Raw genomic sequence first — 144179 nt, 5'->3', positions numbered from 1 at the left:
AGTGATATACTCCATGGAGGCTGCAAACCAGACCTTGTTGATAACGGCCTGAATGGAAGGGGCGGTAGGTTGTTTCCAGTTTGCCGCGATCAGCAATCTGGTGGAGTTAAGAACGTGGCCACATAGCTTGCTTTTAGGGTTTGAGGTCCCTGCAACTGGTCTGCAAAGTAGAGCCGACAAGGGATTTTTTGGGGTCGGGGAAACCAATATCTTTCCTAAAAGAGTAAAAATGTCATCACAGTAGGAGCTAATTTGGGGGCAGACCCACCATATGTGGATGAACGTACCCTGTGATCCACAGTTCCGCCAGCACTGACTAGAGCTAGACGGGAAAATACGGTGTATTACTGTGGGAACCATGAACCACCTTGAGTAGACCTTAAAGGCATTTTCCTTGAGATTCGAGATGATCTCTTATATTTCTGTTCCTTCTGAAAATGATCTTTGGTTGATTCAAGGAACCCTGTAGAATCTTATCAAAATTAAGGATTTCAAAATTTGTTAGTAATATCTTGTTAAAATTCTGAGGTTCTTTGGAAAACTTTGAAATGAATGCAAGGGTACTTGTGAGTTATCCGGGCTGCCGATTTTGTCCTTAAGTTTGGTTAACTTAAGGACACCCGACCGACGCGATGCCCACGATTTAGCTCCAAATCGGGGGCATCGCGTCGGTCGTGGCCGTTATAAGGGGCCGCGACGCAATGCCCCCGATTTCCCATAGACAGTAATGTTAAAAGACACGATATCGGGGGCATCGCGTCGGTCGTGGCCGTTATAAGGGGCCGCGACGCGATGCCCACGATTTCCCATAGACAGTAATGTTAAAAGACACGATGGACCCGATTTCCCATAGACAGTAATGTTAAAAGACGCGATGGACCCGATTTCCCATAGACAGCAATGTTAAAATAAAATTACAATGTGAAATTGGGCAATATGTTTTTAAAAAAAATGTTTCATGGCCCCCCCACCACCGTTAACGCCACCCCGCTATTGACGCCAACCCGAAGCGTGGCGAGCGCAGCGAGCCCGCGAGGGGCGGCGGTACGCGTCCTCCGACCTTTTCATGCCCTACTATCCACTAGGGCGTGGAGTGAGAATAGAATAGTGTGGCGAGCGCAGCGAGCCACCGAGCCCGAAGCGTGGCGAGCGCAGCGAGCCCCGCGAGGGGACGCGGACACCTGTGAAGCCCGCAAGGGCACGCGGATACCTGTGAAGGTGTCCGCGCCCGCTCGCCACGCTTCGGGCTCGGTGGCTCGCTGCGCTCGCCACACTATTCTATTCTCACTCCACGCCCTAGTGGATAGTAGGGCATGAAAAGGTCGGAGGACGCGTATCGCCGCCGCTCGCCACGCTTCGGGTTGGCGTCAATAGCGGGGTGGCGTTAACGGTGGTGGGGGGCCATGAAACATTTTTTTTAAAAACATATTGGCCAATTTCACATTGTAATTTTATTTTAACATTGCTGTCTATGGGAAATCGGGTCCATCGCGTCTTTTAACATTACTGTCTATGGGAAATCGTGTCGGAAATCGGGTCCATCGTGTCTTTTAACATTACTGTCTATGGGAAATCGTGGGCATCGCGTCGCGGCTCCTTATAACGGCCACGACCGACGCGATGCCCACGATTTCGGGCGCGATGAAAAAATCGGCAGCCCGGATAACTCACAAGTACCAATGCAAGTCATTCATAATTATTTTTAGGAATTTCTGTAGACCGATTTTTTGGTCCCAATAAACTTTTTCTCTCAACATTCACCACTTGATCAAAGGCTTCAGTTAATAGCTTATCAGGGTAGCCTCTTCTCTTAAAGTGACCCAACATTTTTTTTGATTGGGATTGAAAGTCACTGTCCATCGTGCAGTTTCGATGGAGTCTTAGTAGTTGTTTTTTTGGTATATTGCGGATCCAAGGTTTATGTTGTCCGCTATCAAAATGAAGATAATTGTTAGTGCCGACTGGCTTCATATAATTCGCAGAAATTAAGAAGCCATTTTGGATTGAAAACGCAATATCCAGGAAATTCATGTGAGACTAAACGTGTGAGTGAAAGTGAGATTAAAAGTGTTGGAATTAAGAAATTTAACAAAACTTGTTTCCTAGCACGACGCCACCGATTATAATTGTAAGGCGTCCAAATCGCATGCGATGCGACCGACCAGATTTTTACATTGGAACCAATGTAAAATGGTCCCTGAGACTCGATTTTACATTGGATCCAATGTTGAATGGCCCCCAGACCCCATTTTTAATTGTATACCCACCCTAATGGTTAATTATATGTCAAATGCCCCCATTGTTAACGCCACCCCACGATGAACACCAACTCGAAGCGTGGCGAGCGCAGCGAGAGGACGCGCATTACTTCACAGGTATTACGCGGCCGCTCGCCACGCTTCGGGCTCGGTGGCTCGTTGCGCTCGCCACACTATTTCAAATCAACTCCACCGACGTGGATAGTGGGGGTATGGAGCGCTTGCCTAGCTTCGGGTTAGCGTTCATCGTGGGGTGGCGTTAACAATGGGGGGGGCATTTGATATCCAAATTACCCATCAGAGTGGGTATACAATGAAAAATTGGGTATGGGGGGCCATTTAACATTGGTTCCTATGTAAAATCGGGTCCATCGCATTGGTCGCATCGCATGCCATTATAATGGCATACAATGGACCCGATTTTACATAGGAATTTCACATAAAATACAATGCATTCAATGTAAAATCGTGTCGGTCGCATCGCATGCCATTATAATAGCATGCGATGGATCCGATTTTACAAATGTCGGGAAATCTGTAAAAAAGCCCGAAATCGGGTCGGTCGGGTCCCATCGCATACCTTAACTTGAGGTATGCGCTGCCTCAGAGACACGGGCATGTTAACAGTTGCGCTGCCTCAGTGACACGGGTGTGCTTTCATATAGCCAGAAACAGAAAGCACGTCCCTGAACCAAGTCACTGGAAGCTTCTATAGGTGCCGTAAGCCGGCCCCAGCCCCGGCGCTAATCAAGAGACCAGCGGGGGACTGACTTTGTGGATCTTCCTCTACCTCAGCGCTGGCCCCAGCTCCAGCGCTGAACGTAATAACAGCAGGGCTGAATAAATTGTTAACTACCACCCAGCGCCAGCCTGAGTGACAGCAGCTCCCCCTCTCCCCCAGCGCTGACCTCAGCTCCGGATGCTCCAGTATTGACTGTGACACCAGCGGCCCAGCGACCAGCTCCCCCAGCGCTGCCTGCATCTCCAGCGGCTCCAGGAGACAACAGCGGCTCCCCCTCTCCCCTGGCGCTGGCCCCAGCTCCAGTGGCTCCAGGTGAGACCAGCGGGGAAGTGATTTATTGGCTGTCACTTGGCCCAGCCCAGGCTCCATTTCATCAGCAGGACTTTACAGCTCCCCCCACTCCTGATGCCAGATCTGAGGAACTGCAATCCTTCAGGTCAGTGCTGCAATCCCCCAACCCCCAGCACAGATCCCCTGTACCTAACCAGCCATCCCCCTTCCCTAGCCCAGTGCCCTCCTATCTAACCAGCCACACCATTCCCTAGCCCAGTGTCCTCCCCTATCTAAGCAGCCATTCCCCTTCCCTAGCCCAGTGTCCACACTATCAAATCAGCCATCCCCGTCCACAGCCCAGTGCCCGCCCTATCTAACCACCCCTTCCCTAGCTTAGTGCCCCCTACCTAACCAGCCATTCCCCTTCCCTAGCCCAGAGCCTGCCCTATCTAACCAGCCAACCCTATCTAACAAGCCATCCCCAGCCCAGTGCCCACTCTATCTATCTAGCCATCCATCGCTGTCCCCAGCCCCCACATCTATCCAACCATCCTTGTCCCAAGCCTAGTGCCCCCTATCTATCCAGCCATCACTGTCCCCAGCACAGTGGCCCCTATCTATCCACCCATTCCTGTTCCCAGCCCAGTGCCCACATATCTAACCAGCCATCCCCTATACCAGTGCCCCCCTATCTAACCAGCTATCCCTATCCCCAGCCCAGTACCACCCTATCTAATCAGCCATCCCCTAGCCCAGTGCCCTCCCTATCTAACCAGCCATCCCTGTCCCCAGCCCAGAGCCACCCATCTAAACATCCCTCACAAAAACTACAGCAGGGGTGGTAGAACAGTGGGCAGACCCCATGGCGGCTTGGTAGTGACAGCACCGACAGGGTCTGCAGGGAGCGCTGAGTCCATGTAGGAGCTGCTCTGCTGGTCTCTGCAGCTTATGTAGGCGGCAACTCTTGCACTTGCCTGTCAGTGCAGAAGTATTGTGGACCCAGGGCTCCCCATAGAGCTCGTCGGCGCTGGCTCCACCAAGCTAGTGCCTCACCAACCACTAACCTCACCGCAATTCACTGGCGCCGTGCTAGGAAACAAGTACCAAATCAAGTGCCAAATTTTGATTTAACGTGTATGGACTAAGCCCTGCCATGATATATTCTATTTTCCATGTCTATCTATAGCGAATTATTTAATTGAATTTAATTAATATAATAACGGTTTATGTTAACTTATTTTTATGTCTGGTATGTCAGCCACCAGACATTGTTTATATATACTTTTTGTACATACGCTCTCTACAGACTGAGATGACTGACATCTACTTGTGGTGCATAGTGGGGTTACCCCCTGTGACATCATGAGTTTGCAGTTGTCGCTCCCCTCACTCCCTGCAGACTCGGAGTATGAATATATATAATTTTAATCACTGCTTTATCGTCTTTAATATACACCTCTTTTCTTAATGGTGTTACAATATTTATGAACACAATCTAATTATCAAAATGTTTAAAATTATTTAAATATACAAGATCATAAATAAATAAAAATATTCTTGTGATCATCTAACTTTTGGGCTGTATTTAACTGTTGGGCCATGTCTAATATCATTATACTCTGAGATACATCTATTGTATATGTTTCCATTCTAAATTAATTGTTTCATTTTGTATTATTTGTTTCATTCTCTCTCTCTTTGAATACAAACTGTGTAATATAATCCTCCTCTCGCTTTAAATGAACATATAATATACTTAATTGGGACTTATTGATTGCCAATTTTTGTCAAACGCTAATACTATTAAATTGTTTTTCTGTATCAACTGAAATTATATATATATTATATAATCTCTAATCATTATATAGCAAACACTCCATATTGAATTGGTTATATTTTTATTGTATGTATAAGCTTTGATTAAGATACTGGGCTCACCTTTTTAGCTGATTATGCAGTTGAATTAACTAATTGATTGATTGTTAGGAGCACTTCAGCCTTTAAATATCACCACCAAAGGAAGTCCTAATCCGTCTTGAAAAAGTTTCTGGTTACTATAGAAACGAAACACGTTGACACACGTCACTAAGTTCCGCTATACGTCTGCATTCTCCGTGGATCCAGCCTCTGCACCATCAGCTGTTCTGCCGCGTCTCCCGATACATGAGACACCGGAGCATGTCAGCAGCCCGCACTTCAACCCAGCGGTAACGGCGGTACTTGTGAGTTATCCGGGCTGCCGATTTTTTCATCGCGCCCGAAATCGTGGGCATCGCGTCGGTCGTGGCCGTTATAAGGGGCCGCGACGCGATGCCCACGATTTCCCATAGACAATAATGTTAAAAGACGCGATGGACCCGATTTCCCATAGACAGCAATGTTAAAATAAAATGACAATGTGAAATTGGCCAATATGGCCATTTCACATTGGATATGTTTTAAAAAAAAAGGTTTCATGGCCCCCCACCACCGTTAACGCCACCCCGCTTTTGACGCCAACCCGAAGCGTGGCGAGCGCAGCGAGCCCGCGAGGGGCGGAGGTACGCATCCTCCGACCTTTTCATACCCCTACTATCCACTAGGGCGTGGAGTGAGAATAGAATAGTGTGGCGAGCGCAGCGAGCCACCGAGCCCGAAGTGTGGCGAGCGCAGCGAGCCCCGCGAGGGGACGCGGACACCTGTGAAGGTATCCGCGTCCCCTCGCGGGGCTCGCTGCGCTCGCCACGCTTCGGGCCTCGGTGGCTCGCTGCGCTCGCCACACTATTCTATTCTCACTCCACGCCCTAGTGGATAGTAGGGGTATGAAAAGTTCGGAGGACGCGTACCGCCGCCCCTCGCGGGCTCGCTGCGCTCGCCACGCTTCGGGTTGGTCTCAATAGCGGGGTGGCGTTAACGGTGGTGGGGGGCCATGAAACCTTTTTTTTAAAAACATATCCAATGTGAAATGGCCATATTGGCTAATTTAACATTGTCATTTTATTTTAACATTGCTGTCTATGGGAAATCGGGTCCATCGCGTCTTTAAACATTACTGTCTATGGGAAATCGCGGGCATCGCGTCGCGGTCCCTTATAACGGCCACGACCGACGCGATGCCCCCGATTTGGGGCTAAATCGCGGGCATCGCGTCGGTCGGGTGTCCTTAAGTTAACTAAACTTAAGGACAAAATCGGCAGCCCGGATAACTCACAAGTACCGTAACGGCTAACCACTGGCCTGCCTTCACCCCTGCAGGCAATACCCACCTTGTGATACCTCTTCTATTCTGGTGGGTTGAGAAGCTCCCCGCTTCATTACAATTCTGCAGAGTCATCTAATCGCGACATTTATTGTTACACAGAGGGTAGAGCCGCCGATCCATCGGGCTCCCCGTCCTCCAACAGCCAACAACACTTGTTACGGAGGGTGAGCAAAACAAACTTTCATCAATCTATGCCATTGACTGCACCATTGCCTAACAGACTGCTTTATGCGTGTTCAGCTTACACGCTAATTGGCTTTGTGTATGCTACTGGCTTCTTTCATCCATTCGCAGCCATGCGGGGGGGGGGAGGGGGTGCGGCACTGCTGACAGGCGGCATCTGATGTACTCACAACGCTGAGAATTTCACAGCCTTGCGAGTCAATCAGAATAAGGTACATAGTGTAGTGATGTAGTGCGGAGTACAGGGAGTATATAGTGTAGTGATATTGTGCAGAGTACAGGGGTATATACGTAATGTGGTGCGGAGTATAGGGATATATAATATAGTGATGTAGTGTGGAGTATAGGGGTATATAGTGTAGTAATGTAGTGTAGAATATAGGGGTATATAGTGTAGTGATGTAGTGCAGAGTACAGGGGTATATAGTGTAGTGATGTAGTGAAGAGTACAGGGGTATATAGTGTAGTAATGTGGTGCGGAGTATAGGGGTATATAGTGTAGTGATAGTGTAGTGTAGAGTATAGGCGTATATAGGCCTTTATTCTGGTTCACTCACAAAGGCAAGCTCCTTCTCAAATGGACAAAAATGTATGCAGAGGACATAGGACCCTCGTTTCTGCACATTGGATCTGGCAGTACAGCCGCATGCACGCAAACATCGATTTAGTTATTCATAAATCGGGACCTGTCACGGCTCTCCCAGAAAAGGGATGGGGCTAAGGGTCAGTTGGGCGTGGCCTATCATCGCAGCCCTCTTTTTTTTTTTTTTTTCATTTTTGGGACCATGCCAGCATTCCCCTGGAAGCTGGGCAGCTCCTGGTTTGCTCTCTCCCTGTGGAGAGATGCAGTGCCATACAGAGTTGAGCAGCGCTAATCTCCGGCTCCCTACAACTGCCCCTCTCCCCACCAAGGGTACATTGCCACCAGTGGGAAAGACAGCAGCACAGTCTCCAAATAGCAGGACTGTTCCGCTGTAATAGGGACAGTTGGGAGGTATGCAGGGCATGCGCAAAAATACTGACTTCTAGGGAATGCATCACTCATTATTTTGTATACTGAGCTTTGGCACTACCAATTTTTTTCTATACATTACAACCTATCTATAAAGGTTTTAAGTTTTTAATCACTGTAGGAGATAATAATTTACAGATACAGGGCATCCTGGAACTTATTGAAATAAATACACATGCAAAACGGTTTGTTTGTTTGTTTGTTTGTTTATTTATTTATTACAATATTTATTTACTCAAAGCATGCAGACGTATGCAGACACTGCCGCCTACTTCTGTGACATCACAAGTCGGAGAGAATTTGGCTGGTCACACTGTGCGCACTTTCCGATGCGGGAGGGGGATAGAGCTACAGCTGCAGCATGACCGTCAATAACGAGGACTCCCCCCGTCCTCGTAAACGATGAAAGGGAGTGAGCATCATTAACAATATGGAGTAGACACACTAGGCAATAATGCTTGTGTGTATGGGGCTTTATACTTTCCCCATCACCTTCTCACTTTACTACCACCGCCTGCTTCAACCCTTTCCCCGTCACTTTGTCTCTTTTTTCTACTGCCACCACATGCTTTTTTCATACCATTCCGTCACCTCCTCTCTATGCCAGCACTGCCTGCTTTTTGCATTCCATTCCCTAACACTTCCTCTCCTCTCTCTGCTGCCACCACCTGCTTTCTGCATTCCATTCCCTAACGCTTCCTCTCCTCTCTCTGCTGACACCACCTGCTTTCTGCATTCTGTACCCTAACACTTCCTCTCCTCTCTCTGTTGCCGCCACCTGCTTTCTGCATCCCATTCCCTAACACTTCCTCTCCTCTCTGCTGCCACCTCCTGCTTTCTGCATTCCATTCCCTAAAACTTCCTCTCCTCTCTGCTGCTACCACCTGCTTTCTGCATCCCATTCCCTAACACTTCCTCTCCTCTCTCTGCTGCCACCTCCTGCTTTCTGCATTCCATTCCCTAACACTTCCTCTCCTCTCTCTGCTGCCACCACCTGCTTTTTGCATTCCATTCCCTAACACTTCCTCTCCTCTCTCTGCTGCCACCACCTGCTTTCTGCATTCCATTCCCTAACACTTCCTCTCCTCTCTCTGCTGCCACCACCTGCTTTCTGCATTCGGGACCCTAACACTTCCTCTCCTCTCTCTGCTGCTGCCACCACCACCTGTTTTCTGCATTCCATTCCCTAACACTTCCTCTTCTCTCTCTGCTGCCACCACCTGCTTTCTGCATTCCATTCCCTAACACTTCCTCTCCTCTCTCTGCTGCCACCACCTGCTTTCTGCATTCGGGACCCTAACACTTCCTCTCTTCTCTCTGCTGACACCACCTGCTTTCTGCATTCCATTCCCTAACACTTCCTCTCCTCTCTCTGCTGACACCACCTGTTTTCTGCATTCGGTACCCTAACACTTCCTCTCCTCTCTCTGATGCCACCACCTGCTTTCTGCATTCCATTCCCTAACACTTCCTCTCCTCTCTCTGCTGACACCACCTGTTTTCTGCATTCGGTACCCTAACACTTCCTCTCCTCTCTCTGCTACTGCCACCACCTGCTTTCTGCATTCCATTCCCTAACACTTCCTCTCCTCTCTCTGCTGCCACCACCTGCTTTCTGCATTCCATTCCCTAACACTTCCTCTCCTCTCTCTGCTGCCACCACCTGCTTTCTGCATTCGGGACCCTAACACTTCCTCTCTTCTCTCTGCTGACACCACCTGCTTTCTGCATTCCATTCCCTAACACTTCCTCTCCTCTCTCTGCTGACACCACCTGTTTTCTGCATTCGGTACCCTAACACTTCCTCTCCTCTCTCTGATGCCACCACCTGCTTTCTGCATTCCATTCCCTAACACTTCCTCTCCTCTCTCTGCTGACACCACCTGTTTTCTGCATTCGGTACCCTAACACTTCCTCTCCTCTCTCTGCTACTGCCACCACCTGCTTTCTGCATTCCATTCCCTAACACTTCCTCTCCTCTCTCTGCTTTCACCACCTGCTTTCTGCATTCCATTACCAGTCAGCTCCTCTCTCTGCTACCACCACCTGCCTTACGCATCCCAATACCAGTCAGTTCCTCTCTCTGCTACTACCACCTGCTTTCTGCGTCCCATTCACCTTCTCTCCTCTTTGCCGCTACTGCCTGCTTTCTGCATCCCATTCCCTGTCACGTACTGTATCCTCTTTCTGCCACCACCAACTGCTTTCTAAATCCTAATCCCTATCTCTTCCTCTAAACTTTCTGCTGCCGTCGCCTACTTTCTGCATCCAGTTTCCCATCACCTCCTCTCTCTGCCACCACTGCCCCTTTCTTGTAATGTTTTGTGCTAGTTTATTTTTTCATTATACAACATCACAAAAATATTAAACTGTACATAAAAAAAAAACCTGGCCTCCAACCGTCCCCTCCAGCCAGACCATCACACGCCTTTATTGTATTGTTGTATCATGAAAAAATAAATATTAAAATGTAAAAAAAAAAATCAGGCTTCCGCTGCCACTACTAGGCAGACCATCACATACCTTAAATTTAATAGGGTGAGAGATTCAGAAAGTGAGAGATTTGATAAGAAACCTCCAGTTTTTTTAAAGCGTCAATGATTTTCACTGCAAAATCAATCTGGTTTTGCAGTGTAAATGATTGCCGCTTTAAAAAACTTACCAAATCTCTCATTTTCTGAATCTCTCATCCTACAGTACTAAATTCCACCCCCAGATTCCAATCACTTCCCCTCTCTGCCATTACTGCCCCTTTCTATCCATTTTTGTGTTATTTTCCTTTTTCATAATTCAACATCACAAAATTATATTAAAAAAAAAACCTGGCCTCCAACAGTCCCCTCTAGCCAGACCATCACACTCCTTTATTGTGTTGTATCATGAAAAATAATCTGACACAAAAGACCTCCTGTCTCTGATGCCACCGCCTGCTTTCTGCATCCCTTTCACCATCCTCTCCTCTCCTTTCTATGCTTCCGCCTGTATTCTGCATCCTATTTCCAATCACCCCGTCTTTTTACTGTCACGGCCTGCTTCATCCCATTCTCTGTCACCTCCTCTCCTACTTTCTTCATCCCATTCCCGGTCCTCTCCTTTCTGCGCTGCCACCACCTGTATTCTTCATCCCATTCTCCTCTTCTCAATTATGGCACCACTGCCTACTTTCTGCATCCCATTCCCTGTCTCCTCCTCTCCTCTCTACCACCACTGCCTGCTTTCTGCATTCCGTTCTCTAACACTTGCTCTCCTCTCTCTGCTGCCACCACCTGCTTTCTGCATTCCATTCCCTAACACTTCCATTTCTCTCTCTGCTGACACCTCCTGCTTTTTGCTTTCCATTGCCCGTCACATTCTCTCCACTCTATACTGCTACTGCCTGGTTTCTGTGTCCCAGTTACTGTCACCTCCTCTTTCTGCTGCCACCACCTGCTTTCTACATCCCGTTATGAGTTACCTTCCTCTCTCTGCTACTACCACCTGCTTTTTGCATCCCATTCCTCTCCTCTATTCCACCACTGCCTGCTTTCTTCATTCCATTCCCTGTCCTCTCTCTGCTGCCACCAGCTGCTTTCTGCATCCCATTCCCTGTCACCAGTGGCGGATTCAGGGGGGGGGCACCCGGGCACGTGCCCCCCCTGTCATTCATTTTATAGCTGAGGACCAGGGCTTTCCAACGAGCCCAGCCCTGTGTCTCTAGCCCCCCGGGAACCAGAGATATCGCCTGGCAAAGCTGTAACGTTTTTTCCCCATAGGATTATATGGGACCCGTCAATTCCGACCCCCACCCGGTTCCGACGGCTACCAGTTCCCCCCCTAGCATTACAGAAGCTTGTGGTTGATTTCATTCAATTCCAAATCGCTGGGCCTTCAATATGATACCAGGCTGGTCCATATCGGTCAATCGGTTCTAGAGATATTACGTGTAAACTAATTTTTTTTATTTTTGAAATGTAATTTCATGGCTGTTCATGTTCTTTGAGGGCAGATTACTCTGGAACCAAATGATCCAGTTTCACTGGACCAAAATCATTCAAAGCCCACTCAAAAGTTCTTCAATATGATACTTGTCTCATGTAAATGGATCAGTTGGTTCCGAAGATATAGCCGGTTAAATAAGATAACTGGTTAAAGGGGGGAGGGGTGGTTTTCTCTCCCCCTCACACCAGAAAATGCAGGGACTAGGCTGGTGTAAAAGGGGCCAACCTGGGAATGCATTTTCTGGTGTGAAAGGGGTATTATTTCAAATAGCCGGGACCTGCAGTGCTCTGAATACAGCCAGGCTCTGCCACTGTCAGTGGCTATCACTTCTGCCTGGCGGCTGTCCCCCATTTTCCGCGAGCATGTATTCCCCTTGGCAATGAGCATGTAATCCCACATGGCAATGAGCATGGAACCTCTGGCAATGAGCATGGGACCCTTGGCAATGAGCATGTAGATAAGCAGCACTTATGTAGCATAATTTTTAATAGGCATTATGGTGTTTGACATAATACATAATGGACATAATGGCGTGTAACTTAACGTGTAATGGACATTATGGTGTAAATGTTTAATGCGCGCCTTTGGTGGACAATGTTCCTGTTTATGAAATGCATTGTGAATTTTGGCTTAATCTGTGTGGCATTATGTGAATTCTGGCTCAATCCGTGTGGCATTATGTGAATTTTGGCTAAATCCGTGTGGCATTATGTGAATTTTGTCACAATCCGTGTGGCATTATGTGAATTTTGGCTAAATCCGTGTGGCATTATGTGAATTTTGTCACAATCCGTGTGGCATTATGTGAATTTTGGCTCAATACGTGTGGCATTATGTGAATTTTGTCTCAATCCGTGTGGCATTATGTGAATTTTGGCTCAATCCGTGTGGCATTATGTGAATTTTGACACAATCCATATGGCATTATGTTTATTTTGGCTCAATCCATTTGGCATTATGTGAATTTTGGCTCAATCCGTGTGTTATTATGTAAATTTTGGCTCAATCCGTGTGGCATTATGTGAATTTTGACACAATCCATGTGGTACTATTTGAATTCTGGATCAATCCATGTGGCATTATGTGAATTTTGGCTCAATCCATGTGGCTTGATGTAAATTTTGACACAATCCATGTGGCATTATTTGAAATTTGGCTCAATCCGTGTGGCATTATGTGAATTTTGGCTCATTCCATTTGGCATCATGTGTAAGGGACAAGTATGATGGGGTCTAGAATTTTGTTGCATAATGTGTAGAAGTTGTATATGTGTTGTACACTACACTCAAGGACACGCCCCCTGTTGCATGGCCACACCCCATTTTCCGGAGCGCGCCTTCGGCGCGCGCACAACTACATCCTTCACTTTTGTCACCATGGTGGGCCTGCGTACTTTAAATGCCAGGGCCTATTTTTAATCCCATTCCCACCCTCTCTCTGCTGCTCTCTTAGCATGTACACTGGCACCACTAACACCGCCCCTCCCCCACCTAAACCCTCTTTTATCATGGTGCCCCCCCTGTCATTTTATCCTGGATCCGCCCCTGCCTGTCACCTATCCTCTTTCTGCCACCAATAACTACTTTCTTCATCCTATTCCCTATCTCTTTCACTACAATTTCTGCTGCTGCCACTTTCTACATCCAGTTTACCATCACCCCCTCTCTCTGCCACCTCTACCCCTTTTTTGCCATGTTTTGTGTTAGTTTATTTTTTCATAATACAACATCACAAAAATATTAAAATGTAAAAAAACCTGGCCTCCAACCGTCCCCCCTCTAGCCAGACCATCACACACCTTTATTGTGTTGTTGTATCATGAAAAAATATACTGACACAAAAATATTCGGGTGTGGTATAGGGGTCCGACAGTCAGGATCCCGACAGTCATCATCCCAACGTCGGGATACCGACTGGCCGGACCCAGACAGCATGGCGAGCGCAAGAAAGCCCCTTTGCGGGCACGGTGGCTCGCTTCGCGAGCCACCTATTCTATTCTCCCTCTATGGGGGTCGTGGGCCCCGGCTGTCTGTGTTTTGACAGTCGGGATACCGACGTCGGGTGAATGCCTGTCGGGATCCCAACTGTCGGGACCCCATCCGGCAATGAAATATTCGACCGCCTGTCTCTGCTGTCACCGCCTGCTTCATCCCTTTCCCCATCACCTCCTTTCTTCTCTCTGCTGCCACTGTCTGATCTCTACATCCCATTCTGTCATCTACTCTCCTCTCTTTACTACCACTGCCTGCTTCCTGCATCCCACTCCCCTTCACCTACTGTCTCTAATGCCACCATCTGTATTCTGTGTCCCATTTACCATCACCTTCTCTCTTTGCTGCCACTGCCTCATTCCTGCATCCCATTCCCCGTCACTTACTGTCTTTGCTGCCACCGCCTGCTTTTTCATCCCATTCCATCACCTCCTCTCCTCTCTGTACTTCCACTGCCTGCTTCCTGCATCCTATTCCACTTCACCCACTGTCTCTGCTGCCACCGTCTGTATTCTGTGTCCCATTCACCATCACCTCTACTCTTTGCTGCCACCACCTGCTTCCTGTGTCCCATTCCGTCACATCCTTTCTCTGCTGTCACCGCCTGCTTCCTGCATCCCATTTCATCTTATCTACTACAGATGGAGCGTGTCTCGCTCTTGCAGGGGATGGCGGAAGATTCGCCAGCCGCCATCCCCCGGGTCCCCGCCGCCTCGCCAAGGTTCGCCAGGGATCCCCGCCGCCTTGCCGCCCCCCCCAACCCTGTCCGTCTCCCTGAAGCGGAGACGGATAGGGTTCCCGTCCCCCGCGTATGGGAAACTGACACGTGCGTGCGTGTGAGACGCACGCGCGTCTCAGTCAGATGGGACGCCTCTCCGCCAGATTCTGGCGCTGGCGCAGCGCCAGCAAAAATGAGAGGCACTCCATCTGTATCTCTGCTGCCACGGCCTGCTTTATGCATCCTTTTCCCTATCTCTTTCTCTACGCTTTTTGCTACCGCCACCTACTTTCTTCATCCATTTTCCCATCACCACCTCTCTGCCACCACCTGCTTCTCTCTATCCATGTTTTTTTGTTAGTTTATTTTTTCATAATACATCACAAAGTATTAAAGTTTAAAAAAAAACCTGGCCTCCACCACCTGCTTCCTGCATCCCATTTCCCGTAACCTAATGTCTCTCCTGCCACTGGCTGCTTTCTTCATCGCATTCCGTCACCGTCTCTCGTCTCTCTACTGCCACCGCCTGCTTCCTGTGTCCCATTTCCCATCACCTGCTGTCTCTGCTGTCACTGCCTGCTTACTGCACCCTATTCACTATCTCTTCCTTTATGCTTTTTACTGCTACCGCCTACTATCTGCATCCAGTTTCCCATCACCTCCTCTCTCTGCCACCACTGCCCCTTTCTAGCCATGTTTTGTGTTTTTTATCATAATACAACATCACAAAAATATTAAAATGTAAAAAAAAAAAAAAATTTGGCCTCCAACCATCCCCTCTAGCCAGACCATCAAGCGCCTTTATTGTGGTGTTGTATCATGAAAAAATAAACTGACGCAAAAATATTAGACCTCCTGTCTTTGCTGCCACCTCCTGCTTCGTCCCTTTCCCCATCACCTCCTCTCTTCTCTCAACCTCCAACCCCTGCTTTCTTTATCCTGTTCCCCATCACCTCTCCTATAACAGGTAAACTAACACAGAAGTATTCAAATGTATGTTGATTTCTTGACTTGTATATTTGATTTTGTATATTTTCACTATAATTTCTTATAACTTATATGATTAAAAATATTGTTAAAATGTACATTTTAAATTTTTGTTGCCACTGCCTGCTTCATCTCTTTCCCTGTCACCTCCTCTCTTCTCTCTACTGCCACGCCTGCATATTTCATCCCATTCTGTCACGTCCTCTCCTCTATTTACTGCCACCGCCTGCTTCCTGCGTCCCAATTCCCATCCTCTCCTTTCTATGCTGCCACTGCCTATATTCTGTGTTTCATTCCCCGTCGCCTTTACTGCAACCGCCTGCTTTCTTCATCCCATTCCTCTCCTTTCTTTGCCACCACCACCTGCTTTCTGCCTCCTTCTGCATCCTATTCCCAAACTGCTCTTACCAGCGTCACCATCAAATAAAAAGGTCTTATACTACTTGACCTGTGTGTAGATGACACTCATTTAAATGCTGCTACTGCCTGTAGTCTGCGTACCATTCCCCTTCACCTAGTGTCTCTGCTGCCACCGCCTGCTTTCTTCATTCCATTCCATCACCTCCTCTCCTCTCTCTGCTGTCACTGCCTGCTTCCTGTGTCCCATTCCCTGTCACCTACTGTCTCTGCTGCCACCACCTGCTTTCTGCATCCTATTCCCTATGTCTTCCTCTATGCTTTCTGCTGCTGCCCCCTACTTTCTGCATCCAGTTTCCCATTACCTTCTCTCTCTGCCACCACTGCCCCTTTCTAGCCATGTTTTGTGTTTTTTTTTTTTCATAATACAACATCACAAAATTATTGAAATTAAGAAAAAGAAAACCTGGCCTCCATCCGTTTCCCCCTCTAGCCAGACCATCACACGCCTTTATTGTGTTGTTGTATCATGAAAACATAAACTGACACAAAAATATGAAACCTGCTGCCACCGCCTGCCTCATCCCTGTCCCCTATCTATTCATCCACTATTTATTTATCCACTCTCTATCTCACTATATATCTCACTCTACTATATCTTTTCACTTTGATTTCTTATAACTTAAATGCTTAAAAAAAATTAAAATGTAAATTTACATTTTTTTCTGCCACCGTCTGCTTCATCTCTTCCATCACCTCCTTTTCTCTCTACTGCCATGCCTGTATTTTTCATCCCATTCTGTCACCTCCTCTATTTACTGCCACCACCTGCTTCCTGCGTCTCATTCCCCATCCTTGCCTCTCCTTTCTGTGCTGCCACCGCCTATATTCTGTGTCTCATTCCCTGTCGCCTCCTCTCTTTTGCTGAAACGTCCTGCTTTCTTCATCCCATTCCTCTCCTTTCTTTGCCACCACCACCTGCTTTATGCCTCCTTCTGCATCCTATTCCCAAAATGCTCTTACCAGCGTCACCATCAAATACAAAGGTCTTATACTACTTAACCTGTGTGTAGCCTTTGCCACTGTAGATGACACTCATTCAAATGCTGCCACTGCCTGTAGTCTGTGTACCATTCCCCGTCACCTAGTGTCTCTGCTGCCACCATCTGCTTTCTTCAATCCATTCCATCACCTCCTCTCCTCTCTCTGCTGCCACTGCCTGCTTCCTCTGTCCCATTCCCTGGGCGGGATGTTGTAACATCCGCGCCCATTATCGCCGGACATCGCATTTTTAATAACGGCATATGCTATAACATATGCCGTTATTCATGCAAGGGACAGCTCTTGCGGTAAGAGCTGTCCCTTGCGATGCGGTGCCGGCGCTGGACTTCCGGGTCTGTGACCCGGGAGTCCATCTGCGCATGCGCAGACCCCGGCGCCGGCCGCAGGGCACGCTGGGAGGGATCCGTGACGGATCCCTCAAACAGCGCTGCGGTAAGAAGCCCATAGGCTTCTGCAGGGATTCGCCAGCTTTAGCTGGCGATTCCCTCCGCAGCGCTGACACTGCGGAGGCGCCATATAGCATATAGAAATGCGGTAGAAACCCCGAAAACGGGGTTTTTACCGCATTTCTGCTATATAGCATCCCGCCCCCTGTCACTTACTGTCTCTGGTGCCACCACCTGCTTTCTGCATCCTATTCCCTATGTCTTCCTCTATGCTTTCTGCTGCTGCCCCCTACTTTCTGCATCCAGTTTCCCATCACCTCCTCTCTCTGCCACCACTGCCCCTTTCTAGCCATGTTTTGTGTTGTTGTTTTTTTTCATAATACAATATCACAAAATTATTGAAATGAAGAAAAAAAAAGGTACTTATTTCCTAGCACGGCGCCCACGATTTTCTATCGTATGGCATCTTATGTATTGTATCGCAACGCATGCCATGTATCCGCATGCGATGAGATGCATGCGATGCAATTTTAAATTGTATAAGTATCCTAATGGGTGTTTTCAATGTTAAATGGCCCCCCGTATACGATTTTTAATTGTATAAGCACCCTAATGGGTGCTTACAATGTTAAATGCACCCCCACGCCACCCCCACTATGAACGCCAACCTGAAGCGCGGCGAGCGCAGCGAGCCCACGAGGGACGGTGGTACGCGTCCTCCGACTTTTTCTTACCCCCAGTATCCACGTCGGCGTGGAGATGAACTTATAAAGTGTGGCGAGCGCAGCGAGCCACCAAGCCAGAAGCGTGTGGACGTGTATTACTTTACATGTATTCCGCGTCCCCTCTCTGTGCTCGCCACGCTTCGGGCTTGGTGGCTCGCTGTGCTCGCCACACTATCTAAAATCAACTCCACGCCGACATGAATAGTGGGGGATGAAAAGGTCGGAGGACGGGTACCACCGCCCCTGCGCTCGCCACGCTTCGGGTTGGTGTTGATACTGGGGGTGGCATGGGGGGGCATTTAACATTGTAAGCACCCATTACGGTGCATATACAATAATAATCTTATTGGGGTGCCATTTAACATTGAAAACACCCATCAGGGTGCTTCTACGATTTAAAATCGTATGCCATCGCATTGTATGCCATTGTCTGCCGTATACAATGGTATACGATTTTAAATTGTATAACATCGGGTGAAATCGCGTCACATCGCATCGCATCCCATTGTAAGCCTTATGGTATACGATGCGATGGGCGCCGTGCTAGGAAACAAGTACCAAACAAAAACCTGGCCTCCATCCGTTCCCCCTCTAGCCAGACCATCACACGCCTTTATTGTGTTGTTGTATCATGAAAAAATAAACTGACACAAAAATATGAAACCTGCTTCATCCCTGTCCCCATCACCTCCACTCTTCTCTCTGCTGCCACGGCCTGCTTTCTACATCCCATTTAGTCACCTACTCTCCTCTTTACTGCCACTGCCTGCTTCCTGCGTCCCACTCCCCTTCACCTACTGTCTGCTGCCACCGCCTGCTTTCTTCATCCCATTCTGTAACCTCCTCTCTCTACTGCCACCACCTGTTTCCTACATCCTATTCCCCTTCACCTACTGTCTCTGCTGCCACCGTTTGTTTTCTGTGTCCCATTCACCGTCACCTCCACTCTTTGCTGCCACCATCTGCTTCCTGTGTCCCATCCCCTGCCACCTACTTTCTCTGCTGCCACCACCTGCTTTCTATCTATCTATCTACTCACTATCTATCTATTCATCCACTATCTATTTATCCACTCTATCTCACTATATATCTCACTCTAATATGCATGTCTTCACTATAATTTCTTAGAACTTATATGCTTTTTTTTGCTGCCACAGCCTGCTTCATTTCTTCCTTCCCCTCCTCCCGTCTCTCAACCTCCACCGCCTGCTTTCTTTATCTCATTCCCCTATCTATCTATTCATCCACTATCTATTTATTTACTCTAAATCTCACTATATATCTCACTCTACTATATCTTTTCACTATAATTTCTTATAATTAAAATGCTTACAATTTATTTTTGCTGCCACCGCCTGCTTCATCTCTTCTGTCATCTCCTCTCTTCTCTCAACCTCCACCACCAGCTTTCTTTATCGCATTCCTCTATCTATCTATTCATCCACTATCTATTTATTTATTCACTCTATATATCACTATATATCTCACACTACTATATCTTTTCACTATAATTTCTAATAATTTATATGCTTAAGAATTTTTTCAAATGTAAATTTAACATTTTTTTCTGCCACCGCCTGCTTCATCTCTTCCGTCACCTTCTCTCAACCTCCACCGCCTGCTTTCTTTATCGCATTCCCCTATCTATCTATTCATCCACTATCTATTTATTTATTCACTCTATATCTCACTATATATCTCACTCTACTATATCTTTTCACTATAATTTCTTATAATTTATATGCTTAAGATGTTTTTTGCTGCCACCGCCTGCTTCATCTCTTCCGTCACCTCCTCTCTTCTCTCAACCTCCACCGCCTGCTTTCTTTATCGCATTCCCTTATCTATCTATTCATCCACTATCTATTTATTTATTCACTTTATATCTCACTATATATCTCACTCTACTATATCTTTTCACTAAAATTTCTTATAATTTATATGCTTAACATTTTTTTCAAATGTAAATTTACATTTTTTTATACCACCGCCTGCTTCATCTCTTCCGTCACCTCCTCTCTTCTCTCAACCTCCACCGCCTGCTTTCTTTATCGCATTACCCTATCTATCTATTCATCCACTATCTATTTATTCACTCTATATCTCACTTTATATCTCACTCTACTATATCTTTTCACTATAATTTCTTATAATTTATATGCTTAACATTTTTTTCATATGTAAATTTAACATTTTTTCTGCCACCGCCTGCTTCATCTGTTCCGTCACCTCCTCTCTTCTCTCAACCTCCACCGCCTGCTTTTTTTATCGCATTCCCCTATCTATCTATTCATCCACTATCTATTTATTCACTTTATATCTCACTATATATCTCACTCTACTATATCTTTTCACTATAATTTCTTATAATTTATATGCTTAAAATGTTTTTTGCTGCCACCGCATTCTTCATCTCTTCCGTCACCTCCTCTCTTCTCTCAACCTCCACCACCTGCTTTCTTTATCGCATTCCCTTATCTGTCTATTCATCCACTATCGATTTATTTATTTACTCTATATCTCACTATATATCTCACTCTACTATATATTTTTACTATAATTTCTTATCATTTATATGCTTACAATTTATTTTTGCTGCCACCGCCTGCTTCATCTCTTCTGTCACCTCCTCTCTTCTCTCAACCTCCACCGCCAGCTTTCTTTATTGCATTCCTCTATCTATCTATTCATCCACTATCTATTTATTTATTCACTCTATATATCACTATATATCTCACACTACTATATCTTTTAACTATAATTTCTTATAATTTATATGCTTAAAAAATTTTTCAAATGTAAATTTAACATTTTTTTCTGCCAACGCCTGCTTCATCTCTTCCGTCACCTTCTCTCAACCTCCACCGCCTGCTTTCTTTATCGCATTCCCCTATCTATCTATTCATCCACTATCTATTTATTTATTCACTCTATATCGCACTATATATCTCACTCTACTATATCTTTTCACTATAATTTCTGATAATTGATATGCTTAAAATGTTTTTTTTGCTGCCACCGCCTGCTTCGTCTCTTCCGTCACCTCCTCTCTTCTCTCAACCTCCACCGCCTGCTTTCTTTATCGCATTCCATTATCTATCTATTCATCCACTATCTATTTATTTATTCACTCTATATCTCACTATATATCTCACTCTACTATATCTTTTCACTATAATTTCTTATAATTTATATGCTTAACATTTTTTTCAAATGTAAATTTAAATTTTTTTCTGCCACCGCCTGCTTAATTTCTTCCGTCACCTCCTCTCTTCTCTCAACCTCCACCGCCTGCTTTCTTTATCGCATTCCCCTATCTATCTATTCATCCACTATCTATTTATTCACTCTATATCTCACTATATATCTCACTCTACTATATCTTTTCACTATAATTTCTTATAATTTATATGCTTAAAATGTTTTTTGCTGCCACCGCCTTCTTCATCTCTTCCGTCACCTCCTCTCTTCTCTCAACCTCCACCGCCTGCTTTCTTTATCGCATTCCCCTATCTATCTATCTATTCATCCACTATCTGTTTATTTATTCACTCTATATCTCACTATATATCTCACTCTACTATATGTTTTCACTAAAATTTTTTTTTAACTTATATGCTTAAAAAAAATGTTTTGCTGCCACCGCCTGCTTCATCTCTTCTGTCACCTCCTCTCTTCTCTCAACCTCCACCGCCTGCTTTCTTTATCGCATTCCCTTATCTGTCTATTCATCCACTATCTATTTATTTATTTACTCTATATCTCACTATATATCTCACTCTACTATATCTTTTCACTATAATTTCTTATAATTTATATGCTTAAAATGATTTTTTTTGCTGCCACCGCCTGCTTCATCTCTTCTGTCACCTCCACTCTTCTCTCAACCTCCACCGCGTGCTTTCTTTATCGCATTCCCTTATCTATCTATTCATCCACTATCTATTTATTCACTCTATATCTCACTATATATCTCACTCTACTATATCTTTTCACTATAATTTCTTATAATTTATATGCTTAACATTTTTTTTAAATGTCAATTTAAAAAAATTTCTGCCACCGCCTGCTTCATCTCTTTCGTCACCTCCTCTCTTCTCTCAATCTCCACTGCCTGCTTTCTTTATTGCATTCCCCTATCTATCTATTCATCCACTATCTATTTATTCACTCTATATCACACTATATATCTCACTCTACTATATCTTTTCACTATAATTTCTTATAATTTATATGCTTAAAATGTTTTTTTTTGCGGCCACCGCCTGCTTCATCTCTTCTGTCACCTCCTCTCTTCTCTCAACCTCCACCGCCTGCTTTCTTTATCGCATTCCCCTATCTATCTATCTATCTATTCATCCACTATCTATTTATTTATTTATTCACTCTATATCTCACTATATATCTCACTCTACTATATGTTTTTACTATAATTTTTTATAACTTATATGCTTAACATTTTTTTCAAATGTAAATTTAAATTTTTTTGCTGCCACCGCCTGCTTCATCTCTTCTGTCACCTCCTCTCTTCTCTCAACCTCCACCGCCTGCTTTCTTTATCGCATTCCCTTATCTGTCTATCAATCCACTATCTATTTATTTATTCACTCTATATCTCACTATATATCTCACTCTACTATATGTTTTCACTATAATTTTTTATAACTTATATGATTAAAAAAATTTTTGCTGCCACCGCCTGCTTCATCTTTTCCGTCACCTCCTCTCTTCTCTCAACCTCCACCGCCTGCTTTCTTTATCGCATTCCCTTATCTATCAATTCATCCACTATCTATTTATTTATTCACTCTATATCTCACTATATATCTCACTCTAGTATATCTTTTCACTAAAATTTCTTATAATTTATATGCTTAACATTTTTTAAAAATGTAAATGTAACATTTTTTCTGCCACCGCCTGCTTCATCTCTTCCGTCACCTCCTCTCTTCTCTCAACCTCCACCGCCTGCTTTCTTTATCACATTCCCCTATCTATCTATTCATCCACTATTTATTCACTCTATATCGCACTATAAATCTCACTCTACTATATATTTTCACTATAATTTCTTATAATTTATATGCTTAAAATGTTTTTTTTTTCTGCCACCGCCTGCTTCATCTCTTCCGTCACCTCCTCTCTTCTCTCACCCTCCACCACCTGCTTTCTTTATCGCATTCCCCTATCTATCTATTCATCCACTATCTATTTATTTATTCACTCTAGATCTCACTATATATCTCACTCTACTATATCTTTTCACTATAATTTCTTATAACTTATATGCTTAAAAAATGTTTTTTGCTGCCACCGCCTGCTTCATCTCTTCCGTCACCTCCTCTCTTGTCTCAACCTCCACCGCCTGCTTTCTTTATCGCATTCCCTTATCTGTCTATTCATCCACTATTTATTCACTGTATATCTCACTCTACTAAATCTTTTCACTATAATTTCTTATAATTTATATGCTTAAAATTTTTTTCAAATCTAAATTTAAAGAAATTTCTGCCACCGCCTGCTTCATCTCTTCCGCCACCTCCTCTCTTCTCTCTACTGCCACCGCCTGCATTTTTTATCCCATTCTGTCACCTCCTCTCCTCTATTTACTGCCACCGCCTGCTTAATACATCTAATTTCCCATCTTCTCCTCTCCTTTCTATGCTGCCACAGCCTATATTCTGCGTCTCATTCCCTATCACCTCCTCTCTTTGCTGACACCGCCTGCTTTCTTCATCCCATTCCTCTCCTTTCTTTGCTGCCACCACCACCTTTCTGCCTCCTTCTGCATCCTAGTCCCAAACTGCTCTTACCAGCGTCATCACCAAATACAAAGGTCTCATACTACCTGACCGGTGTGTAGCCTTATCCACTGTAGATCACACTCCTTCAAATCTTACCTGTTGACATCCATCCTCTTACCTTCTGTATTTCAGCTGATGTTCTATATGATAACAAAAGTACATTGTACCTATTACAACATGTGCATTCTGGTCACATTTATAACAAGATACAAAATAGCATAATATATATCTTTGGTTCCACGATGAAATCTATAGACACTTGGATAAGTTACTAGCATATAACATTACGGGACTGCAGAGCATAAGCTGCTTTGTGACGCTTCTGTTTGCACTAATGCGCTCATCTGTAGAGTAAGCACCTGGACCTGCACATCAGGGGTTTCTATGGGGAGGGGCCACATCTTAATGGGAAATGGTGGATGGGACAGAGTGTTTGTAAGTAATTGTTGGCTGGCTGCATTTACAGGATATAATATGTAAATGAGACTGAAGGGGTACAGACTGAGTATATTTAGTTACAGAGAGGTTGCAGTGTCTGCCACCCCACCCCCTCCCTCGCACGCCGCGATCCCCGGTATGGCTGCGACTAGATATGCATAATAATCCGTCCGCAGCCGGGGAGAAATCACTCGATGGTCGGCAACCATCGAATGATTTCTCGAGCGCTCGTAGATCAGAGACACCTGTATGAAGGTACCATTGGAATGCCCAGCGTGTTAGTTGGGGTGGTGCTTACCCATTCACTAGGCAGCGAGTGTACACTGCCTAGAGATCAGGTCTGAATCAGGCCCAGGGTGATCATAATGAATAGCAGGTAGGAAATAAATATGTGGTACACAAAAGTGGCAAGTTGCTCAAATGAACTTATTGGTCCATTGCAAGTGCTTGCAAGGGAGGGGCTAGTTCAGGCAAGGGAGGAGCTAGTTCAGGCAACGGAGGGGCTAAACAAGGCAAGAGAATCACATAATTCCCCCACCCTACAGGATAGTAGTAATGCAGATAAATCCGTCTATTTCTCTTTCGCTCCATAGGGATATATGTACACTGAGTTCTCTGCATTACTACTATCATACATGTATTCCAATACACTGATTAATACTTTTGCTGTACATACCATCTATGTATATTACATGCCGCATAGATAATGTAGTGCTGGAATAAATTCACCAGCACATGTAGGCGCAGTTTCTAGTGAGATCACTGAGAGAATGACCTGAAATCTCCCCGGGTGTATGCCCCTTTAGTGTACAACTTTCCATTCTAAACATGTATTATTGGTTATTATAATACTGCTATACCCAGATCTAGCTCCCTTTTTCTTTCTTTATCATGCCCCCATTTAAAGTTGAAGTCTTCAATCAAACATGCTTAAAAATAATAAGAAAAATGAAGATATAATGTACTTACATGCAGAACCTGGCATGGTCGCATCCAGCAGTGCCTCTGCCTCACTAGATGAACTTAGACCAGGTGGATTTGGGAAGGTTCTCCAGCTGGAGGTAATTGACGAGAACCCCGTAAATTTTGCCTGCTCCGCCGCTGTAATTGGTGGGTAATTGGCCTCTTCTGCCTCCATTAGTTCTAGATGGTTATTACTGGAGGCAGAGGGTGGAAAGAATGCCTACAGAAATAAGAAGTAACGGTGTATATCAGTGATTATTACATCTACAATAGGACTGTGTAAGACAGACATAGGCATTTAGCAAACTTCTTTATGTAAAGGTTATTTATAGTAGTTTCCATTAAATGTAAAAAGGTGTCGCTCAGACCATGTATATATATAACCACAGCATTACAGTAGATGTGAGGTCGCTATGGTGCAATTACAGGTGTTCATCTACTCTGTGCTAGCAAGAGATATCTATATACTCTAGAAGTGCAGAGAGGAAAATGACATTCCAGAAGCTCACTATGGAAAGTGTAACCTGTGCTCTATAGTCCACTTTGTCTCCTTATTAGCTTATTATTAGGCGCTGGATTATCAATTATATTAGTAAAATGTCAGAAGATGTAACGGAGCTCACATCTGGGGCAATAAGAAAGTATTGGTAACATAGTAATTATGTCCTTTCTACTTGTGTGTCCCCTGCTAGAAAGAAAACTAAAAATGTGTCTTTGTCAGTGATCTTTATGTAACCCTGAGCACAAGAATAACTGTGTTAGGGAACTTTACACTGTTAAGGCCCCCATACGCTACGTGATTTGGGCCAGAGGATCCAGCAGATTGTCTTTGACATCTGATCGGATCCGATGCGCAGTCCCGTGCGCATCGGATTAGAGCTCGGACGGGCTGCACATAAAATACATCTTATGTGTAGCAGTCAGCAGGACATCCAGGGTGCGGTGAGCAGGGTGCGGCAGGTGGCATGGAGAATTGAAAAATCCTATTTAAAAGACTTGGTGGCCACTGTTTGGCTGAGAGATCTCTTTCAGCCAATCAGCAGCCACCTGGTCTTTTGAATAGTATTTTTCAATTCATACACCCCATGCCTGCAGCTCTCCGAGATTATATGTGATAAATCGCATGTAATTCATGTGTAAGAGGGTTAAGGTCAGGGTTAGTCTGCAGAAGAGGACAGTTAGGGTAAGGTACTAGGGGGCAGTTAGGATTAAGGTCAGGGTCAGGCTGCAGAAGGGGAGAGTTAGGCTTAGACACTGGGGTGGATAGTTAGGGTTAGGCATTAGGGGGAGGAGTAGGGCTAAAATGACTAAAACTTGACAATTTGTCAGTTAAATGTTTCACCCTGTCTATCCTAGACACTGTCTAATTAGTGACCCTGTCAGCCTATTGCATGCTGACATAATGGCTGTCTATATAGACAGAGCCGATCCCTTAATCCACACCCCATGTATGTGTTTGGCACTTATACATTATCTGCTGACCAGCAATGAGTAGCTCATGGAAGTTCTGTTTTATACTTACAGGGAAGTATGGGGGCTCCATCCCAAGGGATTCCATGGCGACCCAATCGATGTGCTGGAAGAAGGGGTGGTGGCGGATGTTGTCAGTAACTCCTGGTTCTTGGCCCAGATGGTTATTGACAAGCTGAAAAAGGTATTTGGATGTAATTATACAGCACAGTTGCTCAATACAATCATTGTACAAACATTTTTGCTGCCGGCACAGAATAATATAAAGGGATTTCTCCTTGGCCACAGTATGTTACTACTGACATTCTGGGGGAAATTTACTAATATGAATTCGTAAAAAATAGGTGTATTCGTAGGCAGAAATACACCTATTTTTTACACATTTGTATTTTCGGGATTTACTATCCCAAAAATACAGCAATTCGTATTCCTAAAGATGGGACATTCGTATTTGTATTTACAAATACGAATGGGTACACCATCGATAGGATATGAAAGGAATCACCATTCAAAAGAATGGTGGTTCCTGATTTACTAAGCAGACTTTTTGATAATACGGCTGCTAATTGGCGTGAAACAGCCACGAAAATACGGCAGGAAAATACACCTTGATTTCCCTGTCGTATTTGCTTTAAGCCTGCATGGATCAGTCAGATCCGTGCAGGCTTCAGTGTAAAAAAAATTGAAAAATAAATAAATATTTAAAAAAAAAACGGCATGGGGTCCCCCACAGCCGCAACCAGCACCAGGCTGACCGAGCCGGGCCGGTAATAAAAAATCAGGGAACCCGACAAATAGGGGTTCCCCGATTTTTTTATAACCAGCCCCAGGCTCCAGGTCCGGGGCTGGTTCCCAAAATACGGGGGACAAAATGACTAGGGGTCCTCCATATTTTAAGAACCAAACCCAGGCCAAACCCGCCAGCAGGGTAATGTCACAGCCGGGGGACACTTATTATATAAGGTCCCGCAGCCAAAACATCACCGTACTGACCAGTCAGCCTGGCCAGGGGCCCTGGGGGAGTGGGGACCCCCCAATAAAGGGGTCCCCCCCCCTCCAGGACTTACCTGACCAGGCTGAAGCCTGGTGCTGTCACCGGTGGCCCTGTGCAGTGGCCACCGGGCTGATTGAAGTGTAAAAAAATAGATGAAAAACTATTGTATACAACTGTGGAACTATGAGTCCCAGCAAGCCTCCACCGCAAGCTGGGACTTGGAGAACCACAAGTCCAAGCCTGCGGGGCATTAAAGGGCCCGCTGAGTCTTGTAGTTCCACAGTAGTAAAAATAGTACAATAAATACACACTGACACAATGAAAATAAAACTTTAATACATCCATTACACACATACTGATACTTACCTATCTTGAGCCCATAGGTAGCCCCCGGTCCTGGTGTCCTGTGTCATCCTCCATGTCCATGTCGGCATCCGTGTCGTCCTCCAGGTCCATGGCGGTGTCCGGGTCCGAAGTAATCCATGGTGGAGCTGAGGAAGGAAATCCTACTCACCTGGTCCTGTGGTGAAGATGTCTTCTCTTGATCCGCCGTAGTCCAGGTATTCTTCAAGCTGTCGGCGCTCCCCGCACTCTGTGCATCGGACTGAGAAGACACGCAGAGATATTTCATACTCTGCGCCTATTCTCAGAATGATTTCTATTTGCCGCATAGCGGCCAATTAGGAGCCGACTTTCTTGGCTCCAGAGTATGAAATATCTCTGCGTGTCTTCTCAGTCCGATGCAGAGAGTGTGGGGAGCGCCGGCAGCTTGAAGAATACCTGGACTATGGCAGATCAAGAGAAGACATCTTCACCACAGGACCAGGTGAGTAGGATTTCCTTCCACATCTCCACCATGGATTACTTCGGACCCGGACACCGCCATGGACCTGGAGGACGACACGGATGCCGACATGGACATGGAGGATGACACAGGACACCGGACACCAGGCCCGGGGGCTAACTACGGGTTCAAGATAGGTAAGTATCAGTAGGTGTGTAATGGATGTATTAAAGTTTTATTTTCATTGTGTCAGTGTGTATTTATTGTACTATTTTTATTACTGTGGAACTACAAGACCCAGCGGGCCCTTTAATGCCCCGCAAGCTGGGACTTGTGGTTCTCCAAGTCCCAGCTTGCAGGGGAGGCTTGCTGGGACTCATAGTTTCACAGTTTTAAACAATAGTTTTTCATCTAGTTTTTTACACTGAAATCAGCCCGGTGGCCACCGCACAGGGCCACCGGGGACAGCACCAGGCTTCTGCCTGGTCAGGTAAGTCCTGGAGGAGGGACCCCTTTATTGGGGGGGTCCCCACTCCCCCAGGGCCCCTGGCCAGGCTGACTGGTCAGTAGGGTGATGTTTTGGCCGCGGGACCTTATATAATAAGTGTCCCCCAGCTGTGAAATTACCCTGCTGGCGGGTTTGGCCTGGGGCTGGTTCTTAAAATATGGAGGACCCCTAGTAATTTTGTCCCCCGTATTTTGGGAACCAGCCCCGGACCTGGAGCCTGGGGCTGGATATAAAAAATCGGGGAACCCCTATTTGTCGGGTTCCCTGATTTTTTATTACCGGCCCCGGCTCCTTCAGCCTGGTGCTGGTTACGGCTGTGGGGGGGGGGACCCCACGCTGTTTTTTTATTTATTTATTCTATTTTTTTTACACCTTGCAGCCTGCACGGATCTAACTGATCCGTGCAGACTGCCTGAAGAATTCGTATTAGCGGCCGTATATATGGCCAGCTAATACGAATTAGTACGACATCGAAAGGTTACAAACCAGTCGTATATGACTGCTTTGTAAATTCCCCTTCGGAACACGACTTTGCATACGGCAGTCGTAGGAAAAATACTAATACGAATTTCTAGGGAATTCATATTAGTAAATTTCCCCCTCTATCTGGGATCTGTTGTGTGTCTCACATTACATTCCCCATTCCAAGAACATGTAACCATTCTGCCATTTCCTGTCATATGTGTCCTAAAGGTCCATACGCACTGGGCCAGGGGCGGATCCAGGATAAAATGACAGGGGGGGCACCATGATAAAAGAGGGTTTAGGTGGGGGAGGGGCGGTGTTAGTGGTGCCAGTGTACATGCTAAGAGAGCAGCAGAGAGAGGGTGGGAATGGGATTAAAAATAGGCCCTGGCATTTAAAGTACGCAGGCCCACCATGGTGACAAAAGTGAAGGATGTAGTTGTGCGCGCGCCGAAGGCGCGCTCCGGAAAATGGGGTGTGGCCACGCAACAGGGGGCGTGTCCTTGAGTGTAGTGTACAACACATATACAACTTCTACACATTATGCAACAAAATTCTAGACCCCATCATACTTGTCCCTTACACATGATGCCAAATGGAATGAGCCAAAATTCACATAATGCCACACGGATTGAGCCAAATTTCAAATAATGCCACATGGATTGTGTCAAAATTTACATCAAGCCACATGGATTGAGCCAAAATTCACATAATGCCACATGGATTGATCCAGAATTCAAATAGTACCACATGGATTGTGTCAAAATTCACATAATGCCACACGGATTGAGCCAAAATTTACATAATAACACACGGATTGAGCCAAAATTCACATAATGCCAAATGGATTGAGCCAAAATAAACATAATGCCATATGGATTGTGTCAAAATTCACATAATGCCACACGGATTGAGCCAAAATTCACATAATGCCACACGGATTGAGCCAAAATTCACATAATGCCACACGTATTGAGCCAAAATTCACATAATGCCACACGGATTGTGACAAAATTCACATAATGCCACACGGATTTAGCCAAAATTCACATAATGCCACACGGATTGTGACAAAATTCACATAATGCCACACGGATTTAGCCAAAATTCACATAATGCCACACGGATTGAGCCAGAATTCACATAATGCCACACAGATTAAGCCAAAATTCACAATGCATTTCATAAACAGGAACATTGTCCACCAAAGGCGCGCATTAAACATTTACACCATAATGTCCATTACACGTTAAGTTACACGCCATTATGTCCATTATGTATTATGTCAAACACCATAATGCCTATTAAAAATTATGCTACATAAGTGCTGCTTATCTACATGCTCATTGCCAAGGGTCCCATGCTCATTGCCAGAGGTTCCATGCTCATTGCCATGTGGGATTACATGCTCATTGCCAAGGGGAATACATGCTCGCGGAAAATGGGGGACAGCCGCCAGGCAGAAGTGATAGCCACTGACAGTGGCAGAGCCTGGCTGTATTCAGAGCACTGCAGGTCCCGGCTATTTGAAATAATACCCCTTTCACACCAGAAAATGCATTCCCAGGTTGGCCCCTTTTACACCAGCCTAGTCCCTGCATTTTCTGGTGTGAGGGGGAGAGAAAACCACCCCTCCCCCCTTTAACCAGTTATCTTATTTAACCGGCTATATCTTCGGAACCAACTGATCCATTTACATGAGACAAGTATCATATTGAAGAACTTTTGAGTGGGCTTTGAATGATTTTGGTCCAGTGAAACTGGATCATTTGGTTCCAGAGTAATCTGCCCTCAAAGAACATGAACAGCCATGAAATTACATTTCAAAAATAAAAAAAATTAGTTTACACGTAATATCTCTAGAACCGATTGACCGATATGGACCAGCCTGGTATCATATTGAAGGCCCAGCGATTTGGAATTGAATGAAATCAACCACAAGCTTCTGTAATGCTAGGGGGGGAACTGGTAGCCGTCGGAACCGGGTGGGGGTCGGAATTGACGGGTCCCATATAATCCTATGGGGAAAAAACGTTACAGCTTTGCCAGGCGATATCTCTGGTTCCCGGGGGGCTAGAGACACAGGGCTGGGCTCGTTGGAAAGCCCTGGTCCTCAGCTATAAAATGAATGACAGGGGGGGCACGTGCCCGGGTGCCCCCCCCCCCTGAATCCGCCACTGCACTGGGCTATTATGCCCAGTTGGTGTGCACAGTGATGATCGCTATCATCGCTGAGGGGGAAAGCCGCTCAGTGCATACACACTGGGCGGCTTTCCCCCTGCCCTGCGGGGGAGGGCGGCTTTGCATAGTGCAGAGCTATGCAAAGCCGTCCTCAAAGCCGCTCATCTGCTTGTAATAGCAGCAGATGAACGGCTTTCCTGGCGATGATGCGGGAGCATGCAGCAGCGCTCACCACTCATCGCCGGGCATACACACTGGGCGGCTTTGAACTGAAAGCCGCTCAAACCTGCTGTTTTGAGCGACTTTCAGCTTAAAGTTGCCCAGTGTCTATGGGCCTTAATACTGATGTGTCTGTGTAACAATGGCTGCTCAGGTCTTGCTTGGCAATTGTATATACATTTGTAAATAAGACTACATGCATTACTTACATACATCTTATAGATATACACAACATATAACATAGGCATGGGGCACTAAGTGGACTCGGCCAGAACTTTCTATACCTGTTATCATTAGAAATATATGTATTGGTGTTTGATAGAAACATATCTGTACATTGTTATATTGTCACTATACAACAGTCTAACGTTACTTATCTGATTATTGTCTGTCTAACAGGAATGACTGCAGAGAAACCAGAGGGATGATGCAGGTAAGGGGCAAACACACGGGCGATTTATGCCCTATTTCTATGCGATCTGTCTAGAACACTTAGAAATGAAGCTCAGATCGCTTCCTTTGTACATCCTATAGCTATGGTGGTTCGCAGCCCTGCACGTCACTATCGCCCACAAATATAGACAGTGCATGCACGTTCTATCCTGCTTACATCACCAGTCCGCATAGGCAAACACTGCTCAGCACAGATTGCTCAGCACATATAGCAGGTGGTTCCCATGTGTGCAGCGATGTGTGCTGAGCCACCTGTGCTTAAGCAGCACAGGACTCAAGTCGCCCCGTGTGCAACAGGGCTTTAGTTGAGTATGTACTCCATTGTGATGCTCTTTATATTTATTAATTCTATTTATAAAATTCAGAAAAAGTCACCTCTCAATAAAAAAACACCCATGTAGATCTTTTACTTATCTGCCAATAGTTATAGCATAGCTAACAGCTGCGTCAGCCGTCGCCAGAGAAAAGATTCAGCTATTTTCCATAAAGCCACAATCTTTATTCACTGCTGCATGATACGCGGCATAGCGGGGCATATGGTATGCGTACACTCCCGCTATGCATACACTTATATAGGAGCTGGCTGGTGCGGGCGCATGCACCCTGCTGCTTTATGGGAGCCTGCTGCGATGCGCTCACACTGCAATCCCACTACAGCAAGCTGCTATACGTAGCAAAGCTGTAGCAGGACACATCTGTAGTCAGTAATAGTGGCCGGCTGTCAGAGTGCAGAGTTTACTTGTAGCAGTAATTGGACAGTAGAGTAGATCACATACTCTGGTTTTCAATATAGATCAGAGGACTGAACAAATTGATCCTATAACACAGTGACTAATGGTTACTTACATCCAACTTCTTATAAAGTTATATACAACCAATGACATCATTTATATTAATCATTTATAAATGTAATATCATATTTACCATGTGAATGAGGTCCATGGCGGCAGATTCTGTTGCGCAGAATCTTGAGTGAGCAGCATGACCTCCGGTTATCATTTCGTTCAGGATGACTCCAAATGAGAACCAGTCTTCGCCAATCATGTACTCCTTGCCGAAATACAGCTACCAGAAGAGAGCAATTGGTTACCAACATTTTAGCAATCACTTTATTTATTTATTTTTAATTAACAAAATAGCGGTAAAGATAACCCCTACATGTTATAGTAACAGCAGCAATATTTTATATTGTTTATAAATAATAAGTACTTCGCTGTTTTTAGGTATATTGTGACCCGAGTTATTGCTCTTTCACTTGTATATGCTAGTTCACGTACTATATATTGTTTACAGCAGCTGTCCTGCCAACACACGGCAACAGTCTCACGCCATCTTCCCCTGGTAAGAGCCGTACCGGAAGTCGCATGTACCCATTCCCATGGAGGACACTACGGTGGAGGGTAGTCACTTAAGGTGATTTTGCTCAGTCCCATCAATGTCGATGCAATTTAGTCAGATTTTATGTAAATTGGGCACGTTTTGGCATGTTTTAGATCCGATTCCGATCTGATGGTTACCCTTTGAGCGCTTATTGTATGTAGACACTATTTCCATCTTTATCACTCTTGGGATTATTACTTTGTGCATGATATGTTTGCAGCACTTTGGGTTCAGCTGCGCACTTTGGTCTGATTTGTATTTTTCAATCATGATCATTCCGGTGTGCACCCAACATAAGAGTCGTATTGTTTACTGTTAATTCTGCACCAGACCCAGAAGTCCAATGCCAGAGCTGCATCGCAATTGAAAGCTCTTATGGAAAGAGCTGTCCTCTGCATTAATAATCGCATATGTTAGTGCATATGGGATTATTAATAATGTGTACCCGGGGAATGCTGGTGATGTGGTGGTGGGGGGGGGGATGTTAGTGCATATGGGATTATTAATAATGCGGTACCCAGGGAATGCTGGTGATGTGGTGGTGGGGGTCGGGATGTTAGTGCATCTTCCACATGGAGAGAAATTGCCAACACCTGGCAGAATCAGAATTACCCAGAAATGTGCAACGATGCATGTGCGTGCTACAGTGAATGCCCTTTTTACCCAACTTGGCTATATGCCGTCACATACGGGGTTGGAATCAGGCCCCATGTACATAGTTACATGAGGAAACAGTAGGAAACCCTTTGCATTTACCTCAGGAATAATGACACCACACCTTCTAGCACAGCCAGTAACACCCTCGTCTCTAGGCGTGATCTCAAGGGCCAGACCGAAGTCGGCGATCTTGAGATGTCCTGTTGGAGTCACCAAGATGTTCTCTGGTTTTAGGTCGCTGTGAAGAAAATAAAATCTTTGTTTTCATACAAACAGGAATTATTTGGTACATAGATTATATTGCATGTTACATGTATACATTCTAACTAATAGTAGTTTTATATGTTTGGGAGCAAGGACTAATGTAATCATATTTAGGTTAGTGTCCATGTGATTCCACCATGTCATGTACATCTGTATGTGTTCTGCAGACATCTAGGTTATTTAATAGTGGAACCTTCCTCAGCCCAATAACCCCTGTGATACTAATATGTGTGGTTACAGCATACTGTAAATAACTAGTGATATTGATGTCATAGGAAGCAGCAAATGGAGGCTGATGCTGGTCGTTCCCAGCTGGGGATGGGGAGCAGCTTATAAATGGGGTCAGTTTATTCTTATTTGTAACCAGAAAATAAATAATAACAATACACTGACACGTGGGCCAGGCAGCACATTGTGCTTATTGTGCTGTTATTCCCTGAGTGCAGCCGCTGCAATTTATCATTGGGGATTGTAAGCTTTTAGGGGTAATGGGCCTTATTCAGATCTGAGCTCATTACTAATTTGTTTGGAAAATGGGCAAAACCATGTGCACTGCAGGTGGAGCAGATGATACCTGTGCAGAGAGAGTTAAATTTGGGTGGGGTGTGCTGAAACTGAAATCTAAATTGCAGTGTAAAAATAAAGCCAGTATTTACCCTGCACAAAATAACTCACACAAATCTAACTCTCGATACATGTTACATTTGCCCCACCTGCAGTGCACATGGTTTTGCCCATTTTCCAAACAAATTTGTACTGAGCTCAGATCTGAATAAGGCCCAATGGGTGAGTTATTTACCTGTGTAGTGAGTGCCAGATACTGTACCTTTAGATTCATATAAATAGCAATTGGAGATGGAAGTAAAGGAACCATATTAGGTGAAGTTATCCAACCTGTGTCCATCCACCTCTTCCGCATATTATTTATTTTAGCTTTCCTTAATTTGTCACCTGTCACTCCTGCTCCTCTTACTTACACCTCTCATAACCTCCGTCCTCCTCTTTTTTATGTACCTCCCACTCCTTTCAACTCATTACCCTGCACCTCCCACACTCTCCCTCCACCTCCTTCCCCTCCACCTTCCACTTCTTTCTCCTCTGCACCTCCCACTCCCTCCCTCCACATGCTTCTCCTGCACCTCTCACTACCTACTTCCTCCTCCTTCCTCTGCACCTCCCCCTCCACTTCCTTCCCCTGCACTTCTTACTCCATCCTTCCACCTCCTTCCCCTGCATCTCTCACTCCCTCTTTCTTCCTCTACACCTCCCACTCCCTTCATCTACCTCCTTCCCCTGCACTTCTTACTCCATCCTTCCACCTCCTTCCTCTGCACCTCTCACTCCCTCTTTCCTCCTCTACACCTCCAACTCCCTTCCTCCACCTCCCTCCTCTGCACCTCTCACTCCCTCCCACCTCCTTCCCCTGCACTTCTCAGCACCTCCTTCCCCTGCACTTCTCACTCCCTACTCAATACTCTCCTCAGCCATAATTGACAATAAAAGCATAAAACAATTGTGCAGAGACAGCCTCTGTGGCTACTGAGAGCTGTAGATAACGATTATACATCACTATGTAAAGGAGGCCATGTAACATGTAAGTGGGAAATATGTGCTAATTGGTAACATGTATAGCGTGTAGGAAGCAGACATGATCAGCATATTACATTCTGCATTATACACTCCATAGTAATATTGCTTTATTATACTATTATCATACAGTAACTATATAATTACCCATGGACTATTCCCTTGGAATGGAGGAATTGAATCCCGCATACTATCTCTGCTGCATAGAACCTGTTGGATAGAAAACAGGTTAATGTTACATTGTAGGATGTATAAATAATGGGTGTGGTATAGGGGTCCGACAGTCGGGATCCCGACAGTCATTAGCCCGACATCGGAATCCCGACTGTCCGGACTCAGACAGCATGGTGAGCGCAACAGAGCCCCTTGCGGGCTCGCTGTGCTCGCCACGCTGGGGACACGGAGGTTCTCTACGCTTGCCACCTATTGTATTCTTCCTCTATGGGGGTTGTGGACCCCCCGAAGGGAGAATAGGCGGTGGCCGTCGGGCATATGAGGTTAATATGAGGATTCTGTTTTTGTGCATTGGTGCAATTCCTTCATATTGGGGGTTATTCTGGTTGATTCCCAAGGCTATGAATTCGCAGCCTTGCGAATCCATGTAACCCCACAGTTCGAATGGTGGTACGTCATCCCACCATTTGCAAGGGCGATTCGCTGGCAGGGACTGCGAATGGATGTTACACAGTAACATCCATTCGCTGCCTTGTGCGATCAGCCCATATAATTCCATGGTCAACGACAGCAGCTGTATAATCCTGCCACATCTGACATGTGTCATTTCCCAAACCACATACACAGCTGCCCCTTAGTACACGGCCACCTTCATGTTGCTGCACACAGTGATGACAGCAGCTGTATAATCCTGTCACATCTGACGTGTGTCATTTCCCACATACACAGCTGCCCCTTAGTACACGGCCACCTTCATGTTGCTGCACACAGTGATGACAGCAGCTGTATAATCCTGTCACATCTGACGTGTGTCATTTCCCAAACCACATACACAGCTGCCCCTTAGTAACGGCCACCTTCATGTTGCTGCACACAGTGATGACAGCAGCTGTATGATCCTGTCACATCTGACGTGTGTCATTTCCCAAACCACATACACAGCTGCCCCTTAGTACATGGCCACCTTCATGTTGCTGCACACAGTGATAACAGCATCTGTATAATCCTGTCACATCTGACGTGTGTCATTTCCCAAACCACATACACAGCTGCCCCTTAGTACACGTCCACCTTCATGTTGCTGCACATAGTGATGACAGCATCTGTATAATCCTGTCACATCTGACGTGTGTCATTTCCCAAACCACATACACAGCTGCCCCTTAGTACACGTCCACCTTCATGTTGCTGCACACAGTGATGACAGCAGCTGTATAATCCTGTCACATATGACATGTCATTTCCCAAACCACATCTCGCACCTCACACTAGCCCACCCACACCACCCATAAGCACCCCCACTTGCATACCTCTGCCACACACCATACTACAACACACACAACATCACCGCACCCGCTCCTCCACCACCACCCACAGCACCCCGCCATCCACTTGCGCAAACAGGACAACCGCCCATCATACACCGCCACTACGCCCACACCCCCCCCCCCTCCCCCATCAACGCTACACCGGCCTTTAACAAATCCACAACATGCCCAAACCCCTTCCCTAACCCACCCCAAAACCCCACAACCGCCCCTCCAACACTGGCGTCAACCACCCCCCACCCAACTACAACACTCTCACACCCGCACCTCACACAACCACACCACCCACATGCACCTCCAACTCCACCACTCTCAAAAAAAATACCCCTCCAACGACACCAAGCCCCCCCTTTCACCACACGCAGCACCCTTACATCCACCTGCCAAAACACTGCACCTGCCCTCTCCATTTCGCATTACCCCTGCAACCAGCCACACCAACACCACAGACGCCCATCGTCTGTAAGCCCTGTTCATACCAACAAAATAACATACTCCCTCTTCACAATCAAACGCCCTTTTCATCTTAAAAATGAAACCTCTAACTATAGTACCAATACAGGTCATCCTCTATATAATTCAATGCAGATTTTACACACTAAAGGCATTCACATGTTAAGTGGGCGGAGCCCCTTACAACGGTGTGAAGAGCGCCTGTAGGGCGAGATGAATCACCTAGTGCTTTTATATACTGTATTATCTATTGATACATCAGAACCCTTCTGACTGAATACAAAATGTATATGTATAATATATAATCTATCAGTAAGTCATCCCTCTAACAGCGGCTGTAACAACACATTACTCTATATCCTCACCTTGCACTGGAGATGTCCATGGGCCCATTCCTCATCAGGAGACTACGGAAGTCTCCGCCACTGGCATACTCCATCCCAAAGAACACGTGATTCTGTGTATGGTAGAAACAATAGTGTTATTATATACATGGCAGGACAGAGCTAGGGCGAGGGGAATGTCACCTTTGTCCGAAATAACTAAGTAAGGGGAAATTCTATACATTATTCATTCACTTCTCATCTTCTCATGGGAATATAATGGACAGTCATGGGGAGGGGATGGGACCAGGGGGGCGGTGCCTAGGTCAACAGTACATAAGTGGACAGTCATTAGGCTGACCACTATAGGTCAATAGTCAATAGGTCAACACATGAAATATGTCGACCTGCATTAGGTGGACATGATGAAAAGGTTGACACAAGCATTAGGTCGACATGTAAAAGATCAGAGTCAGTCACAGCCGTACCGTGCTCTGATGGGAGAAGTAGCCATGGATGAGGAATGGGCACCCAGATGCAAGGTCTAGCACTTTTCTTTCCATGAATGCATGTTCTACGCCGATCTCTAGGAGCCATCTCTTGCTCATGACCTTCACAGCCAACAACTGGCTGTGAGCTGAGTGTGAGGCCAGGAGAACCTAGAGGAAATATTACAGTGTTAACCTCATAACCACAGTGTCCTGGTGACGTCATCCCTTGTGGGTCCCTAACACTAAGCTGAAAGGCCCCATACACTAGTCCAATTTGGGCCAATTTCATCCAAATCTGATGGACATTGGCCTAAATTGGATGTGTATGACATGCCATTGGGTCCGGTGCGTGGTCCCCTATCATAATGGAGGCCAGACCTGCAGGTCTGACTCTGACCCCCTCACCACGGGGGGGGGGGGGGGGGGGGGTGTTGTTGCTTGCGATATATCACATGTGAAAGGATCATATGCAATGTATTGCTTGTGATGTTGCCGTCTAGGAAAATCCGGGGCAGCTCCGGGGGGGGGGGGGGGGGGTGGCCATACACTTCTGCGATACATCGCAATAGTGTATGGCCAGCTTTACATCTGGGGCACGGAATCCCCCCATACCGGTAAAGCCCAGCCACCACCGGGCACCACCCTAGAAATATGCTTTTGTGTTACTGTTAATAAGAAAAACTATGTGCTGAGTGATACATAAGTGATGGACATAAATTAATGCCCCAAGCAGCCAGGCCGTGCCCACTCTGGAGTATTATATAATACTTTTACTGCCATAGATTTTGCACCTTGCAGGTTGCGTTTCAGTGAAGCAGCATCTTCTACACAATGTAAAGATGTTTCACACGTATATAAGTGCCACATGTAATACAGGCAACATTCCCTGATGTTCTAGCTGATGCTGCACTGATAATGTAAGAAAAGGGGCCACTCTATAGCGGTAGGAGGTCACACATTACACAGTGCGTCTATCCTTCCATGCTTCTATCACCCCACATACTGTAACCTTATTACAGTGACTACTAGAAGAGGTCGCCCTACCCGAACCATCGGACACTGTAGTGTTATATTATAGCGGGGGAATGTTACACATCATGCAGTTATACTGTGTGCAATATCATTACATGGAATGGTGAATCACAACTGACATTGACTGATATTGCACTGCAGCCTTGTTCACCTCTAATAATATGGAGACATATAGTAATTCCCCTGTGACATTTGAAACCTCATTGCTTACCTTCCCAAAACCACCTTGGCCTAACTGATGGTGAAACGTCAGTCCCTGGATGGTACGAGAGACTGCATCTCTGAGGCAGGATGATGGAGCACTGCTGGTTTCTAATGGAGAGAGAAGCCAGAGGAGAACATTTAAACAGTGCCCATATATGATAGAACATGAATTAAGGTGACATTTATATTACCATGCCCCCCAACTTTGGCAGAGAAGGAAGAGGGATGCTTGTGTGTGCCCAAATTTCTGTGGGCGTGGCCTCATGCTCCATGGGTGTGACCTATGCTCATGGAACTGCTGCGAGGCACGCCCCATCTATGCAGCTCTGGGGGCATGTCCAGCACTTTGTGAGCTACTGGCCATGCTCCCAGCCCCTCTGTCTGCCTGAATAGATGCTGTGCACAGGCACACAGCATTTATTCCCCGCTGAGCAGCGGCAGGCAGGGGGAATTCCCTGTTGCCGCACCATCACCACTGCGGAATGCTGCCGGCCCTGGGTGGGATGGCAGACTATCACAAAAAACGGGATGGTTTAGCGAAAATCAGGACAGTTTGGAAGAATGTATTACAGCAGAAAACAGGGTAAAGTGACCAGAAAATCAGCCAAGTGACATAAAGATTTCCATTCAGTTATCCTACTGAGGAAAATGTTAGTCCAGTAGCATCAAGAGACTAAGCTATTTTGCTTAGAGATTTTCTTTTATGAAAACAGGACAGAGCGATGCACATTGTCATATGCACACGTGTTCAGCTCTGACGGGAGAAGTACATATCCAACTCCACCAACTGTATCTTGTCCCCATTGGGTAATGCTATCTTCAGATAGGGGGGCGTGTGCAACAAATAATTACTGGCTGATTAAGTTACATGGTCAGAGGAATTATTGTATGGTTGGATGGAGACCACATCTGGTGGACACTTCGTCCCTCCCTTATTGGTTGGGTATAGGAGACGGATGCCAGCAGCTGTTTATGCAATTGACCCATCATGCTTTTTATGTTTAATCTGAGGAAGGGGCTGGAGGGGAGGAGCTTATGTACCGCTCTCATTAAGTGCTGACTACCTTTATCTACACCTCTATCTGCTTCTCTCACAGAGGGCGGGATGTATTAAAATACATCGCCGCCCATCGCGGCCCCCCCGCCGCGATGCCGCCGCATATGTACTAACATATGCGGCTGGCATCGCGATGCGGTGACGGAGGCCCCCCGCGATACCTGGAATGTGGTGTGCGGGGGGTCTCCGTCACCTCTCTGCCCCCTTCTGCATCCCTCACGCCGGGGACAGCTATGCAAGCTGTCCCCGGCGCCTCTTCCTCCTCCCTGCAGCCGGAAGGACGTCCGGCTGCGTCACTAGGGGGAGGAAGGTGTTACCTTCTGGGTCCAGGAGGACCTGGACCAGGTAAGAGAGGGAGGGGGAGAGGGGGGTCGGCGGGTTTTTCGGCGGAGGCTTCGGGCGGCGAAAAGAAGCCCATAGGCTTCTATAGGGTATCGCCACCCAAAGGTGGCGATACCCTACACTGCGGTGACGGTGCGGTCGGGTAATAGTACATAGGAAAATGCGGTAAAACGGGGGTTTTACCGCATTTTCCCTTTAGTACATCTCGCCCAGACAGTGATCAGCGCTGGGCCTTACCCACTTACACTACCTATAATCAAGGCCGGAGCGCCCCAGGGGGGAGGGGCGCCCGGCGCTCACCCGCTCCATGGGGTGGAGGGTGCCCTGCTGCCGTGCTGCTCCGGGGGAGGGGGTGCCTGGCCGCCATGCTGCTCCCGGGGAGGGGTATGTGGAATGTGATGATGCCGCGTTCTGTCTGCCGTGCTGCCTGCGGGGGGTTGCCGTCCTGCTCGGGGGGGGGGTGGATGCCGTGCCGCACACTCACAAAGAAGCATCTTCATTCCGCCAGGCTTGAGATATGTGGGTGCGGCCGCTATCTATGAGTGGGCTCCAGGGGTGGCGGTGCGGCTCGCTCACCTGCTCCCAGGGGCTTTCCTCCTGCTCTCCTGGGTGTCGGCGGGACCTTTCCTGCTGCTGCTGCTCCTCCTGCAGCTCACTACCGCCCTCTAGTGCCCGGCGCCCTAGGCAAAAGCCTAAACCTGCCTAGTGGTGGCCCTGCCTATAATGACTATTATACAACTGCCACTAAAATTAAAATTAAACATGATTTACAGAAATCATTTATAAAACTGATGGGATAACTAGTCTGTTAAATCAATACAAACAAGCATAGGTCAAAAACAGCAGAAATACCTCCTTTACTGTCAGCAAGAAAAGCGCTGCTGCTGGCAGAGAGAGGGAGTCACACTGCAGGGGGGGCAGACTGCAGGAGGGAGTCATGCTGCGGCGGGGGGGGGGCAGACTGCAGGAGGAAGTCACGCTGCAAGGGGGAACAGACTGCAGGACAGAGTCACGCTGTGGCGGGGACACAAACTGTGGGATGGAGTTACGCTGCGGGGGGAGACAGACTGCAGGAGGAAGTCACAGGGGTGAGACTGGTGCATGGGGGAGTCACGCTGCGGGGTGGGAGACATACTGTGGGGGGAGTCACGCTGCAGGGGGGGACAGACTACAGGAGGGAGTCACGGGATGAGACCGGTGCATGGGGGAATCACGCTGCAAAAAGAAGGCTGTAAAGCTGAAACGCGTTGGTGACACACACAGGATTCGGAAGGAACATACCACCCACACCTGAGACGGAAGCAGAACCAAGCGCCGGGACAGGGTAAGTAGGAGGCTATGAGCGGGCAGTGAGGCAGGAGGGATCCCGGCAAAAGTAAGTGAGACGGCGCCTACGGCTACAAGGTCAGCCGTGATGCCGGTCCACTGAAACAAGTCCCTGCTTCAGCCGCAGAGGGCATCGGCAGAAGTATACAGTATCCCCCACATGTGTGCGACGCCGCAGCAACACGGCACCAAGCAGAAGTGACACCGGTCATCCTAAACTGTACCTACCGCACACTCCTCCGAAAACCTAGGAGTGACATCAGGCTGTTAAAGGGGTACCCGAAGAATCCACTAGCTTATCTGACAGCGGGACGCCGCACTCAGATAACCCTAAGAGACTATTATCCAAGTGCTCTCACCAGAGACTTATCAGACTGTTCCTAAAGTTTACGCAATCCTAGGGGGGAATCACCAACCTTTGATACGCACAGTTAGGACTGAGCATACAGACTATCCAACTTATGCTTATGACCAATTGACCCTTTTTGTGGCCAATTGTGTACATTTTAATTGAATCCTTGTTTGAAGTAAATTACAATTGCGAACATACTGAGTCTATTACCAATTTCTACTGTATACAGCCATATGCACCCATATATATGTATATTCACTGCATATTGATTAATAATTAAGACAGAGCGCGACACTAACCCACAAAAATGATATACGTTCAAAAAGATTGGATCCCAGTCAGATCCATAAGTGTTCGCAGCTAGTCATAACATCAATCTCAGTGCGCAGATACAACAAGAAATTCTCTACCACTGATAATCTGCCAAAGCAGGTGATCTCCAGTGCAGTGCCGGATTATTGTGGTATACCTGTACTGCTATATCTAAGCATTATTGTATTTAACAACAAGGTAGATATCACTGAATTAGATTTGGATACAAGTAACTGAGCATGTTGTACATAAATTCATAGAGATGTATTTTGTAATATAAGTAGTAGACACAGAGGCCTCAGCACCTAGCTCCTATACTACAGCTACCAAACTACGGGTTCGGATCATTTGGTCGAATGCATTATGGTAGAATGTCATTACATCGAATCCATTAGGTCGAATTGCTTAAAGGTCGACATGATTCTAGGTCGACATGGGAAAAGGTCGAAATGATTCTAGGTCGAAAGGTCATTAGTTCGACAGGTCATTAGGTCGACAAGGTCATTAGGTCGACATTGTCTAGGTCGACATTCACAAAGTCGACATGGGGTTTTTCACTGTTTTTTTACCTGAATGTCAACACAGTCGACATGGACACAGTTTAAAGTGCACTGCATCCCCTCGCATCGCTCGCTGCGCTCGCTATGCGTCGGGCACGGTGCCTCGCTACGCTCGGCACACTATTTTATTCTCCCACCACGCCCTAGTGGATGGTAGGGCATGAAATACCGCCTGTCGGCACATGTCAGCTCAAAAAACAGTGGAAAACCCCATGTCGACTTTGTGAATGTCGACCTAGACAATGTCGACCTAATGACCTTGTCGACCTAATGACCTGTCGAACTAATGACCTTTTGACCTAGAATCATTTCGACCTTTTCCCATGTCGACCTAATGGACAATTCGACCTAATGGATTCGATGTAATGACATTCTACCATAATGCATTCGACCAAATGACCGCATCCCCAAACTACATTCAGTGCCTGTATAACCACCGTGTGTGTGTATGTATCACTTACTTCTTCGGTCTGCATCTGCTTGTGGGTCTTCTCTCTTCTTTCTTACCGCGCTGGTCTCCGAGCAGGGTGATGTCCTCCTGCAGATCTTCTTTCTCCTTGTGGCCGCCTTCCTCCTCGTCGCCGTCCTTTTCTGCATGCCAAAACTCCACTTGGCCTTCCACCGCTTGGCCATGCTCCACCTGGTCATCCTCTGCATGGCCATGCTCCACATCGAAGTCTTCATTGCCGTCTTCTTCATCTTTTCTCTCTGCAAAGCTGTCCTCCTCCACGTAGCGATCTTGCCTGTAGCTCTCCTCCACATCTATAGCTACCAACTGTCATCTGGCTACCAACTGCCACTTGCAGCAGAGGGTGGAAAGTAAACAGCTTGGTTGCCATGACAACATTCAAAGCAGCAAGTGCTGTGCTGTGGCATTACCCAGTTATATCTGTGCACTACATACAAGTTGTATATGTTATATCAATTGGGGGGTATGTGTGATATTAGCATTGGATTTAATAGTGATTTCCTAAACTATGGTGGGGGGACATTTTTATAAGCAGACTGATTAGATTACAATTTATATATATTGAGGTACATATTTGGTTATGTTTGTCACTTCTATTAGAAAAAAATTTCTTAGAAACATTCATTTATATTAGGGATGTGCACCGGCCACGTTTTGGGTTTTGGGTTCTGAGTACTTTGAGGTTTTGGGTTCTAATGGGTTTTGGCAAAACACCTCCTAAGTGTTTTGTGTTTGGATTTTTTGGGTTTTGGGTTCTGATTTTTTGTTAAAAAAAGCATAAAAACTGCTAAAATCGCAGAATTTTGGTTTTTATTTTTTGCTCCTACGCTATATTAACCTCAATAACATTCATTTCCACTCATTTTCAGTCTATTCTGAACAGCTCACACCTTTTTTAGAGCAAAAGGTTGCACCGAGGTAGCTGGATAACTATGATAAGCCACACAAGTGTGCGGCACAAACACTAGACTGATATGGCACACTTAGCATCCCCTCTAGGCTGATACTGCACACCTAGCATCACCCCTGGACTGATATGGCACGCTTAGCATCACCCCTGGACTGATATGGCACAGGTAGCATCACCCCTGGACTGATATGGCACAGGTAGCATCACCCCTGGACTGATACGGCACATTTAGCATCACCCCTGGACTGATATGGCACACAGCATCCCCCCTAGTCTGATACTGCACACCTAGCATCACCCCTGGACTGATATGGCACGCTTAGCATCACCCCTGGACTAATACAGCACACTTGGCAGCACCCCATGAATTATACGGCAGACTTGGCTCACCCCAGGAATTATTTGGGAGACTTGGCTCGCCCCTGGACTGATATGGCACACTTAGCATCACCCCTGGACTGATACGGCACACTTGGCAGCACCCCATCAATTATACGGCAGACTTGCTTACCCCAGGAATTATACGGCACAGATGGTGGCACCCCTGACCTGATACAGCACACATAGAATTATACGGCACAGATGGCGGCACCCCTGGACTGATACGGCACACATGGCGGCAGGCATGGAATTATACGGCAGACAAATTCCTGCAGTAAAAATAAAAATTTGTATTCTTTTAATTATAAAAAAGAGCAGCACACCTTACTTAGCAACACCCCATGAATTATACAGCACTCTTGGCTTACCCCTGGACTACAGCGCATTTAACAGCCCTGGCAGTAAACAAAAACACCTTATTTTTATTTTCATTAAAAAAGGGCAGCTTCCCTGGTCTGATATGGGACACATGGGGCACCCCTGGAATTATACGGCACATATGCGGGCACCCCAGGACTGATACAGGACACATAGGGGCACCCATGGAATTATATGGCACACATGCCGGCACCCCTGGACTGATACAGGACACAAGGGAGCACCCATAGAATTATACGGCACACATGCGGGCACCCCTGGACTGATACAGCACACATGTGGGCACCCTTGGATGGATACAGTACATATGCGGGCACCCCTGGACTGATACAGCACACATGTGGGCACCCCTGGACAAATACAGCACACATGTGGGCACCCCTGGATGGATACAGTACACATGCGGGCACCCCTGGACTGATACAGCACAAATGTGGGCACCCCTGGACAAATACAGCACACATGTGGGCACCCCTGGATGGATACAGTACACATGCGGGCACCCCTGGACTTATACAGCACAAATGTGGGCACCCCTGGACAAATATAGTACACATGTGGGCACCCCTGGATGGATACAGTACAAATGTGGGCACCCTGAACTGATGCAGCACACATGCGGGCACCCCTGGACTGATACAGCACACATGTGGGCACCCTTGGATGGATACAGTACATATTCGGGCACCCCTGGACTGATACAGCACACATGTGGGCACCCCTGGACAAATACAGCACACATGTGGGCACCCCTGGATGGATACAGTACACATGCGGGCACCCCTGGACTGATACAGCACAAATGTGGGCACCCCTGGACAAATATAGTACACATGTGGGCACCCCTGGATGGATACAGTACAAATGTGGGCACCCTGAACTGATGCAGCACACATGCGGGCACCCCTGGACTGATACAGCACACATGTGGGCACCCTTGGATGGATACAGTACACATGCGGGCACCCCTGGACTTATACAGCACAAATGTGGGCACCCCTGGACAAATACAGCACACATGTGGGCACCCCTGGATGGATACAGTACAAATGTGGGCACCCTGGACTGATGCAGCACACATGCAGCCACCCTGGACTTATACTGGATGGATACAGTACACATGCGGGCACCCCTGGACTTATACAGCACAAATGTGGGCACCCCTGGACAAATATAGTACACATGTGGGCACCCCTGGATGGATACAGTACAAATGTGGGCACCCTGAACTGATGCAGCACACATGCGGGCACCCCTGGACTGATACAGCACACATGTGGGCACCCTTGGATGGATACAGTACATATGCGGGCACCCCTGGACTGATACAGCACACATGTGGGCACCCCTGGACAAATACAGCACACATGTGGGCACCCCTGGATGGATACAGTACACATGCGGGCACCCCTGGACTGATACAGCACAAATGTGGGCACCCCTGGACAAATACAGCACACATGTGGGCACCCCTGGATGGATACAGTACACATGCGGGCACCCCTGGACTTATACAGCACAAATGTGGGCACCCCTGGACAAATACAGCACACATGTGGGCACCCCTGGATGGATACAGTACAAATGTGGGCACCCTGAACTGATGCAGCACACATGCGGGCACCCTGGACTGATGCAGCATACATGCAGCCACCCTGGACTTATACTGTGCACTGGCAGCAGTCATTTAAAAATAATATAATGTAGCCCCCTCTTTAGCACTAGCAGCAGCCCCCCTATGCATAAATCATCCCCCCCCCCCCAACATTTCATCTCCCCAGCATGTTTCCCCAGCAGCTCAGCTCAGCAGACACCACGGACACATCCGTGCTGTCTGAAATCACCAGCCTGTTTGAAAATGGCGCAGACCGCCAGGAACTATATATCCCCAGGTCTCGCGAGAATCCGACAGCAGGAAGATGACGTCTGGCCTCGTTTTGAACTCAGAAAAATGGCGGCGACCATCGAACTCCCGGGATCCGGCCTCGGATCAGGTAAGTCCGTGGGGGTTTGGATCTCTAGGATCCGAACCCTCTCATCTCTAATTTATATTCCTATTTTATTTATGACCAGTTACTTCTATATGTAGCTCATTTTAGAGCAGTGATTCCCAACCTCAGCCCCCAGTCCCCCTATCAGCTTTCATATTCCAGGTTACCTGTGGATTTTTGAAATGTGACCGTTGCTGATACACAGAGCACCTGCTGGGTGACCTGGAATAGGTAGTAGCTTGTGGGCCAGATGCACTAAGCTTCAAAAGTAATAAAATGGAGAGTGATAAACAACCAACCAATCAGCCGTTGCCTGACATTTTTTGTCTGTGACATTGAATTTAGGAGCTGATTGACTGGCTGTTGCATCTGGCCCACAATCTACTATCTATCACATGCACACGCAGTGTATAATAATACCAAATAGTCACTAAAATGATACATACAGAACACACAGATGCACTGACAGCTGAGCACAGAAGCATCTAAAGCTGGGTACACACTAATAGATATATCTACAGACGGATTGGGCATTGTGTTCTCCATGCCCGCTACCTGATCCGTCGGGACTAACATCACAAATGGGCGGGGATTTACATGCGCGCACCCACTAAGCTGTCAATCACTGTGGCGCTCCTTGATATATCAAGCATCGGCTGTGGTGCATAATGATGCGATATATCTGTGAACGACGCAGTTCACAGAAATATATCGCTCGTACACATCAGCCAATGGTGCATCGATATATCAACCATTCAATAGTACTATAGGAGGCAAGTGCTGAGGCCTCTATTTCTACTACTACCATTTATAAATACATTTCCATGAATTTATGTACAACCCGCTCAGTTACTCGCACCATAGGGTCATTTAGTGCTATTGGCCTTGTTGGTAAATGTAATAATGCTTATAAATAGAAGTCATGGGCGTGTTGCACATGTGTGATGTATGTGCCTCTGAGCTGATGCAGCAGATCCTGTGTGTTCTCACATCGGGAATGCACCAACACTTACAGTACCCAAGTATGAGTGATGCAGAGGTGTATGTAGTATGCTCACAGGATGCTGTCACATAGGTACCGTACAGTGCGGGCGTGTGGGCAGGACAGGCGGCTATGCAGCACTCAGCTTTGTCTAGTTCCAGGTATATATCTTACAGCATGTGGTCATTAGGTCGACAGTCAAAAGGTCTACATGGTCATAAGGACAACACAAGCTGAAGGTCGACATGAAAAAGGTCGACCCTGAGTTTTTCATGATTTTTCTTTATGACTTGTTCATACTTTACCACACCAGTGGGCATAGAGGGAGGGTATAATCAGGGCCGGTTCTACCATTAGGCAGCTTTAGGCATCTGCATAGGGCGCCAGAATCTAGGGGGGCGCCAGCAAGTCTGCAAAGCAAAACCTCAAGGCTGTCTATGAGGATCCTTGTTGTACTTAATGCAGGTGGTTGCTGTGGAACTTCTAAGACCTCACCTCCATACTTTCCCTTGAGGCATACTTCCCTACTTTGCTGCCACCTCTTCCCTGCACTCTGCTGTGGGTGGCAAAGGGGAGAGTGCGGGGGGCTTCCAGGGAGAGCAGGGGACTTGCCCACGTTCCAGGGGGGCTGGGAGGACCACACAATTGTTTGGGAGCCTCCCTGCCATTCCAGAATGTTAGGCAGGTATGCCTTAAGGGATATTGGTGGCAGTATGGGGTGCACTAGGTTGAAGTTTTGCCTGGGGTGCTGAGAAGCCTTACACCGGCCCTGGGTATAATAGTGTAATTAGCGCAGCATGGCTCACACAAGGGGATGCGGTAGACTGATGCAGTGCCCATGTCGACCTATGTCAACATAGACACCAAAACAATGAAAACTGCCCATGGAAACGCCCATGGAACGCTGGGCGTTCCCATATGGTAATGGGGCAGCCCGGCGCTCCCCGCCCATCTCCGCCCACCCCCCCCCCTCCCTGCTTTCGGGTCGCAGGGTGCACGCACCATGCGCCTGCACATGCGCAGAAACACGCCTGCGCATGCGCAGACACACAACATCGGTACTGCGTGCGAATGCGCGCAGTACCAATGAAATCTGAATAAGGCCCCAGGTCTCTGCGGATTCCAATGGGTCTGGCCATCCGTGTGGAATCTACTGAAAATGTCCTTCCCAAAATGTCCGCTGCCTTTTAGAAGACAGATGCTATAGAGGTCCTACTGGACAGATGGATAGATGCTAGAGGTCCTACTGGGTAGCGTATATCGCTACCCGGAATTTATATATATATCCCCCCGGAAATGAGTATGATAACCCTAGCAATGGCGTGTAAACCCTGTTAACAAGCATTTAAATCCCATCAATGATCATAAAACCCTTTGCAATGATATTTTAGGTATATCAAATTATAATAAATGTATGGGGCGGGGGGCAGACATTTTTGAGGCGGGGGGGGGGGCGCAACATTTCTAGTTCCGCAACTGCATGACACACTTTATCCGTCGGAAAGTTTATAGGGGTTATGGAGGGTAAACGGAGTAGAGGAAAGCGGAGTTTTACGAGGAGGGATGGAAATCTTTGAAGAAAAGGTGAGGGATAAGTGCACATTTGAAGTTGGTGAGACTTGTCAGTAGTGGCCATAAGACATGTTCTGTTTTGCTGCCAGCAATGCTGATGAGCAGAAACCAAGGGCGAAATTTAATAGGGGTCGAATTTTACTCACCCAGGTCCTCTGGAGAACATCCCGACATCTTCTCCATCTTCGCCGTCTCCGCCGCCGGTACCCGATGGACTTTGAGAGGCGCAGAGATGTTTCATCTTCAGCGCCTCTCATCCGAATGATTCTATTGGCTGCCTAGCGGCCAATCAGGAGCCGACATTCTCGGCTCCTGATTGGCCGCTAGGCTGCGAATAGAATCATTTGGATGAGAGGCGCTGAAGATGAAACATCTCTGCACCTTTCACTCCAAGCGTGTAGCGGAGACGGAGAAGAAGAAGAAGATGGAGAATATGTTGGGATGTTTTCCAGAGGACCTGGATGAGTAGGATTTCCCTCCACAGGTCCCCCATGGATTTCTTCGGATCCAGGACCCCGGACTCTTCAGCCCTGGAGCCCCGGACCAGCGCCGGAACCGAGCCCCCAGACCGGACCCAGGGACCTACCAACGGGCTCAAGATAGGTAAGTATCAGTATTTGTGGGCTTTGTATGTATTAAAGTTTTATTTTTACTGGGTGTCAGTGTGTTTATTTAACTATTTATTTTACTGTGGAACTACAAGTGCCAGCGGGCCCTTTAATGCCCCGCATGCTGGGACTTGTGGTTCTCCAAGTCCCAGCATGCGGGGGAGGCTTGCTGGGACTCCTAGCTCCATGGTATAAGACAATAGTTTTTCATCTATTTTTTACACCAAATATCAGCTCGATGCCCACCGCCCAGGGGCATCGAGGACAGCCCCGGGCTTCAGCATGGGCAGGTAAGTTCTGGAGGGGGGGGAGACCCCTTCTTTGGAGGGTCCCCACTTCCCCAGGACCCCTGCCCCTGCTGACCGGTCAGGGGGATAAATGCTTTGGCCGGGTAGACTTGTATAAAAAGTGTTCCCCCCCCCCCCCGGCTGTGGCATTACCCTGCTGGCTGGTTGGGCCCGGTGCTGGTTTTTGAAATACGGGGGACGCCTACTCATTTTGTCCCCCGTATTTTGGGAACCAGTATCGGCCCTTGAGCCTGGTGCTGGTTTTGTAAAATCCAGGGGAACTCTATTTGTTCTGCCCCGTGATTTTATGAAACCAGGACCGGCTCTTTGAGCCCGGGGCTGGTTATGCTCAGGAGGGGGACCCCACGCAGTTTTTTTTTTTTTAGTTTTTTTTACACCAAAATTCACACATTTCATAAAATGTGCCGATTTTCATGACTGAAAATCGCACATTTTCATGACTGAAAATCGCACTATGGGCTTTATTCTAGTTCACTCTTAGAGGCAAATTCCTTCTCAGATGGACAAAACCATGTGCACTGCAGGAGGCAGATGTAACAGGTGGAGATAGAATTCAATTTGGGTGAGTTATTTTGTTTCTGTGCAGGGTAAATACTGACTGCTTTATTTTTACACTGCAATATAGATCTCACTTTGAAGAAAAACCCCACCCAAATCTAACTCTCTCTACGCCTGTTACATCTGCACCACCTACAGTGCACATGGTTTTGTCCATTTGAGAAGGAATTTACCTCTAAGAGTGAACTAGAATAAGGCCCTATATCGCACTTTATCGTGCTATTTTGCCGCAAATTCGCATCTCATTAAATATGCGAAAATCGGCCCAATAATGCGATTTTAAAAAGTGCAATTTTGTGCGATTTTAAAACATGCCTAAAAATTGGCCCCTATTAAATTTCGCCCCAAGTGTCTGATGCTCCTGATGGGAAGAAGATCACAGCTGAAGATGGAATCTAAGGACTAGAAAGCTTAGTGTCAGGGACCAGGCCAGGTGTGTGTCTAATCATTATGCCATATGGGGCAAGAACTAACATAAATCCTTTCTCATCTTCTGAAGCTGCTTCAACTAACTTCTTGGCATGGGCGAAACTACGGAGTGAGCATTGTGCTCATCATACCACCTAATACTAAGAGGGACAAGCAGGACAACAACATCTGCCCATATTGTGCTGCTCTCCTGTGCGTGTCACTATATTCTATTATGGCTGAAATGGAACCTGCTACACATGTCCAACTGCAGAAGCTCATCAATTCACCCATTGCTGGCACTTAGTTGGGACTCTGGGCCTTATTCTGTTTGGTACGGTGGGACTGTATACGGGCGGATCTGTTTTTTTTTTCATCTGTGCATGCGTATTTTTCGCAATGCACATGTGCGGCGCCCTCACACCGCTCACGGACGGGTCTCTTCGTTCGAAAAAACCTGTCCGCAAGAGGACAGGTATTTATCGCCGGGGCACACTCCCATCACTGGCAATATGGTCGCCAGTGACCATATTCCCAGCGAGATCAGCCCCTATCGCCCCCCTGTGTACACAACTTAACAAAGGATCCCAACATCTGCCTATCACACTCTAAAGTCTTATGTTGAACAATATTAGAACATGTTTGCACACATACCATTTTGTCATGCTTGGTTGACTGACATCTTTAACACACAAAGGCGTAACTACCATAGGTGCAAGAGGTGCAACTGCTATGGGGCCCACAGATGAAGGGGGCCCATCTTTACAGTCTAAGGCAGTGGTAGCCAACCCTAGCCCTCGAGAGCTACCAACAGTTCACATTTTCCAGACAACCTAGCTGCTGCACAGCTGCACTCATTACTCACTGACACATCATAAATGATCCACAGGTGGAACTAATTACTTCACTTGTGATTCTGTGAGGAGACCTAGAAAAAATGCACTGTTGGTAGCTCTCGAGGACTGGAGTTGGCTACCCCAGGTCTAAGGTATATGTACTATATTCATTTATTACCAAAAGTTGCTAAATAGGGGGCCCATACAAACTTTTGCTATGGGGCCTACAAATCTCTAGTTACGCCTCTGTTAACACACCTGTACCAAGAACTATGGGGAGTCATCACTGTTTGTTTTTGGAGGACACATGCATTCCTACACAAATGTCACTTTTCCCTCTTGTTTGCCTACCTCATCCACTCCATGAGGAACTCATTGTTCTAATTATGGACATAATTTAGTACATACACACAAACACCAACATGACTTTATTTAAAAGTTAATCCAATGTGGGGACACATAGATAGTGAGTAAAATGCCACATTAGAACATAATGAATATACATGTAAGGAGGATTAAAAAGTTGTTTTATTAGGGTGTTTATTAAGGTAGATAATTGAGGTAATAGAAAACAATGATTAAATAACACTTGGAATAATTAAGTATTTGTCTTAATTCTACTTCAAAGGGAATATTTGCAGGCCCATATATGTGAAGGGTACACCACCGTGCACGGACGTACGCTTCCTCTCACGATCGGTGACACACGCAAGTTTTCCATTGTAAAAAGCTGAGAGCCGTCCGTGCACTGTGCATTACGCTCAGATATACGGAAAGTGTCGATGGAAAAATGGATGAGATCCGCCCGTGCACTGTGGCGTACGCTCTGATGTACGCCAGGTATCGGTGGCTAAGAGGGAGATCTATCCATACATAGTGGCGTACGCTCAAGTGTACACCACTACCCATTGTCAGTGTTTGTGACCGTCCATGTGTGGCTATTCTGTGGGCGGACTTACGCTCACCGCGAGCGTACGGTGTGACGGACCGTACGTACGTTTCATCGTACCAACCAGAATAACCCCCTCAGTGTGGCCTGCCGTGTGGACCAATTCAGTGTGTAGCATAATGCGAGCATGTGGGCACTACTGTTTGGCCAAATATGAGCTGTGGCCATTACTGTTTTCCTATAAGAGCATGCCAAAACTGTCAGGGCATGCTGGGACATGTAGTTCTACAACATCTGGAGGGCCACAGTTTGAAGACCCATGCACTAGGCTGTCATCCCCACAACAGCTGGAGCTGCTGCTGGGCCCTTCTGCTGGTTGCAAGGCTGTGTTTCCCACCACTGATCCCCTTAAAAAACCCCGCTGGAGCCCACCCCATCCCCACTACTGCTGTCGTACCGCCGGACTCCATCACTGGACCCCTGGTAGGTAGGCTTGCAAATTAAATAGCCCACTATAATGCATCTCTGTCCCTACATCCCCACCATCTCTGTCCCTGCATCCCCGCCATCTCTGTCCCTGCATCCCCGCCATCTCTGTCTCTGCATCCCCGCCATCTCTGTCCCTGCATCCCCGCCATCTCTGTCCCTGCATCCCCGCCATCTCTGTCCCTGCATCCCCGCCATCTCTGTCCCTGCATCCCCGCCATCTCTGTCCCTGCATCCCCGCCATCTCTGTCCCTGCATCCCCGCCATCTCTGTCCCTGCATCCCCGCCATTACTGTCCCTGCATCCCCACCATCTCTGTCCCTGCGTCCCCGCCATCTCTGTCCCTGCATCCCCGCCATCTCTGTCCCTGCATCCCCGCCATCTCTGTCCCTGCATCCCCGCCATCTCTGTCCCTGCATCCCCGCCATCACTGTCCCTGCATCCCCACCATCTCTGTCCCTGCGTCCCCGCCATCTCTGTCCCTGCGTCCCCGCCATCTCTGTCCCTGCGTCGTCGCCATCTCTGTCCCTGCGTCGTCGCCATCTCTGTCCCTGCGTCCCCGCCATGTCTGTCTCTATGTCCATGGCGTCTCTGTCTCTGCATCCCCGCCGTATCACCATGTGGAATAATGTGAATTTGGGCTCAATTTATGTGACGTAACGGGAATTTTGTCTCATGCTGTGTTTTTTGGGTTATTCTGTGAGGCATAATGTGAATTTTGGCTCATTCCTTGTAGCATAATGTGTAAGGGGGTTTACTATTGTATTGAATAAGGGGTATAAGGTGTGGTACACTACACTCAAAGATATGCCCCCCTTTGAGTGGCCACACCCCTTGAACGTAACATGTGCCTTAAGCGCACATTTTACTTCAACCTTCACTTTTCCATCCTGCTATGTGCTAAACATGCCCCCAAAAAGATGTGGTCTCACCCCCTCCAGCGGGGCCCTGGGAAGCTGTTGTACCGGGGCCCAGGATTTCTCTTGGCAGCCCTGGGTATATAGGGCCTGATTCTAGATAATTCGGTCCCTCGCATGTTCACATGGGGGACCGATGGTGGTACCCTGCACATACGCATAATCAGCACTGTCAGCGTGGGGGGAGGGGGGGAGCGAGTGGTGGCGGCTATGCTCCATCGGAATGCCCAGCGTTTCATGGACGTTGCCGGGAGCAGGTGGCTGACGTCACATGATGTCAGCCTCTCGCCCTGTCTTCGGCCGGAAGCCCTTAAATATAACTCAGTCTCCACTGACTTATATTTGGGAGCCCTGCAGAAATCATTAGACGGTCGCCAACCATCGAATGATTTCTCCAGCAGCGGGACATGTAAGGGGATGTGTTTTCATACCATGGTTGTGAAGGCATGGTATCGTTTCGAAGAGGATACAGCGGCGGGAGGTCAGCAATTTGTGGGAGCCTGCAAACTGGGACTCGATAAGCTGCGAGCTTTGCAATTTACTGAGTTAACCAGAATCAGGCCCATAGTGTACTGATGTACAGCGGAGTATAGGGGATATGTATTGTACTGATGTAGTATGGAGTATAAATGGTATATAGTGTAGTGATGTAGTATGGAGTATAGGGGGTATATAGTGTAGTGATGTACTGCGGAGTATAGGGGATATGTATTGTACTGATGTAGTATGGAGTATAAATGGTATATAGTGTAGTGATGTAGTATGGAGTATAGGGGGTATATAGTGTACTGATGTACAGCGGAGTATAGGGGATATGTATTGTACTGATGTAGTATGGAGTATAAATGGTATATAGTGTAGTGATGTAGTATGGAGTATAGGGGGTATATAGTGTAGTGATGTACTGCGGAGTATAGGGGATATGTATTGTACTGATGTAGTATGGAGTATAAATGGTATATAGTGTAGTGATGTAGTATGGAGTATATAGTGTAGTGATGTACTGCAGAGTATAGGGGATATGTATTGTACTGATGTAGTATGGAGTATAAATGGTATATAGTGTAGTGATGTAGTATGGAGTATATAGTGTAGTGATGTACTGCAGAGTATAGGGGATATGTATTGTACTGATGTAGTATGGAGTATAAATGGTATATAGTGTAGTGATGTAGTATGGAGTATAGGTGGTATATAGTGTAGTGATGTACTGCAGAGTATAGGGGGTATGTATTGTAGTGCTGTAGTATGGATTATAGAGGGTATATAGGGCCTGATTCAGATCCGTTCGGTACTGCGTGCATTCGAACGCAGTACCGATGTTGTGCGTCTGCGCATACGCAGGCGGGTATCTGCGCATGTGCAGGATGGGCCGGCTCTACCACTAGGCAGCTTTAGGCAGCTGCCTAGGGCGCCAGGTTCTGGGGGGCGCCACCAAGTCTGCAAATCAAAAAAGCAAGGCTGTCTATGAGGATCCTTGCTGTACTTAATGCAGGTGGTGGCTGTGGAACTTCTAAGACCTCACCTCTATACTTTCCCTTGAGTCATACTTCCTACATTGCTGCACCCTCCTCCACTCTGTTGTGGGTGGCAAAGGGGAGGGTGCAGAGGACCTCCAGGAAAAGCAAGGGACTTGGCCACCTTTCCATATGGGACGCCCAGCGTTCCATGGGCGTTCCCATGAGAACGCTGGGCGTTGTCATGGTAATGAGGCAGTGACGCACGTGTGGGGGGCGGATAGCTGACATCACCGGATGTCAGCTGCCCAGGATGTATCCACGCCAGCATGCACGCATATATACGCAACTGAAAAGTCACTTATATATGCGTGCACGCTAAACATCATTCGATGGTCGGTGACCATCGAAAGATGTGGGTGGTTACCCGAGCCATGCGAATGGATGTTTATCCACATCCATTCGCAGCTGTTCGGGCGAAGCCGCACTTTGAGGGGGCCGCAGGGGGGGGGGGGGGGGGGGGGGGCGGTCGTTCGCCGGGCGGGGTTTGGTGGACTCGCAAGGCTGAATCTGAATAACCCCCATAGTGTAGTGATGTGGTGCGGAGTATAGGAGTTATATAGAGTAGTGATGTAGTATGGAGTATAGAGGGTATAAAGTGTAGTGATGTAGTGCGGAGTATAGGGGGTATATATTGTAGTGATGTTATGCAAAACATCCATTCGCAGCTGTACCAGTGAATTCGGCGAACGAAGGAGGGGGGGCGCCGTTTAATCCACATAGTGTAGTGGTGTATTGCGGCATGTAGGAGGTATTTAGTGCAATGATGTAGTGCGGAGTATAGGGGTATATAGTGCAGTGATGTAGTGTGGAGTGTAGGGGTATATAGTGTAGTAATGTAGTGCGGGTATATAGTGTAGTGTTGTAGTGTGGCGTACAGGGGGTATATAGTGTAGCGATGTAGTGCAGAGAATATTGGTTATACAGGGCCAGATGGAGCTGCCGCTCCAGGCCTACACATAAAGTATGCCCATCATCGTGGCACAATGATGATCACCAGCTGGGCACAATGTGGGCCATAAATCAAACCATCTTCGTCCGCATACCCATCTCCATCATTGGCATCTAGCCTCTAGTTGTATGTTGATTGAGTCCTCACTACTTATATCCAAGCTGTAATGTGTATTGAACTGTGGCGCTCTTTATTTGTACTGTATTTTTGTTATTTATTCAATGTTATGCCAAGCTTTGTCTCCCTGTATTGTTCCTTTGTACGGCGCTGCGAAACACTTGTGGCGCCTTATAAATAATAAAATCATGTTTGTATTTTGATGTGTTTAGGGAGACATTGGTGCTTATAGTGTACGGGTTCTACATGGCATTGGCCTCACCTCCTCCACTTCTCATAATAGGCTCTTGTACATTATTAGCCAGGCCCGTGACTAGGGTGGCCAATCCCGGGATCGGGATCGGCGGGATCCTGGGATTTGGGCCCAATATTGCCCAATATTTCAGGATTAGTCTAATGCTGGGCAGCGTCTGAGCACTTGCTCAGACGCTGCCTGGCTGCTCCGAGTCCTGTGCCGGCTGTGCAGCTCAGACACGCAGCGTGATGTGGTCAGAGGTCATGCTGGGCGTCACACTGTGCAGCCAACCGAACACGCCCCCCCGCACCGCCGCCGCTCTCTACAACTGGAGGCTCTTCGCTGAACGGAGGACTTTGGTGTTTATTTGTGTAATCCCAAATTGGATCTGGACTTCCTTTACCGACCGCAGAGAACTTTGGATGACGGATTCCGGACCATCATCCTTTGTATTTCAAGCGCTTTTGAGAACTGATTCTATTCAGATTCTCCATTCCATCCGGTACTTATATTTTCTTTTCTTGTACTATCACATCACATGTTTGTCGTATATCAATAAAAGTGGTATTGCACCATATGTATCTTTTCTACATTTATTTTGGGGCCTCATCCGGACCGAGATAAATGATCTATGGGTGTGAGGATTGGTGTTCCACTATCCAAATAAGCAGTCGATTTGGGAGAAGAGGAGAAGCTATCAGGACAGGAGGAACGTATGGTTATATATATCTGTATATGCTAGCCAGTATTTGGAGAAGAGGAACGTTCCTATATATCTATGGACAGATTTTAAATTCACAAGGGCGCCGGTGGAGGGAACATGCCATCTTTTGTCACTTTTTCCACTGTTTCTTGGGGGTCCAGGGTTACCCTTGTTGGATGTACCCACCATAGGCTGCCCAGGCGCACAGAACTTACTCTCTACCTTTCTTTCTTCGCTGAACTGGCCTGCTGCTGTGACCAGGTTAGGCATGACTGTGTGCGGCCGGGAGAGGTCGGGCGGCAAGCGAGTTGTGACACTGGAGCTGCAGCGCTGTAGCCTGCGCAGAGTGACCTATGGGACACACCTATGGGTCACGCTGCGCAGGCCGCAGCACCGAACCCGCTCGCCGCCCGACTTCTCCCGGCTGCACAGTCTAGTGACACACTGACCTCCCTCCGGCATCACACTCGCAGCCTGCCTCCATTCCGCTGCCACCTGCCCCGCTTAAAGTAAGGCAACGTCAGGGGAGGCAGTGCCTCCCCTGTCATTAATGATAATCAATAATGATAAACATATAAAAGTAAATGCTTTATATTATTCTATTCATTTTTATGCCATAATTATTATTTTTTTTATTGGTTTCGGCGGCACTGGGAACAGTGCCTCCTGCTGATAATGTTCAGGTTCCAGAAACAGGGGCGGCCAGGGGGCGGGGCCAAGCAGCAGACTGCAAAATCACATTAAAAAAACCTATATAGGCGGCACCTATAGCGGGGTCTCAGTGACGGGGGGGGGGGGTGCTTTCTGCCTTTATTATAGCACGCCCCTGTCACTCAGACAGCTATGATTGGTTTCACTGACTCTCTGCTGCCTATGCCGGTCAGTGCAGCAGCACCCTCTGCATCCCCCTTTCCCCACTCAGCAGGTGCACGGACCTCCGCACCCACCCCCGCTTCCCCACCCGGCGGATGCACGGACCCGCATACCTTCTCCCTCTCCTGGTGTGTGCATAACGGAACATTGCAAACCCTCCTTCCCAACCCGGTGGCGGCAGCACGGACCCCCACACCTTCTCTTTCCCCTGGCGGGTGCATTCCAGAACTTCGCAAGGCTTTCTTCCCTGTCGGACCGGGTGCACGGATCTCCGCATCTCAGCCCTCCTCCCCGCATGTCTGGCATAGGCTGCTCCCAACCCCGTGGGTGCCTCTGCTATGTATTTCAGGGGGACACCCAAGAGCTATGCCTGGAGCCGGGTAAGTAGTAGCCCCAGGGCAGGGACTGGGCAGATGGGAGAAAGCCAGAGGCGGGAGGGTAGTAGCCAGGGGGAATGCAGGTGCCGTGTGCCACCTGTCTGGAAGTTGGATCCCGGCTGCTGCTAAGTAAGAGCAAGGGAGCAGACAGTGGGGATGTGTAAGGTGCATTATATGCATAAGGGCAATTAATAATATGGGGCAAAAGTAAGAGATTATGTGGGGCATTATGTATAAAGGAGCATTGAATAATGTGGGGCATATGTAAAGGACATTATGTGTAAGGTGCATTATGTGAATAAGGGCATAAATAATTAGAGATGAGCGGGTCCGGATCCCCGAGATCCGACAGATCCGAATATCGGGGATACGGGCCAGATCCGAGCCGGCTCGGGAGTTCCCGCCTGAATTCCGGACCAATAACGAGGCCGAACGTCATAATCGCGCTGTCGGATTATCGCGGGAGCGGGATCTTATAAAAGACGCACGCGCGCCCCGCCATCTTCACTCCAATCTTGGAGAGGGAAGAGGGTGGTTGGGAAGCTCTGTGTGCTCCGTGCTGTGCTCTGTGCCATGTGCTCCGTGCTGTGCTCCGTGACCTGCCCTGTGCCCTCACTGCCCTGTGTTGTGCTCCGTGCCATGTGCTCCATGCTGCGCTGTGCTCCGTGACCTGCCCTGTGCCCTCACTGCCCTGTGCTGTGCTCCGTGACCTGCCCTGTGCCCTCACTGCCCTGTGCTGTGCTCCGTGACGTGCCCTGTGCCCTCACTGCCCTGTGCTGTGCTCCGTGACCTGCCCTGTGCCCTCACTGCCCTGTGCTGTGCTCCGTGACCTGCCCTGTGCCCTCACTGCCCTGTGTTGTAGACTTGAGAGTCAGTGACTGATTATAGGCCTGAGCCCTGTAGTGTTAACTAACTAGGTGCTGCAGTGCTCACACGCAGGGGCTGCAGTGTCCACTGTCCAGGGGCTGTCCTGTGGCCCGTGCCCTGTTGTGATTTATTTAGCCCTAAGCCCTGTGTTGTGATTTATTTAGCCCTGAACCCTGTGTTTTTTGTGATTTAACTAACTAACTCAGTGCTGCAGTGCTCACACGCAGGGGCTGCAGTGCTGCTGAGTAGTACACTGTGTACAGGGGCTGCAGTAATACAAGGGGCTGTGTCCAGTGTGACGGCCTATATCTTATCCATTGTCCAGTGTCACGAGTCACTCACGACATATATCCTATGTCCTGTGTGACAACATATCCTGTGTCCAGTGTGACGACATATATCCTGTGTCCAGTGTGACGACATATATCCAGTGTCCAGTGTGACGACAATATATCCTGTGTCCAGTGTCACAAGTCACAACATATATCCTGTGTCCAGTGTGACATGTAATGTGTGCCGGCATATATCCTGTGTCCAGCATGACATATATCCAGTGTCCAGTATGATGACATATATCCAGTGTCCAGTGTGACGACATATATCCAGTGTCCAGTGTGACGACATATATCCTGTGTCCAGTGTGACGACATATATCCTGTGTCCAGTGTGACGACATATATCCAGTGGCCAGTGTGACATCTAACCATTGTGTGACGGCATATATCCAGTGTCCAGTGTGACATATGTCCATTGTCCAGTGTACAGGAGCTGTGTCCAGGGGCGGTGTCCAGAGGCTGTGTCCAGTGTGACGGCTGTGTCCATTGTCCAGGGACTGTGTCCAGTGTGACGGCTGTGTCCAGTGTACAGGAGCTGTGTCCAGAGGCTGTGTCCATTGTCCAGGGGCTGTGTCCAGTGTGACGGCTGTGTCCAGTGTACAGGAGCTGTGTCCAGAGGCTGTGTCCATTGTCCAGGGGCTGTGTCCAGGGTGACAGGCTGTGTCCAGTGTCCAGGGGCTGTGTCCAGGGGCAGTGTCCAGTGTCCAAGGGGCTGTGTCCAGTGTGACAGGCTGTGTCCAGTGTAAAGTAAGAAAAAGAAATAAAAGTAATAAATAAAATAAAAACACATTTTTGGAGGATGATGGAGGAGGAAATAGTGGGAGTGCTGAAGCTGCTACCACCAGTCATGACAAGGCCGATACCTCTTTGTATTTGCTGTTTGGAGCATTTCTCTTTTTTTGGGATAGTTTATTAAACTGCCACCCTGTCTGCCCCTGCAGTGCCGCTCTGCCAGGTTGGAAGTGTAAGGTCCACATGTATGTGATGCCGACTGCTGTCGCTTAGCTTAGTCATCCAGCTACCTCGGTATACCCTTTTGGCCCAACTACAGTAAATGAAAACAATTTTGTAAGCTGTGAAGTGATCAAAATTGACTAGAAATGAGTGGAAACTAATGTTATTGAGGTTAATAATACTTTAGGGGCAAAAACAGGCCCAAATTCTGTTATTTTAGAATTTTTTAGCATTTTTTCATAAAAATCCGGATCCAAAACCAAAACCAAAACACACAAGGGTGGTTTTGCCAAAACCAATCCAGATCCAAAACACGAAGGGAGATCCAGATCCAAAACCAAAACCCGAAAAAGTGGCCGCCGCACATCTCTATAAATAATGTGGGGCATACAGTATGTGTAAAAGGCCTTATATGTATATGGGCATTAATCATGTGGGGCATATGTGTAAGGTGCATTATGTGTATAAGGGCATAAGTAATATGTAGGAAGTAGTTTGTGTATGGGGGAATTATTTGAATCAGTGGATTAATAAGATGTGCCATATGTGTAAGGTGCTTTACTGTGGCAATATGTGTATATGGTGTATTACTACGTATAAGGGTACGACTTGGAGGTTGAGCGCAGTGGCATAACTATCAAAGGTGCAGGATATGCGGCTGCTATGGCGCCCTTAATGTTTGTAGGACCCACCGCTCCCCTGCACCAGTGCCTCACCAACCGCTGACCTCACCGCACGTCACTGGGCAACGTGGGGGAGAGGGGGGTGGTCTTCTTTTAGGGATGCCAATCCCGGGATTGAGCATTTTTCAATCACGGTTTCCGGGATTGGAAAAATGCCCCGGGATTGGCATCCCTACCCGTGAGGTCCTGAAACTGTCCCTGGTCCTATGAATAGCGGGTGTGAGATCTGTGTGCACAAGTCACAGAGAGGGTTAATCTCTGCAGCTGTTGCACTTAGTTACATTGTTGCAGAAGCTGAGCTGGGAGCTGTAATCATGGACCAGCTGCACTCATTTCTCCTATATATAACACAGCATCAGGGCCAGGCCTCCGCTTAAAATAGGCCCACCATTGTGGCAGCATGATGATCACCAGGCAGAATAGCGCTGCCTCTTCCTGCCTCTTGTACTTCCTGGTAAGACTCTGAGACAGTCAGAGGCTCCGCCTCCCAGACGAGGAGGGGCAGTCTCACTGAGAGAATGGTGATCCCAGTACGGGGTCTCTGCAGAGCCAGATTAAGGTCGAAATGGGCCTGGAGCTGAAAATTATCAATGGCCTATTATGCACAATAATAGGGGTTGTGGCCAGCACCTAATAATGTGGGGGGGCGTGACCAGTGTTCTGTTTGGGTGGTCTGCTCATGGGTGTGTCTGTATTTGTGTAAATACTTTCAACTAATTATATATGCCTGGAAAAGGCAGGGGGCTGGCATAAGAAAAATGCAGGGAGATATATTGGCGGGTGCCCTCCAAAGGTGCACATGCAGGATACCGATGTTCTAAGATACTTGCAGGGTGAGGCAGCATTCCAGTCATAAAAAAAATACTGAAAGCCGAAACTTGGTAGACAACATTTCAGCACCTTTTATGTGGCTACCTAAATTTACCACACCATATACCACTTATACAAATCATGCAACACAATAGTAACCCCCTTATACTGTACTTGCCTCTTACACATTGTGCCACATGGAATGAGCCAAAATTCACACTGACTGAGCCAAAATTCACACTATGGCACACAGATTGAGTCAAAATTCACGTTATGTCACACAGATTAAGGCAAAATACACATTTTGCCACATGGATTGAGCCAAAATACACATTATTATACCAAACAGATTGAGCAATAATGCACAATATGCTTCATAAATAGGGGCATTGAGCGCGCATTAAAAATTTACACCATAATGCCCATTACATGTTAAGCCAAACACCATATTCTCCATTACGTATTATGCCAAACACCATAATGCCTATGAAAAATTATGCTACTTAAGTGTTGCTTACCAACATGTTCATTGCCAGGGGTTCTATGCTTATTGCCAGGGGTTCCATGCTCATTGCCATGTGGGATTACATGCTCATTGCCAAGGGGGAATACATGCTTGCGGTAACTGGGGGATAGCCGCCGTCGGGCAGAAATGACAGCCATTGACAGCTGGGCAGAGAGCAGGGGGCTGCCTGGCTGTATTCAGAGCACTGCATGTCCCGGCTATTTGAAATAATACCCCTTTCACACCAGAAAATGCAGGGATTTACCCGGGAATATGGCCCCAAGATCATGCAGGGACATTCCCGGACTGGACCGTTTTACACCAGCCTAGTCCCTGCATTTTTTTGTGTGAGGGGGAGAGAAAACAACCCCCGCCCCCCTTTAAACAACCAGCTACATCTTCGGAACCAACTGACCGATTTACATGTAGGCTTCAAATGATTTTGGTCCCGTGAAACTGGGCCATTTGGTTCCAGAGAAATCTGTCAAACAACATGAACAGCCATGAAATTACATTTCAGAAATGAAAAAAAATTGGTTTACCCGCAATATCTCTAGAACCAATGAACCCATATGGACCAGGTATCAGATTGAAGGCCCAGCGATTTGGGTTAGACTGAGATCAACCTCAAGCTTCTGTAATGCCGGAGGGGGAACTGGCAGCCGTTGGAACCGGGTGGAGGTCGGAATTAGCGGGTCCCATGTTATCCTATGGGGAAAACGTTCCAGGTTTGCCTGTCGGTATCTCCGGTTCCCGGGGGGCTACCGACACGGGGCTGGGCTCGTTGGAAATCTCTGGCCCTCAGCTACAGAATGGGCCTATTTGGAGAATGGGCCTGGAGCTGTAGCTCCATCAGCCCCATTGTTAATCCGGCCCTGGGTCTCTGGGGGTGTGTGTCACTGGAAAAAAAAAGAAAAAAAACAAGAAAAAGCAGCGCTCACATTCATTAATGAGTGATTCAAGATTTAGTCTAAAATGTAAGCAATTTATTATATATCATAATATGTTTGCACATATATTATCAAGCACATCTAAACACATATAAAAGTGTACACTGTAGCAAAAAAATGTAAAAAATGTAGTTTTAAAAACAATGAAATGGAACCAGATCTCACGTTATCCGGGCAGTCCCCAAACGGGGTGGAGGAATAATGAATCCTGCAATGTCCACACTGTATTTGTAATCCCAGTATTTGGATGGAGTCCAAAAACGGCAGAGAGTGTCCCTGTGGGCACACTGAGGGAGTGGCTAATGTTGTTGCTAGCCTACCTACAACCTCGCGGCCAAATGTCCAGGTCTGTTGTTGTAATTAGCCGTGAACTTCCAATTCTTCGTCCGGGGAGCGCAGTGGTCACAGAATTAAGCAGGTAGGTCCTCCATAAATTACCCAGGATCTGGTGTCCAGCAGTACCAACGCGTTTCGCTGTTCTAACGTCAGCTTTGTCAAGGTATACCTCCACCCCGTTTGGGGACTGCCCGGATAACGTGAGATCTGGTTCCATTTCATTGTTTTTAAAACTACATTTTGTACATTTTTTTGCTACAGTGTACACTTTTATATGTGTTTAGATGTGCTTGATAATATATGTGCAAACATATTATGATATATAATAAATTGCTTACATTTTAGACTAAATCTTGAATCACTCATTAATGAATGTGAGCGCTGCTTTTTCTTGGTTTTTTTCTTTTTTTGCAATTTTGTGGAGACTGACCCTCTCCACTTAAGCAGCTGCTTCAATTGAGTCAGCATCTCTAGATACAAGCGCTCCCAGGGTTATACACACTAAGTGTAGTAACCCAATTTTTGGTACTGTGTGTGTCACTGGCCCTGACTACTTAAAAAGGATTCTTGCAGTGTAATTTGTCCCACGGAGAGACACAGGAACGAGGAGCTGCCAATATTGTCACTATGTAAGTTATGAAGAACATTCAATTATATTGTGTCTGTGTAATTACACCGTGTAGGCATCTGTATATGTGTTAGTGTATAGGTGTCTGTGTAATGGTAACGTGTATCTGTAACTCTGAATCTATGGGGGAAATTTACCAATATGAAAAACCTAGTTTTTCGTATTGGTATTTTCCCTACGACTGCATACGACTGTTTAAGTCGTATGCAAAGTCGTGTTCCAGAGGATCAGTTACAAAGCAGTCAGATACGACTGCTTTGTAACCCTCCGATGGTGTAATGATTCGTATTAGCGGCCGTATATACGGCTGCTAATACGAATTATTTCTAGCAGTCTGCACGGATCAGTCAGATCCGTGCAGGCTGCAAGGTGTAAAAAAAAATTGAAAAATAAATAAATAAAAAAAAAACGGCGTGGGGTCCCCCCACAGCCGAAACCAGCACCAGGCTGACAGAGCCTGGAGCCGGTAATTAAAAATCAGGGAACCCGACAAATAGGGGTTCCCTGATTTTTAACAACCAGCCCCAGGCTCCTGCTCTGGGGCTGGTTCCCAAAATACGGGGGACAAAATGAGTAGGGGTCCCCCGTATTTTAAGAACCAGCCCCAGGCAAAACCAGCCAGCAGGGTAATGCCACAGCCGGGGGGAGACTTTTTATGCAAGTCCCCCCGGCCAAAGCATTAACCCTACCGACCAGTCAGCCTGGCCAGGGGCCCTGGGGGAGTGGGGACCCCCCCAATAAAGGGTCCCCCCCCTCCAGGACTTACCTGACCAGGCTGAAGCCTGGTGCTGTCCTCGATGCCCCTGGGCGGTGGGCATCGAGCTGATAGTTGTGTAAAAAATAGAACAAACTATTGTTTTTTACTGTGGCACTACAAGTGCCAGCAAGCTGGGACTTGGAGAACCACAAGTCCCAGCCTGCTGGGCATTAAAGGGCCCGCTGGGTCTTGTAGTGCCACAGTAAAAAAAAATAGTTAAATAAAACACACTGACACCCATTTTAAATAAAAGTTTAATACACACATTACATACATACTGATACTTACCTTTCTTGATCCCGTAGGTAGCCCTGGTCCTGATGTCCTGTGTCGTCCTCCAGGTCCATGTCGGCTGTCTGCGTCGTCCTCCAGGTCCATGTCGACGGTCCGTGTCGTCCTCCAGGTCCATGGCGGTGTCCGGGTCCGAAGAAATCCATGTTGGAGCTGTGGAAGGAAATCCTACTCACCTGTTCCTGCGCTGAAGATGTCTTCTCTTGATCCGACGTAATCCAGGTAATCTTCATGCTGTCGGCGCTCCCCGCTGTCTGCGCTGTCTCTGCATCGCGCTGAGGAGAGATGCTGAGATGTTTCATATTCGGCGCCTCTCCTCAGACTGAATTCTATTGGCCGCCTAGCAGGCCAATCAGGAGCCGAGAAAGTCGGCTCCTGTTTGGCCTGCTAGGCGGCCAATAGAATTCAGTCTGAGGAGAGGCGCCGAATATGAAACATCTCAGCATCTCTCCTCAGCGCGATGCAGAGACAGCGCAGACAGCGGGGAGCGCCGACAGCATGAAGATTACCTGGATTACGTCAGATCAAGAGAAGACTTCTTCAGCGCAGGAACAGGTGAGTAGGATTTCCTTCCACAGCTCCAACATGGATTTCTTCGGACCCGGACACCGCCATGGACCTGGAGGACGACACGGACGTCGACATGGACCTGGAGGACGACGCAGACAGCCGACATGGACCTGGAGGACGACACAGGACATCAGGACCAGGGCTACCTACGGGATCAAGAAAGGTAAGTATCAGTATGTATGTAATGTGTGTATTAAACTTTTATTTAAAATTGGTGTCAGTGTGTTTTATTTAACTATTTTTTTTACTGTGGCACTACAAGACCCAGCGGGCCCTTTAATGCCCAGCAGGCTGGAACTTGTGGTTCTCCAAGTCCCAGCTTGCTGGGGAGGCTTGCTGGCACTTGTAGTGCCACAGTAAAAAACAATAGTTTGTTCTATTTTTTACACAACTATCAGCTCGATGCCCACCGCCCAGGGGCAATCGAGGACAGCACCAGGCTTCAGCCTGGTCAGGTAAGTCCTGGAGGGGGGGGACCCCTTTATTGGGGGGGTCCCCCCTCCCCCAGGGCCCCTGGCCAGGCTGACTGGTCGGTAGGGTTAATGCTTTGGCCGGGGGGACTTGCATAAAAAGTCTCCCCCCGGCTGTGGCATTACCCTGCTGGCTGGTTTTGCCTGGGGCTGGTTCCTAAAATACGGGGGACCCCTACTCATTTTGTCCCCCGTATTTTGGGAACCAGCCCCAGAGCAGGAGCCTGGGGCTGGTTGTTAAAAATCAGGGAACCCCCATTTGTCGGGTTCCCTGATTTTTAATTACCGGCTCCAGCCTCTGTCAGCCTGGTGCTGGTTTCGGCTGTGGGGGGGACCCCACGCCGTTTTTTTTTTAAATTTATTTAATTTTTCTATTTTTTTACACTGAAGCCTGCACGGATCTGACTGATCCGTGCAGGCTAAAACGCAAATACGACATGAAAATGGTGTTCTATTTTCCTGTCGTATTTGCGTGGGTGTTTTACACCACTAAGCAGCCGTATTATCAGTACGGCTGCTTAGTAAATCAGAAACCACCATTCTTTTGAATGGTGATTTCTGTCGTATTCTATCGATGGTGTAGACATTCGTATTTGTAAATACAAATACGAATGTTCCATCTTTAGGACTACTAATTGTTGTATTTTTGGGATTGTAAATCCCGAAAATACAAATTCGTAAAAAAAAAGGTGTATTTCTCCCTACGAATACACCTTTTTTCTACTAATCCATTTTGGTAAATGTCCCCCTATGTGTCTGTGACTACATGACGATGTAGAGTGTGGGGAGTCGGTTCTGGCAGGCACTGTGACACTGTGTAATAGGGCAGGCACTCTCTGTAATAAGGCGGTCACTGTGACACTTTCTGGAATAATGCGGGCACTGCGACACTCTCTGTATGAAGGCGGGCACTACGACACTTTCTGAAAGAAGGCAGGCACTGTGACACTTTCTGTAATAAGGCAGGCACTGCGAAACTCTGTAAGAAGGTGGGCACTGCAACACTTTCTGTAATAATGCGGGCACTGCGACACTCTGTACGAAGGCGGGCACTGCGACACTTTCTCAAAGAAGGCAGGCACTGTGACGCTCTCTGTAATAAGGTGGGCACTGCGACGCTCTCTGTAATAAGTTGGGAACTGCGACACTCTCTTTAAGAAGGCGGGCACTGCGACACTCTCTGTAAAAAGGCAGGCATTGCAACACTACATAAAAAGGCAGGCACTGTGAAACTCTGTAATTATTTATTCATAAACAGTTTCTTATATAGTGCATACATATTGAGCATCGCTTTGGCACTGTGATACTCTGTAATAAGGCGGGCACTGCAACACTCTGTAAGACTGTGTAATAAGGCATGCACTGTGAAATTGTCTGTAATAAGGTGGGCACTGTGACACTCTCTGTAATAAGGTGGGCACTGGGACACTCTCTGTAATAAGGTAGGCAATGCACCACTCTCTATGTAATAAGGAGGGCACTGCGACACTCTGCGTAATAAGGAGGGCACTCTGACACTGTCAACACAATAAGGAGGGCACTCTGACACTGTCAACACACTGCAACACTTTCTGTAATAATGCGGGCACTCCGAGACTGTAATAAGGAGGGCACTGTAACACTGTTTAAGTATGCGGGCACTGCAACACTTACTGTAATAATTGCGGGCACTGCGACACTCTGTAATAATGCGGGCACTGGGACACTCTATGTAATAAGGTGGGTACTTCAACATAAGGTGGGCACTTCAACACTCTGTGTAATAAGGTGGGCACTGCGACATTCTCTGTGTAATAAAGGGGGCACTGTGACACTATGGGGGTGTCACGTTTCGTGAGCTTGCTGAAGCACCAGCCGGAGTGTAACGGAGGCTGGGTGCTTTAATGTATGGCTGTTGCATGAACGACAGAATTAAGTGAAGCAATTGAATAAAATTAAACCTTTTTTAATGAAGATACTGCGGTACAAAGATATGGATGATGGCACAATGAAATAACTGTAGATATTGGTTGAATGACAGAAGACAATAAGGATAATATTTATTGAAGAAGCTTGAAGATGATTGGAAGATTGGATGGTTGGAAGATTGGATGATTGAAAGATTGGATGGTTGGGTGATTGGGTGGTTGGAAGATTAGATGTGTGAATGATAACAAAGAAGAAATGGAAATAAGATGAAGTCCAGTAGTAGTTCTTGCTGTATGAGGTCGTGGCTGCCAGGATACCAGGGATACTGGCCACGGATATTGACTGTCAGGATTGCAGGAGGAAGATGACACCTTTGGGGTGTTTAACCTTGTCCTTATCCTAAGAGGCGGCCGATGAGTTCCGTGGGAGGATATGGCTTGAGCAATGGACGACCAGCAGGAATAGTCACGATAGACTTCACCCAGAAGTTAGAGGAGTCAGCCTGCAGCGGATACTGCAGGAATTGTCAGGGATGCACAGAGATGCTATCTGGTGGACAACATTTTACTGACTGCCGGTCTGGCCCGGCTAGTCAATATTTAAGTGCTGAGCTGAATGGGGATTGGGCGCAAGAGTGACATCACAGCTGGAGCCGCGCAGCATAGGTTGTGGACACCAACAAGATGGCCGCCGCCCATTGTGGCGACAGAAACCAGCCGGCGGAGAATACTACGCGGAGGCGCTGCGGCCGGCTCTTCCCAGCCTGAGGCCTAGAAGGACGCGGACACCATCATGGTGGATCATGCCTCACGCCACCCGGAGCCAGCACGCCAAGACACTGCACACCAGAACTGACACCCGGCGAATGGACATGGCGCCTGGGTGACAGAGTGACAGAATGCAGCAGGTCGGCGTCGGTATTAGCAGCGGAGGTGAGCGCCAGGGCAGAGGGCATAGCGTCAGAGGTCTGCAGGGCTGGAACAGCACAGGGAGCACGGGTAGCTGCAATGGTGGTCGTGACAGGGGGAAATTTACTAAGAATACGAATACAAAAAATCGTATTCATATTCTTAATATGAATCACTATGACTGCACACGGCTGTTTCAGCCGTATGCAAAGTCATGTTCCGGAGGGGAATTTACAAAGCAGTCAAATACGACTGCTTTGTAATCCCCGATGTCATATTGATTCGTTTTAACGGCTGTATATATGACCGCTAATATGAATTTGTGCAGGCAGTCTGCACGGATAAGTCAGATCCGTGCAGGCTGCAATGTGTAGAAAAAAATAGAAAAATAAATAAAAAAATTCGGCATGGGGTCCCCCCCACAGCCGTAACCAGCACCAGGCTGAAAGAGCGGGGGCTGGTAATAAAAAATCAGGAAACCCGGCAAATAGGGGTTCCCCGGTTTTTTACAACCAGCCCCAGGCTCCAGGTCCGGGGCTGGTTCCCAAAATACAGGGGACAAATGAGTAGGGGTCCCCCGTACTTTAAGAACCAGCTCTAGGCCAAACCAGCAGGGTAATGCCACAGCCGGGGGGATACTTTTTATACAAGTACCCCGGCCAAAGCATTAACCCTACCGACCAGTCAGCCTGGCCAGGGGTCCCCCCCTCCAATAAAGGCCCCCTCCCTCCAGGACTTACCTGACCAGGCTGAAGCCTGGTGCTGTCCCCGGTGACCCTGGAGCGGTGGTCACGGGGCTGATTCTGTGTAAAAAAATAAAATAAACTATTGTTTAATACTGTGGAACTATGAGTCCCAGCAAGCCTCCCCCGCAAGCTGAGACTTGGAGAACCACAAGTCCCAGCATGCGGGGCATTAAAGGGCCTGCTGGCACTTGTAGTTCCACAGTAATAAAAATAGTCAAATAAACACACACACAGACACAATAAAAAAAGGGATTTTTGTTTGAATCCCTTTCTCTGATATGGTCCTGGTGACACAGCTCAACATTGGGATGTAGGAGGGTCCGTAGGAGCCAGGCACCTATCCTAAAGCTTTTGGAGGGTAGGCTCCTCCCTTCTGCATCCCAGACTCCTCAGTTCAATCTTTCAAAGCCACTGGAATACATTAACTCAGTACAAACGCCTGCACATATTATATGCACAATTTCAAAAATAACTTTTCAACCATATATAACATGAAACATCATGAACACTGGCATACTTACTGAGCGTAAGGGAGGGATCGCTGTGTTAACATGACCATATCAGAGAAAGGAATTCGAACGGTAAGTTCTTACAAAAATCCCTTTTTCTCTTTCAATGGTCCTGGTGACACAGCTCAACATTGGGACGTTCCAGAGCCGGTCCTTTGGGTGGGTACGCTCAGGTCTGCAGCTCTCATCACTGCTCGCCCAAATGATGCGTCCTCCGACGCAAACTCATGGAACCTATAGAATTTGGCAAAAGTGTGAACAGATGACCAAGTGGCGGCCCTGCAAACCTGCTCAGCTGTGGCCCCATGTCGAACCGCCCAAGAGGTGGCGACCGACCTGGTGGTATGCGCATTAATTCTGGCCGGCACAGGCCTACCAACCTTAGTATATGCAAAGGCAATGACAGAACGCAACCACCTAGCAATGGTCTGCTTAGAGGCAGGCCAACCAATCTTGTGCACATCATACAAGACTAGCGAAGTGTCAGTCTTCCTGACACCCTTCACCCTGTCCACATAAATGCGCAAGGTGCGCACAACATCCAAATTCCTCAATTTGTCCCATTTTCTTGAACCCTTTGGGGGTTGAAACACAGGCAGAACTATCTCCTGATTAAGATGAAAAGCAGAGACTACTTTTGGCAAAAATTGGGGTACTGTTCAAAGAACAGCCCTGTCAACATGAAAAATAAGAAAAGGAGACTTGCATGACAACGCTCCCAACTCTGATACTCTCTTTGCTGACGCAACAGCCAACAAAAATACAAGTTTCCATATAAGGAACTTAAGGTCAGCAGCTCAAAGGGCGCCTTTTGAAGACACTCCAGTACCAGCGATAAATCCCATGGAGCCACTGGTTGCTTGTAGGGAGGTTTCAATCGTGAAACCCCTTGCAGGAAAGTTTGCACCTCTGGTAGCAAAGCTATCCTTTTCTGGAAATAAATCGACAAGGCCGATATCTGTACCTTGAGTGATTGAAGGCTTAACCCAGACGAAAAACCATCCTGCAAAAACTCCAACCATTTTGAAAGTCGCAAGCCGCGATGTATGCGACTTCTGCCTATCACACCACCTAATATAGGTCTTCCAGACCCTATAATAGTTTGCTGAAGACACTGACTTCCTAGCTTTTACCATGGTGTTAACCACAGCCTCCGAGAAACCCTTGTTCTTCAAGATGGCGGTTTCAATAGCCAAGCCGTCAAATTTAGCCGAGCTGAATCCATGTGTAAGAACGGCCCTTGGTTTAACAGATCTGACCTCAGAGGTAGACGCCACGAGTCCACAGACAATCTCTGAAGCCTCGAGTACCAGGACCTCTTTGGCCAATCCAGGGCTACTAGAATCACCGGAATTCCTTGGGACTGGATTCTTTTCAATACTCTCGCCAGCATTGGAAACGGCGGAAAGGCATAAAGCAGATTCCCCTCCCAGGGAATAGTCATTGCATCCACTGCTTCGGCCAGTGGATCTCTTGTCCTGGCATAGAACCTGGGCACCTGATGATTTAACCTCGATGCCATCAGGTCCACCTCCGGAGTTCCCCACTTCAGTGTAATCTGATGAAACACCTGTGGGTTCAGGCTCCATTCCCCTTCTAGCAGCTCCTCCCTGCTCAGGAAATCGGCCTCGATATTCTCCACCCCCGGGATGAATATCGTTGACAACGCTGGAACATTCTGTTCCGCCCACAAGAAGATCCGGGAAACCTCCCACATGGCCAGCTTGCTGCGTGTGCCTCCCTGATGATTCAGGTACGCCACAGTCGTGGCGTTGTCGGTCTGAATCCTGAAAGAAAGAAACTGCAATCTTTCTCCTGCCAGGGATATCACTTTCCACACAGCCCGCAGTTCCAGGATATTGATCGGCAAGGCAGACTCCTCTGAGGTCTATAAGCCCTGGAGGCGCAGGTCCAAAACCACTGCCCCCCAGTCCCTGAGACTGGCGTCGGTAGTGACTACCAGCCAGTCCCAGGACTGCAGAGAACAACCCCACTGAAGGGAATCCACCTCCATCCACCAATGCAGGGAAGACCGTGTCTCTGGAGACAACGCTATGTGCTCTGACTTCATGGTCTGAGTATTCCCTGACCAAGATGTCAGGATGTTCCACTGGAACACTCGAGAGTGGAACCTGGCGAACTGTAGCGTCTCGAAAGTCGCCACCATTTTCCCCAACAGTTTGAGACACCTCCAAATCGATGGGCTCTGAGACGCCAGGATCTCCCGCACCAAGAAGGCCAGGTCCCTGGCCTTTGTCTCTGGTAGGAATACCCGATGTAGATGGGTATCCAGGACAACTCCCATGAACTGGAGTCTCGGTGGCGGCACCAACTGAGACTTTTGTAAATTTAAAAGCCAACCGTGAGCCTGCAAAAACCTGATGGCTTCTGCCAAGTGACTCTGCAACTTTTCCGCCGACTCTGCTTTGAACAGCAGGTCGTCCAAATACGGAATCACAATGATTCCCCTCAGTCAGAGGGCCGCCGCCATTACTGACATTATTTTGGTGAATACCCTTGGTGCTGTGGCCAGACCAAAGGGCAACGCCTGGAATTGCAAATGCAGATCTCCTACAGTATCACAAACCTCAAGAGAGCCTGATGTTCCGGATGGATTGGCACATGAAGATATGCGTCCTGGACATCCATGGACGCCAAAAATTCTCCCTGGTCCAGGCTTAGCAGCACAGACCGTAGAGATTCCATCTTGAAATGGTCTACCCACAGATGGAGATTCAAGGACTTTAGATTTAAGATTGGTCTGAAAGACATGTCTGGCTTGGGCACCAAAAACAGAGTGGAATAAAAGCCTTTCTTCCACTCCGCTCGAGGGACCGGGATAACCACCCCTTTCTCTAAGAGAGATTGAGCCGCCGCCAATAGAGCAACACGGAGCTGCGACTCCTTTGGCAGTGGTGTAGGAATGAATCTTCTCGGAGGAAGACCTTTGAAGGGAATTCTGTAACCCTGGGATACAATGTCTAGCACCCAGGAATCCGGTCCAACAATGCCCACGCAGCCCTGAACCATCTCAGACGCCCCCCCCCACCTTGACCACCGCTGGGGTATTCCCCAGGTAATCATGCGGAGGGCTTGTCCTCTCCTTTGGTGCTTGGTTTCTTATGAAAGGAACCGAACTTTGACTTTGGGGCCTTGCCCCTGGAGGACTGAAACTTTCCCCTAAAAGACTGTCCTCGAAAGGACGCACCCCCTCTAGGGGAGGGCCAAAAGGACGGCCTAAAAGCAGAAAACCTTGAGGCCTGCTTAGCTGCAGGAGCCGGCAGGAAGGTACTTTTGCCTCCCGTGGCCTGCTTAATAATTTCTTCCAGCTCTGAACCAAACAACAGCTTTCCTTTAAAATCTAATGCCTCTAAGGGCTTTTTTAAATCATTATCCGCCTCCCAGGCTTTAAGCCAAAGCACTCTCCTGTCATTGACGGACACTCAGCCTCAAGCACATACTCCGCAGCTGCTTTAAGCTTCTCAGCAAGCAGCAACACACATGGATCAGCATGTAAAATTGTACACAGGTCATTGGCCCACACAATCATGGCCTTAGAGACCCAGGCTGATGCTATAAGAGGGCGTAAAGTGTAGCCTACCCCCTCAAATATTGCCTTGAGGTTACCTTCCAGCTTCTTGTCTACGGGGTCCTTAAAGGCTGCCCCCCCCCCCTGGACAGGTAGCACCGTGGCTTTAGAAAGCCGTGCCACAGAAGCATCTACCACCGGAACTTTTTCCCAGAGGTCTGCATGAGCCTCAGGCATGGGGTATAGACTTAAAAATCTCTTAGGCATCTGCAGCCTTTTATCGGGCGTTTTCCAAGCCCCTTCCAATAAATCCTGTAAACCTTCATCCGCAGGAAAGGTAACCGTTTCCTTACGCTGCCTTTTAAAAACACCTTTTGCAGGAGTTTTATCCTCCACAGACAAGTTCAAAGCCTGTTTAACAGCAGTAATCAAATCCTCCACCCCTGAGGCCGAGGAATCCTCAGAGTCATCACCCTGATCCCAGGGGATGTCTGTGTACTCTCCCTCCTCTTCAGCAACAAGCAATGGCACTGAATAAGACCTTTTAGGGGTCCCCACAGTATCACCATCAAATTTGTCTAACAAATCATTAAACCTGCTGATCCCCTTAGCAGTATCCTGCATGACCTGTAAGAAGCCAGGATCTGCCTGGGTCAGAGTCAAGGAGCCAGAGGACTGCTGAGATGATGACATAGGTCTCGGGAAAGCTACCAACACATCACTCTGCCTGTCCAGCAATTGCACTAAGGCATTCACAGACCTGCCCAGGGCACTGGCCCACGCAGGTTCCGATTGCTCTACCCTCTGGGTTCACTCCCCATGGGTCTCACAGCAGCGCAAGTAATACACAAGCCCCCCCCCCTGGCCATCTTCTCAGGGACAAAATTCAGTGTACAAACACTGCAGGCGCTCAATGCATTAAGGGCTCCCTCCCCCAAAGCCACAGACTGTTGCTCAGACATGATGTAAAATTAACACCGTAACAGTACAAAATGTACAGGCGTTTTATACAGAGCCAATGTACTCAGTCACTTATCTGTCTGAAGCGTTCACAGTGGGGAAAACAATGCCCAGGAAATCCAATCACTCTGCCAGGATCTTTCAGCCAGGTCAGCTCCGCTGCAAGCGTTCCGAATGGTGCCAAAACAGAGTGAGGGAAGAGACCAAGTCCCTGCTTCTGCGGGGTCCATGGCTTTTGGCGCCAACCACCCCCAGACAGCCGCTCCCACTGCAGAATCTCCAAGTTCCAGTGTCTCCCCCTCTGCTGGGGACCACTTGGAACATGCCTGTAACACACTGCTGTCCTCTCATATAGGAGCTCAGTGTGTAAGCTCCGCAGAAAATGGCCGCCGCCATCACGGAGCGCCTGTCCCCCATGATCCCCACCTAGCATGAAGCCGGTTTCAGATCGATCCGGAGCCCAGGCAGCTTCTTAATAGAAGCTGTAAGCGCTGCACAGGGAGACCAGACAGCATCTCCCCCGTGCACAGTGAGCTGATAGGACGCGCTTCTGTCAGCTCCTGCTGCGCTGTCAGTGTGAGGATTCAGTGAGAAATCCTCACACTGTGCCTACCTAGCTAGTGTAAAAGTTAATAAAATAAAAACTCCTAACTAACTCTAATCCTTCGGCTGCTCCTGCAGCCCTTTAGAATAGCACCCAATCCAGTGGGCACCTAACATGAACTGAGGAGTCTGTGATGCAGAAGGGAGGAGCCTACCCTCCAAAAGCTTTAGGATAGGTGCCTGGCTCCTACGGACCTTCCTACATCCCAATGTTGAGCTGTGTCACCAGGACCATTGAAAGAGAAATAAAACTTTAATGCATCCAAAGCCCACACATACTGATACTTACCTATCTCGAGCCCGTCGGTAGGTCCCTGGGTCCGGTGGTCCAGGGCTCCAGGGTCTGGTGCCTTGGTTCCTGGGTCCAGGGCTGCAGAGTCCGGGGTCCGGGGCCTTGGTTTCTGGGGCTGGTCCGTGGCTCCAGGGCTGAAGAGTCCGGGGTCCTGGATCCGAAGAAATCCATGGGGGACCTGTGGAAGGAAATCCTACTCACCAAGCTCCTCCTGCGAAGATCTGTCCTCTTCATTCCAAAGTAGTCCAGGTCTTCTGCCAAATGCCGGCGATTCCGGCAGCTCCCCGGATCGGACTGAGGAGAGAAGCAGAGATGTTTCATCTTCCGCGCCTCTCCTCCAAATGGTTCTATTGGCCGCCTAGCGGCCAATCAGGAGCCAAGAAAGGAGCCAATGAAACATCTCTGCGTCTCTCCTCAGTCCGATGCACGGTCCGATGAGGCACGGGCCAAGAGGCGGCACCTGTTATGAGCAGCAGCTGGCCATCCCTCCCTTGCACCCTTTAAAGTTTTTTTTCCAATATAATGCGCGCTGCGGGCAGTGCAGTCCCGTGCTCCCTCCTTCAGCATCGCAGATGCAGTCCCTCTCACCAGCCCATGCTCCACTCACTGGGGCTAGTGAGAGAAAGACCTCCAGCAGACGGGGATATTGAGTCCCCTGCAACCCCCCCTCCCCTCCAGCACTGCCCCAGTCCCACGCTCACCCTGCTGCAGGGCATTGCCCAGCGGCACCTCCTCAGTCTCGCTCTCCCCCCTCCAGCACCGCAGCTGAAGTCATGCTCCTGCCACCACCGTCCCATGCTCCCCCCGCCGGCGCTGGTGAGAGGGACCTACCAGATCCAGTGAGCCACGGTCCCATTGTACTCCAGCGTCGTCACTTCAGTCCTGCGATCCTCCCTCCAGCACCTTACGTACCGTTCCATCCTCCCCCGCCAGCACTGGTGAGAGGGAGAAAAGCTGAGCTGCCGGAGCCAGTGAAGGAGCCGGCGACCATGTGCGACCCCGGCCGACCCTGTGCTGCAATGGCTTTCAGGTACACTGTAGTACCACCAATACAGAAGGGGAAGAGGGGGGCGGCACAGTGAAGTCTGTACTGAAGGGGAGGGGGGGGGAGTGGTGGACATATGTAATATGTGTTCCAAACACCTGCGCGCTCTTTCTGTCTCCCCAGCCCTCTTCTCTATTTTACTTTCATCTCTTCTGTGCTTTCTCCACCTTCCCGACCTCTCTCTTTCTCTCTTCTCTTGTCTCCTCTCTTTCCCTGTAACTACCCCCATCTCTCCCCCAGCCCCCCTCACGCCTAATAAGGGGGGGGGGGGCAAAAAAGTTGTGGCTAGGGGCGGCTTGACTCATAAATCCGCTCCTGGCTCGACAGTCAATAAGTTGTCAATTATGGGCAACATACAAAATGGTGGACATGGTCAAAATGTCAACACAAGCAAGAGGTCGACATTGACATGAACACATGACACGTTTCACATGATTTTTTAAATATTTTTTTCCAACCCCGTGGACTCGGATTGGGAACGTTAAAGTACCGAGCACAGTGTGACGAGGCACCTGGCCTGAAGCATGCCAGTACACTACCTGGCTCAGGTATCGATATTAACACTTTTTATGGGTGACATTCTATGGGATGCGATTTGCGTTTTTTGGCATTAATTAGACCACAAAATGGCGATATCGCATTTTTCCATTAAATCGCTAATTTAATGGGATGCGCTAAGGGACTGAAATCGCATATTATGTGCGTTAAGGTATGCTGAGTAAAAGTGCGAGATTAATTCGCATTTTTATCGCATCCAGATGTTTTCGTACAGATAAGTATACAAATCGCTTATTTAATACAATGCGCATTTGCACATCGCACTTTTTAGGTGTCTAATTAGCGCAACTATTTCAGACCAGGTTCTGTTTGGCGAAATAGCCAGAACCCTGCACAGATCGCAATGTTCTGTGCAGGGTTCTGCTGTAAAAAATAAAACAAAGGGTTAAAATAAAAAAAAAACGAGCGCGGGGTCCCCCGCCAGAGCATAACCAGCCCCGGGCTCACTGAGCCGGTGCTGGTGACATAAAATCAGGGTCCCCGACAAATAGGGGTCCCCTTGATTTCATGAAACCAGCACCAGGCTCAAGGTTCGGCGCTGGTTCCCAAAATACGGGGGACAAAATGACTAGGGGTCCCCCGTATTTTAAGAACCAGCACCGGACACAACCAGCCAGCAGGGTAATGCCACAGCCAGGGGAAACTTATTATATAAGCTCCTGGGGAAGTGGGGACCCCCCCCAAATGAAGGGGTCCCCCCCTCCAGGACTTACCAGCCCATGCTGATAGTCCGGGGCTGTCCCGATGTCCCTGGGCGGTGGGCATCGGGCTGATGGCTTGTGTAAAAAAAAGAATAAAAACTATTGTTTTGTACTGGCGAACTATGAGTCCCAGCAAGCCTACCCCGCATGCTGGGACTTGGAGAACCACAAGTCCCAGCATGCGGGGCATTAAAGGGCCCCCTGGCACTTGTAGTTCTGCAGTACAAAAAATAGTTACCAAAAACACACTGACACACTGTAAAATAAAAGTTTAATACACACAAAACACACACTGATACTTACCTACCTTGAGCCGGTAGGTCGGTCCCTGGATCCTGGGTCCGGCCTCCGGGGCTCCAGGGCAGAAGAGTCCGGTTCCGGGGCCTTGGTCCTGGTTCCGGGGCTGGTCCTGGGGTTCCGGGGATCCTGGGCTGCAGAATCCGGGGTCCGGGATCCGAGGTAGTCCCCAGGGGTACCTAAGGAAGGAAATCCAACTCACCTGGTCCCCGGCGACGACCTCGGCATCCTCTCCGGTGACAGCGCTGCTCCCATCTGGTACCCGGCTCGCAGGACTTTGACAGGCGCAGAGATGTTTCCTCCTCTGCGTCTCTAGTCAGAATGATTTCTGGCCAATCAGGAGCCGAGAAAGCCTGATTTACTTTGCGCTGTCCTGCAAACGTGCGATTTTCAGACATGAAAATCGCACATTTTCAGGACTAAAGACAGCGCACCACTTCGCCGCAAATCGCCCCTCTTCGCACTTTTCAGCCTCCAATGCGCATCATATTAAATATGCGAACTTTTACTGAAAAGTGCGATTTGAAAAAGGGCGATTTGCGGCGATGAGGTGCTCGAAAAAAACATGCGCATTTAGCGCAAACCATAGAATGTCACCCCAAGTGTCAATGTTTTCTGTGTTGACCTATTGCTTGAATCAACATTTTTGCTGTGTTGACTTTAGGTATAATTTTCTTCCATTTTGCTGTTCGCTCTGCATGGACCCTCAGGTATTAGTGCACATTGCTCTGTGTGTGTATTACTGTATGTCTCACATAACTGAGGAGAACAGACTGCAAATGCTAATTGTGGGACACACCTTAGACCCAGTGATTCTTCTCTGCCATTAACTGAGAATATACCACATTGTTCTTTTTCTAGGTGTTTTCTTTAAAGTTGAATGAAATAATGTAAATAATCCCCCACCCCCCCCCCCCCCCCCCTCAAAAAAAGAAAAATAGCAGGGGAAATACCGTATTTGTGCATGTCTGCAGAGCCATGCACATTTTTAGATGCTTACACCTATGCAAATGTGGCGTGTATATGAACCTGCTCTGTGGCCCCATACAAAGAAGCAATTTTGGCTCAATTTTACATGATTCCAACGGATTGGGATGGGAAATCATGTGAAATTGTACCAAATCGCATTGTGTTTGACATCCCCTCTCTGACCCGATGTGTGGCCCGCGTGCATTGGGTCAGAGTTGGTGATTGGACTTGCTGCATATAACATAAATCATATGCATCTTGCAGAAACCAACATAAACCTCTATTCCACGTTTACGTACTGTAAGCTAGACTGCATGCAGGGTGCTCTGTATGGCAATATCAACCTCCAGGCAATGGGCACGTACCAATATTAGTGTCCAGGCAATAAGCACTGTATTGTATATTGGCCTCCAGACAGTGGGCTCTGTATTCCATATTATACTCCAAGCAGTGAGCTCTGTGTTGCATATTATCATCCAGGCAGCGGGCACTGTATTATACAGTATATTATCCTACAGGCAGCGGGCACTGTATTGTACAGTATATTATCCTCCAGGCAGTGGGCACTGTATTGTACAGTATATTATCCTCCAGGCAGTGGGCACTGTATTGCATATTATCCTCCAGGCAGTGGGCACTGTATTGCATATTATCCTACAGGCAATGAGCACTGTATTTAATATTATCCTCCAGGCAGTGGGCACTGTATTGCATATTATCCTCCAGGCAGTGGGCACTCTATTACATATTATCCTGCAGGCAATGTACTGTAATATTAGTCTCCAGGCAACGTGCACTGTGTTGTATATAAGATTAAGCCTCCAGGCAATGGACTTTACTGCAATACAACTGTATTGCATTTAATCAACCTGCTCTGAGGACAGTGGCAGGTTGGGGGTTTGACAGGGACGGTACACTTCTCAAACCATAATGCGTGTTAGGCTTCAGACAATGGGCTCTTATGTACACTAATCTTGTATACTACACTACCAGGCATATAGTAATGATTTCTGTATTGTATACTAGAATAGCACACGGGAAGTAAGGGGTTCTGTATTGTATACAAGAATACCAGACGGGATTGGTATGAAATCCCGCTGCCAGAATCCCGACCGCCGAAATCCTGACATGGTGGGGACGTGGATCACCCCCCCCCCCCCCCTCTTGCGGGTTCGCTTCGCTCGGCACACTAATTTATGTGTCGGAATTTTGGTGGACGGGATTCCGGTGTCGGGATTTTGACCGTCGGCATTCTAACTGCATCCCTCCTAGACATATAGTACAGGGTTGCCGACTTTCAAATGCTCCTCTCCGGGAGAAGCCCGGAGAGGAGACTTTCATTACCCGTTCGGGGGGCGGGGCTTGACTGTGACATCGTTAAGCCCCTCCCCCATTACGGGAAATAGTCCAAATCACTGATCTCCATGGAGGGGGGGGCTAAAATGACACAAGTGTGTTGTTTTAGCTCCGCCCCCTTCTCTGAGACCCGCGGATTGCGACACTTAAATGCTGCGATCGGGGGGCTCAGTGGGGGTCCCGCTGATTCTGGGAGGGTTGCCCACCCTTCCGGGGGGCCGGGAGGGGGACCCGATTTTTGGGAGACTCCTGGTAATTCTGCCAGGGTCGGCAACCCTGATATAGTAATTGTTTTGTATTGTATGCTACAATACTAGGAGGAAGTAATGGGCTCTGTATTGTATACTAGACTACCATACATATAGTAATGGGCTCAGATTGTATACTAGAATACCAGACACAAAGTAATGTTCTATGTAATATATTGTATACCAGATGTATACTAGGAAATCTAAAATAAAGTAAATTCCCCACAAAGGTGTGGGCCCTAATGACACAATAAGCCCAGCATCACCCCAACACTTCCCACCTGCTTCTCCTCTATGGGCATGACTACTTTCCTAGAATATACTGTATAGATAGATTTAATAAAGCAGTGCCTTATTTGTCTGTGTATTCTGTTTATATACATGTATATAGCAACACATATACTATATGTTAGAGTAGTGCTTCTCAGACTGTGGGGTAGATGTATGAAGCAGTGATAAGGGAGGAGAAGTAATAAAGTGCCTGGTACATTATCACCAGTCAGCTCCTGACTGTTCCTATATAAACCCAGCCTGCAACTTAACAGTGAGGATCTGATTTGCCGGAGATAAAGTACCAGGCACTTTATCGCTTCTCCTCCCTTATCGCTGCTTCATACATCTACCCCCAGAGCCGGCCCTAGGCATAGGCATACTAGGCAATTGCCTAGGGCAGCAGCCTATGCCTAGGGGCAGCACTTCGGCAGCTTTACCGGGTGTTCACTGTGGGCTAATGCGATGTTATGCGGCAGGGCGACGAGTGATGGTTCGGCACTTTGTTGTGTCCAATCCGCAGCACTGCTCCCGCCTGTGACAGGCAGCTCCCGGCGCAGGCTGCCCAATCACAGAGCTCAGAAGACAGCCGTCACTGAATCTCCAGCGCCAGCGGCTGGGACGGGCGGCTGACTTCTGAGCTCTGTGATTGGGCAGCCTGCACCGGGAGTGCAGGAAGAAGCCCAGCCTGCGCCGCAGCGCCAGGAAAGTAACCCTTCGGGAAGGAGAGAGTGACAGCCAGTTAGCTAACAACATCCTGCCCGGGTCCCCCAGATGCGCTGGTAAGTCATTTTCAATGACTACCTTCAAGAAGAGGGACCATGCAGCTGCCGTGTGAGGTCCTGCATACAAGCATAAAAGAGGTCACCACCCAGGTGTGGGATGTGAGAGGGGGGGGGGGGTGTATTTGAAATGAACAGGGGGGCTAGGGTGTATATGGGAGTAGTAAAGGATTATAGGGTGTATGAAGGTGGAATAGGGTATTTTTGGTGGGGATAAAGGGTTATGGGATGTATTTTGGGTAACAGGGACTGAAGTGCAGGATGTGTGGGGGGTAGCGGTATATGGGTGTTATGTTGGGTCAGTAGGTGGTGTGTAATGGAGGAGAGGAACATGGAGCATACTGTATGTGGGATGAAGAGGGGGAATAGGGTATATGGGAGAAAAGGATTTTAGGGTATGTGGGTGGAATAGGGTGCGTGGTGGGTATAGAGGGTTATGGGGTGTATGTTGGGGGACAGGAACTGAAATACAGGATGTGTTTGGGGGTAGCAGTATATGGGGTGTTTGTAGGAAATAGGGGGAGTAAGGTACGTTAGGAGTAGAGGTGTATGGTCTGCATGTTGGAAGACATGGGCAGTAGGTTATGTAAGGGTAGAGCCATATGGGGTGTATGTGGGTGGACAGGGGGAGTAGTGTGTGTGGTGGGTATAGGGGTATGGAGAGAGCTGTTTGGGGTGTATGTGGGCTGGCAGCTGTGACAAGGGGGGTGGAGAAGTGCAGGGGTAACAGGGGGCGCCGAGGTGCAGGTGGACGGAGAGGTTCATCGCTGACAGTGAGATGCAAGGGTGATGGGGACGGAGAGGTGGAGGGAGTGAGAGATGCAGAGTGACGGAGATGGAGAGATGCAAGGGTGACGGTCCTGGAGAGGTGAAAGGAGTGAGAGATACAGAGGTGACTGGGATGGAGAGGTACGATGGGGCGGAGAGGTGTCTAAAACACTAAGTTTGGTGGTGGTATCATCTGCTAGGGGGCACAAACAAAAATCTTGCCTAGGGCATCAAATTAGATAAGGCCGGCTCTGTCTACCCCTCAGTTCTCAGGATCCCCCCAGGCTGAGTACACACCTATAGATTTATCTGAAGACCAGTCATGTATCTGCAGTAGCATTGGGCAGTGTGTTCTGCATACATGCTGCCGGATCAGTCTTGGCTGATGTCATAACTTGATGGTCATTTACAAGGGTCTTTCCAGTTGCGCTGTCAACCTCCAATTTCTGCAGTGGGTGTACGGGTGGTTCAATTGAACAGCCAATATATTGGTCAGTGTTTGCCCAGCACAACAGTTCACACAGGTCAAGTCTCCTGGCTGATGCACAGGTGTATTCATTATTACCTGTCTCTGAGCTGTCAGCGGTTTTGAACTAGTTTGAAGAACACTGTGCTAGAGTATAGCTATCCATCAAACCTCAGTCGTAGCCTGAAACTAGTGGGCCCCATAGAAACATTTTGAAGGGGCCCCTGTCCCAGTGCTTGTATAGAGACACCACTTTGCATCAGTTGTTATGTATATACCCCATAATAGTACCCTAGTTCATTTTCTGAACCATGTTAGTGCCCTAGTTAATATTATGCTCCATAATAGTGCCCTACTGTAGTTCCTTTTCTGAACTATAATAGTGCCCTAGTTAATGTTATGCCCCATAGTAGTGCACTAGTTCCTTTTCTGAACTATAATAGTGCCCTAGTTAATGTTATGCCCCATAGAAGTGCACTAGTTCCTTTTCTGAACTATAATAGTGCCCTAGTTAATGTTATGCCCCATAGAAGTGCACTAGTTCCTTTTCTGAACTATAATAGTGCCCTAGTTAATGTTATGCCCCATAGAAGTGCACTAGTTCCTTTTCTGAATTATAGTAGTGTCCTAATTAATGTTATGCCCCATAATAGTGCACTGGTTCCTTTTCTGAACTATAGTAGTGCCCTAGTTAATAGTGCCCTATTTCCTTTTCTGCACTATAGTAGTGCCGTTGTTAATGCTATGCCCCATAATAGTGCCCTAGTTCCTTTTCTGAACTATAGTAGTGCCCTATTTAATGTTATGCCCCATTGTAATGGCCTCGTTCACATGAAGTCACATTGTACAGCTGCCAGTACACATTATTCCACACTTTTTCTAATTCATATCATGCCATACAGTGTCCCCAGTTCATATCATGCCATACATTGTCCCCAGTTCATATTATGATATACAGTACTGCTTACACTTCATTTTGTGCCATATTACAGTTCTTCAGTTTATATTATGTAACATCAGGGCCGGCGCCACCACTAGGCAGCTCTAGGCATTTGCCTAGGGCGCCGGCCACTGGAGGGCCGTGGCAGCCTGCTGCCGCAAACTCCAGCACCCCCCCTCATGTACAGCGGCCAGGGGGCGGGTGAGCACCGGAGCGCCCCCCCCCACACACACACACACACACACACCTGGGGTGCTCCGGTGCCTCGCAACGGCACTGAGTAACATTATAATGCCCTTCAGTCCATTGTATACCACACTACACTGAGCAGGTCCAGAGGTACTGTACATTGTAGGTAAATCCCAGCACATGTAACACGTGGGCCCGGGTGTGTATTATTAGATAGGCAGCGGGGAATTTAGTAAGATGGGAGTTCTATTTCACATGGGATGTTGCTATGGGCAACCAATCAGAATCTATTTAGCATATTCTAGAAGATAATAGATGGTATCTGATTGGTTGCCCATAGCAACATCCCATGTGAAATAGAACTCCCATCTTAGTAAATTTCCCCCCACATGGTCTATCCAAAAGGTCGACATTCAATACGCCAACAGTGTCAAAAGGTCGACATGGGAAAGGTGGACAGGGTCAAAAGTTTGACATGGAAAAAGGTAGACCCATGAAAAGGTAGACATGAGGGGGGAAATATACTAATATGGATTCGTAGAAAAAAAGGTGTATTCGTAGGGAGAAATATACCTTTTTTTTACGAATTTGTATTTTCGGGATTTACTATTCCGAAAATACAACAATTCGTAGTCCTAGGGATGGAACATTCGTATTTGTATTTACAAATACGAATGTCTACACCAGTGGTTCTCAACCTTTTTTCTCTCCTGTACCCCTTGATTAGGCTTTTCATTGATGAGTACCCCTCCTCTCAATTTAAAATATAGACAGTACTTATGAGTGGAGTGGAAGTGAGCGGTATGCGTATTCTTATGCATGTCCTTATATTAAGGAGTAGCGGACAGGAATTGTGCCCTTCCATGTCTGGCCGTTCGTTGTGTATTGTCTCCAGGGTTCCCACTTACACCTGTAGGATTAATGCCACTGCTTCTTCCACCCGTGTCAGTGCAGGGCAGATGATCGCTGATGTCTGAGGGCAGCATGGGTAGCTCCCATTGGATTGCTGGTCAGGCAAAAGCACAATGAGATGCTGATGACGCTGATCACAGAACCATAAGTGACACAACATGGTTCTTCTCCATAGCAATGGGTCTTCTTCTTCTGCTAAAAAAAAAGACTTTTTCATCTTCCGCCATTACCAATATTATTTTCAAGTACCCCCAACTGGTCTGCAGAGTACCCCCAGGTGTACTAGTACCCCAGGTTGGGAACCACTGGACTACACCATCGATAGAATACGACAGAAATCACCATTCAAAAGAATGGTGGTTCCTGATTTACTAAGCAGCCGTATAGAAAATACCGCTGCTTTTGCCCACGAAAATACGGCAGAAAAATAGAACACCATTTTCCTGTCGTATTTGCGTTTTAGCCTGCAAGGATCAGTCTGATCCGTGCAGGCTGCAGTGTAAAAATAAACAAAAATAAAAAAACGGCGTGGGGTCCCCCCCACAGCCGAAACCAGCACCAGGCTGACTGAGCCTGGAGCCGGTAATTAAAAATCAGGGAACCCGACAAATAGGGGTTCCCTGATTTTTAACAACCAGCCCCAGGCACCTGCTCTGGGGCTGGTTCCCAAAATAAGGGGGACAAAATGACTGGGGGTCCCCCGTATCTTAAGAACCAGCCCCAGGCAAAACCAGCCAGCAGGGTAATGCCACAGCCGGGGGGAGACTTTTTATGCAAGTCCCCCCGGCCAAAGCATTAACCCTACCGACCAGTCAGCCTGGCCAGGGGCCCTGGGGGAGTGGGGACCCCACCCAATAAAGGGGTCCCCCCCCTCCAGGACTTACCTGACCAGGCTGAAGCCAGGTACTGTCACGAGGCCCCTGGGCGGTGGGCATCGGGCTGATTATGGTGTAAAAAAAAAGATAAAACTATTGTTTTTTTACTGTGGCACTACAAGTGCCAGCAAGCCTCCCCAGCAAGCTGGGACTTGGAGAACCACAAGTCCCAGCCTGCTGGGCATTAAAGGGCCCGCTGGGTCTTGTAGTGCCACAGTATTAAAAATAGTACAATAAAACACACTGACACATACTTAAAATAAAACTTTAATACATACAAAGCCCACACATACTAATACTTACCTATCTTTTTTCCGTAGGTAGCCCTGGTCCTGTGTCGTCTTCTGGTCCTGTGTCGTCTTCTGGTCCATGTCGACGTCGCTGTCTATGTCGGCGATGGCGTCCCCGTCCGGATCCGACGAAATCCATGGAGGAAGCTGTGGAAGGAAATCATACTCACCTGTCCCGGGGCGACGTAGTCCAGGTAAGGGTCATGGCAAAAAACAAACCGACACCCGAAACCAGCCGGACAGCAGGCAGCCGCACGGTGTTTGTGTACATTGTGCGGCTCCGCCTCCCGAATGCCGCTATTGGCCACCTTGCGGCCTAGCGGCTCCTGATTGGCCGCTAGGCCGCAAGACGGCCAATAGCGGCATTCGGGAGGCGGAGCCGCACGATGTACACAAACACCGTGCGGTTCGCTGCTGTCCGGCTTGTTTCGGGTGTCGGTTTGTTTTTTTGCCAAGACCCTTACCTGGACTACGTCGCCCCGGGACAGGTGAGTATGGTTTCCTTCCACAGCTTCCTCCATGGATTTCGTCGGATCCGGACGGGGACGCCATCGCCGACATGGACAGTGATGTCGACATGGACCAGAAGACGACACAGGACCTGAAGACGACACAGAACCAGGGCTACCTACGGAAAGAAGATAGGTAAGTATCAGTATGTAAGGGCTTTGTATGTATTAAAGTTTTATTTTAAGTATGTGTCAGTGTGTTTTATTGTACTATTTTTAATACTGTGGCACTACAAGACCCAGCGGGCCCCTCTAATGCCCCGCAGGCTGAGACTTGTGGTTCTCCAAGTCCCAGCTTGCGGGGGAGGCTTGCTGGGACTCATAGTGCCCCAGTATTAGACAATAGTTTAATCTTTTTTTTTACACCATTTATCAGCTCGATGCCCACCGCCCAGGGGCATCGAGGACAGCACCAGGCTTCAGCCTGGTCAGGTAAGTCCTGGAGGGGGGAGGGCCCTTTATTGGGGGGGTCCCCACTCCCCCAGGGCCCCTGGCCAGGCTGACTGGTCGGTAGGGTTAATGCTTTGGCCGGGGGGACTTGTATAAAAAGTCTCCCCCCGGCTGAGGCATTACCCTGCTGGCTGGTTGTGCCTGGGGCTGGTTCTTGAAATACAGGGGACCCCTAGTCATTTTTTCCCCCATATTTTGAGAACCAGCCCCGGACCTGGAGCTGGTTGTTAAAAATCGGGGAACCCCTATTTGTCGGGTTCCCTGATTTTTAATTACCGGCCCCGGCTCTGTCAGCCTGGTGCTGGTTACATTTTTTTTCTATTTTTTTTACACTCTGCAGCCTGCACGGATCTGACTGATCCGTGCAGACTGCCTGTACGAATTTGTATTAGCGGCCGTATATATGGCCAGCTAATACGAATGGTTACACCATCGGAGGGTTACAAAGCAGTCGTATCTGACTGCTTTGTAATTTCCCCTCCGGAACACGACTTTGCAAACGACTGAAACAGTCGTATGCAGCCGTAGGGGAAATACCAATACGAAAAACTAAGTTTTTCTTATTGGTAAATTTCCCCCGAGGTTTCAAATTTTTGGGCTGTCAATGTCGACAATTGTCGACACGGACCCCCAATTTTTTTAAGGCGTACCCTCGTATGACTCGCTTTGCTTTCCATGCTTCGGGTCGGTGCCTTGCTACACTTGGCACACTATTATTTTTTCCTTTTATTCCGACATGGGTGGTGAAGTAAGTAAGTGAACAAGTTGGTTTGAAAACAATACACAAAAAACTCATGTCATGTGTCTACCTTTTTTCATGCCGAACTATTGCATGTCAACCTTTTGGGGTAGACCTATTGGTATGATAATGATGAATGATAATGACTTATAACAGCTTGACATTGTAGGTCTTCATATTTCATCTGGTCAATGACTGTGATTCCACTTGCAGAACCTCATCTGAGGTGAGACTCCTCGACACTCCCCGATATCCCCCGGTAAGGTCCTACATGTCCTCTTATGAAGTCAGTCGCTTTGTGCAGAGGTGCCAGAAGGAAAGGGAGGATGCCCTCCGCAGGGAGGAGTCATCCAGGGACAAACTGAAATCTCTTGAAGTCTCATCACGCAGCCAGATCCAGGAACTGAAAGCCAAGCTGAAAGAGCTGACCAATGAGAACAAAGCGCTGCATAGAACAGTGAAGAAACTCCGAGTGGACTTGGGTCTGGAGGGGAACCCCAAATTCAGAGGCAAGATGACCAAGGATATCATCAAGGAGCTGCACGAGAAGGAAGACCAGTGTTCCTAAATAAAGGAGGAAAACCAAATGCTCTCTGTGCAGCTCCGAGAGATGGTCCCGAGCATTGTGAAGACTCAGAAGCAGAAAGCTGAACTGCAGGCTCAGCTTGGGGGCATGGAAAGCAAGGTTTGGGATCTGTCAAACAAGAACAGCCAGCTCTCCCAGCTTCTGCAGGAGACCCAGCAAGAGAGAGATGATTTAGAGAAGGCATACCTCATGTATATAAAATCCGTAGAGGACAATAAAAAAGTTACAAGCCGCTCGGTACAGACCATTACCTCCATCCCTGTCATTTTACAAAGCACCTATAAGAAAGTTTCCAGACAATCTTCCAGCTCACAGGCATCACAAGTCACGTCGGATAAGGGAAAAGTCTCTCTGGAAACCAGTAACTCTCCTCCAATCACTGCAGACAACAAACAAAAAACATACAATCGAACCACACGCAACCAATCCTGACGAATGGTCGTCCAAAATTGTACTTTATTTTTGGAGAACTTTTCCCAATCTGCTGCATATGATTCAGTTATTTATAATAAAATATAAATCACATGCAAGTTTCCAGTTATGAGTTTAACAAAACATGCTAGTAATCATCACCTGCACTCACTGGTAATCCAAATGATGGACCGTGTATACGTCAATATAGTCAGTAGGCTAACACAATATAGATAACAGGTCGCATGGGCAGTACGGATGGTGTAATGGTTAGCATTACTGCCTCACAGTGCTGAGGTCATGGGTTCCATTCCCACCATGGCTCTAACTGTGCAGAGTTTGTATATTCTCCCCCATTGTGGGTTTCCTCCGGGTACTCTGGTTTCCTCCCACATTCCAAAATATACAGGTAGGTTAATTGGCTCCTAACAAAATTAACCCTAGAATTGTGCAGAGGTGCCAATGTGTGCGTGTACATGTGGTAGGGGATATGGATTGTAAGATCCACTGGGACAGGGACTGATGTGAATGTTCATATAATCTCTGTACAGCGCTGCGGAATATGTGTGCGCTATATAAGAAACTGTTAATAATAAATAAATAAGCAGAGATTACAGGGGACATGGTCAACATGACAACGGTCAACACACGAGTGGTTGATATACTGAATGTTTTTGCTTTTTTTTCCCCCATGTTGCCCCAAATTTAGGTTTTGCTTTCCACAATTACTACAATTGGAAATCATAACCTGGGGGAGCAGAGGGTAACGAGCGAAGCAAACCCACCAGGGTATATGTTTCTAATGATGGTGGTCACATATTACCAATCATACAAGATGTGACCCCAAAAAATGGAAACAAATTACAGTATGTACTTTCCAACCTTAACCACTGTCGGCCCTTTTATCAGTCAACTATTTTGTATTTGTCGACCTAATGCAGTGGTTCTCAAAGTTGACCCCCCAGGACCACACACAGATCCCATTTTCCAGACCACCTAACAGGTGCACATTATTAACTTAAGGTGCCCACAGACGCATCGATCCCGGCATGCGTTCTGTGCTTAACTAGCACACAGAGCATCGCATCGTATGCCTTGTGCATGCGATGTGCCTGCAATGCCATGCGATAAAAAGCTAGTACAAAAAAGTATGTGCAGCACATAATTTTTGTACTGTGCGATGAGGTGCCGCGGGAGCGCGCACCCCATCGCATAGCATCGCACCGCCGGGATCGGTGCGTGTGTGGGCACCATAACACATTTGAAAAGATCCACAGGTGAAGATAATTATTTCACTTGTAATTTTGAGACCTGCAAAGCATTCTCCTGTGAAGTACTGTACTTAGGGTTGACACCTCTTCCGGATTTCCGGGATTCTCCTGGATTTGGTGGCAACCCTCCAGTAGGCTTTTCCATTCACCCAGATTCCGGGATTCTCAAGGAATTCGGGTGACTGGAAATTCCTGGACAGCCTCGCGCTGCACTACCGGTAATGGCGGAAGCCTGTCTTAAAGACGGAGCTTCATCGCCTCACATCCGTCTCCAGCATCAGCGGCGCCTCCTGGTCGGCTCTGCAGCGTTTCCTGCATACTTCACAACAGGATCTGCTGGCCCATGAAGAGGGACAGATGGAAGAAGCCAGGAAAGCTCCTTCTCTGCAGGGTGAGGTGGGCAGTGGCGAACAGCAGGCAGCGGGCAGTCTTGGCTATGTGGGAAGTGCTGCTAGCAGGAGATCAGCCTATCCAGGGTCAGGCAGCTTTGTTCTGGTGCAAAACAGGATTAGCCAACACTCCTCCTCATGTGCGCTGTGCATGGGGCACCGCATCTCGGTTCCCTGCTCTGTTCCCTGTGTCACTGTCACCTCATGCTGTCCCAGTGTTCTCATCACTACAGTAGCTAGCAGCATTAGATCACTGGGGACAAAGGGGGAGCAGCCTGTAGGGTCCTATTATTATACAGTTGGAGCAGCCTGTGGTATCCTATTTTTATTATTATACAGGGGAGTAGCCTGTGGTGTCCTGTAATTATTATACAGGGGGAGCAGCCTACAGTGTTATTATTATTATTATTATTATAGAGGTGTAGCCATCTGTGGTGTCCTGCTGTTATTATTTCCCAGTCCCCCCCCCCCCCCCCCCCCCCCTCCCACCACCACCGCACCTCTGATGGAGCAAGTGTTTGGGATCAAAGCCCTGTCCTCTTTCTGAATTACGAATTACTTACCCCACAATATTTTTTTATTTGGGGGGGAGGGGGGGGGGTCAAATGCACTAAGCTGTGCTAAAGTGGAGAGACATTATTATTAACCCAACCCAACCCACTGCACTCTCTATAGTTGGTAAGTATCCCAGCATGATACTGGGATCATCCCTCCGTTGTCTGTCCTTCATCATATCTCCTTGCAGCAGCCACAGTGACACCTATAGAGGGGCTGGCTGCCTGTAGTCCCAGGGCTGCCATGAGGGAGTATTGTATCATGCTCAGGATTATTTCTATACTGCGCTCTAGGGATGGGTAATCATATGATGTTTCATCGGTAACATCGGATTTATGCTTTCAATGTTCGATGTTTAATCCTGCAATGTTAAGGATCCAATGTTTCCTCAACATCGCTAGATTTCTCCCCCGATGTTTTTCTCAATTTTCCCATTTTTGTTTTTTTGTGTGTGTGTCACTGTGGGGGTTATTCTAGTTCATTCTTTCTGACAAAATACTTCTTAGATGGACAAAACCATGTGCACTGCGGGTGGAGCAGATGTAACTTGAGCAGAGAGAATTAGATTTGGGTGGGTTTTTTCTTCAAAGTTAGATCTATATTGCAGTGTAAAATAAAGCAGTCAGTATTTTCTCTGCACAGAAACAAAATAACTCACCCAAATCTAATTCTCTCTGCACATGTTACATCTGCCCCCCTGCAGTGCACATGGTTTTGTCCATCTAAGAAGGATTTTGTCAGAAAGAATGAACTAGAATAAACCCGTGTGTGGTGCTGTAACTGTTTACGGCAGCAAGCTCACTCCTTGTTTTATGTTCATAGACAACTTAAAAAACATACAAAACAGTAACACACACTGGGCCATATGTACTAATCTTCAAAAGTTATAAAATGGAGAGTGATAAACCACCAGCCAATCAGCTCCTACCTGCCATGTCACAGACGGTGTTTAAAAAATGTGAGGCAGGAGCTGATTGGCTGGTGGTTTATCACTCTCCATTTTATCACTTTTGAAGCTTAGTGCATCTGTGTGGTGATGATACAGACTTCAGTTGAGAGAAGATAAGAGAGAGAAAAAGATTAACTAAAGAGAAAGTGGGAACATTAAAGCTACTGTATAGTATACTCCTAATATTGCAACAAATATTAAGGTACAGTATGTTCTATTTTGCACTGTATGGACAGTTTCTTGTTATTTTCTATGTTCAACTTAAGTTATTAGCCTGTTGCTACTGTTAAAAATGAAGTTAAAAATGTTACTTCCTCATCTTTGCGGCCACCGCTTATGCTACGGAACATACATAGCATATAGCAAGCTGCAAGAGTTATTTTCGGGGTCCACGCCACCATCTATTACCTTTAGTAATGTTGTGGCAAGCGAAGCACAGTGAGCCACCTAGCCCGAAACATGGTGGAGGGGACAATCGCGATTCACGTAGCGGCTAACGTAACTGGTGTAAGCAGTGGCCGCAAAGATAAGGAAGAACCTTAAAAATATTTAAAAATAGCAGATTTTACCACATAACATGAATGATTTATCCATACTTGCCTACCCTCCCGCATTTAGCGGGAGTCTCCCGGTTTTTCAATCCTTCTCCCGCCCCCCGCAAATCCCTTGGTTCCTCCCGCTTTTTGTCCCCTTTGCAAAAAAAAAAAACCTGAGTGCGCATGCGCGAACGCGATGTTGCGGGGGCGGGGCCTGAATGCGCGACGTTGTGATGTTATTATGACGGCCACCGTGGGCTGTGTGGGACTGGGTAGCGCTGGCCGAGGGCGGCGTGGTACAGCAGCAAGAGCTTGGGCGGGGGCTTGGAAGCGGCAGAGGACTGCGTGGATGAAATGTGAGCCGGGAGGCTGGGAGCACGAGTGTCAGGAGCGGCAGCTGCAGTAAGTATAACTCTGTTATACAGCAGCCTGACTCACCGGTTCTCACAACGTGTGAGAGTGATCAGACCGGTGCCAGCATCTCCTCTCTGGCTCCTGATCCTCATTGCTGCCAAGCTCCGCAAGCTGCTGGGCTGTTCTCTCCGTCCCTCCTCCTTCTCCTCCCTGCTGTGTCTCACTCTACTGACAGTCTCACACATACGTACTCTCACTGAGCTGCTTCCTATGTCATTGTGCTGATACCCAGCACACGTACACTGCACCTCTATAAATAGAGAAAAGCATATATATATTTATCTTTCTCTAGTTTCCATTTAAAATAAATAATTGTTCTAGCCACAGAAGTAAAATTGATATGTCCATCCTAAGCACTACACTTTTTGTTATGTGTAGTAAGGTCACAGCATAATCAGGTCATTATGGTTTCTCTTCTTAAATAAATAAAACCCCGATTGTCCTGTATAATCTAGATGAAAATGACTACTCCAGCCACCAGGAGCTGTACCTAATTAATTCTATAAATATTGTCATTTATTAAGCTTGAACTCCTCCTTCCTTTTGATGTTTCGTTTAATATCTGCCGTTACACAGTAAAATTCTTTACAGCACAAGGGTTAATCGGCCATCTTTAATTAGTACACCAATTAAGTATAGAATGGTCAAAGATAGACCAGGTCTGTATAATAAAATTCCTGCTTTCCAAAAAAAGTTTTTCTGTGCAGCATAACAAGGGTTAATCGGCCATTTTGGTTTTAGTGCATTATAGCCGTGTATAGACTAGGTCTGCAAGCACTGTTTCACAATTTTGTATTCCTGTATTTGCACTCAAACCGCAACATAGAAATATTAGAATAAAGAGTGACTTCTTTATTATTTAAGTCCTGGCGTGAAAATATATATATATATATATATATATATATAATATATATATATTAGTGTGTCAATAAGTGGAGTCACTCACCAGTCTTCAAGTGGGATTCAGTATTAAATCCCGGCGGTCGGGATCCCGGCGTTCAGAATCCCGACGCTGGAATCCTGACCGCAGAAATCCCGACAAGGGGGGGACGTGGATCTCCTCCCCCCTTGCGGGCTCGCTGCGCTCGCCACGCAGCGGGCCCGGTGCCTCGCTACGCTCGGCACACTAATTTATTCTCCCTCCGGGGGTGTCGTGGACACCCCCGGAGGGAGAAAGTGTCGGGATTTCAGCGGTCAGGATTCTGAACACCAGGATCCCGACCGCCGGGATTTACACTGCATCCCTTCAAGTGATATGAAGGGGTTTAAATCAGGCAGCATGGCAATACAAGGCGGGCATCTGCGATGCCCGCCTTGTATTGCCATGCTGCCTGATTAAAACCCCTTCATATCACTTCATATCACTTGAAGACTGGTGAGTGACTCCACTTATTGACACTATACAAGTAGTGATCTTCTAGCAAGCTCCCTATACCCGGAATGTCACCCCAGCAAAATATTTAATACAGATGTGAGTGCCAGTACTATGAACTGTATAAGTATATATATAAATATATATATATATATGTAGTGTTCCCGCTAGGCTTATTTCACAGGGCGCTGCGCCCTGCCCCTTTAAAAGCCGACAAATTCCACCCTGCCCGTCTTTTGCTGCCCTGCTGTGATCCTGCTGTTTTTTTATTTTATTTTTTTAAATGCACACTTAAAAAGAAAAATCTGGGGTCTCACTTTCTGTTGATTTGTCTCCATACCTCCTCCCCCATGTCACCTTAACCCCTCGCCCCATTACCTCAGCTTGTCACGCCACCCATCACTTCACCCCATAACCTAAACATCTCTCGCCCCTTCATCTCATCCCCTGTACCCTGTCTCCAGGTGTCATTTTAGAAGTCTGGGGAGTGACACCTATTCTCTACTGTATATAAATAAATAGAAAACAGTAAATGTGTATGTCCAACACGCAGGATGATATTCCGTAGGTTGCCGAGGTGTACAGTGTGGGGCTTAATGTGTAATGGGCTTTACAGCATGTGACAATGTGTAATAGGCATTACAGTGCGAGGTATAATATGTAATGTGCATTACGGTGTGTGGCATAATGTGTTGTGGGCATTACAGTGTGCGGCATAATGTGTAATTGGCATTTATGGCATGTAGCATACTGTGTCATAGGCATTAAAGCATGTGGTATAATATGTAATGAGTATTATGGTGGGAAGCCGGGGGCCCTGCCTATTGTGTCTGTCCCGGGCCCCACAATTTCTGATGGCAGCCCTGCCGGCAGTCTCCCTAGCTGCGCTGACAGTCCCTCCCTTCTAAGCCCTGGTGGCCATATTTACACAACTTCTCAGTGTATGGTGGGTCAGGTCGTGTCAAGAGCTTCACCCCCTCTGTGTCCTGGGCTAATAAATAGGTAGTAATAATGCTACATACCTCCCAACTGTCCTAATTACTGCGGGGCAGTCCCACTAATTGGAGACTGTCCTCCTGTTCCTCCTGTGGGTGGCAGTGTCCTGCGGGCTGGGGGCAGTTGGGGGAGCTGGAGATCTCAGCTACCCTACCGAGCAGCCGGTGATCACTGAAGAGATGCCATTCACATGTTCACGGCATCTCCAGTGCAGGGAGAAAGCCAGGGGCTGCTTAGGGAGCGCTGGGCAAGCTCCTAAAGTGACAAAAACAGGGTTGTGGTGCTAGGCCCTGGACCAGTCCTTAGACCATGCCCCTTTCATCTGAGCCACACCCATTTTCAAGTTGGCCGCGCCTTCGGCGCAGCAGATTGCAACTTCTATAATGCCAAACTAGGGAGGTATGCTGTTATGTCTTTCTGTGCCCATATGATTTTCTATTATCATTTTTCAGCCTGACTGAAAACATGAACTTATTTATATGAAAATATTTCATGACCATTGAACACATTGCAACCACACATAATCGCTGGTTTCAATTGTACAGCTTCTGCTCGTAGGTTGCCCATATACAAACTTGCTCTGGTGGTATGCGGCTCTTCATATTTTTTTTCCACCAGCCACTGCAGGACACACCCCTGGGTGGAAATAGATACGCCCATATGTGTCACTAGACACGCCCTGAAATATGACACACCCATTCAATGGTGCGCGACACTGCACTCGGTGCAAATCTCCCTCATTTTGCTTTTCAAAAGTAGGCAAGTATGGATTTATCCAATGTGTGTGTAAACTCTAAGCCACCAATAAGATGAACTTAATAGAAGGATTATTTATCATTTCAGAAGTTTATTAGTGTATTATATGCTTAAGTAGGCAGTTTATTAGAAAATATATAGAAACATTGGTTAACATCGGCTTCAGAGTACCAATGTTTAGGTATATATGATGTTTTGTAACCAAAGTTGAAAAACATCATTCAACTGATGTTTTCTTTTGATGTCCCATCCCTACTGTGCTCCCCCCTGTCATACACTGTGCAGGGCAGCATGGATGGAAGCTCCTGCACAACAGGAAGAGGCAGCGATGAGCAGTCCACACAGAAGCCCCGCCCCCGCCCTAGTACTGTACATCCAGCAGCACGTATCCCAGGCTCCAGCAAGTGTGTAGATTCCTCACCACAATCTGCAGTATTCATGGTTTTGGGACAGACAGGAGGAGATGGAGGCTGACCTGCTGCACAGATAAGGTAAGAGTGAGTCACTGTGTCAGGCTGATTCCACCCATCCCCCCAGTTAAGTACTCTTCTTCCAGGGCTTCCTCATGGATCATGATTCATGAGGGGTCTTTTATCAGGCACAAAACAATACTGTAGTTTGTGTAGGGATCTCAGGCCCTGTGTTTTGCATTTCTCTACCCCCCTCAGTTTCACCCTGAATCTATCTTTTCCCATCCTACCGCTCCGCGTCTCTTCGTCCCCATCCTACGGCCCCGTGTCTCTCCGTCCCCATCCTACGGCCCCGTGTCTCTCCATCCCCATCCTACGGCCCCGTGTCTCTCCGTCCCCATCCTACGGCCCCGTGTCTTTCCGTCCCCATCCTACTGCCCCGTGTATCTCCGTCCCCATCCTATGGGTCCGTGTCTCAGAGAACAGTCTGCTATATGGGGGCAGACATTTTATGATGGTCCGTCTCCATAGCCTCAGAACAAAGCCATGAGGGGAGCCGGGACCGCAGCGAATACAGGCAAATCTGCGGGTCTGTGGTGGCAGCGGCATTACAATAGCCCCACAGCCCCCCGGCGCCTGCACTTACACAGCGCCTCCCCGTTACCGCGGGGGCTGCGGGGTTATTGTTATGCCACTGCCCCTAACCTCCCTGACATCGGCCTTTAACCCCTTGGGAGATATGCCTGGAAATTTTCCAGGCATATCTGGGCTGTCCCAGAAAATTTCCGGGCATACCACTTTGCATTAGGTGCAAGCCAGTGGTGCCTCCAGCGGAGCACCACTGGAGCACTACCTTTACGAGTCCCCTCCGTCACACCCCCCCCCCCCCCCTGCCGCTTCTGTCGCAACCCCCTCCGCTCCGGCGATCGTACTCCGGAACTCCCCTGCCGCCAGCCGGCTCTCACTATATGCATCAGTGACGTAGGCAGCAGGCTCGGGATGGTCGGCGCGGCTTGGGGGCACTCGGGAGAGTTCAGGCTCCCGAGTCCTCCTGAACCGCCGCAAAACATCCCAGAGCGTACTAATGCTGGAGCCGAGGTGAGGGGGGGCTGCGGCTTCCTACGATCTGTGGTGGGTTTTGCTGGGGCAGGACAAACCTGTCAGGGCCCCACAGCAAAACCCACCACTTAAGAGGTTAAATACTGCGATTCACAGCTTTCCAGGGGAAAGTGCTGCTCATAGTCTCCTCTCCAGACTTCTCCCAGAGACGAGTCTATAAAATTATACCCCGTTCTCACTGCAGCCAAATTCCCGGGTCTAGCATGTAGACCCGGGAATTTTCCTTTTAACACAGGATTTTTGGCAGTGTGAACGGGTCGCATACCCGGATCTCAGACACGGCTAAAACCCTTCTTTTTACCCATGTCTGAGATCCGGGTATGCAGACACGGGTTGACCCGTTCACACTGCCAAAAAACCCGTGTTAAAAGGCAAATTCCCGGTAGAACTTCTTCACCCGGGAATTTGCCTTGCAGTGAGAACGGGGGTCCAGCGCGTGTATTTCTCACTCGCAGTGAGAACACGGCATTAGTTAAGCCTGCTTTGATGTGACCTGTAGTCCTACTTTTACACGAGAGGTGGGAGGAATATCTCTTGGCTTCACACCAGGCCTTGGGGATACCTGGTGGGGGCCGCATTTATTTTCGAGGGAGGGGGGGGTACACTTCTTGATGAATCCCAAACCTGAGAACACCAGTTTGGGGCAGGATAATGTGATACTGTCACAGAGAGGGTTAATCTCTGCAGCTCATTGTTGCAGAATCTGAGCTGGGAGCTGTAACCATGGACCAGCTGCAGCTTACTAATCACTCCTGCAAATAACACAGCATCAGGGCCAGACTAACAATGGGAGGCTGCAGCTCCAGGCCTCCACATAAATAGGCCCATCACCATGGCAGCGTGATGATCACCAGGCAGACACCACAGTCACATGGATGAACATAAAGTATTGCAACTTGTCCGCCACCCATTCACAGTGTGTGTTCGCACGCACTGGCTGCGAATGGAAGTTTTACATAAACATCCATTCGCAGCCTGCGGGGTAACACCCACATCGCCGACCATTGAATGATGTGGAACATGCACACACATCTAAGGTTCCCAATCTGAGGGAAGAGGGCGGGCAGCTGACATCCGGTGATGTCAGCTGCCCGCCCCTCGCACCCGCGCCATCGGTGCATTAACATGAGAACACCCAGCGTTCTCATGGAGACACGTATGGAAGGCTGGGCATTCCCATATGCTAATGAGCCGCCCCTGCCCTCCGGCTGGCAAGGTTGGGTGCCTGCACAGTTTGATCGCCGTGGGTGCATGCACCCAGCGCATGCACATGCATTGAAATGCACATGCGCAAACAACAAACATCTGCCCTGTGCGAACGCGGCCTTGCGAATGCACCTGAATAAGGTCCATAGTGTATAGGTCTCATAGTGTGTACACACGGGGCGATATGGCTTCCGATGTTGCCGATATAGTGAACATCGGAAGCCATATCGCATGCAGATTGCATGTTTTTCTAGGGCTTGCGAGCCCGATGCGCTGCCGATGCGTGCTCCCGTGTGAGCGCAAATCGGCAGTAAAATAGAGAGGGCAGCCAAGACTATATACTGCAGATCTGCACTATGTAGTCTAAATTGTCCCTCTGCAGCATGCCGTGCGATGCGAGTCCGGATAAGATCTGATCGTATCGGGACTCGCATCTCACGGCATATCCTGCCGTGTGTACACACCATTACATGGTATTGGCCTCCACTTCTCATAATAGGCCCTTGAACAGCTCCAGGCCCATGAGGCCCTACATCTGGGCCTGTATGGCGGAGGTAGGTGTAATGTGTTCCCCTGCCATGGCATTGTGCGGTGCTGGTTACTGGTACTCCATGCTGATTTCCCCCTAACTGCCCAGTACCGGAATGTGTGGCTGGTTATGAAGGTTGGATATGGTTGTGAGGTTGGCCTTTATTAGGTAGGCATACTGTACATTGGGTCGACACTGTTAGGTCGTCAGCTATATAATATCGTCATGGGCTAGGTCAGCAGGGACTTTAGGTCAATATGATAAAGGTCAATATAAAGATGGTCGACATGTTTTGTTTTACACTTATACAGTTTTCATGTTGACGTAAGTCAGCATAGACACACACACAAAAAAATGTTGACCTTTTTTCAAGTCGACCTTTTTCATGCCGACCTAAAGTCCCCGTTGACCTAAGCTATGTCGACCTTTCATAGGTGTTGACCTATGGCCTGCCAACCTAACTGTGTCGACCCAATGTATCTCAACCCAAATTGGGTCAACCCAACGACCCATACCCATGAAAGGAGAGACAGAGATCTATGCAGTGTTTTCCCCAAACCCCACTGCCTCAGGCAGGTGTAGCTACAGGTGGGATACTGTCATTAGGTCGACAAGCATTGGGTCGACACCATTAGGTCAACATGCAGAAAGGCCGACATGGGTCTAGGTCCACATGGGTCTGGGTCGACATGGGTCTAGGGCAACAGGTCATTAGGTCAACACAAACAATGGGCAAGGTCGACAGTGAAAAGGTCGACATGGTGTTTTTCACAGTTTTTTGAGCCGACATGCGCCAACAGGCGGTATTGTGTGCCGAGCGTAGCCCGAAGCGAGGAGACGCGGTGCTACGGTTCAGTGTCCATGTTTTTTGTGTAGAAATTTGGGTAAAAAAAGAATGAAAACCCCATGTCGACCTTTGACTGTTGACCTTGCCCATGTTGACCTTTCTGCATGTCAACCTAATGGTGGCGACCCAATGCTTGTTGACCATTCTCTTGTAGACCTACTGATCCATACCCCCACAAGTTGTCCATAGATTTTTTAAGATGATTTTTGTTAAATTTAAAATCAACTGTTTAATACAGTAGTAATACTGCGCTGTATATACTGTACGTACCTAATGTGTTTTTAATGAAGTGGTTCCTACATGATCTTTGTACAGCATTGACACCATACGTGATGTACCATTTATGGGTCCCGCCTAGTATATTTAACCTAAAATATATATATTTTTTGCGATCCGGATGGCTCCCCGACAGTCGGAATTCCGACAGTCATTACTCCGACGTCAGAATCCCAACTGCTCCCTCGTGGGGGTCCATGGCCCCCATAGAGGGAGAATAAAATAGGTGGCGAGCGCAGATCGCTGCCGTGCCCACAGCGTGGCGAGCACAGCGAGCCCGCAAGGGGCTTCATTGCACTCCCCACGCTGTGCAGTCGGGATTCCGACGTCTGACTAATGACTGTCGGAACCCCGACTGTCGGGTTTTTATACCACACCCATATTTTTTTATCCCAGTTACTGATAGCTTCTTCTGTAACTGTTCAGTCATGTATATGTAACGCAGAGTTGCCTACCCTCCCGGAATGGCTGGGAAGGTCCCGAAAATCGTGTCCCCCTCCAGGGCCCCCTGGACAGGTGGGCAACACTCCCAGATACCGGCAGACCCCCGCATTTCCCTGGTGGCAGAGTTTTACATTTAAAATGGTCGGCGGAGGGGACGGGGCTAAATATGCAAATCACCGTTATTTAGCTCTGCCCCTTACTCAGAGACCCACAAATTGCAGGATTTGCATTACTGGGGGCAGGGACTAATGATCTCTCCATCAGCCCCGCCCCCCAGAAGTGCTGCTGACAGTCTCCTTTCCAGGGTTCTCCCGGAGAGGAGACTGTAAAAGTCAGCAACCCTGAAGTAACGTAAGAAATCTCTCCATGTGTAGGCCCCATAACAGTATGTGGCCTGAGGAGGTGACTGTCACTTTCAATATCATCCTTAAAGCAGCAGCACGCAGACTAGTGATGTCCCCTAGAAAATGATGTAAGACCATCTCTATCAGTGTGTGGTGCACTGCAGTATCTCCTGGGCTCCTATAGTACCCACATTTGTTTTGGCCTGAGGCAAACTAAGGCAAATCCTTGAGAATTGTCCCATAATTCTGGTAAAATTTGGGGTCAATATAATTTGCCCATATAAATAATCCAATGATTTGACAATGATTTGTTATATTGATTTGGTTTATAGTTTTCAGATGCAGATTTAGTGGAGGAATTCAATTGTCGGTGAATGCATCCGTCCTGCCAGATCAGGGCAGCAATAGCCGTGCTTTATGGCAGCCTGATCCCATGGCATGCCTTGAGGAATATGCACCTGGTATGGAAACAAGTTGGTGAGGAGGGATTACCAGAGCGCTGTTATGGGGTGTACACACGGTGCAATATACTTTCTATTCAATCCCGAATAAATTGGGATCGGATCGAATGTTGCGAGTACACATTCGATTTAGACTGTAAAGTACAGATCTGTACTATATGGTCTTGCCGCACAGTCTATTTTTCTATTTGATTTCGATGCCACGGTGCCGCGTATTGGGGATCGAATGAAAATCGAATACGTTAAATTTCTGTTTGATTTGAAGCAACATCGAATAGCAAAATAGACATACAGCGCGCCCCCTGGGAAACGGAGCCTTCCACCGCCTCCCCCGCCGTCGCCCTTGCCGCCCCGAGCGCCCCCTAACCCTGCCCGTCTGAAGCGGAGATGGGAAGGGACACGCAGCGTCCCTGCCGAGAGACTGGGACTGGGAGACACACGCGTGTCCCAGTTCAGTGAAGCCCCTGCCGCCGGCGCTCGCCAGCGGGGAGGGTCTGGCGAGCCCCGGCCAAGGATGGCAGGGGCTCCATCTGTAATCGAACCGTGTGCACGCCCTATTAGACTCTGAGCCTGGCGGGTAACCTGCCGGGTAACTCTGAGGATTCAGATGAAATCCCGGCGGTAGGGATCCGTTCAAAATCCCGACGCCGGAAACCACCAAAATCCCGACAAGGGGGGGACGTGGATCGCCCCACCCTTGCTACGCTCGGCACGCTAATTTATTCTCCCTCCAGGGGTGTCGTGGACACCCACGGAGGGAGAAACTGTCGGGATTTCGGTGGTCGGGATTTCGGCAGTCAGGATTCCGGCGTCGGTATTTAAACTGCATCCCATCTCTGAGCCTGGCGGGTAACCTGGGGGCACCTGATGTACTGTATATGTTACTGTTGTGATTACGTTACCTTTTTCTATAGTAGACTATACAACTAGTCAGAGTCCAATTCACTCCTGCACTTTATGTTTTTATTCTTCTGCACTTTATTAAATACTGTTTAAACTAGATTTCTCCATTTGTTTCATAGGAGTTGCTGCTGAATGGTGACGGTGTGATTCCCAATATTGACCTCATCCGAATAGGGTGTAATCCTCTCTGTGGATGCGCAATTGTCAGCCATAAAACATAGCGCATGTCCTCTGGTAGGAGACTCCACCTGACCTGCTTGGGGTTGTACTTAGAATGATGCTGTTATACACTAGGGCAGTGGCTCCCGAACATCATGGCGCCCTAGATAATCACATTCTTTTTGCGTCACCCCTAGACCAAAGGTTTCCTATTGAGAAATTTCTCAAAGAATATTAAGTAATTTGTGTTTATATGTCATTCTTAGGTTCACTTATGTGATGAGGGACAGGATTCTCTTCTGTCTGTCCACACATCTGGTTTTCCTAACACAATGACCATACATAATTGAAGTTTTTCCTGGACCCCCAACCCAAGTCACCCCTGAAAGTGTCCTGAGGCCCCCCAGGGTGCCACGGCACACAGTTTGGGAACCACTGCACTAGGGAATTTTGCTTCTCCTCTCTTGGAGCGTCTAAGATCGGGGGAATGATATCACTGAAGATTACATTTTGAAGAATTAAATTGCAGGACATTTTATCAAGCTAGTGCTGACAGATGCTGTGGTGTAATTGTTCCCATAGTGTGCCCAGGGCTGTGTACGCAGCTTTACCAAATGTTGGTCAGTAATTGGATGCAGTCAAAATCCCGACATGATCAAAATCTTGAATGGGTCAAAATCCCAACAAGGACAAAATCCCGACATTAATATCCCGACAAGGTCAAAATACCGACATATAGAATGTACAGGTGAAACCTTGCGACCTGTCGACTCAAAGTCATGTTGACTTTTTCACCTGTGCATTCTATGGCCCTTATTCTGGTTGGTGCGGTCGAGCCGCATATGCGGCTCCGACCGCACCAGACGAATCCCCGCCTACAAGACAGATCGCCACGGCCGTCCGTACACGGACGGCTGGCGATCCGCATAAAAATGGTGGAGGCGTACGCCTCCACCATGGTGGGAGCTGCCCCCTGCATTCGATGGTCGTCGACCATCGAAGGCAGGTCCGCACGCCCCGGCAGCTCCCGCAAGCTGAGACCACACGGACAATCGTCCGTGTGGTAGCTTGTATGGGGGCTGAAAGCTGACATCCGGCGACGTCAGCTTTCCGCCCCCATGAGTTGCGTCATGCCCTCATTACCATGCATACGCCCCGCGTTTGCATGGGAACGCCCATGAAACGCGGGGCGTACACATAGGGAAATGAGGGCATGAAGCCTCTCACGCCCCTATACGCCCCCTTTGCGGCGGACGAAATACGTCTGCGGCGAAGGGGGCTGCACATGCGCAGATTGACCTCTGCGCATGTGCAGAGTAAAAACATCGGCGGTACGGCCGCACGCGGGCCGTACCGTCCGAATTAGAATAAGGGCCTATATGTCGGGATTTTAAATGTCGGGATTTTGTCCTTGTCGGGATTTTAAATGTCGGGATTTTGTCCCTGTCGGGATTTCATAGTGAATCCTCAGTAATTTCAGCATTGTATAGCGGGGCGGGGACAGGATAATCTTCCGACACAGATTTTCAGGACCATTTTACAGAGCCGCGGTGGCCAATTTGTGTATTCTGAAGGTTATCCAGATAAGGAACGGTCACTAGGTCGACCACAAGAAGGACGACATATACTGGGTCAACCATTGAAGGTCAACAACCTCAAAAGGTTGACATGGGTTTAGGTCGACACAAGAATTAGGTCAACATGGGGAAGGTCGACAGCCAAAAGGCCAATGTTTATTTGTTATATTTTTAGCTGACATGTGCCGACATGCGGATTTTCATGCCCTACCATCCACTAGGGCGTGGAGGGAGAATAAAATAGTGTGCCAAGCGTAACGAGGCACCGTGCCCGAAGTATGGTGAGCACAGCCAGCCATGCGAGGGGACGTGATGCACCGATACGGTGTCCATGTCCACTGTGTCGACCTTTTGAAAACCCCATATCGACCTTTTGAGTTTTATTGTAGATCTAGACCAAGAATAGTAATAAAATATTAGGACAGAACAAGGGTGACATGTACATTAAATACGGGGTTTATAGGCAACTTGTAATCCCTGTGGACAGATTGCCAGACTCCAATGTCCAGAAAGCCGATCTGCTTCATTGTGCGGACACTGAGGTCTGTGGGAACCTGATACTAATCCTGACCACCCGACTAATTCATTCAGAGTATTGGTTCAAGTTTGGGTCACCGCAAGAATCACACTAGTGTAATAGTACGTCTGCAAGTATCCCAACACCCCATATTCCATTTGTTATGGCATTGTGTATTCCTGGAATTAGAAATGTATTCACATCACAGGATGAGAGATCATGCTCTTTATAATATATGTAATATAGGAGCAAAAAATAAACCAGAGAAATAAGGGTGATGGGTACAATAGATAGAATTTATTATAAAAAGAAGTTTTACAAATATTGAGAGAGAATGTAAACTTCCTAGCAGATGTTATTTCAATAATAAAAGATCTGTGAGTAGCGATGTCTTCTACCATCCTGGACAGGGGGCGTTCCATGCTGCAGTATGCAGGGGACAGAGGACCTTGGCTCCAGCACATTGGATCTGGCAGTACCGTCAGCTGCCCACAAACATCTATGGGACCAGGGCATGTGCAAATATACTGGTTTCTAGGGTCTGCATTACTCATTATTTTGTATACACTGAAGCCTATTTAGCAAGATGTCAATTTATTAATTCCTGCAGGAGATAATAAACTACAGATCCCAGGGTAAACTGGCACTTGTGGTTCTCTAGTTTTATTGATATAAATACACATGCAAAAGTGTTTTTTATTTTTCTGACAAAATGTTTATTTACTCAAGGCATACAGAAGTATACAGACACTGCCCGCTTGCCTCTGTGACATCACAAGTTGGAGAGCGACAGAAGTTGGCTGGTTTACACTAATGATAAAGTTTGTTAGGTATGTGGAGCAGCACAGAACATAAAAGTTGGATGGTTGGAGGAAAGTTGAGGCCCATACACACTAGGCGCTTTTGAGCTCAAAGTTGCCACTTTTTCCGTTTTGAGCTACTTTTAACTCAAAATCTCCTAGTGTGTATGGGCAGGCAATGAGCGGTGAGCGCTGATGTACCACAATACTTCACCCTGTATAACAGGATAAGTGGGAGACTGTGGAAAGTCATGTCAACTCCTCTTTCTGCCAGCACTGCTTGCTTGTTGCGTCCCATTCCCCATAACCTCCTTTTCTCTATCTGCCACCCTGCCTGCTTTCTGCATCCCACTCCCCTTCACCTACTGTCTGCTGACACTGCCTGCTCTCTACATCCCATTCAGTCACCTATTCTCCTCGATCTGCTACTACCGCCTGCTTCCTGCATCCCACTCCCCTCCTTTCCTCTATACTGCTACCACCTGCTCCCTGTGTCCCATTCCCTGTCAGTTTCTTTCCTCTCTCTGCTACTACTGCCTGCTTTCTGCATCCCTTTTTCCTCCTCTATGCCACCACTGCCTGCTTTCTGCATCACATTCCCTGTCACCCATCCTCTCTCTGCTGCCAGCACCTGCTTTCTGCATCCTATTCCCTATCTCTTCCTCTACGCTTTCTGCTGCCACCACCTACTTTCTGCATCCAGTTTCCCATCACCTTTCTCTGCACCAATGCCCCTTTCTAGCCATGATTTGGGTTGGTTTATTTTTTCATCAAAATATTAAAATGTAAAGAAAATAAAAACCTGGCCTCCAACCGTCCCCTCTAGCCAAACCATCACTTGCCTTTATTGTGTTGTTATTTCATGAAAAAATAAACTGACACAAAAATATTAGACCTCCTGTCTTTGCTACCTCCGACTGCTTCATCACTTTCCCTAGCACTTCCTTTCTTCTCTCTGCTTCCACTTCCTGCTCTCTACATCCCATTGAGTCACCTACTCTCCTCTATCTACTGCCATCGCCTGCTTCCTGTGTCCCACTCCCCTTCACCTACTGTCTGTAGCCACTGCCTGCTTTCTTCATCCCGTTGCTTGTCACATCCTCTCCACTCTCTACTTCCACCACCTGCTTCCTATTCCTATTCCCCTTTACCTACTGTCTCTGCTGCCACTGCCTTTATTCTGTGTCCCATTCACGTCACCTCCTCTCCTTGCTGCCACCACCTCCTTTCTGTGTCCCATTCCGCATCACTTACTGTCTCTGGTGCCACCTCCTGCTTTCTTCATCCCATTCTGTCACTTCTCTCTGTATTGCCACCTCCTGCTTCCTACATCCTATTCCCCTTCACCTACTGTCTCTGCTGCCACTGCCTGTTGTCTGTGTCCCATTCACTGCCACCTCCTCTCTTTGCTGCCACCACCTGGTCCCTGTGTTCTATTCACCATCACCTACTGTCTATGCTGCCACCGCCTGCGTTCTTCATCCCATTCCGTCACCTCCTCTCCTCCCTCTGCTGCCACCACCTGCTTCCTGCGTTCCATTCCCTGTCACCTACTGTCTCTGCTGCCAAAGCCTGGTTTCTTCATCCCATTCAGTCACCCCCTCTCATCTCTCTGCTGCCACTGCCTGCTTCTTGCGTTCCATTCCCAGGCACCTACTGTCTCTGTTGCCACCTCCTGCTTTCTTCATCCCATTCCATCACCTCCTCTCTCTGCTGCCATTGCCTGCTTTCTTGCATCCCATTCCCCGGCACCTACTGTCTCTGCTGCCACCGCCTGCTTTTTTTATCCCTTTCCCCTCACCTCCTCTCTTCTCTCAACCTCCACCTCCTGCTATCTTTATCCCTTACTCCATCACCTATCCTATAAAAAAAGTAAACTAACACAAAATAATTAAAATTTATCTTGATTTCTTGACTTGTGTATTTGATTTTGTATATCTTCAATATAATTTCAATACACTTTTATGATTAAAACAATTATTCAATGTTAAATTCTCTGTCACCTCCTGTCTCTGCTGCCACCGCCTGCTTTCTTCATCCCATTCCTCTCCTCTTCTTTCTTTGCTACCTCCGCCTGTAGTCTGCATCCCAATCCTCACCACCTCCTGTCTTTGCTACCTCCGCCTGCTTCATCTCCCCGTCACTGCCTCTCTTCTCTCTACTGCCACCACCTGCATTTTTCATCCCATTCTGTCACCTCCTCTATTTACTGCCACCGCCTGCTTCCTGCCTCCAATTCACAATCACCTCCTGTCTCTGATGCCACCGCCTGCTTTCTTCAATCCATTCCTCATCCTCTCCCTTCTATGCTGCCACCGGCTGTAGTCTGCATCACATTTCCCTTCACCTCCTCTCTCTGCCCATACAGCCTGTTTTCTGCATTGCATTCTCCTCCTCTCCTGCCACTGCTTACTTTTGGCATCCCATTCCCTGTCACCTCCTCTCTTCTCTCTGCGACTACTGCTTGTTTTCTGCATTCCATTCCCTAACACTATCTCTCCTCTCTCTGCTGACACCACCTGCTTTCTGCACTTCATTCCTTAACTCTTTCTCTCCTCCTTCTTTGCTGACACCACCTGCTTTCTGCGCTACATTCCCCATTGTCACCTCTTCTCCTTCTGCTGCAACCACCTGCTTCCTGCATCCCATTGCTTGCCACATTATCTCCACTCTATACTGCTACCACCTGCTTCCTTTTTCCTATCTCTTCCTCAACGCTTTCTGCTGCCACGGCATACTTTCTGCATCCAGTTTCCCATCACTTTTCTCTGCACCAATGCCAATTTCTAGCCATGTTTTGGGTTACTTTATTTTTTCATAATACAATATCATAAACATATTAAAATGTAAAGAAAAAGGAGAATTCTTTAAAGTGCTCCTACCTAGAATAAAACCCCAACTTACTAAAACATTTAACGCCATTATTAGTTCTGGAAGCGTTCCAAAATACTTTAATGACGCTATTATCCGTCTTATCCCCAAACCGGGCCGTGATCCACATTTACCGGGCTCATACAGGCCTATATCCCTTTTAAATGTGGATTACAAATTGTTTACCTCCATAATTTCCAACCGTATCAAACTCCTCATTCCCAGCATAGTGAATACAGACCAAACAGGATTTATAATAGGTAGGCACTCTACGTCCAATATCAGAAAAGTACTATCAACCATGCATTGGATAGACACACATGAGGACATGGATGCCTCCTACTTGCTTGCAGTAGACGCCGAAAAGGCATTTGATATGGTCTCGTGGGACCATATCTTTCTTACACTCACAAAATTCAACTTCCCTACAAATCTAATGCATATAATCAAATCACTTTACGCCGGATCCACCTCTAGACTTGTATGTAATGGATATCTATCGAACCCTATACAATTATCCAGAGGAACACGACAGGGGTGCCCCCTATCCCCACTCCTCTTCGCACTTGCCATTGAGCCTTTAGCGGTGGCTCTGAGGGGACTATCTGATTTCTCGGGTATATCAGTCGCCACAAAAGAGCTGAAGCTCGCATTATTTGCGGATGATATGCTCCTTTTTGTTAGTAATCCCCTGACTTCCATACCGGCCATAATGAAACAAATAGATGAATTCGGCTCTTTTGCGGGATATAAAATTAATGCTGACAAATCAGAACTCCTCCCTCTAAACAAACCTGCAACTCGCCTTATAGCTTCCCCGCCCCCACCAGAAGTCTCTAAATTCAAGCTTAATTGCCCATCACTGAAGTACTTGGGAGTTCAGTTGCCCTCGGAGATAAGTAAACTATATCACTTAAATTACACCCCTGTATTCACCAAAATAAACACACTCCTCCAATCATGGATTAACATGCCAATCTCCCTACAAGGTAGAGCAGCAGTATTGAAAAGTATTATTTTTCCAAAGCTATCCTATGTTATACAAATGCTCCCAATGTACCCCACAACAGCTGACGTTAAACGTTGTGAGAAAATGTTTGCTAAGTTCCTTTGGAGGGGAAAGAAATCTAGGATATCACTATCCAAATTAAAATTAAAAAAAAGTGAAGGGGGCATGGCAATACCTGATATTAAAGCCTTCTCGAAAGCCACAGCATTTAGATATGTCTGGGATTGGCTCCTGAACACATCAACATACACCAATCTAGAGTTAGAACAAAAATCGATGCTTCCTTACTCACTGGTGGCCCTCCTACATACACCCAAAACCAAACTCCCCTTGGAAGCGAAAGTACATCCACTATTCTGGCACACATACGCGGCATGGTGGTCTGGTAACATACTACTGAAAAGGCAGCCATCTCACTCTAGATTTTTACAATTCTGTGGTAACCCCTGTTTTCCAGCAGCACAAACCAACTCAAAGTTCGCCACATGGAAAAGGAAAGGCATCATAGCTGTTAAGGATGTCTTTGACCCAGGGGGCACCATTTTATCGTTTAAATCTTTGGTCGAGAAGTACCAAATCCCCAATTCAGATTTTTTCATGTATTTGCAACTAAGACACTATGTACAGTCGCTACCCCCCCCATTTGATAACTCACTCTCCTTAGACCCACTTACCTCTTTAACCGCCAAGATCTCATTAGCTCCATACAAAATAAATTTTCTATACTGGGATTTCCTGTCTCTTTGCCCCAACAAGCTTTGGGCGCGCGGAGTGTCGACGTGGGAGTCGGACTTGGGCAGACCACTGGTGCTCAAAGATATACATTGGGATCTCACCAATGCACTCAAATTTTTACATTCGGCAAGGCTGCAGGAGACACACATTCGTTTTCTACACAAGGCCTACATCTCACCAGGCCAACGGGCCCACATGGTACCAGATACCTCCTCAAAATGTTTAAAATGTGGTGCCTCAACAGCATTGTTTATTCATTGTTTTTGGTCTTGCCCAAAGATCAAAAAGTTTTGGAATAAGCTATTGAGCTTTATCAATGACACCTTCAAACTACATCTAACCTTTGACCCATTGGCAATTTTAATGCTAAATTTTTCTACCTGGCACCTTAAAGGTAAACAGAAATTAATAACGCCCTTGCTGTGTTTAATCCTTACGATAGGTAAAAAACTAATTTTAACCAACTGGACTGTCCGGTCTACGCCCAGGGTCGACATGATGCGTGCCCAGCTTCTTAAAACTTTATATCTAGAAAGGCAATCTACTATGCCTAATATAGAAGAAGGTGGTCTACGATTTTATAGAAAGTGGGGACCTTACATTGAGGTGCTAGACACAACTCAACAAAATCAAATTATGTCTATTTTTGACTCAACAACGTGGAACACTTATCGCCAGCTTACTCTACCAGTGATTTCTCCGCCTGTGAATGACTAATGTATGTTAGATGGCACAAACCTCCCACAGTTTCATGCAATATTGGAAATATGTTAGTAAAGCATCGAACGAAGTGATATAGTCAGAAGCACTTAATCTTAACCCCATGTCCCTCCCCCTCCTCTACCCCCCCCTCCCCCCCCCCACACACCTCCCCAGTTTACAAAATTCTTTCAACAACTGGTTTACTTCACATAATTTTATTGAGTTTATGATGACAAATGCTGTTTACAATCAATACAGAATGCATAATATTACATACCACGCTATATGTGGATACCTTTCAACAATCAACGGTCCAGCGAAAGTCTCGCTACACTAACTGACGCAAAGGACACGGGACAATATACTGGCAATTCCCTAAGGTTCCCAGGAACCCAGGTGTTTATTTGTTCTTGGTTCGCCCCACTCGGAGGCCTCCAACAGGGAGCAGGCCAATGTGGGGAAAGAGTTAGGAAACGTTTGTATTTTTCTATTTTGTCTTTTGTGCCCTAATTAGGGTATAGCATTTCATTTTATATCCAAACTTGTTATGTGTTTGTAATTACAAAAGTATCTGTACAACTATATAAATTTGAAAAACCAAATAAAAACTATTTTCAAAAAAAAAAAAAAAAAAAAATGTAAAGAAAAAAATAAACCTGGCCTCCAACCGTCCCCACTAGCCAGACCATCACTCGCCTTTATTGTGTTGTTGTATCATGAAAAAAGAAACTGACACAAAAATATTAGACCTCTTGTCTTTGCTACCACCGACTGCTTCATCACTTTCCCCAGCACTTCCTTTCTTCTCTCTGCTTCCACTTCCTTCTCTCTACATCCCATTGAGTCACCTACTCTCCTCTATCTGTCTGCTTTCTTCATCCCGTTGCTCGTCAAATCCACTCCACTCTTCACTTCAAACCACCTGCTTCCTACTTCCTATTGCCCTTCACCTACTGTCTCTGCTGCCACTGCCTGTATTCTGTGTCTCATTCACGTCACCTCCTCTCCTCTCTCTATTGCCACCGCCTGCTTCCTACATCCTATTCCCCTTCACCTACTGTCTCTGCTGCCAATGCCTGTATTCTGTGTCCCATTCACTGTTGCCTCCTCTTTGCTGCCACGGCTGCCGGACGGGGTCCCGACAGTCGGGATCCCGACAGTCATTAACCCGACGTCGGGATCCCGACTGTTAAAACACTGACGGCCGGGTTCCCGACGGCCGTCGGCTATTTTCCATCGTGGGGGTCCACGACCCCCATAGAGGGAGAATAGAATAGGTAGCTCGCCACCGTGCCCGCAGCGAGCCTGCAAGGGGCTTTGTTGCACTGGCCACGCTGTCTGAGAACAGGCAGTCGGGATCCCGACGTCGGGATAATGACTGTCGGGATCCCGACTGTCGGTGAATCATACCACACCCGCTGCCACCACCTGGTCCCTGTATCCCATTCACAGTCACATACTGTCTTTGCTGCCACTGCCTGCGTTCTTCATCCCATTCCATCACCTCCTCTTCCCTCTCTGCTGCCACTGCCTGCTTCCTGCATTCCATTCTCCATCACCTACTGTCTCTGCTGCCACCGCCTGCTTTCTTCCTCCCATTCAGTCACCTCCTCTCCTCTCTCTACTGCCACTGCCTGCTTCCTGCATCTAATTCCCCAGCTCCTACTGTTTCTGTTGCCACTGCCTGCTTTCTTCATCCTTTTCCCCTCACCTCCTCTATCCTCTCACCCTCCACCGCCTGCTTTCTTTATGCCTTTCCACATCACCTATCCTATAAAAAAGTATACTAAAAAAAAAGTAGTAAAATGTATGTTGATTTCTAGACTTGTATATTTAATTTTGTATATCTTCACTATAATTTCAATAAACTTTTATGATTAAAACAAATATTACATTGTAAATTCTCCATCACCTCCTGTCTCTGCTGCCACCTTTCTTCATCCCATTCCTATCCTCTTCTTTCTATGCTGCCACCGCCTGTAATTCTGCATCCCATTCCTCACCACCTTTGCTGCCACTGCCTGCTTCATCTCTTTCCCCATCACCACCTCTCTTCACTCTACTGCCACCGCCTGCATTTTTCATCCCATTCTGTCACCTCCTCTCCTCTATTTACTGCCACTGCCTGCTTCCTGCATCCCATTCCCCATCACCTAATGTCTCTGATGCCACCTCCTGCTTTCTTCATCCCTTTCCTCTTCTCTCTTTTCTATCCTGCCACCGCCTGTATTCTGGGTCTTATTCCCCATCCCCTCGTCTCTTTTGCTGCCACCACCTGCTTTTTTTATCCCTTTCCATCACCTCCTCTCCTTTATTTTCCGCCACTGCCTGCATTCTGCCTCCTTCTGCATCCTTTTCCCATAATGCTCTTACCAGCGTCACCATCAAATACAAAGGTCTTATACTACTTGACCCGTGTGTAGCCTTTGCCACTGTAGATGACACTCATTCAAATGCTGCCACTGCCTGTAGTCTGCGTGCCATTCCCCGTCACCTAGTGTCTCTGCTGCCATCACCTGATTTCTTCATTCCATTCCATCACCTCCTCTCCTCTCTCTGCTGCCACTGCCTGCTTCCTGTGTCCCATTCCCTGTCACCTACTGTCTCTGCTGCCACCATCTGCTTTCTGCATCCTATTCCCTATGTCTTCCTCTGTGCTTTCTGCTGCTGCCCCCTACTTTCTGCATCCAGTTTCCAATCACCTTCTCTCTCTGCCACCACTGCCCCTTTCTAGCCATGTTTTGTGTTATTTTTTTTTTTCATAATACAACGTCACAAAAATATTGAAATGAATAAAAAAAAAAACCTGGCCTCCATCCGTTCCCCCTCTAGCCAGACCATCACACGCCATTATTGTGTTGTTGTATCATGAAAAAATAAACTGACACAAAAATATTAAACCTGCTGCCACCGCCTGCTTCTTCCCTGTCCCCATCACCTCCTCTCTTCTCTCTGCTGCCACGGCCTGTTCTCTATCTATCATCTACCTGTCTATCTATCTACTTACTATCTGTCTATCTATCTACCCACTATCTATCTATCTATCTATCTATCTATCTGCCCTAGTAAAAGTCACCAATGACCTGCTGTCAGCCAAATCCAAGGGTCACTTCTCCCTGCTTATCCTTTTGGACCTATCTGCTGCCTTTGACACTGTGGATCACCTTCTCCTCCTCCACACACTCCAAAACATTGGCCTCTCTGGCACAGTCTTCAACTGGTTTTCCTCTTACCTCTTCAACCGTTCCTTCTCAGTCTCTGCCTCTGGCTCCACCTCACCACCTTCCATCCTTCCTGTCGGGGTCCCTCAGGGTTCCGTCCTTGGCCCCCTTCTGTTCTCTCTGTACACCTCCTCTCTGGGTGCACGCATTAACTCCTTTGGCTTCCAATATCACCTCTATGCGGATGACACCCAAATCTACCTCTCCTCTCCTGATCTGTCCCCCACTGTTTTCTCTCAAGTTTCCAACTGCCTCTCTGCCATCTCCACCTGGATGTCTGAGCGATTTCTGAAGCTGAATATGGACAAAACCGAACTTATTATCTTTCCCCCACCCAGAGCTATGTGCCCTACTAATATCTCTATCACTGTTAACAACACCATCATCTCCCCCGTTCCCCAACTCCGCTGCCTTGGTGTCACTCTTGATTCCTCCCTCTCCTTTGCACCCCACATCCAAGCCCTGGCCCATTCTTGCCGGTTCCAGTTACGCAACATTGCTCGCATCAGGCCCTTTCTCTCACAGAGTGCAACTTAACTGATCATCCACGCATTGGTCATCTCACGGCTTGACTACTGTAATGCTCTCCTCACCGGCCTCGCTCAATCCCAACTGGCTCCTCTCCAATCTGTCCTCAATGCTGCAGCCAGGCTTATCCTCCTCTCCCGCCGCTCTAATTCTGCCACTCCCCTTCAACAAAATCTGCAATGGCTTCCATTCCCCTACAGAATCCTCTTCAAACACCTCACACTCACATACAGGGCCATCTCAAATTCCATTACTCCATATATCTCTAAACTCATCTCCATTCATACACCCTCCCGCCCTCTACGGTCGGCTGACGACTGTCGTCTCTCCTCCACCCTGATCACCTCTTCCCATGCTAGAGTACAGGACTTTGTCCATGCTGCACCCCTTCAGTGGAATTCACTCCCTCGCTCCATTAGACTCTCCCCGACCTTGCAAAGTTTCAAACGGGCACTGAAAACTCACCTATTCATCAAAGCGTACCCTTCCACTGCATAAACCAGCTGGTTCTCCGACCCCTTGCCTGTTTACATCCTGCTATCTAACCACCACCCACTCGCTTGCACCTCTTGTAATCTGTCTGTCTCCCCTTTCTACTAGATTGTAAGCTCCTCTGAGCAGGGCCCTCTTCCCTCCTGTTGTCAAAGCCCACTTATCTTCACATTTCACTCACAGCTCTCCTATACTCCAACACTCAGTGACCATCTTCGTCTGCATACTCATCTTCATCATTGGCCTCTAGTTGTATGTTGATTGAGTCCTCACTACTTACTTTTAAGCTGTAATGTGTATTGATCTGTGGCGCTCTTTATTTGTACTGTATTTTTGTTATTTATTCAATGTTATGCCAAGTTTTGTCTCCCTGTATTGTTCCTTTGTACGGCGCTGCGAAACACTTGTGGTGCCTTATAAATAAAATTATAATAATAATAATAATAATAATATCTATCTATCTAGTTATCTATTCATCCACTATCTATTTTCCCACTATCTATCTATCTATCTATCTATCTATCTATCTAATCATCCACTATCTATTTATTTATCCGCTATCTATCTATCTATCTATCTATTAATCCACTATCTATTTCTCCACTTTCTATCTCACTATATATCTCACTCTAATATATATGTCTTCACTATAATATCTTATATGCTTAATTTTTTTTTTTGCTGCCACCGCCTGCTTCATCTCTTCCGTCACCTCTACTCTCCTCTCAACCTCCACCGCCTGCTTTCTTTATCGCATTCCTTTATCTATCTATCTATCTATCTATCTATCTATCTATCTATTCATCCACTCTCTATCTCACTATATATCTCACTCTACTACATATTTTCACTATAATTTCTTATAACATACTGTATATGCTTAAAAATGTTTCAAATGTAAATAAAAAAAAAAAATGTTCCACGCCTGCTTCATCTCTTCCGTCACCTCCTCTCTTCTCACTTCTGCCACCACCTGCATTTTTCATCCCATTCTGTCACCTCCTCTCCTCTATTTACTGCCACCGCCTATATTCTGCGTCTCATTCCCCGTCGCCTTTTCTCTTTTGCTGCAACCGCCTGCTTTCTTCATCCCATTCCTCTCCTTTCTTTGCCACCACCACCTGCTTTCTGCATCCTATTCCCAAATTGCTCTTACCAGCGTCACCATCAAATACTTGTAGTCTTATACTACTTGACCTGTGTGTAGCCTTTGCCAGAGTAGATTACACTCATTCAAATGCTGCCACTGCCTATAGTCTGCATACCATTCCCCGTCACCTAGTGTATCTGCTGCCACCGCCTGCTTTCTTCATTCCATTCCATCACCTCCTCTCCTCTGTCTACTGTCACTGCCTGCTTCCTGTGTCCCATTCCCTGTCACCTACTGTCTCTGCTGCCACCACCTGCTTTCTGTATCCTATTCCCTATGTCTTCCTCTATGCTTTCTGCTGCTGCCCCCTACATTCTGCATCCAGTTTCCCATCACCTTCTCTCTCTGCCACTTCTGCCCCTTTCTAGCCATGTCTTGTGTTTTTTTTTTTTCATAATACAACATCACAAAAATATTGAAATTAAGAAAAAAAAACCTGGCCTCCATCCGTTCCCCCTCTAGCCAGACCATCACACGCCTTTATTGTGTTGTTGTATCATGAAAAAATAAACTGACACAAAAATATTAAACCTGCTGCCACCGCCTGCTTCATCCCTGTCCCCATCACCTCCTCTCTTCTCTCTGCTGCTACGGCCTGCTCTCTACATCCCATTTAGTCACCTACTCTCCTCTTTACTGCCACTGCCTGCTTCCTGCGTCCCACTCCCCTTCACCTACTGTCTGTTGCCACCTCCTGCTTTCTTCATCCCATTCTGTCAGCTCCTCTCTCTACTGCCACCACCTGTTTCCTACATCCTATTCCCCTTCACCTACTGTCTCTGCTGCCACCGTTGGTTTTCTGTGTCCCATTCACCGTCACCTCCACTCTTTGCTGCCACCATCTGCTTCCTGTGTCCCATCCCCTGCCACCTACTGTCTCTGCTGCCACCGCCTGCTTTCTTTGTCCCATTCATTCACCTCCTCTCCTCTCTCTACTGCTGTCACCTGCTTCCTGCATCCCATTTGCCGTAACCTACTGTCTCTGCTACCACCGCATGCTTTCTTCATCCCTTTCCACATCACGTCCTCTCTTCTCTCAACCTCCACCGCCTTCTTTCTTTATTGCATTTCCCTATCTATCTATCTACCCACTATCTATCTATCATTTACCTGTCTATCTACTCACTATCTGTCTATCTATCTACCCACTGTCTATCTATTCATCCACTATCTATCTATTTACCCACTATATGTCTATCTATCTACCCACTATCTATCTATCATCTACCTGTCTATCTACTCACTATCTGTCTATTCATCCACTATCTATCTATTTACCCACTAGATATCTATCTATCTATTAATCCACTATCTATTTATTTATCCACTCTATCTCACTATATATCTCACTCTAATATATATATATATATCCTGATGAAATTCAACATTGAATGAAACGTTGCTAAACCTAAGCCTACCTGACTGAAGTGTTTTGATTCCGCACCGAGTGCCGCACACTGTGTTCCCTATATATATATATATATATATATATATATATATATATATATATATATATATTTGTCTTCACTATAATTTCTTATAACTTTTATGCTTAAATTTTCTTTTGCTGCCACCGCCTGCTTCATCTCTTCCGTCACCTCCTCTATTCTCTCAACCTCCACCTACTGCTTGCTTAATCGCATTCCTTTATCTATCTATCTATTCATCCACTATCTATTTATTTATCCACTCTATCTCACTATATATCTCACTCTACTATATCTTTTCACTATAATTTCTTATAACTTATATGCTTAAAAAAATTTCAAATAAATTTACATTTTTTTCTGCCACTGCCTGCTTCATCTCTTCCATCACCTCCTCTTCTCTCTACTGCCACGCCTGCATTTTTCATCCCATTCTGTCACCTCCTCTATTTATTGCCACCGCCTGCTTCCTGCGTCTAATTCCCCATCCTCGCCTCTCCTTTCTATGCTGCCACCACCTATATTCTGCGTCTCATTCCGTCGCCTCCTCTCTTTTGCTGGAAGGTCCTGCTTTCTTCATCCCATTCCTCTCCTTTCTTTGCCACCACCACCTGCTTTCTGCCTCCTTCTGCATCCTATTCCCAAACTGCTCTTACCAGCATCACCATCAAATACAAAGGTCTTATGCTACTTGATCTGTGTGTAGCCTTTGCCACTGTAGAAGACACTCATTCAAATGCTGCCACTGCCTGTTTTCTGCGTACCATTCCCCTTCACCTAGTGTCTCTGCTGCCACCGGCTGCTTTCTTCATTCCATTCCATCACCTCCTCTCCTCTGTCTACTGTCACTGCCTGCTTCCTGTGTCCCATTTCCTGTCACCTGCTGTCTCTGCTGCCACCACCTGCTTTCTGCATCCTATTCCCTATGTCTTCCTCTATGCATTCCGTTGCTGCCCCCTACTTTCTGCTTCCAGTTTCCCATGACCTTCTCTCTCTGCCACTTCTGCCTCTTTCTAGCCATGTTTTGTGTTGTTGTTTTTTTTCATAATACAACATCACAAAAATTTTGAAATGAAGAAAAAAAAAACCTGGCCTCCATCCGTTCCCCCTCTAGCCAGACCATCACACGCCTTTATTGTGTTGTTGTATTATGAAAAATAAACTGACACAAAAATATGAAACCTGCTGCCACCGCCTGCTTCATCCCTGTCCCCATCACCTCCTCTCTTCTCTCTGCTGCTACGGCCTGCTCTCTACATCCCATTTAGTCACCAACTCTCCTCTTTCCTGCCACTGCCTGCTTCCTGCATCCCACTCCCCTTCACCTACTGTCTGTTGCCACCGCCTGCTTTCTTCATCCCATTCTGTCAGCTCCTCTCTCTACTGCCACCACCTGTTTCCTACATCCTATTCCCCTTCACCTACTGTCTCTGCTGCCACCGTTTGTTTCCTATGTCCCATTCACCATCACCTCCACTCTTTGCTGCCACCATCTGCTTCCTGTGTCCCATCCCCTGCCACCTACTGTCCCTGCTGCCACCGCCTGCTTTCTTTGTCCCATTCAGTCACCTCCTCTCCTCTCTCTACTTCCGTCACCTGCTTCCTGCATCCCATTTCCCGTAACCTACTGTCTCTGCTGCCACCACCTGCTTTCTTCATCCCTTTCCACATCACGTCCTCTCTTCTGTCAACCTCCACCTACTGCTTTCTTTATCGCATTCCCCTATCTACCTACCCACTATCTATCTATCTATCTACTCACTATCTATCTATATATTCATCCATCCACTATCTATTTATCAACTCTCTATCTCACTATATATCTTAAGCCCCCCATACACGGTCCATTAATCGGATCCGTTGTGTGCTTAAACAGCACACATCGTGTCAGATCGCATCCCTTGTTCATGCTTTGTGCATGCACTGCGATCCGATACGATGTGTACCTAGTACAAAAAGTATGTGCAGCACATACTTTTTGTACCGTACTATGTGATGCGCGGGAGCACGCATCGCATAGTACAGAACGGAGCCGGCGAAAACGGAGCGTGTATGGGCTCCTTTACACTTACATGTCTTCACTATAATTTCTTATAATTTATATGCTTAACATTTTTGTTGCCACCGCCTGCTTCATCTCTTCCGTCACCTCCTCTCTTCTCTCAACCTCCACCGCCTACTTTATCGCATTCCCCTATCTATCTATTCATCCACTATCTATTTATTTATTTATTCACTCTATATCTCACTATATATCTCACACTACTATATCTTTTCACTATCATTTCTTATAATTTATATGCTTAAAAATGTTTTGCTGATATATAGCCTCCAATTATCACCTGTTTGGGGGTCCCCTCCGCTCCTGATACCTCCACCCGACCTCCTAAGAACCTCTGGAGAGGGGAGACGGCGACTGCAGACCCGGGGTCCCCTCTGGTGGTGATGCGCTGATCGCGGCCTAGTCTGCGGCAGAAGCGGGGGCCTAACTTTGTTGCCGCCACGCGAGCTCCAGTACCGCTCGGCGGCTCCAGAGAAGTGGGGAAGCGGCCCAAAAGACTCCTCATAGCCTCCCCGGGTGAGCGGACATCTGCCCAGACCCGAGGAGACCCCTTTGAGAGACCCCTGGATTATATCTTTTACTGCCAGGCTGGTGCCCGCAGCTATCTCACCTTGCCGTTCAGCCCTTGGCACTGGGGGAGCTGTAAGTGCCCCGTGCATTAGGCGGCCGCGCTGGTGGGAGACAGCAGAGTCGGGGCGGTCGCTTGCGGCCGCTTGTGGATTGCGGCCTACTCGCCCGCAGGAGCCACGGCCTTGTGTGCGTGCGAGCCAGGGGACGGGCGGGACCCGACCTCCAGGTGGGAGAGTGCGCCGGGTGTGTGGAGAGCCTGCTCCGGACACCCGGGGACGGCCGGGGGCATCTCTCCAGGGCTGAGTGTCTGGGGCGGCAGCGGGCAGATGCTTGCTGGCTGAGGCCTACACAGAAGCCAGGACCCGGGGTGACGGAGGCCTTCATTTTGACTATTACGGCAGGAGTGCTGAGGGGGAACTGCCCTAAAAATATCCAGCAGGACCACCGGTGAGTCTCTACCTACAATTGCCGACCCTATTTGGAGTAAGTTGTGGATCAGCCACATACAATCTATCACCCCCCTGCAGTGGGATCCCATAGGCAGGAGAGCAAGGTTGAAGGCTTGGGCCCATGTTACTATTATCCAGAGGAGCCCAATACGAATAACAGGGTCTGAGGAAGTCCCCAGAAAGTGTCTTCTTCCCGGGCAACGGCACCTCCTTTCTTAGAGATAATATGTAATCCCACCATGGCTCTCTAAAGTGGGGGCACCGGACGTTTCTTAGACACTTCAATGATTTGTACTTTTGAGGCAGACTTAATGTAATTCTGCCAGGGGCCTGCAATTTTTCTATTCTCCTATCCGCCCTGCGTCATTAGATTGTCTTGCCTATCTCACTTCTGTAATCATTACTAACATAATGCCGTCTAGGCGTCAGAAAGCTGTACCGGGGACTTCTAAGTCTTCTTTCTTCAAACACCCGTCCCCAATCCAGGGGATTAAACTCAAGTCTCCGGTCCCAGCATCTCCACAAAAGCTTCCAATATCTAACGCCTCCTCTGAACCCATTCCGGCACCCACTTCTCCTATGCCCAACATGGGAGACAACGACCCACTAACAATTGGTGCCATGAAACAACTGCTGCAGGCTTTCAAAGCAGACATCTCGCAGGAACTCAAAGCAGCTTTTCAATCATACCAACAATCTATTGACGCTGTGGAGCAACGGGTCGATCACCTAGAAACTAAAATGGGCGAGGTGGTGAAATCCCACAATGAGCTGATAGTCTTACATGAAGAATTACAGGAGGAGAATGCCATTCTACGTGGCAAGCTGTGTGACCTGGAGGACAGGTCACACAGAAACAATCTCAAGATCAGAGGGAAAACCTAGTGCAATTCGTAACTGACACATTCACAAAACTCCTACCCACGGTACACGTGTCTGATTTCCTCTTGGATCACATTAATCGTATCCCTAAGGCTAAAAACGCTCCGCAGGGAGCCCCCCGAGATACTTTGATGAGGTTCCATTACTTCCACATAAAAGAGCGTGTTCTGTGAGCAGCGAGATCTTCAGATGACTCTGAATCATTTGGGAGACTTACAGTTTTTTGCAGATTTCTCCGCTTCTACCCTGGCTATGAGATGGTCTTTCGCACCAATCACCAGATCCCTAAATAATGCAGACATCCCCTATTGTTGGGGCTTCCCGACAAAACTGATAGTGAGACGTAATGAGACCACAACCATTATCACATCTCCATCAGTGGGGGAGAAGATTCTAGCGGATTGGAACGTTACCCTTTGCGCGCCTTCTACCAACAGGGTGGCGCAAGACTGGTCTACAGCTAAACATAATGCTTGAATGTAAAGCATTTGCTTTTCTCAGTTCCCACATTGCCCCTTCCTGTTGATTGTGATGGTTACTTTGGTATGTTTTGAAAAGTTGCAGTTTGGGGCCTAGTTCTCCTCCATTTGGTGGCTCGGGCTGGGGCGGGGTGTGGAACACCATCCGTTTAAATGTTCGGTAGTGGACATGGTCTGGGCCTTCCCGCCTGCCTCGGTCGGAGGATTCACCACTGGAGGGTTATTAGTGTATCTATGCTTATTATTAATATAGTTATGTTTAGCTTAGTTAGCATGTCTTATACTCTTGTTCACTCACTTACATCCTTCATTTCCTCTTACAATGGACTGCGATATTTTCTCATGTCCTTGAGTAGGTTGTCCTAGAAGCTCAGGTCGGACTTTGCATGTTACAATAATACCATGGGTCTTCAAACTGCGGCCCTCCAGATGTTGTGAAACTACAAATCCCAGCATGCCTTGCCACAGTTTTGCTATAAGGGAGTGTTAAAACTGTGGCAAGGCATGCTGGGATTTGTAGTTTCACAACATCTGGAGGGCCGCAGTTTGAAGACCCATGCAATAATACGATTTAGTGGCACATACACACCCATCCCCAATTTGCTACCTCACTGATGTGCCATTTATATTTGCATCATCGTGTACATTACACCTATTGTCGAGACTCTTCGGTGCACCCTTGTACTAATACCCACGCCCCTATGTGCTGCCAACCTGGGCGGCCTTTTCAAACACCTGTACGGTGTCTCTTTCTTTGTTTCTTTCCCACACTGTATTTTTCCTACACTGTATTTTTCCTACCCTACCGGGCTGTTAGCCCAATGTCTACCCCTTTTAATCTCATTCCTGAATTATCACCCCTATGCAACACTCATACAGCATTTAGGTACACTGGATTTAACACTATAAGTCTTCGATGTACAATATTGGACCTAGTCTTAATGCTCTTGAAACAGGTATATTTAGCGAAGTTTTTGATGTGCATTTTGCTTGTAGTCCCCGAGCTGTTTTGGTCCAAGAGGTCTGGAATACTTATTATGCCTATGGTACTCCTAAAGCTATGGTATATGTTTACTTATGACCCCAAATAAGCTTAAAATATTGTCTCTGAATGTCAAGGGCCTAAATTTCCCCAATACGCGGAAAATGGCGTTGACGCATTTCACTATAATTAAAGCCCACATTGTGGCAGTCCAAGAGACACATTTCCCCGCCTCTGCCCCACCTCGCTTTTATAATAATAAATTTCCACATTGCATCACAGCCAATGGCCCCAATAAGAAGGCTGGAGTGGCCCTTCTTTTTTCACAGAGGTGCAATTTTTCACTCGCACAACAGATTGCAGATCCAGAAGACGGTATCTAATAGTTATGGGAAAAATTGACGATAACGCCCCAAACACTAAACAAATCCCATTTATACGAAAATTTTGCTAGACTCTCCACTCGTCATATAAAGGTTCGTTGATTATATTGGGGGATTTCAATTTAGTTCTTGATCCTAACATGGACAAATCAACCCCCGATCTAGACCGGCTGTGCCCCATAAGAGAACCAAATCACAAGCATTCCAGCGCATTTGATGTGAGTTTGGCCTTTATGATGTGTGGAGAGAGAGGAATCCTAGTGGCAGGGATTACACTTTTTATTCTGCAGTCCATAGATCCTTTTCTAGGATTGACTTGTCTCTTTCGGATGGGAGGACCCTCCAGCAGATTGAGTCTGCGGATATACTGCCGATCGCATGGTCTGATCATTCAGCTATATTGCTTACCTGGGATTTATGTTTAATCAAATTGCCCCCCCAGAGCATAAACTTAAACTAGACCCTACTAACCGTTCTTTGTACAGGGAGCTTCTCAGGACAAGAGATGTGTGGAATACTCTCTCTATGTCTGAGGTACGAAAAAACTTATTTAGGATGAAGCAGACATTTTATTCCCAAGGAGACAGTGCAGGTAGATTGTTAGCGAGAAAACTAAGGGAAACAAACGTTGGAACGCACTAAGCAAATTACTAACGTGAAGGGAGTCACAGTAACAGATCCTCTAGTTATTGCCAATTCTTTCGCAGAATATTATGCATCATTATATAACCTTCGCCAAGACCCCCTTACACCTCAACCCAATTCAGAAGCTATAGATTCCTTTTTAATACACATTGATCTACCCTCAGTGGACCAGACCACTTTAAATTTCCTTGAGCGTCCATGGTCGGAAGAGGAAATCCGTGTAGTTATCGATAACTTGCCGTCTGAAAAAGCCCCTGGCCCAGATGGTTATATCAATAAATTTTATAAAATGTACCGAGACCGACTACCTCCGTTGCTAGCCCCTCTCTTTAATGAAGCATCGAAGCAGGGCTCTTTCCCAACTGAGATGTTGGAGGCCCGAATTGTGACCTTTCCAAAACTAGGTAAAAATCCTATAATTGTAATGAATTACCGCCCCATAGCCCTTCTAAATATTGATGTGAAAATCTATGCTAAATTGATTGCGAATAGGCTTAATCAGATCCTTCCATACTTAATTAACCAAGATCAAGTGGGTTTTGTGATGGGACGCCAGGCCCCAGATATTACGAGGAGAACTATACATCTGTTGGACGCCTTCTCTAGGACGGCGGAGCCGCTTTTGGTCCTGTCGTTGGACACGGAGAAGGCGTTTGACAGACTCCATTGGGGCTACCTACAAGCTGTCCTCCGCAAATTTGGATTTGGAGGTAGAGCCTTATCCTCTATAATGGCCCTATACTCCAATCCATCGGCCAAAGTTTTTGTAAATGGTATGCTCTCGTCCACGTTTACAATTTCTAATGGTACCCGGCAGGGGAGCCCGCTATCTCAGCTCATGTTTGTACTTGCAATTGAGCCACTGGCGGAAGCCATTAGATCGGCCCCCGACATAGAAGGCCCAGTCCTATTTGGGGCGCTCTTATAAGATATCTTTATTTGCGGACGACGTCCTACTCACAATTACTAATCCTTCCACATCCCTAACCTCTCTCCATAGGATACTGCATACCTACTCTTCAGTTTATACTATAAATTAAATAGCTCGAAAACAGAAGCTTTACCCATTAATAATATACCAGAACAACAGTCGAAAGAACTTAAGACGAGCTACGGCTATGCGTGGCAGTCATTGAGCATTAAATATTTAGGTATTCAAATCACCCCTAAATCTCTGACATAATCTCTGCCAATTACCTACCATTACTAAGTAGACTCTCCCAGATGACAAAGGATTGGATGCTTCTTGAGACATCATGGCTAGGCCGCATATCAGCTCTTAAAATGATCTTACTCCCTAAGTTGCTATATCTTTTTAGGATCATTCCCATCCTCCTCCCAAAACATCTACTAACCAAATTCAATGGGATATTCACAAAATATAGTTGGAGAGGCAAAAAGCCTAGATTAGCCAGAAGTATAATGTGCCTTCCTAAATCAAAAGAGGGATTGGCGTTCCCCAACCTTCTTTCTTATCAAGTGACCTGTATTTTGTCCCCACTCCACGAGTGGTTTGTTAGAGAGAATGTCAAACCCTGGGTCTTGCTAGAACAGGGTCTTGCCTTACCGCTAGCTATCACTGATATTTTGTGGCTTCCCCCATCTGCAGCCCCTAAGTGTATCGAACATTCTCACATCGAAATCACTCTCCCTTCCCCCGACCTGTCCCTTCCGGGATTGGCCCATATGATTCCAGACCTGTCACTGGACCTGTGGATAGCTCGGGGTATATTGACATTAGACTCTCTCCTTAAAGAGGGCACTTTAATCCCATTTAGTGATGTCCAAAACTCCTCTATTCCCACCAAGCATTTTTACAAATATCTCCAGGTATGACATTGGCTGCAGAGCACGAGCCCCTCTCCACATAAAGTAGGACCTTTGTCCAAATTCATCTCCCATAGATTTGCTCCATAACCTGGTGGTAAAACCTACTTACAGACCCACAACAGCCTAATAAATTGAATTTTCAAGGTAAATGGGAACGAGATTTGCAGGTTTCGTTATCCGAAGCTGAATGGAAAACAGTTTACTACAATTGTTTCCATATATCTAAATGCCAATCGCACATAGAACAATATTACAAATTGACCCATAGACTATACCTTACCCCGGCCCTCCTACATTCTATGTGGCCATCTACTGATAGCACATGCTGGAGACAGTGCAGGGGAGTGGGAACATTGTATCATATTTCTGGTCATGTCCAAAACTGAAGGGGATGTGGGACAAAGTATTTACGCTACTGTCGGGCATATCGGGGTTTGTCATATCTCCACATCCGAAGATAGCACTATTTCATCTATTTCCAGACCACATCCATAAAGATGTTCATTATGTGTTGGGACATATCTTAATCTCTACCAAACTATTTATGGCTAGTCACTGGCAGACTCCTTTAGTTCCTACGATCTTAACTATCAAAGAAGCGGTACACGACCATTACCGGTTTGAAACAGAGGGTTCTGCTTGCGCCATATCTTCTCTGTCCCCATCGGCAAAGTGGATGGCCTGGATGGCATATAAATTGTCCAAACCTACCTAAGATTTCTAGCCTAGATTTTATATATTATGATAGCCTTTTCTTATCTGTCTAGAAATTGTCATGTCTCCTTTCTCAATGCTGTGTGTAATGCATTATCTTTATACCGGTACCCAGTGCTCGAAGTGGGCCGGTATACAACGGTATGGCATACCGGCACTTCACTTCGGGCACTATTTTTTTGTTTTTCGAAAAGCCTCCGGAGATTGAATGAGGGCGTGGCCTGGCGTCGGAGGAGAGAAGTTCCCCGAGGCTCCGGATTTTATAACCTCAGAATTGGTCTCCCCTACACCCTCAGCGAGTCCTCACCTCAGCCCAGCCTCACCGATGCTAATACTGAAGGGCTGCAGAGCCGGGGAGCGCTTCCGTCGCTCTTGCAGGTTGCGGCCTTCAGTGCTCCTGAAGCCGGGGCCTAGATTTCTGCGGTCCCCCTGCCGGATCCGCAGGAAACGTTTCGTTTTGGCCGCCGGAGGTCCCCTTCCATACTGTATGGGATCCTGGGACACGGTGGCTGCGGGGACAGGCTCCGGATCACCAGCTGGTGCCCTCACAGTCCCTGGGGCTCCATCCAGCAGAGCTCTTTGGCCCGCAGTCTGCAGCGGCGGACATCTTGCCTGCTTCACCCCAGACACACCACAGGAGGCAGAGGCTTTGCTGGATTTTAACCCTACTACGGTCATCTCCTCTGCAGCTCCCTACCCTCTCCTGAAGCAGCTGGAGTAAGAACACCAATATCTGAGGTGAGCTACACGGGGAGAACTGTCACTGGTCTCTGCCCTTACCCCACAGTGACTGACTTTCTTTATAGAGGGTGAAGTAGGCACTGTTTACACTTCTACCTTTCCCCCAGCCAGTCTGGAACAGCAGCCTCCCACAAAAGGGTGCATATCTGGGACACTGACCAGTGGCATTGAGATTTTGCTATAGTCCCCTCTGCACCCCTGTACATTCACAGGACTTATTGAGAAGTGGTAATTGGATCTACACCCTCTAGACTCCCTTTTTACCTTTCAAACCTATCGGTGGTTATCTAGGTCGAGGCACTGACAGGGAGCCCAGCTGGGAGCGCGCATGGAGGATGATGGGAGCCTTACTGGGGATATAGAAGATGAAGTGCAGCTGATGCCCGGCAGCGTGATGGGGACAGGTGACGGGAGCCTGTGCGGAAGTCTGCACTGCTACCGGGAAGTGGAAGCTGCGTCCTGGTCTGCTGTGTCCTTCCCATCACCCAGTGCACACCTGCCACTCTATATGGTCTGGCTGCCTACTAGCCCCTTTCTGCCCTCCCTGTGCACGGCCTCCTAACAGCGTCAGCCAGAGGTGTCTGCCGCTGGCATCAGGAGGTACACAGCTCCCACTTGTACGGCTCTCCCTTCTCCGCTCCTCCTCCTCCATACCTCCTACCCTTCCCCCTACCTCCTCTCCACATTTTCCACTTCCACTACTCCTCTCCTCTGCTTAACCTCCTTCTCACCCATCACAGTGTGTGGCAAATGTATATTGGGCATCACGGTGTGTAGCAAATGTATATTAGGAATCACGGTGTGTGGCAAATGTATATAGGGCATCAAGGTGTGTAGCAAATGTATATTGGGTATCAATGTGTGTAGCAAATGTATATTGGGCATCACGGTGTGTAGCAAATGTATATTGGGCATCACGGTGTGTAGCAAATGTATATTGGGCATCACTGTGTGTAGCAAATGTATATTGGGCATCACTGTGTGTAGCAAATGTATATTGGGCATCACTGTGTGTAGCAAATGTATATTGGGCATCACGGTGTGTAGCAAATGTATATTGGGCATCACAGTGTAGAAAATGTATATTGGGCATCACTGTGTGTAGCAAATGTATATTGGGCATCACTGTGTAGCAAATGTATATTGGGAATCACGGTGTGTAGCAAATGTATATTGGGCATCACTGTGTGTAGCAAATGTATATTGGGCATCACTGTGTGTAGCAAATGTATATTGGGCATCACGGTGTGTGGCAAATGTATATTTGGCATCACGGTGTGTGGCAAATGTATATTGGGCATCATGGTGTGTGGCAAATCTATAATGAGCATATGCCAAACACAGTAATGCTCATTATACATTTGCCACAAACGGTGATGCCCAATATACATATGTGGCTGTCCCTGTCACTTTCTCTCTGTGTTCCCGCTGTCAGTCTCTCTCTTCTGTCACTCTGTCCATTTGTCCTTGCTGTCCTTGAATTTTGGCTCATACAGTGTGGCACAATGTGCAAGGGGCACTAGTACTAAATACTATAGTATAAGGGGTCCTACTAGTGTGGTATATAAGGGGTATGGTATGCTACACTTAAAGACATGCCCCCTTTTTCAGTGGCCACGCCCCCTTTCCATACCCCCACTTTCATAATTTCCACTTCGAGCACTGCCTGTACCTACTTATAAACTGTATGTCCTACTTCATCTACAGTGTTGTTATCCTCCCCTTCCCCATCCCTCCACTCCCCCCTCCCTTGTCTTTTCTTTTTTCTTCCCCCTCCCCCCTCTTTATTATGTATTCCTTATCATAATGTCTGTTTTGACATGTTTGAAAATTTCAATAAAATTTTAATCTTGAAAAAAAAAATGTTTTGCTGCCACCGCCTGCTTCATCTCTTCCGTCACCTCCTCTCTTCTCTCAAACTCCACCGCCTGCTTTCTTTATTGCATTCCCCTATCTATCTATTCATCCACTATATATTTATTTATTCACTCTATATCTCACTATATATATCTCACTCTCACTCTACTATATCTTTTCACTATAATTTCTTATAACTTATATGCTTAAAAAAAAAATTTCTGCCACCGCCTGCTTCATCTCTTCCGTCACCTCCTCTCTTCGCTCAACCTCCATCGCCTGCTTGCTTTATTGCATTCCCCGATCTATCTATTCATCCACTATGTATTTATTTATTCATTCTATATCTCACTATATATATCTCACTCTACTATATCTTTTCACTATAATTTCTTATAATTTATATGCTTCAAATTTTTTTGCTGCCACCGCCTGCTTCATCTCTTCCGTCACCTCCTCCCTTCTCTCAACCTCGACCGCCTTCTTTCTTTATTGCATTCCCCTATCTATCTATTCATCCACTATATATTTATTTATTCACTCTATATCTCACTATATATCTCACTCTATTTTATCTTTTGACTATAATTTCTTATAACATATGCTTAAAAAATTTTTATGCTGCCACCGCCTGCTTCATCTCTTCCGTCACCTCCTCTCTTCTCTCAACCTCCACCGCCTGCTTTCTTTATCGCATTGCCCTATCTATCTATTCATCCACTATATATTTATTTATTCACTCTCTTGGCCAAATGTAATACGGTGAGAGTTTCAGAAAGTGAGAGATTTTGGGAGAGTTTTCCCCCTTTTTTTAAAGCAGCAATCAATTACACTGCAAAACCAGGTTGATTTTGCCATGTAGTTGATTGCTGCTTTAAAAAACAGGGGGAAAACTCTCCCAAAATCTCTCACTTTCTGAAACTCTCACCATATTACATTTGGCCATATATCTCACTATATATCTCACTTTACTATATCTTTTCACTATAATTTCTTATAATTTATATGCTTAAATTTTTTTTGCTGCCACCGCCTGCTTCATCTTTTCCGTCACCTACTCTCTTCTCTCAACCTCCACCACCTGCTTTCTTTATTGCATTCCCCTATCAATCTATTTATCCACTGTATATTTATTTATTCACTCTATATCTCACTATATATCTCACTCTACTATATCTTTTCACTATAATTTCTTATAACTTATATACTTAAAACATTTTTTTGCTGCCACCGCCTGCTTCATCTTTTCCGTCACCTCCTCTCTTCTCTCAACCTCCACTGCCTGCTTTCTTTATTGCATTCCCCTATCAATCTATTTATCCACTGTATATTTATTTATTCACTCTATATCTCACTCTACTATATCTTTTCACTATAATTTCTTATAATTTATATGCTTAAAAATGTTTTGCTGCCACCGCCTGCTTCATCTCTTCCGACACCTCCTCTCTTCTCTCAACCTCCACTGCCTGTTTTCTTTATTGCATTCCCCTATCTATCTATTCATTCACTATATATTTATTTATTCACTCTATATCTCACTCTACTATATCTTTTCACTATAATTTCTTATAACTTATATGCTTAAAATGTTTTTTGCTGCCACCGCCTGCTTCATCTCTTCCGTCACCACCTCTCTTCTCTCAACCTCCACCGCCTGCTTTCTTTATCGCATTCCCCTATCTATCTATTCATCAACTATCTATTTATTCAATCTATATCTCACTATATATCTCACACTACTATATCTTTTCACTATAATTTCTTATAATTTATATGCTTAAAATGTTTTTTTTGCTGCCACCGCCTGCTTCATCTCTTCCGTCACCTCCTCTCTTCTCTCAACCTCCACCGCCTGCTTTCTTTATTGCATTCCCCTATCTATCTATTCATTCACTATATATTTATTTATTCACTCTATATCTCACTATATATCTCACACTACTATATCTTTTCACTATAATTTCTTATAACTTATATACTTAAAACATTTTTTTGCTGCCACCGCCTGCTTCATCTTTTCCGTCACCTCCTCTCTTCTCTCAACCTCCACCGCCTGCTTTCTTTATTGCATTCCCCTATCAATCTATTTATCCACTGTATATTTATTTATTCACTCTATATCTCACTCTACTATATCTTTTCACTATAATTTCTTATAATTTATATGCTTAAAAATGTTTTGCTGCCACCGCCTGCTTCATCTCTTCCGACACCTCCTCTCTTCTCTCAACCTCCACCGCCTGTTTTCTTTATTGCATTCCCCTATCTATCTATTCATTCACTATATATTTATTTATTCACTCTATATCTCACTCTACTATATCTTTTCACTATAATTTCTTATAATTTATATGCTTCAAATTTTTTTGCTGCCACCGCCTGCTTCATCTCTTCCGTCACCTCCTCCCTTCTCTCAACCTCGACCGCCTTCTTTCTTTATTGCATTCCCCTATCTATCTATTCATCCACTATATATTTATTTATTCACTCTATATCTCACTATATATCTCACTCTATTATATCTTTTGACTATAATTTCTTATAACATATGCTTAAAAAATTTTTATGCTGCCACCGCCTGCTTCATCTCTTCCGTCACCTCCTCTCTTCTCTCAACCTCCACCGCCTGCTTTCTTTATCGCATTGCCCTATCTATCTATTCATCCACTATATATTTATTTATTCACTCTCTTGGCCAAATGTAATACGGTGAGAGTTTCAGAAAGTGAGAGATTTTGGGAGAGTTTTCCCCCTTTTTTTAAAGCAGCAATCAATTACACTGCAAAACCAGGTTGATTTTGCCATGTAGTTGATTGCTGCTTTAAAAAACAGGGGGAAAACTCTCCCAAAATCTCTCACTTTCTGAAACTCTCACCATATTACATTTGGCCATATATCTCACTATATATCTCACTTTACTATATCTTTTCACTATAATTTCTTATAATTTATATGCTTAAATTTTTTTTGCTGCCACCGCCTGCTTCATCTTTTCCGTCACCTACTCTCTTCTCTCAACCTCCACCACCTGCTTTCTTTATTGCATTCCCCTATCAATCTATTTATCCACTGTATATTTATTTATTCACTCTATATCTCACTATATATCTCACTCTACTATATCTTTTCACTATAATTTCTTATAACTTATATACTTAAAACATTTTTTTGCTGCCACCGCCTGCTTCATCTTTTCCGTCACCTCCTCTCTTCTCTCAACCTCCACTGCCTGCTTTCTTTATTGCATTCCCCTATCAATCTATTTATCCACTGTATATTTATTTATTCACTCTATATCTCACTCTACTATATCTTTTCACTATAATTTCTTATAATTTATATGCTTAAAAATGTTTTGCTGCCACCGCCTGCTTCATCTCTTCCGACACCTCCTCTCTTCTCTCAACCTCCACTGCCTGTTTTCTTTATTGCATTCCCCTATCTATCTATTCATTCACTATATATTTATTTATTCACTCTATATCTCACTCTACTATATCTTTTCACTATAATTTCTTATAACTTATATGCTTAAAATGTTTTTTGCTGCCACCGCCTGCTTCATCTCTTCCGTCACCACCTCTCTTCTCTCAACCTCCACCGCCTGCTTTCTTTATCGCATTCCCCTATCTATCTATTCATCAACTATCTATTTATTCAATCTATATCTCACTATATATCTCACACTACTATATCTTTTCACTATAATTTCTTATAATTTATATGCTTAAAATGTTTTTTTTGCTGCCACCGCCTGCTTCATCTCTTCCGTCACCTCCTCTCTTCTCTCAACCTCCACCGCCTGCTTTCTTTATTGCATTCCCCTATCTATCTATTCATTCACTATATATTTATTTATTCACTCTATATCTCACTATATATCTCACACTACTATATCTTTTCACTATAATTTCTTATAACTTATATACTTAAAACATTTTTTTGCTGCCACCGCCTGCTTCATCTTTTCCGTCACCTCCTCTCTTCTCTCAACCTCCACCGCCTGCTTTCTTTATTGCATTCCCCTATCAATCTATTTATCCACTGTATATTTATTTATTCACTCTATATCTCACTCTACTATATCTTTTCACTATAATTTCTTATAATTTATATGCTTAAAAATGTTTTGCTGCCACCGCCTGCTTCATCTCTTCCGACACCTCCTCTCTTCTCTCAACCTCCACCGCCTGTTTTCTTTATTGCATTCCCCTATCTATCTATTCATTCACTATATATTTATTTATTCACTCTATATCTCACTCTACTATATCTTTTCACTATAATTTCTTATAACTTATATGCTTAAAATATTTTTTACTGCCACCGCCTGCTTCATCTCTTCCGTCACCTCCTCTCTTCTCTCAACCTCCACCGCCTGCTTTCTTTATCGCATTCCCCTATCTATCTATTCATCAACTATCTATTTATTCACTCTATATCTCACTATATATCTCACTCTACTATATCTTTTCACTATAATTTCTTATAATTGATATGATTAAAAAATTTTTGCTGCCACCGCCTGCTTCATCTCTTCCGTCACCTCCTCTCTTCTCTCAACCTCCACCTCCTACTTTCTTTATTGCATTCCCCTATCTATCTATTCATTCACTATATATTTATTTATTCACTCTATATCTCACTTTACTATATCTTTTCACTATAATTTCTTATAATTTATATGCTTAAAATTGTTTTGCTGCCACCGCCTGCTTCATCTCTTCCGTCACCTCCTCTCTTCTCTCAACCTCCACCGCCTGCTTTCTTTATTGCATTCCCCTATCTATCTATTCATCCACTATATATTTATTTATTTATTCACTCTATATCTCACCATATATCTCACTCTACTATATCTTTTCACTATAATTTCTTATAATTTATATGCTTAAAATTTTTTTCAAATGTAAATTTCAACTTTTTTCTGCCACCGCCTGCTTCATCTCTTCCTTAACTTCCTCTCTTCTCTCTACTGCCACCGCCTGCATTTTTCATCCCATTCTGTCACCTCTTCTCCTCTATTTACTGCCACCGCCTGCTTAATGCGTCTCATTCCCCATCCTCTCCTCTCCTTTCTATGCTGCCACCGCCTATATTCTGCATCTCATTCCCTGTCACCTCCTCTCTTTGCTGCCACCGCCTGCTTTCTTCATCCCATTCCTCTCCTTTCTTTGCCACCACCACCTGCTTTCTGCCTCCTGCATCCTATTCCCAAACTGCTCTTACCAGCGTCACCACCAAATACAAAGGTCTCATACTACCTGACCGGTGTGTAGCCTTTGCCACTGTAGATCACACTCCTTCAAATCTTACCTGTTGACATCCATCCTCTTACCTTCTGTATTTCAGCTGATGTTCTATATGATAGCAAAAGTGCATTGTACCTATTACACCATGTGCAATCTGGTCACATTTATAACAAGATACAATATAGCATAATATAAATCTTTGTTTCCACGATGAAATCTATAGACACTTGGATAAGTTACTAGAATGTAACATTACGGGACTGCAGAGCATAAGCTGCTTTGTGACGCTTCTGTTTGCAGTAATGCGCTCATCTGTAGAGTAAGCACCTGGACCTGCACATCAGGGGGTTCTATGGGGAGGGGCCACATCTTAATGGGAAATGGTGGATAGGACAGAGTGTTTGTAAGTAATTGTTGGCTGGCTGCATTTACAGGATATAGGGGGAGATTCTCTAAGAATCTCCGCCCCTCTTTGCCGCCCATTGCATATTTAATTATCGCATATGCTGTAACATATGCGATAATTAAGGCAAAGGACAGCTCTTGCGTTAAGAGCTGTCCTTTGCAGTGAGAGTCGCCGGGTCCCAGCAGGTCCCGGCGGCTCTCCCCTTCCTCCTACACCCGGCAGCGCCGGGCTCTCCTCCTCCCTGCACCCGGAAGAGGATCAGTGCAGGGAGGAGGTCACAGGTCCGGGCAGCACTGCGCTGTGCTGCCCGGACACAGGTGAGGGGGCGATGCGGGGCGGCGGGGGGTCAGCGCGGGGCGACGGAGGGTTGTGATAGAAGTCCATTGGCTTCTATGGGGCATCGCCAGATTTTTCTGGCGATGCCCCCCGCCGCGGTAACCCGGCGGGGGATGCTTACAGCATCCCAAAATGCGGTAAAATCTCAGATAACGGGGTTTTTACCGCATTTTTCGCTTAGAGAATCTCCCGCATAATATGTAAATGAGACTGAAGGGGTACAGACTGAGTATCTTTAGTTACAGAGAGGTCGCAAAATCTCTTCCCTGCTTACGGATCTTTCTTTTACAGGTTCTCAGTAAAGACCTTATTCTGGTCCCATGAGATGAATTTCACAGCGTTGCGTGTGGACCAAACTTTGTCCGCAGTGCCTGCCGTGCTCCCCCCCACACACACACACTGCACGCCACGATCCCCGGTACGGCTGAGAATGGATGATATGCATAATAATCCGTTCGCTGCCGGGGTGAAATCACTCGATGGTCGGCAACCATCGAATGATTTCTCCAGCGCTCGTAGATCAGAGACACCTGGATGGAGGTACCATTGGAATGCCCAGCGTGTTAGTTGGGGTGGTGCTTACCCTTTCACGAGGCAGCGAGTGTACACTGCATAGAGATCAGGTCTGAATCAGGCCCAGGGTGATCATAATGAATAGCAGGTAGGAAATAAATATGTGGTACACAAAAGTGCCAAGTTGCTCAAATGATTGGTCCATTTGGACCTTATTGGTCCATTACAAGTGCTTGCAAGGGTGGGGCTAGTTCAGGCAAGGGAGGGGCTAGTTCAGGCAAGGGAGGGGCTAGTTCAGGCAACGGAGGGGCTAAACAAGGCAAGAGAATCACAGAATTCCCCCACCCTACAGGATAGTAGTAATGCAGAGAACTTAGTTTATTTCTCCTTCGCTCCATAGGGATATATGTACACTGAGTTCTCTGCATTACTACTATCATACATGTATTCCAATGCACTGATTAATCCTTTTGCTGTACATACCATCTATGTATATTACATGCCGCATACATAATGTAGTGCTGGAACAAATTCACCAGCAAATGTAGGGGCATTTTCTAGTGAGATCACTGAGAGAATGACCTGAAATCTCCCCGGGTGTACGCCCCTTTAGTGTACAACTTTCCATTCTGAACATGTATTATTGGTTATTATAATACTGCTATACCCAGATCTAGCTCCCTTTTACTTTCTTTATCATGCCCCCATTTAAAGTTGAAGTCTTCAATCAAACATGGTTAAAAATAATAAGAAAAATGAAGATATAATGTACTTACATGCAGAACCAGGCATGGTCGCATCCAGCAGTGCCTCTGCCTCACTAGATGAACTTAGACCAGGTGGATTTGGGAAGTTTCTCCAGCTGGAGGTAATTGACGAGAAACCCGTAAAATTTGCCTGCTCCGCCGCTGTAATTGGTGGGTAATTGGCCTCTTCTGCCTCCATTAGTTCTAGATGGTTATTACTGGAGGCAGAGGGTGGAAAGAATGCCTACAGAAATAAGAAGTAAAAGTGTATATCAGTGATTATTACATCTACCATAGGACTGGTAGAGGACATAAGACAGACAGAGGCATTTAGCAAACTTCTTGTTTGTGCCATTCAACCATGTGCCATTCAACATTCTTGGGGGTGATAGAGCCAAGGCACTTCTTCAAAAGGAGGCCCGATGGACATACATGTTGAACACTATCAGCGCGTTTGGGCTGAATGAGCAATTGAATTTGAATTGTTTTCTCTAACTCCACTTTGCCTTTATAAAAGTTTCTCTTTGCTGACAGTGCCTATTTGCTTAACATGTCTTATTAATTTTTGCCGTTTTTTCACTTCTCATGTTTAGATTATTCCATCTTTGCCTAAAACATGTAATTATAAGTTTTTTTGTCTCTCACAGTGCTGCGGCCTCTATGCAACTGCGGGAAGCTAACGCCATCACTATGGCTACACCGTGCCTCTGATTGGATAGTGCGGGATGCTGGAAGCAGGAAGTGGCTGCGACTTGTGGTATGCAAGCAACCGGCTGTTCCTTAGCAACCGGATACCCGTGACGTCATCCGACGTGCGACGAGTCAGCATGCAGGTGAGCATAAACGCGGGCTGTAGGCGCGGACTGTGCTAACACGGGGCTGGTGAAGGTATTTATTCTTGTTTATTGCATGTTTGTATCGCTTCTGATGAAAATCTGTGAAGATTGAATCGTTAAGCGCACCTTGCGTGTCCTTCTCATTATTTCCGTGAGTGCCGCCCGATTCTGTGGATATATATATATATATATATATATATATATATATATAAGCACAGCATTGCAGTAGATGTGAGGTCGCTATGGTGCAATTATAGGTGTTCATCTACTCTGTGCTATCAAGAGATATCTATATACTCTAGAAGTGCAGAGAGGAAAATGACATTCCAGAAGCTCACTATGGAAAGTGTAACCTGTGCTCTATAGTCCACTTTGTCTCCTTGTCAGCTTATTATGAGGCGCAGGATTATCAATTATATTAGAAAAATGTCAGAAGATGTAACGGAGCTCACATCTGGGACAATAAGAAAGTATTGGTAACATAGTAATTATGTCCTTTCTACTTGTGTGTCCCCTGCTAGAAAGAAAACTAAAAATGTGTCTTTGTCAGTGATCTTTATGTAACCCTGAGCACAAGAATAACTTTAGGGAACTTTACACTGTTAAGGCCCTCATACGCTACGCGATTTGGGCCAGAGGATCCAGCAGATTGTCTGTGACATCCTATCGGATCCGATGCGCAGTCCCGTGCGCATCGGATCAGAGCTCGGACGGGCTGCACATTAAATACATCTTATGTGCAGCAGTCAGCAGGACATCCAGGGTGCGGCAGGTGGCGAGGAGAATTGAAAAATCCTATTCAAAAGACTGGGTGGCCACTGTTTGGCTGAGAGATCTCTTTCAGCCAATCAGCAGCCACCTGATCTTTTGAATAGTATTTTTCAATTCATACACCCCCTGCCTGCAGATCTCCGAGATTGTGTGTGATAAATCCCATATAATTCGTGTGTATAAAAAGGCACATCATGTGCCAAATCTTATTGAGCTCTCTCAGGTAGTGTTAGGATTAAGGTCAGGGTTAGTCTGCAGAAGAGGACAGTTAGGGTTAGGTACTAGGGGGCAGTTAGGATTAAGGTCAGGGTCAGGCTGCAGAAGGGGAGAGTTAGGCTTAGACACTGGGGTGGATAGTTAGGGTTAGGCATTAGGGGGTGGAGTAGGGCTAAAATGACTAAAACTTGACAATTTGTCAGTTAAACATTTCACCCTGTCTATCCTAGACACTGCCTAATTAGTGGCCCTGTCAGCCTATTGCATGCTGACATAATGGCTGTCTATATAGACAGAGCCGATCCCTTAATCCACACCCCAAGTATGTGTTTGGCACTTATACATTATCTGCTGACCAGCAATGAGTAGCTCATGGAAGTTCTGTTTTATACTTACAGGGAAGTATGGGGGCTCCATCCCAAGGGATTCCATGGCGACCCAGTCAATGTGCTGGAAGAAGGGGTGGTGGCGAATGCTGTCAGTAACTCCTGGTTCTTGGCCCAGATGGTTATTGACAAGCTGAAAAAGGTATTTGGATGTAATTATTCAGCACAGTTGCTCAATACAATCATTGTACAAACATTTCTGCTGCCGGCACAGAAGAATATAAAGGGATTTCTCCATGGCTACAGTATGTTACTACTGACATTCTATCTGGGATCTGTTGTGTGTCTCACATTACATTCCCCATTCCAAGAACATGTAACCATTCTGCCATTTCCTGTCATATGTGTCCTAAAGGTCCATACGCACTGGGCTATTATGCCCAGTGTGTGTGTGCACAGTGATGATCGCTATCATCGCTGAGGGGGAAAGCCGCTCAGTGCATACACACTGAGCGGCTTTCCCCCTGCCCGGCGGGGGAGGACGGCTTTGCATAGTGCAGAGCTATGCAAAGCCGTCCTCAAAGCCGCTCATCTGCTTGTAATAGCAGCAGATTAACGGCTTTCCTGGCGATGATGCGGGAGCGTGCAGCAGAGCTCACCACTTATCGCCGGGCATACACACTGGGCGGCTTTGAGCTGAACGCCGCTCAAACCTGCTTTTTTGAGCGACTTTCAGCTTAAAGTCGCCCAGTGTCTATGGGCCTTAATGCTGATGTGTCTGTGTAACAATGGCTGCTCAGGTCTTGCTTGGCAATTGTATAGACATTTGTAAATAAGACTACATGCATTACTTACATACATCTTATAGATATACACAACATATCACATAGGCATGGGGCACTAAGTGGACTCGGCCAGAACTTTCTATACCTGTTATCACTAGAAATATATGTATTGGTGTTTGATAGAAACATATCTGTACATTGTTATATTGTCACTATACAATAGTCTAACGTTACTTATCTGATTATTGTCTGTCTAACAGGAATGACTGCAGAGAAACCAGTGGGATGATGCAGGTGAGGGGCAAACACACGGGCGATTTATGCCCTATTTCTAAGCGATCTGTCTAGGACACTTAGAAATGAAGCTCGGATCGCTCCCTTTGTACACCCTACAGCTATTGTGGTTCGCAGCCCTGCACATCACTATCGCCCACAAATATAGACAGTGCATGCACGTTCTATCCTGCTTACATTACCAGTCCGCATAGGCAAACACTGCTCAGCACAGATTGCTCAGCACATATAGCAGGTAATTCCCATGTGTGCAGCGATGTGTGCTGAGCCATCTGTGCCTAAGCAGCACAGGACTCAAGTCTCCCCATGTGTACAGGGCTTTAGTTGACTATGTACTCCATTGTGATGCTCTTTATATTTATTAATCCTATTTATAAAATGCAGAAAAGTCACCTCTCAATAAAAAAACACCCATGTAGATCTTTTACTTATCTGTCAATAGTTATAGCATAGCTAACAGCTGCGTCAGCCGTCGCCAGAGAAAAGATTCAGCTATTTTCCATAAAGCCACAATCTTTATTCACTGCTGCACAATGCGTGGCATAGCGGGGCATATGGTATGTGTACACTCCCGCTATGCATACACTTATATAGGAGCTGGCTGGTGCGGGTACATGCACCCTGCTGCTTTATGGGAGCCTGCACTCCCACTACAGCAAGCTGCTCTACGCAGCAAAGCTGTAGCAGGACACATCTGTAGTCAGTAATAGTGGCCGGCTGTTAGAGTGCAGAGTTTACTTGTAGCAGTAATTGGACAGTAGAGTAGATCAGATACTCTGGTTTTCAATAGAGATCAGAGGACTGAACAGATTGATCCTATAACACAGTGACTAATGGTTACTTACATCCAACATCTTATAAAGTTATATACAACCAATTACATCATTTATATTAATAATTTATAAATGTAATATCATATTTACCATGTTAATAAGGTCCATGGCGGCAGATTCTGTTGCGCAGAATCTTGAGTGAGCAGCATGACCTCCGGTTATCATTTCGTTCAGGATGACTCCAAATGAGAACCAGTCTTCGCCAATCATGTACTCCTTGCCGAAATACAGCTACCAGAAGAGAGCAATTGGTTACCAACATTTTAGCAATCACTTTATTTAAAAAAATAAAAAAAAATTAAATTAACAAAATAGCGGTAAAGATAACCCCTACATGTTATAGTAACAGCAGCAATATTTTATATTGTTTATAAATAATAATTACTTTGCTGTTTTTAGGTATATTGTGACCCGAGTTATTGCTCTTTCACTTGTATATGCTAGTTCACGTACTATATATTGTTTATAAATAATAATTACTTTGCTGTTTTTAGGTATATTTTGTCCCGAGTTATTGCTCTTTCACTTGTATATGCTAGTTCACGTACTATATATTGTTTACAGCAGCTGTCCTGCCAACACACGGCAACAGTCTCACGTCATCTTCCCCTGGTAAGAGTCGGACCAGAAGTCGCATGTACCCGTTCCCATGGAGGACGCTATGGTGGAGGGTAGTCACTTAAGGTAATGCTGGTTACACACCAGAACGATTTTGCTCAGTCCCATCAATGTCGATGCAATTTCGTCCGATTTTATGTAAATTGGGCACGTTTTGGCATGTTTTAGATCCGATTCCGATCTGATGGTTACCCTTTGAGCGCTTATTGTAT

At 46.9% G+C, this 144179-nt stretch overlaps 1 long non-coding RNA gene across 2 annotated transcripts; it reads left to right on the top strand.

Annotated features, from left to right (window-relative positions):
- Positions 1-95437: 95437 nt before the first annotated feature.
- LOC146027112 (uncharacterized) lies at positions 95438-141639 on the top strand. Of its 2 annotated transcripts, XR_014454677.1 has the most exons (6): positions 95438-95575; positions 98997-99202; positions 105370-105484; positions 108233-108333; positions 139936-140121; positions 141510-141639. It is a non-coding gene; the product is annotated as an uncharacterized LOC146027112 (long non-coding RNA). The 2 variants fall into 2 exon arrangements; XR_014454678.1 differs by lacking the exons at positions 95438-95575; positions 98997-99202 and adding an exon at positions 104172-104347.
- The last annotated feature ends 2540 nt before the right edge of the window (positions 141640-144179 follow it).

Source organism: Crinia signifera, chromosome 8 (genome assembly GCF_055691185.1).
Source record: "Crinia signifera chromosome 8, ASM5569118v1, whole genome shotgun sequence".
NCBI classification, from domain to species: domain Eukaryota; kingdom Metazoa; phylum Chordata; class Amphibia; order Anura; family Myobatrachidae; genus Crinia; species Crinia signifera.
Note: the sequence above shows the minus strand (reverse complement) of the source record. Positions and strands in the feature narration are given on the sequence as shown.